At 44.1% G+C, this 142,788-nt stretch overlaps 7 protein-coding genes and 1 long non-coding RNA gene across 9 annotated transcripts; 4 read left to right on the forward strand and 4 right to left on the reverse strand.

Annotated features, from left to right (window-relative positions):
• Positions 1–1,261: 1,261 nt before the first annotated feature.
• On the reverse strand, positions 1,262–4,071 carry LOC133449224 (uncharacterized). The gene is made up of 3 exons (XR_009783012.1): positions 3,035–4,071; positions 1,987–2,077; positions 1,262–1,663 (listed from the first exon to the last, which is right to left on the reverse strand). It is a non-coding gene; the product is annotated as an uncharacterized LOC133449224 (long non-coding RNA).
• A 164-nt stretch (positions 4,072–4,235) lies between these two features.
• LOC133449225 (E3 ubiquitin-protein ligase TRIM35-like) lies at positions 4,236–6,996 on the reverse strand. Its single transcript, XM_061728357.1, has one exon. The coding sequence runs from the start codon at positions 6,932–6,934 to the stop codon at positions 5,561–5,563; it is 1,374 nt and encodes a 457-aa protein (XP_061584341.1). The 5' UTR covers positions 6,935–6,996; the 3' UTR covers positions 4,236–5,560.
• Positions 6,997–10,608: 3,612 nt separating this feature from the next.
• Positions 10,609–12,006, forward strand: LOC133449084 (E3 ubiquitin-protein ligase TRIM35-like). The gene has a single exon (XM_061728216.1). The coding sequence runs from the start codon at positions 10,609–10,611 to the stop codon at positions 12,004–12,006; it is 1,398 nt and encodes a 465-aa protein (XP_061584200.1).
• A 7,042-nt stretch (positions 12,007–19,048) lies between these two features.
• Positions 19,049–19,678, forward strand: LOC133449226 (bladder cancer-associated protein). The gene has a single exon (XM_061728358.1). It carries the CDS (start codon positions 19,139–19,141, stop codon positions 19,406–19,408), a length of 270 nt encoding a protein of 89 aa, XP_061584342.1. The 5' UTR covers positions 19,049–19,138; the 3' UTR covers positions 19,409–19,678.
• Positions 19,679–35,020: 15,342 nt separating this feature from the next.
• LOC133449227 (E3 ubiquitin-protein ligase TRIM35-like) lies at positions 35,021–37,758 on the reverse strand. The gene has a single exon (XM_061728359.1). The coding sequence runs from the start codon at positions 37,731–37,733 to the stop codon at positions 36,348–36,350; it is 1,386 nt and encodes a 461-aa protein (XP_061584343.1). The 5' UTR covers positions 37,734–37,758; the 3' UTR covers positions 35,021–36,347.
• Positions 37,759–41,343: 3,585 nt separating this feature from the next.
• Positions 41,344–43,393, forward strand: LOC133449228 (E3 ubiquitin-protein ligase TRIM35-like). The gene has a single exon (XM_061728360.1). It carries the CDS (start codon positions 41,344–41,346, stop codon positions 42,766–42,768), a length of 1,425 nt encoding a protein of 474 aa, XP_061584344.1. The 3' UTR covers positions 42,769–43,393.
• A 3,941-nt stretch (positions 43,394–47,334) lies between these two features.
• Positions 47,335–47,812, forward strand: LOC133449229 (bladder cancer-associated protein-like). The gene has a single exon (XM_061728361.1). The coding sequence runs from the start codon at positions 47,490–47,492 to the stop codon at positions 47,757–47,759; it is 270 nt and encodes an 89-aa protein (XP_061584345.1). The 5' UTR covers positions 47,335–47,489; the 3' UTR covers positions 47,760–47,812.
• A 2,044-nt stretch (positions 47,813–49,856) lies between these two features.
• Positions 49,857–121,600, reverse strand: ripor3 (RIPOR family member 3). 2 transcript variants are annotated; one of them, XM_061726601.1, is made up of 24 exons: positions 121,363–121,600; positions 87,807–87,905; positions 84,079–84,231; positions 83,879–83,957; positions 81,996–82,019; positions 78,697–78,750; positions 78,005–78,154; positions 77,743–77,806; positions 77,617–77,660; positions 77,398–77,523; positions 75,326–75,471; positions 73,546–73,672; positions 73,320–73,459; positions 73,057–73,227; positions 70,132–70,402; positions 69,928–70,058; positions 68,892–69,054; positions 67,892–68,021; positions 67,003–67,167; positions 65,407–65,571; positions 62,623–62,825; positions 52,309–52,392; positions 51,348–51,438; positions 49,857–50,262 (listed from the first exon to the last, which is right to left on the reverse strand). In XM_061726601.1, exons 2-24 carry the CDS (start codon positions 87,902–87,904, stop codon positions 50,162–50,164), a joined length of 2,880 nt encoding a protein of 959 aa, XP_061582585.1. In that variant the 5' UTR covers position 87,905; positions 121,363–121,600; the 3' UTR covers positions 49,857–50,161. The 2 variants fall into 2 exon arrangements, with proteins under 2 accessions (XP_061582585.1, XP_061582584.1); XM_061726600.1 differs by lacking the exons at positions 49,857–50,262; positions 51,348–51,438; positions 52,309–52,392; positions 65,407–65,571 and having other exon boundaries at positions 62,560–62,825.
• Between the last annotated feature and the right edge of the window lie 21,188 nt (positions 121,601–142,788).

The following is a 142,788-nucleotide window of genomic DNA, read 5'->3' on the forward strand; positions in this document are numbered from 1 at the left end:
TCTATATTTTGGTATTATAGGTAATATAATGTATGAGATCTGGTGTTATTGTGTTATGTTTTCTTTTTTTTTTAAACCTCTTAAACCTTTAACTTTTTTTTTCTTATACCTTTTTGTTTACTTTAAAGATGTTTTTTTTTTTCATTTTAAACCTGAAGAAACTAAATCTGTATTTATTAATGTAGATATCATCATAAACAAAACAACTGCTTTTGTGTAAAAACAACAAAAATCAAGTGATTTTAGTGTTTCTGACCGTCACAACAAACATACTTTTTAAAGGTGAAATAATTTAACCAGAATGAGGCCAAAGAAAGAAAAACAAAGCGTCTCGTGATTCTGATCCAGTTTTCCTTTAAGTTTCTTCTCATCTTTGTGTGATGACCTGGGCGGCCAGCAGGGGGCAGCAAACACCAATGGAACTGATTAGAATTTCACTTTAATTTAAAAAAACAACCGAAACAAACACACACAGACGCTTCCATCCGTCTCGATACCAAAGTCGCAACTCAGAAAACCTGCAAAACCCACATAAATAATGACTTTAGTGACTATTAGAGACTTTTAATGTGCAACACAAGTCTCCGTTGTCGACCAGGCCGCTCTATGGCGCCCTCTGGCGGCGCCGCGGCGGAACTGCAGCCAAACGCTGTTTATATGCGGTTCAGACTTTAAAGTGGTTATAAAGGTATTTATTTATTAAAATGTTAAATTTGGTGAAAGGCCGGTTTTTGATGATTTTGACGCATCGAGTCTCAGAAGTTTAACTTTAATAATTTTTTTAAAATATTCCTGATCTGTATTCATTTATTTGCACTTTTATTTTTTCTTCACTTCGAGTTTAAAATTATTTTTTTTCACTTTTAGTTATTTTTTGGTATTGTTTTATTCACTTAGAGCTTTATCTATTTTTTGCACTTTTATTTTTTGTATTTTCTATTCACTTTGAGCTTTATTAATTCTTTTCACTTTTAGCTTTATTTTTTTTCACTTTGAGTTTTATTTATTTATTTATTCATTTCACTTTCAGTTTTATTTTGTATTTATTTATTTCACTTTGAGCTTTATGACCCAAATATTTACTAATTTAAGAGCGAAAACCATAAAAACTCGACAAACTTTGTGGGAATGTTCCCTCTTTCCGCTGTTTTCCAGCTAAAAGATGACGTTATTTAACTTTCTTACACCCTCGACGTGACATTTACGTCGTATTGTGGACATTCATTAACTCACAGATATGAAACAGTGCGTGAGGTGAAAATATATATTTATCCTTCATTTTACATGAAAACCAAAGTAATGCCTGTAGGAAGAAGGTCAAACATTCAGATTTGCACACGAACAAACAGATAAATGCAGAAGAAAACGTCTTTGAACCAGATCCAGGATAATAAAGTTTCTCAGGTTGAACCCGGAGACCTCTGGCCTGCAGATCCGTCCGGAGAGACGTCGCCTTCATCAGATCCAGGAGCAGCTCCGGTTCACGGCCCGGGGACTTTATCCTGGTTTAGAGTCGGTTCCACATCCAGAGCTCTGCGTGATTCCAGGTCGCATCACCTGAGTTATAGAAATGTGATTTCCTCCTCCAGGTTCTTGTAAACCTCCTCCTCCATCTCGGCGTACAGCTGGTCCATCTTCTGGAAAGCTCCGTATCCCTTTTTACCTGCAAAGAAGGGTGATGAAAAAGTTAAATAATCCCTGAAAACAATAAATAAGATATTTTAAATGATAGAGAAAACCTACGGAAGAGTATTGGGGCCAGGCAGGGGAAAAATAAGAATAATATTTTAGAGGAGGAATATTTTTTTTTCATTATGCACTTCGAGAAAAAGGTTGAAATGTCGAGACAAAAATCAAAATGTCGAGATTAATGTTGAAGTAAAATTTCGAGAAAAATGTCGAGAAAAAAGTTGAAAGCGACTAGAATTTTCTTTTTCAATAAAAACATTATTAAAAAAGAAAAGGAAAAGAAAGAGAAGCTGTCACCGAAGGAGAGGACGGTTTCCTTGGCAACGCTGCGGAGATCTTCGTCCTCCGTCCTCCACAGGTCTGAGATGAGCTCCACGCTCTCCACCGCCTGTCAATCACAAACACGGTGCATGCTGGGTAAACTGTGGGTGCTGGGGAGAAGCTGCACCCGCGGGTGTCTCTACTCACCCGTGGGTGTCTCTACTCACCCATGGGTGTCTCTGAACCAACCTGATCTCACAAAAATCTGTGAAATGCCCACGACCTCTCACCACTATTTCCCGTGGCACCAACACGGAAAGTGGTATAATTCCGTGTATATATCACGACAACGGATCCCATTGACTTCGCATACAAGATCCGTGGTGCTCACACGGAATTATACCATTTCCATGCTGGTGCCACGGAAAATACGGGTGAGAGGTCGTGGGGATTTCACGGATTTTTGTGAGATCAGGTTGCTCTGAACTCACCCGTGGGTGTCTCTACTCACCCGTGGGTGTCTCTTACTCACCCGTGGGTGTCTCTTACTCACCCGTGGGTGTCTCTTACTCACCCGTGGGTGTCTCTTACTCACCCGTGGGTGTCTCTACTCACCCGTGGGTGTCTCTACTCACCCGTGGGTGTCTCTTACTCACCCGTGGGTGTCTCTTACTCACCCGTGGGTGTCTCTACTCACCCGTGGGTGTCTCTACTCACCCGTGGGTGTCTCTTACTCACCCGTGGGTGTCTCTTACTCACCCGTGGGTGTCTCTACTCACCCGTGGGTGTCTCTACTCACCCGTGGGTGTCTCTTACTCACCCGTGGGTGTCTCTACTCACCCGTGGGTGTCTCTACTCACCTGTGGGTGTCTCTACTCACCCGTGGGTGTCTCTACTCACCCGTGGGTGTCTCTTACTCACCCGTGGGTGTCTCTTACTCACCCGTGGGTGTCTCTACTCACCCGTGGGTGTCTCTACTCACCCGTGGGTGTCTCTTACTCACCCGTGGGTGTCTCTTACTCACCCGTGGGTGTCTCTACTCACCCGTGGGTGTCTCTACTCACCCGTGGGTGTCTCTACTCACCCTCAGACTCTTCAGGGCCAGACAGGAGCTGAGCTGCAGCTGCAGGTCGGAGCTCTGCAGACTCTCCGTGTAGAAGACGACGGCCTGCAGGGTCAGAGGTCATAGACGTATAGACGTATCCGCCCCACGGAGCTGCTGCGATACGTCAACGTCGCCGCCATGTTGGATGTTCAAGACTGCGCTGTAAACTAATACAAGTAAATGGACTTATTTTGATAAAGCGCCTTTCTACAAAGAAATGTACGTTTTACGTCTCATTTATTCATTCACACACGCACTAATATACTTGGGAAACAGTTAGGCACCAAATATAATATATTTAATTTTCTCAGACAGCAAAAATAAGAACTTTATTGATCCGACATAGGAGTAATTCATGTTATATCAGCTATAGAGAACAAGGTAGTGCCGAAAAACAATATACAGGACTGTTTCCTCAGGTAAAAACAACACTTCAGATCTGTTAAAATCTAAATTTTGTTGGGATAAAAGGCTGGATCTAATAGCATTGATCTTACTTCTGAAGTGGTCTGCAAAGTCCTCGCATGCAGCATCAGATGCTGGTCTGGTGGATTTGTTAAAATCTGTGTTTATTAAAAGATTGATTGTTTTAAAAAGGAATTTAGAATTACTTTTGTTTTGTGTGATGAGGTTTGAAAAATGGAGGGTTCTTGCCAGTTTTACTGCGTTGTTGTAATTGTGTAGTTGTTCCTTGAAAATATCCAAGTCAATGCTTAATTTTGTTTTTCTCCATTTTCTTTCTGCAGTTCTTTTTCAATTTTTTAATCATCTCATTTCTCCATGGTGGTATAGTTCTGGCTTTTAATGTATTATTTTTAAATGGAGCTTCAGTATCAATGGCTGACTTCAGTTTGCTGTTAAAATGATCACCAATAAAATCACACCATGCAGGTAAAAACTGCGCAGGGGTGTGATGTAAAATGTCAATAAATGCTAAGCTTATATGCCGTTTCCTCTTAGTTCTCACTGGGACTTCCCGTTGGATAAAACTGGTGATATTAAAAAAAATACACAATAGTGGTCTGACACAGCCAGGTCAACAACAGAGAACCCACCAGCCGACAGGCCATAGATTATGATCAAATCTAAGGTGTGTCCTCTGTTGTGGGTAGGCTGTGTGACATGGTGTTTAAAATCCATACTGTTAAGAAGATTTAAAAACTCATTTGCATAATAATCCCTGTTGTCATCGATGTACATGTTAAAATCACCAGTTATTAAAATGGTATTCAGAATATATTGATGTTAAAAATTCTGAAAACTCTTGAATAAAACAGGAAGGAGGCTTGGGTGGCCTGTAGACTGTGATACATAAAACAGGTGGATTGATACAAACAAAATAATGATGCGTGTTTAAAGAAATTGTCTTAGTTACAATTGAGCTATTAACACACGTGAAGTCAGTTATCAGTTGTTATTGTTGTTAGCTGGATAGTTGAAGATAATCAACATACTCCTGATCAAGATGTTTCCATTTATTTTATTTCATCCACAACCTTTATAAATCAGTGCAAAAACAATTAGCTCCAAATACCAAATATATATATAACTCCCTGCGGTCTAAAGTCAAAGTGAATTTCATCTCACAAAAAAGGTAAATTATATTATTACGGCAGTTTTAAAGAGCATACATCTTTTATGTTTAAAAAATAAAAAAATTCTATATTGATTTTATTTCCCTCAACCCCCAAGTTTTACCGGCAGCATTTAAGACTCTTCTCGTAGCAGTACCACATCTGACCAGGTGGGGGAGATCTAGATCTACTGGTGAGTGGGGATCAATCAGCCGATCAGCCGATCATCTCAGGACACTTCCAGCCAATCAGCCACCGGGAGGCGGACCCGACTGCAACCCAACCTTTGTCCCAGGGTAGCTCTGATAGTTACAGTGTTTCCATGGCAACCAGCCAGGTCAGCTAAGCTAAAACAGGTCTGGGATTGACACAAGGTGGGCGTGTCCCAACCGTCCTCCCAGACCTGTTCTTTCTCTCGCTTCCAACAAAGCTGCAAACAAGGAAACAAAGAAACGAGAAAACAAGGAAACGAGAAAACAAGGAAACAGGCTTTTCAAGCTCTCGTCTGGTCCGACCTGTCTTGTAACACGACTTCCTCTCATGATCGCTGTCCCCATAAGGTCAGACGTGGTATTTCTACATAGAGTGGCTTTGCTTGTTTATCACACACCAGTCATCAATATTTATCTGAGACCAAGATCCGTCACCAATCACATGATCAATCATCATTATCAACAACACTGAGTTACTGTTAGATCATCATCCAGAAGCATCGATCCTGGATTCACGTTCACAGATCAGCCAACATTTTAATCTGGAACTGAAACGCTGAGACACGCTGGAGCTGAACGAGTCCCAGTCAGAGTCAACAAGTCAGACAAGAATGTCAAATGCAAACGAGCCAGACGATGATACGACCTTCCAGTGGATGTTGACTCGTCTCAGGGTTCAGGGTCTGGTCTCCCCACGATGTCCCGACCCGCCTAAATCGTCATGGCAACCTTTGTGGCAGGATCTCCAGTGGTTCTGAGCCCCGAGTGTACATGTAAGGAAACAGCGTGCCCGTGAACGTGTGCATGAAGGTGTGGATGGCTGTCTTTGTTTCAGCATCCAAAAACACCATCTTCCCCTTGTCGAAGTCCAGACCAACCCCGATCGTCTGGGGCGCCCCCGCCTGCAGGTCTTGCTCGGAGCCCGATCCAGCCAACGCCTTGTATCTACCGTCCTTGAGTGAGATCCTCCACCGCCGCGGCTCCGCTGTGTCGCCACCATCGTCTTCCAGCATTCCCAGCTCCCAGTCAGCGTTGCCTTCAACATCCACTATCCACACGTGAGTCCCTGACTCCATCCCTTCGGAGCCCAGGACGGTGCCGGGGAACCTGGTCCTCTCCGGGTTTCTCGGCAGATCTCGCGACCCCCCGAACGTGACGCTCAGCAGGTCGTCCGACACGACGAGCTCTGGGTCGGCGGTGTTTGGATCCAGGATCACAGGACTGTAGTTCACCATGTCCTTCATCTCATTCATGATGTTGAAGGTCAGGTTGCCCAGATGTTTGGCCACATCTATCAAAGCCCCTGGAACCGGCACCGGGTCCTGCAGAACCGGGCCCTGCTTGACCCTCCCGGTCAGTACCTTGTGGTTGAGCAGCAGCGAGACGTCTCCGTCTCTCAGCTCCGTCTCCCTCGCTCTGATCGTGTCTGAAAGAGCGTCCATGTCCCGGGTCAGAGCCTCCACCTTATCCTTCATCGCCCGACTCTTCTGCTCCTCTTCCTCCTTCAGCGCCTCCACCCTCGCCTTCTCTTCCTGATCCAGGAACTGGTGAAGCTCCTGAAACTCCTGCCGGATCTGCTTCTCGGTGTCCCGGGCCTGGACCTGGAGGTATTCTGCCGTGGAGATGCAGTCCCCCCTCACCTGCTGAAAGAGCGTCAGCTTCCTCCGGAGGGGTTTCAGGCCTCTCTGCAGCCGCCGGCGGAGATCCTGGGCCGCCTCGTCGATAGGTCTGAAGCGGTGGTTGCTGTGAGTCTTGGAGTCCCGACAGACCAAGCAGATCAGCTCCTGGTGGTCCAGACAGAAGATCTTGAGCTTCTCACCATGCTGGCTGCACATGTGCTCGGACCCTGCTGCCGCTCGCCGCTCCTTGTCCTGCAGAAAGGCCTCGCACAGGTTCTTCAGCGCCAGGTTGCAAGGAGGCTCGCTCTTCGATGACTTCCTCTTGCAACACGGACACGGTTGTGTTTCCTGCTGCGCCCACCACGACTGGAGGCAGGCCCGGCAGAAGCTGTGGCTGCACATCAGGATGACCGGGTCTTTGAAAATGTCCTGGCAAACGGGACACGAGAGGTTTTCCTCCGAGCTGGAGGCCATGTTCTCTCCCGGCGATGCTGGCGGTTCAGACTGTCAGTTACTTTGGATTCTGATGTCTGAGGGCGTCGTCAGTCAGCAATGAGGACTGACAGTTTCCTGGTTGAGTTGGAGTGCAAACTCCAGTGTGTGTGTGTGTGTGTGTGTGTGTGTGTGTGTGTGTGTGTGTGTGTGTGTGTGTGTGTGTGTGTGTGTGTGTGTGTGTGTGTGTGTGTGTGTGTGTGTGTGTGTGTATGTGTGTGTGTGTGTGTATGTGTGTGTGTGTGTGTGTGTGTGTGTGTGTGTGTGTGTGTGTGTGCGCCTTATCTCACTTTACAACACTACTCCAATGTGAACCAGCTTTTTCACATCACTTATTTACAGCTGCTGTGTTCAAAGGTTGCAGAACATTGATCCACTAAACTGTTGGTCACGTGATTAAAACCGGAGCTCAAATTCTGAAACAGAAAACCACACTGACCACTAGGGACCAGATCCAGACCTTACAGTTCCTTCGCCTATAACTCTATCCCTGTAGTCAGAGGAAGTGCAGGTCCTGATCCGGACCCTTGTGGTCGGTTCTTCAGGTCCAGATCCGGACCCTTGTGGTCGGTTCTGCAGGTCTGGTTGCTTCCACGTAGAAGCTCAAGCTTAACACATTCATGTTGTGGGTTTGCAGAGGTTCGTCCTCATGGACAACCCCAGCAACCCCAGTCTTCCTCTGAGCTGGAGGCCAAGTTCTCTCCGGGCGACGCTGACGGTTCAGACTGTCAGTGACTTTCACTTCTGATGATCTCTGATGTCTGACGGCGTCGTCGTCAGTCAGGAATCCGGACCGACTGGTTCCCTGGTTGAGTTAGAGTGGGTGGAGCTTCATGCAAACTGCTGTGTGTGTGTGTGTGTGTGTGTGTGTGTGTGTGTGTGTGTGTGTGTGTGTGTGTGTTTGTGTGTGTTTTGTCTCACTTTACCAGACTTGTTTCTTGCATGTCATCACATCACATTTTATTAAATAGACTAAGGAACCTGGTCGGCGTCTCTGGTACTGCTCTTAACTGGTTCACGTCCTACCTCACTGATCAACGTTTTTTCGTAAATATGGATACATATTCCTCAGGAACCTATAAGATAAGGTGTGGGGTTCCCCAAGGGTCAATTTTAGGTCCAACTCTTTTTAATCTGTACATCCTGCCCCTTGGGGACGTCATCAGGAGACACGGCATCAGCTTCCATAGTTACGCTGACGATACACAACTGTACATCGCCGTGTCTCCTGATGACACTGGGCCAATTGATGCCCTTTTTAACTGTATTTTAGACATCAAGTCATGGATGGCAGCAAACTTCCTACAGCTCAACCAGGGCAAAACGGAGGTCTTAGTCATCGATCCTGAAGGCCAGAGAGAGAACCTTTTACCAAAGTTACAGGATTTTAAACCCTCAAAATCAGTTACAAATCTGGGCGTGATTTTTGACTCTGAGCTCACTTTTATTCCACATATTAAAAACATAACAAAGATAGGTTTTTACCATCTTAAGAACATAGCCAGACTCGCCCGTTTCTCTCTCAGGCCAGTATGGAGGTGCTAATGCTTTTATCTCATGTCGTTTAGATTATTGTAACGCCCTGCTCTCTGGTCTTCCCAAAAAGAACATGTACAACCTACAACTATTACAGAATTCAGCCGCACGGGTGCTGACGAGGACCAGAGGGCGGGAGCACATTACACCTGTTTTAAATTCGCTGCATTGGCTCCCCGTGCGCTTCAGGATCAATTTTAAGGTTCTTTTACTAGTTTTTATGTATCTTAATGGTCTTGGGCCTTCTTATTTGTCTGCACTACTTTTACCCTATCGACCCTCGTGGACCCTGAGGTCCTCCGGTGCCTTTTAACGATACCAAAAGTTAGAACCAGGCATTCAGTTATTATGGCCCCGATTGTGGAACAGCCTCCCGGAGAACCTCAGGGCCGCAGGAAGGACCCTGACAAGCCGGTGCCATGTGGGCTGGGTAGCAGTCGTGGCCTCGACGACCCAATTCCTGGACCAAAACCCTCACAGTGGGGACATGGAATGTCACCTCGCTGGGGGGGAAGGAGCCAGAGCTTGTGCGTGAGGTTGAGAGATACCGGCTTGAGATAGTCGGGCTCACCTCCACACATGGCTTGGGCTCTGGAACCAGCTCCTTGAAGGGGGCTGGACCCTCCACTACTCTGGAGTTGCCCAGGGTGAGAGGCGGCGGGCTGGTGTGGGCTTGGTTATAGCCCCTCAGCTCAGTCGCCATGTGTTGGAGTTCACCCCGGTGAATGAGAGGGTCGCTTCCCTGCGCCTTCGGGTCGGGAAAAGGTCTCTCACTGTTGTTTGTGGTGGGCCGAACCGCAGTGCAGAGTACCCGGCCTTCTTGGAGTCTCTGGGAGGGGTACTTGATACTGCTCCAACTGGGGACTCCATTGTTCTACTGGGGGACTTCAACGCTCACGTGGGCAATGACAGTGATACATGGAGAGGCGTGATTGGGAGGAACGGCCTCCCCGATCTGAACCCGAGTGGTGTTTTGTTGTTGGACTTCTGTGCTAGTCACAGTTTGTCCATAACGAACACCATGTTCAAGCATAAGGGTGTCCATCAGTGCACGTGGCACCAGGACACCCTAGGCCGGAGGTCAATGATCGACTTTGTCGTTTCACCTGACCTTCGGCCGTATGTCTTGGACACTTGGGTGAAGAGAGGGGCTGAGCTGTCAACTGATCACCACCTGGTGGTGAGTTGGATGCGCTGGCGGAGGAGGAGGTTGGACAGACCGGGCAGGCCCAAACGGATTGTGAGGGTCTGTTGGGAACGTCTGGCCGAGCCCTCTGTCAGGGACATCTTCAACTCCCACCTCCGAGAGAGCTTCTCTCAGATCCCGGGGGAGGCGGGGGACATTGAGTCCGAGTGGACCATGTTCTCTGCCTCCATTATCGACGCAGCGACTCAAAGTTGTGGACGCAAGGTCTCCGGTGCCTGTCGTGGCGGCAATCCTAGAACCCGGTGGTGGACACCGGAAGTACAGGATGCCGTCAGACTGAAGAAGGAGTCCTACCGGGCTATGTTGGCCTGTGGGACTCCTGACGCAGTCGATAGGCACCGGCAGGCCAAGCGAGCTGCGGCTCGGGCGTTCCTGGAGGCAAAAACTCAGACCTTGCGTCCACAACTCCGAGCTGCCGCGTCGACAATGGAGGCAGTCCCTGACAGAGGGCTCAGCCAGACGTTCCCAACAGACCCTCACAATCCGTTTGGGTCTGCGGGCGGTCTGTCCAGCCTCCTCCTCCGCCAGCGCATCCAACTCACCACTAGGTGGTGATCAGTTGACAACTCAGCTCCTTTCTTCACCTGTTTATAAAATAACCAGTGATGTGAAAAAACTGGTTCACGCTGGAGTAGTCTGGTAAAGTGAGATAAGGCACACACACACAAACACACACACACACACACACACACACACACACACACACACACACACACACACACACACACACACACACACACACACACACACACACACACACACATACTGGAGTTTGCATGAAGCTCTGCCCACTCTAACTCCGCCAGGAAACCAGTCGGTCCGGATTCTTGACTGACAACGCCCTCAGACATCAGAAATCCTCAGAAGTGAAAGTAACTTACAGTCTGAACCGTCAGCGCCGCTCGGAGAGAACATGGCCTCCAACTCGGAGGAAGACCTCTTGTGTCCCGTTTGCCAGGAAATTTTCAAAGACCCGGTCGTCCTGTCGTGCAGCCACAGCTTCTGCCGGGCCTGCCTCCAGAAGTGTCCGTGCTGCCAGAGGAAGTCATCGAGGACCGACCCTCCTCGCAACCTGGCACTGAAGAACCTGTGCGAGGCCTTTCTGAGGGACGGGGAGCGGCGGGCGGCAGCAGGGTCTGAGCACATGTGCAGCCTGCATGGTGAGAAGCTCCAGCTCTTCTGTCTGGACCACCAGGAGCTGATCTGCTTGGTCTGCCGGGACTCCAGGACTCACAGCAACCACCGGTTCAGACCCATCGACGAGGCAGCCCAGGATATCCGCCAGGAGCTGCAGAGAGACCTGACACCCCTCTGGGAGAAGCTGACGATCTTCCAGCAGGTGACGGGGGACTGCATCTACACGGCAGACTACCTCCCGGTCCAGGCCCGGGAAACCGAGAATAAAATCCGGCAGGAGTTTCAGACGCTTCACCAGTTCCTGGATCAGGAAGAAAAAGCCAGGGTGGAGGCACTGTGGGAGGAGGAGGAGCAGAAGAGTCGGGCGATGAAGGAGAAGGTGGAGGCTCTGACCCGGGACATGGACGCTCTTTCAGACACGATCAGAGCGACGGAGACGGAGCTGAGAGCCGGAGACGTTTCGCTGCTGCTCAACCGCGAGGTGGCGACCGGGAGGGTGAGGCAGGGCCCGGTTCTGCAGGACCCGGAGCCGGTTCCAGGGGCTTTAATAGATGTGGCCAAACATCTGGGCAACCTGACCTTCAACATCTGGAATAAGATGAAGAACATGTTGGGCTACAGTCCCGTGATCCTGGATCCAAACACCGCCGACCCAGAGCTCCTCGTGTCTGACGACCTGCTGAACGTCAAATTCGTGGGGTTGCGAGATCTGCCGAGCAACCCAGAGAGGACCAGGTTCCCCGGCACCATCCTGGGCTCTGAGGGGGTGAAGTCAGGGATTCATACTTGGATAGTGGATGTTGGAGGCAACGCAGACTGGGAGGTGGGAATACTGGAAGCCGATGGTGGCGACACAACGGAACTGCGGCGGTGGAGGATTTCACTCAACGACGGTAGATACAAGGCGTTGGCTGGATCGGGCTCGGCGCAAGACCTGCAGGTGGGGGAGCCCCACAAGATCATAGTTCATCTGGACTTCGAGGAGGGGGAGCTGTCGTTCTTGGATCTTGAAACAGAACCAGTCATGCACACCTTCACGCACACGTTCACGGGTGTGATGTTTCCTTACGTGTACACCCGGAGCTCAGACCCACTGGAGATCCTGACATTCAAGGCTTCCGTGACAATACCAAGTTGGGCAGGTCAGGTGCCGGGACCAGACCCTGAACCCTGAGACGAGGGGGTCGTATCATCGTCCGCCTCGTTTGCATTTGACGTTCTTGTCTGACTTGTGGACTCTGACCGTGACTCGTTTAGCTCCAGCATGTCTCAGCGTTTCAGTTCCAGATTAAAATGTTGGCTCATCTGTGAACGTGAATCCAGGAAAGATGCTTCTGGATTATGATCTAACAGTAACTCATGATGATTGATAATGATGATTGATCATGTGACTGGTGACGGGACCGTTGTCTCAGACAATCCTGTAAATATTGATGACTGGTGTGTGACAAGCAAAGCTATGTAGAAATACCACGTCTGACCGAAAACGCCGAAACGGATGTGTATTGCGTTATCAGCACGTAAAGCCTGAATTATGGTTCTGCGTTAAATCGACGGCGTAGCCTACGGCGTAGGGTACGCGGCGACGCATACCCTACCCCGTAGGCTCTTCGTGTGTGTAATGCGGAACCATAAATCAGCCTTAAGTGTAGTGTTCATAGTTAGCAGGATGTGAGTTGGCTGCATTTGAAAAAGTTCAAATTTTCTTGACAACACAGATAAGCTACATAGAAGACTTATGTGATGAGTATACTGGGCATGTTGATTGATACTGTAGTTAAGTTCTGAGACTCGTAACCTTGCCATACCTTAGCTTTGACTGAATTGACGCCACTGGTCAGCGTCCTGAGATGACCGACTGATCGGCTGATTGATTTATTTTTCAAACATAAAAGATGTATGCTCTTTTAAAACAGTTGTGTGTTTTCATTTCAGACTTAAAGTGGATGCCCCCCCCTCTCCGATCCCCCTCATATCTATGTTTAAAAAAAAAAAAAAAAAAGCTTATTGTTGATATCCTCTGAGTAAAATAGTTGTGTGTTCGACACATCTAGACTTAAACTCGCTGTTGTCACTGTTCGTCCACAGGAGTGACGGGCTGGTGTCAGGGTTACGATAACAGTGTTAGCCTCGGTAAGGGTTAATGTAGCATTGGCAGAGATGTCAGAACTACCAACCCGGACTTCCGGGTCACTGCTCGTGTGGTGACCGGTGGCATAACAAGCGGCTATTTTTATGTGTTTTATGGTGTTTTTTAAGTGTTTTTATGGTGTTTTTTAAGGACTATTCATGCGTACTGCCAATTACATCTTGTCCCCTATGTTTTGGACTACTGAGCCTGTGTTAAGTGACTGTGTGGAGTTTGCCGTGTGTTGTTGGAGGCCGTTTGTAGCACGGAAGCTAACAAGGCTAGTGCTGGCTAGCACTAGCTCCTACACTACAGCACGATGGATTGTACTAGAATCCTGTGGATTGTGGTGTTCCTGCTGGACCTCATGGACTACGTTTTCTGCCTATCAAGTGGATACAGTCTTCCGGACGTACAACGGATTACATACTCCAGGGACATGCTTCTGCAGCTGCGGTTGCAGTCCGACCAAGTTGTCTTCACCGAGGAGCTACCGGAGCTGATACAACGTAAACATTCTCCTGGTCATTCGGACACGCTACACCATAAAAAGAAGGTAACACGGAGGGGGAAGAAAAAAGCTGGAGTTAGAGCTAGACTGAAGCGTGGAAAAGTGAAACACCGGACACTTCCCTCAGTCATTCTAGCTAATGTACGCTCACTCCGCAATAAGACTGACGAACTGCAAGCCAATGTCAATCACATGTATGAATATAGGACAGCATCAATTCTAGCTTTTACTGAGACATGGTTAAATGAAAACGACAGTAATGATGCGCTGCACATAGATGGCTTTGGCTCTCCCACAAGGCTTGACAGAGACTCTGCACTCACTGGAAAGCATCATGGAGGGGGGGTCTGCATCTATGTCAACTCACTCTGGTGTTCAACTGTTGTGGTCAGGGAAGAGTTGTGTAACTCCGACATTGAACTGCTGGCTATTTCCCTTCGCCCATTCCACCTTCCACGGGAGTTTCCACAAATTTTTATCATCCTGGTTTACATTCACCCCAAAGCGAAAGCTTCTGCTGCTACTGAACATGTCAAGAAAACTTTGAACAGGCTAGAATCAGCTTCTCCAGATGCTCCCAAATTCATCATGGGTGACCTTAACCACTGTCCACTTGACAAAACCCTTAAAGGTTTTTATCAGTACATTGACTGTCCCACACGACTCGGAAAGACACTAGATAAATGCTATGGTTCCATTCCTAGTGCATACAGAGCTGTTCCCCTCCCCCCCCTAGGCTCTGCAGACCATAACGGAATTCTGCTTGCTCCAGCTTATCTACCTGTTGTCAAGAGGACAGACAAAATAACCAAGAACATCAAACAATGGACTCCAGACAGCGTTGACAGGCTACAGGGCTGTTTTGAAACCACTGACTGGAATTGTTTACTGTCCTCTAATAACATTGATGAGCAGGTAGACACAGTGACTGATTACATCTCCTTTTGTGTGGACAGTATAATCCCTACCAAAACCATCACAATATTCCCCAACAATAAACCCTGGGTCACTAAAGAACTTAAACAAGTACTTAATAAGAAAAAAAGGATTTTCTTCACTGGCTCAGAGGAGGAAAAGAAGGAGGTCAGCCGAGAGGTCAAACGTGCCATAAAAAAGGCCAAACTGGATTACAAGAACAAAGTGGAGGTCTCCTTTACCCAGGGGAACCTCCGCTCTGCCTGGCAAGGCCTGAAGAACATGGCAGCTGTGAACTGCACAACATCCAGTCGCAAACCCATCCAGGTTGATGGCTGCAGCACAACATCTCTACCAGATGACCTCAACTCATTCTTTTCAAGATTTGAAAGGGACAACAATGCAGAGCTAAAGACCTTCATCTCCTCGGTCCATCCTGATGACCCATCCATCACCTTCAGCAGGGAAGAGGTGGTGAGAGCCCTCAAGAGGACAAAACTCAACACTGCCACTGGACCTGACAACATCTGTGGACGGACCCTGAAGTACTGTGCTGAGCAGCTGGGGGAGGTGTTCCAGCAGCTGTTCCAGACCTCCATGAACTGCAGCACAGTGCCTCTGAAATGGAAACATTCCACAATCATTCCCATTCCCAAGAAGGGCCCCACCAAAGTTTTAAACGACCTGAGGCCGGTGGCCTTGACCTCTCTGGTAATGAAAGCGATGGAGAGGATTGTCAAAAACTCCATCACACAGTACGTTGAGCCCTTGATGGATCCGCTGCAGTTCGCATACAGGGCCGGCCGGGGAGTGGACGACGCCAAGATATTTATCTTGGAGACCATCCACACACATCTGGAGACCCCCAACACCATCGCCAGGCTCCTGTTTGCGGACTTCTCTTCTGCTTTCAACACCATGCAGCCACACATCCTTGCAGAGAAGTTAATAACCCGCTTCAATCTGGATTACCAGCTCACCATGTGGATTATTGACTTTTTAACCAACCGGTCACAGAGGGTGCTTGTTAATGGCTCCTTTTCTAACGTTGTCCACACCTCCACCGGCTCCCCACAGGGCTGTGTCCTATCGCCTCTGCTTTACATCCTTTACACCGATGACTGTAGGTCCACTCAGCCAAATTGTCATCTGGTAAAATTTGCCGATGACACAGTCCTGCTCTCTCTGCTCTCTGCCCCCAACCTACACCACAGCTCTGTTCTTCAGGACTTTATCACCTGGTGCGAGGGTGCTTGTCTCCAGCTGAACTCAACTAAGACCAAAGAGCTGATTATAACATTCTCCAGCAAGCAGAGACAACTGGCAGAGGCCGTCACTACCATCATCCGGGGGGAGCCGGTGGAGGTGGTGGAGGAGTACAGATACTTGGGCACAATCTTCGATGGCCTCCTGAAGTTTTCCTCTAACATTGAGGAGATCATTAGGAAGTGTCATCAGAGACAATATCTGCTCAGGAAATTGACATCATTTGGTGTGAACAAAGACATTCTCCTGACCTTCTACCACGCATTCATTGAGAGTATCCTAATATTCTCATTCATCTCCTGGTTTCACTCCATCACCCTGCAAGATCGGTCACACCTACTCAGCATCACGAAAGTCTGCTCTAAAATCATTGGACACCCTGTTAGAGCTTTGTCTGCTTTTTGCGACCAACAAACCTTCCGCTCTGCTCACAGGATCCTGCACGACCCCGCACATGCACTTCACTCAATGTTCGAGTGGCTCCCATCAGGTCGCAGGCTGCGATGTCCACGCTGCAGAACACAGAGGAGGAGGGCCACCTTTGTCCCCAGAGCAGTCAAGCTCTTAAACGACGACCCCTCCCTGTCTCAACGGCGACTGATTTAATCCACATAGCACTTTTAACAGTAAGCACAAAGCACTTTTACTGGCAGTAGCTTGGATATTTTTAACTGCACACCCTATGTATGTATGTATGTATGTATGTATGTTGTCTTTTAATGCTGCTCCTTATGCCTTTTAAATTGCCCCTCGGGGACAAATAAAGTGTTTTGAATTGAATTGAATTGAATTGAACCATCAAGTGGTGCGCTGACTAGCTCAGCTACATGGGTTAGCTATCTATGTACGCGTTGGGATTTGAACATGTTTAAAAAGCTGAATGTCATCTGGACTGGGGTCTGGGGTCGGGTCTGGACTTGGCGCTCAGTGACTGGACTACAACACTGAAACGCAGCAGGTGTTGGGCCACAGTCATATGTGAACACGGGAAGCTTTCATTTAAACTTTAAGGCCCAGCTCTGAGGCCTCACTCTGAGAGGTTCCCCCATTTTGATTGATTCATTTTGATAAACCTCTAAGCCTTTAGTGAGTACTGTGAAGAAGTGGACAGAGAAGTCAAAGCTGAAGCTTCAGGCCTGCTTTGACTGCACGGACTGGAGTGTTTTTGAAGCTGTTGCCTCAGATCTGCATGAACTTACGGACACTGTGACATCCTATATCAGTTATTGTGAGGACATGTGTGTTCAGACTAAGACCTTATGCACATACAACAACAACAAGCCCTGGTTCACACCGAACCTCAGGAAGCTGCGCCGAGCCAAGGAGGAGGCCTACAGAAGCGGTGATGGAGCCAAGGAGGAGGCCTACAGAAGCGGTGATGGAGCCAAGGAGGAGGCCTACAGAAGCGGTGATGGAGCCAAGGAGGAGGCCTACAGAAGCGGTGATGGAGCCAAGGAGGAGGCCTACAGAAGCGGTGATGGAGCCAAGGAGGAGGCCTACAGAAGGTGATGGAGCCAAGAAGGAGGCCTACAGAGGTGGTGATGGAGCCATGGAGGAGGCCTACAGAAGGTGATGGAGCCAAGGAGGAGGCCTACAGAGGTGGTGATGGAGCCAGAGAGGAGGCCTACAGAAGGTGATGGAGCCAAGGAGGAGGCATACAGAAGGTGATGGAGCCAGAGAGGAGGCCTACAGAAGGTGATGGAGCCAAGGAGGAGGCCTACAGAAGGTGATGGAGCCAAGGAGGAGGCCTACAGAAGCGATGATTGAGCCCTGTTCAATCAGGCCAAGAACACGCTGACGAGGGAGATCAGAAGAGCAAAGAGGAGCTACAGAGAAAGACTGCAGAGTCGCCGCTCTGCCAACCCTGACCCCCTCTTCTGTGTGGAGAGGTCTGCAGAACATCACCCGGGTTCAGAAGAACATCTGCAGAACATCACCCGGGTTCAGAAGAACATCTGCAGAACATCACCGGATTCAGAAAAACATCTGCAGAACATCACCGGGTTCAGAAGAACATCTGCAGAACATCACCCGGGTTCAGAAGAACAGCTCCACGCCCTGCAGGCAGCCTCAGGCTCGCGAACCAACTGAACCGTTTTTACTGCAGGTTCGAAGATGCGGCCAGCAGCAAACCACAATCACACCCACACCTCCCCCAGCTGCTCCACCATCACCCCCCTCCCCCCCAGCTTCCCGTATATTCACACCTCACCACAGCCAACCCGCCCTACATCTGTCTCTCATGCCTCAAAAGCTCCACCATCATCCCAGTCCCCAAGAAACCCACCATCACAGGACTAAATGACTACAGGCCTGTTGCCCTGACATCTGGGGTCATGAAATCCTTTGAGCGGCTGGTGTTGAGCCACCTGAAGGACACCACAGGCTCCCTGCTCGACCCCCTGCAGTTTGCCTACCGGGCAAACAGGTCGGTGGATGACGCAGTCAACATCGGACTGCACCACATCCTGCGTCACCTCGACACCCCAGGGACGCACGTGAGGATCCTGTTCGTGGACTTCAGCTCGGCATTCAACACCATCACTCCTTGAAATCCTCCACCAGAAGCTCACCCAGCTCACAGTGCCTGCCTCCACCTGTCAGTGGATTACCAGCTTCCTGAGTGTCAGGAGGCAGCAGGTGAGGTTGGGGAGCATCACATCCAGCACCCGCACCATCAGCACTGGCGCCCCCCAGGGGTGCGTCCTCTCGCCACTGCTCTTCTCCCTCTATACAAATGACTGCACCTCAGGGGGCTCTTCTGTTAAGCTCCTGAAGTACGCGGATGACACCACAGTCATCGGCCTGATCCGGGAAGGTGACGAGTCCGTGTAGGAAAAACCCACCGCCAATTTGTTTTGTATAATTGTATATATGTTATTTTATTCAGAGCTGTCATTTTTCTCTACCTCAAACTGCTGCACCTTAGTTGTTTATTTGTATATATGTCAACAAGTACCACATTTGTTTATTTACTGCCTAAAGAGCGAAATAACCGGAGTCAAATTCCTTGTTGGACAATGTTCGAACCTGGCCAACAAAGATGATTCTGATTCTGATTCTGAAATAGAGGCTGGTTTGGGAGGACGGGTCGGTTACGAGAGGCTCATTAGGAGAAGAAAACTCTTTTTTTTTTTAGGGTGACTTTGGTGTCTTTGGATTTATGTCATTTATAGAAATATAGACCGGTTCTCAGCTGGTTCCCCAGTTGAACCAGAACCAGCCCTGGAACCGGTTTGGTGGAAAAGGGGCTACATGAGAAAAGATTTAATTAACACCCATGTCTTCTCTCTCTTCTCTCTGGTCTCCAGGCATGACCTGACGACGGCGACGTCTGGCTGCTTCCATCTCTTCGGGCTCCATCCCAGCTCCGTGGGGTAGAACCGCTGATCCCCGTGACCCGCCGGCGTCTGAGACTCTGAGACCACGACCTTTGACCTCGTCCCCCGAGCCAGGCAGCCGCCGCGCCAGCGCCATCCAACCACCATGTACTGCCTGCAGTGGCTGCTGCCGGTGCTGCTCATCCCCAAGCCGCTGAACCCGGCGCTGTGGTTCAACCACTCCATGTTCATGGGCTTCTACCTGCTCAGCTTCCTGCTGGAGCGGAAGCCCTGCACCATCTGTGCCTTGGTGTTCCTGGCCGCGCTCTTCCTCGTCTGCTACAGCTGCTGGGGAAACTGCTTCCTGTACCACTGCCAGGACGCCGGCGCGCTGCTGCCGGCCGCCGCGCACGACCCGGCCATCGTCGGCACCTAGGGGTGCCGGGGGAGGAGGAGGAGGAAGAGGAGGACGAGGAGGAGATACACTGGAGAAGGAGGGGAGGGGGGAACTGCCATGCTGTTAAAGGGGCGGGGCTTAACTGTGCTGAAGTGATGCTGGAGGGGATTCCCACCCCAAAGGGCAGGGGCTGAACTGACCACAAGCAGCACACGACTCTGGACAATCAGTCGCTGTGCTGGGAATAAATAAATACCCAAGAACCAAGAGAAAATAACCTGTATTTTTTTATCTATTTATCTGTTTGAAATCTGCTCTACCTACTTCTATCTGCTAAAGAAGATTCTTCTTTGCATTTATTTTGTCTTAGTTTTGATTCTAATTCCGGTTAGAGCGCCCCGAGCGGTGGAAGAAAAATCCACAGAATACTCGCACCTTTGTATAAGCTGCATGGTTGAAAACCTATGAAAAAAAATAGCGGCTTATAGAAAATACTGTAAATGTCCCAAAGCTGGTAGATCATCGTTTTAGAGCATTTTATGTCGTCATTTACAAAAGTTATTGGCCCTCTTTTTATTCGTTTTTGTGTAAAAACCTATAAAATAATCACATAGATGTGGCTTTTGTTATCAGACGAATACAGACATGGATTCCAAAAAATTTAATTACAACATAATTATGCTGTTTATCACTAATAGTTATTGATATTTTGGTTTTATCTTGTTAGATTATTATAAATAAGATATTATTATAAATATGTCATAAGATATATCTGGCATTATTGTGTTGTTTTTTTTAAGCTCTTAAACCTTTTGTTTCTTAAACTTTTTTATTAAAACTTTTTTTTGGTTTGTTTTTTTAACCTGAAGAAACTACATTTTTATTTATGAGTGGATATCATAAAACAAAAAAGTTTTAAACCTGCTTTTGTGTAAAAACAACAAAAATCAAGTGATTTTAGTGTTTCTGTCCGTCACAACAAACAACCTTTTAAAGGTGAAATAATTTAACCAGAATGAGGCCAAAGAAAGAAAAACAAATTGTCTCGTGATTCTGATCCAGTTTTCCTTTAGGTTTCTTCTCATCTTTGTGTGATGACCAAACACACACAGACGCTTCCATCCGTCACGATACCAAAGTAGCAACACAGAAAACCTGCAAAATCCACATAAATAATGACTTTAGTGACTATTAGAGACTTTTAATGTGCAACACAAGTCTCCGTCATCGACCAGGCCGCTCTATGGCGCCCTCTGGCGGCGCCGCGGCGGAACTGCAGCCGAACGCTGTTTATATGCGGTTCAGACTTTAAAGTGGTTATAAAGTGATATGTTTAAAAAGGTATTTATTTAATAAAATTTAAAATGTGGGGTAAGGCAGGTTTTTGAGGATTTTGACGCATCGAGTTTCAGAAGTTTAACTTTAATTAGATTTTTAAATATTCCTGATCTGTAAGGCACTTTGAGCTTTATTCATTTATTTGCACTTTTATTTATTTTTATTTATTTTTTTCACTTAGTTATTTTTTTGTATTTTTTTTGTTTATTTTTTTCACTTTGAGTTTTATATATTTTCACTTTGAGTTATTTTCATTTGTATGTTTTTATTCGCTTTGAGCTTTATTTATTCTTTTCACTTTGAGCTTTATTTATTTTTTTCACTTTGAGTTTTATTTATTTATTTATTCTTTATTAATTCTTTTCACTTTGAGCTTTATTTATTTATTTTTTTCACTTTGAGCTTTATTTATTTATTCTTTATTAATTCTTTTCACTTTGAGCTTTATTTTTTTTTTCACTTTGAGTTTTATTTATTCATTTTTTTCACTTTCAGTTTCATTTTCTTTATTTATTTTTTTCACTTTGAGCTTTATGACCCAAATATTTACTAATTTAAGAGTGAAAACCATAAACTCGACACACTTTGTGGGAATGTTCCCTCTTTCCGCTGTTTTCCAGCTAAAATATGACGTTATTTAACTTTCTTACACCGTTGACGTGACATTTACGTCGTATTGTGCACATTAACTCACAGATATGAAACAGTGCGTGAGGTGAAAATATATATTTATCCTTCATTTTACATGAAAACCAAGTAATGCCTGTAGGAAGAAGGTCAAACAGTCAGATTTGCACACGAACAAACAGATAAATGCAGAAGAAAACGTCTTTGAACCAGATCCAGGATAATAAAGTTCCTCAGGTTGAACCCGGAGACCTCGGGCCTGCAGATCCGTCCGGAGAGACGTCGCCTTCATCAGATCCAGGAGCAGCTCCGGTTCACGGCTCGGGGACTTTATCCTGGTTTAGAGTCGGTTCCACATCCAGAGCTCTGCGTGATTCCAGGTAGAATCACCTGAGTTATAGAAACGTGATTTCCTCCTCCAGGTTCTTGTAAACCTCCTCCTCCATCTCGGCGTACAGCTGGTCCATCTTCTGGAAAGCTCCGTATCCCTTTTTACCTGCAGAGAAATGTGATAAAAAAGTTAAATAATCCCTGAAATAAATAAATAAGATATTTTAAATGAAAGAGAAAACCTACGGAAGAGTATTGGGGTCAGGCAGGGGAAAAATAAGAATAATATTTTAGGAGGAAGAGAAAAAAGTTGAAATGTCCAGAAAAAAGTCGAAATGTCGAGAAAAAAATCGAAATGTTGAGAAAAAAGTCGAAATGTCGAGATTAATGTTGAAGTACAATTTCAACAATAAAGTCGAATAAAGTTGAAATGTTGAGAAAAAAGGCGAAATTTCGACTTTATTCACGAAATTTCGACTTTATTCTTGAAATTGTATTTCAACATTAATCTCGGCATTGACTTTTTTCTCGAAGTGCATAATAAAAAAAAATCTTCCCCTCTCAACTATTTTTTCTCCTGCATGGCCTTTATACTCTTCCGTGGAAAACTAAGTGGTTCTTAATACATTAAAGATCTGGTATCAATTTAGACGACACTTTAAATTCATAGCTCTTCTTTGGTTCCTTTAAAGGGGACCTATTATGAAAAACACGTTTTTTCTTGTTTTAACATATATAAAGTGGTCTCCCCTCACCCTGCCAGCACAGGGGATATGAAATCCCATGAATTTCTGCAAGGTCTGTGACCCCCGCCCTGCAGAATCTTCCAGTGTCATGTGATTTCTACGAGCCGTTCAGAATCTGCTCCCGTCGTTACGACGGGAGCAGATTTCCATAGGCCGGCCTGCTCTGCTGAAACCTCGCCCACAACTAACTCCGCCGGCCGGAGCGTCCGCCATTGTTCAGAAGCGGTGGCTGCTGAACAGTGAGGGACAGTTAAAATGAGGTTTTGCATCGACATTTACCCTCATAAAAGGATCAGTTCCCACAGCACGGACCTGGCAACTGCACACGAGTCAGCAGTAAGTGACGTTAATTTTTTAATGTTATTTATATTTGTCTACAAGTATGATCTTTGCATGGGCTAAGTATTTAGCTTAGCTCCGGAGCACCGGAGCCGCTCACGGACCGGACAGGTGAGCGGCCCCGGGGCCTCTATTAGTACCGTAATACATTTTTCTTCTGTTCATGGTTTCAGATCTTCCAAGCACCTGAAGCTTCAACGACACATTCAGAAGACGCACGGTCCTTCCTTGAGCCAGCAATAGTGCATAAATGTTATTTATATACAACTTATGTTCTTTTTTAACAATAAAGTTTGTAAAATCTGTGAAAATTCAGTGTTGTGATTTCTTGTAACATATGAAATGATGAGGAATCTGAGTAACTGTGGTGTACAATTCAATTAAATCTTCCTGTGTGAATTAGCGTGAAGACGAGGTGACCCGTTCCCTCTTCAGGGAACTAAAGGCTGATTTATGGTTCCGCGTTACACCAACGCAGAGCCTACGGTGTAGGGTACGCGTCGATTTAACGCAGAACCGTAAATCAGGCTTTAAGATCCGTTTCCACCGTGTCATAACTGAATGAGAGCGTCCGACTTTTACGTCGAGCTACGTGACATCGGACGCTCTCTGTCCACACTGAAACTGTTAAACTCTCTCTGTCCACACTGAAACTGTTAAACTCTCTCTGTCCACACTGAAACTGTTAAACTCTCTCTGTCCACACTGAAACTGTTAAACTCTCTCTGTCCACACTGAAACTGTTAAACTCTCTCTGTCCACACTGAAACCGTTAAACTCTCTCTGTCCACACTGAAACCGTTAAACTCTCTCTGTCCTCACTGAAACTGTTAAACTCTCTCTGTCCACACTGAAACTGTTAAACTCTCTCTGTCCACACTGAAACTGTTAAACTCTCTCTGTCCACACTGAAACCGTTAAACTCTCTCTGTCCACACTGAAACTGTTAAACTCTCTCTGTCCACACTGAAACCGTTAAACTCTCTGTCCACACTGAAACCATTAAACTCTCTCTGTCCACACTGAAACCGTTAAACTCTCTCTGTCCACACTGAAACTGTTAAACTCTCTCTGTCCACACTGAAACTGTTAAACTCTCTCTGTCCACACTGAAACCCTTAAACTCTCTCTGTCCACACTGAAACTGTTAAACTCTCTCTGTCCTCACTGAAACTGTTAAACTCTCTCTGTCCACACTGAAACCGTTAAACTCTCTCTGTCCACACTGAAACCGTTAAACTCTCTCTGTCCACACTGAAACCATTAAACTCTCTCTGTCCACACTGAAACCGTTAAACTCTCTCTGTCCACACTGAAACCGTTAAACTCTCTCTGTCCTCACTGAAACTGTTAAACTCTCTCTGTCCACACTGAAACCGTTAAACTCTCTCTGTCCTCACTGAAACTGTTAAACTCTCTCTGTCCACACTGAAACCATTAAACTCACGGCCAGTTAGGACAGTCCAATACAAAAAAAAATAAAGCAATGGAATTGATTTTGTCGCAGAAACTCCGCTTTTTGTACGGAGCCGCTGCTCTGGCCGGAGCGAGGCTTTGTTCCCTCCCCTGCTACACGTCATTCAGGCAGCCAATCAGCACAGAGCCTCATTATCATAGCCCCCCCACCCCCTCAGAATGAAGCACAGAAAAGAGGTTAGAAGCGGTAAAACTAGAGACATGGCCCACAGGCTGAATTTCTGATTTATGTAGAATAAACAAGCTTTAGATTGTTTTTAAGACATTCAAGGCCTGTTTAAAATATACATTAAATGCCATAATAGGTCCCCTTTAAACAACAACCACTTATTTCTTCATCACTTTCAAGAATAAAGTCTAAATTTCGTGAATAAAGTCGAAATTTTTTCTCAACATTTCGACTTTTTTCTCGACAAGTAAATCAAGTAAATCTGCAGCCCGTTGATTTCTATTTTTGGAATTCCTGATGCCTTACTTGCACTAAATTCTTTAAAAAAGGATATATCTTATACATCCTTACTAGCGAGACGTTATTTACTGTTCCTTTTGAAATCTGCTAAATATCTTTCCATTTCCATGTTTTTCTTAAAACTGGAGAAAGTTAAGTCTACATTGAGAGGATGTACGGAGAGGTTTTTTCACAAATGGCAACCCTTTATTTCTTATTTTACAAATTTAGAGGTACAACCCAAATGAGTGTGTCTGTTGTTGTAGTTTGGAACGCAGGAGGAACCAGTATTATCAGTTTCTTCATAATTTAACTGTAGTATTTCCTATTCTATTTGCTTTTTATTTGAAGTTTACATGTGTGTGTATGTATGTATATTTCTTGTATACTATATGTACATATGCATATACCGGTATGTATATGCTTTTTCAATAAAAACATTATTAAAAAAGAGAGAGAAGCTGTCACCGAAGGAGAGGACGGTTTCCTTGGCAACGCTGCGGAGATCTTCGTCCTCCGTCCTCCACAGGTCTGAGATGAGCTCCACGCTCTCCACCGCCTGTCAATCACAAACACGGTGCATGCTGGGTAAACTGAGGGTGCTGGGGGGAAGCTGCACCCGTGGGTGTCTCTGAACCAACCTGATCTCACCAAAATCCGTGAAATGCCCACGACCTCTCACCACTATTTTCCGTGGCACCAACACGGAAAGTGGTATAATTCCGTGTATATATCACGACAACGGATCCCATTGACTTCGCATAGGTACAATATCCGTGGTGCTCACACGGAATTATACCACTTCCATGCTGGTGCCACGGAAAATAGTGGTGAGAGGTCGTGGGCATTTCACAGATTTTTTGTGAGATCAGGTTGCTCTGAACTCACCCATGGGTGTCTCTACTCACCCGTGGGTGTCTCTACTCACCCGTGGGTGTCTCTTACTCACCCGTGGGTGTCTCTTACTCACCCGTGGGTGTCTCTGATCACCCGTGGGTGTCTCTACTCACCCGTGGGTGTCTCTGATCACCCGTGGGTGTCTCTACTCCCCCGTGGGTGTCTCTACTCACCCGTGGGTGTCTCTTACTCACCCGTGGGTGTCTCTACTCACCCGTGGGTGTCTCTGATCACCCGTGGGTGTCTCTCACCCGTGGGTGTCTCTCACCCGTGGGTGTCTCTGATCACTCGTGGGTGTCTCTACTCACCCGTGGGTGTCTCTACTCACCCGTGGGTGTCTCTTACTCACCCGTGGGTGTCTCTACTCACCCGTGGGTGTCTCTACTCACCCGTGGGTGTCTCTACTCACCCGTGGGTGTCTCTACTCACCCATGGGTGTCTCTACTCACCCTCAGACTCTTCAGGGCCAGGCAGGAGCTGAGCTGCAGCTGCAGGTCGGAGCTCTGCAGACTCTCCGTGTAGAAGACGACGGCCTGCAGGGTCAGAGGTCAGAGGTCACAGGACAGGTCAGAGGTCATAGACGTATAGACGTCTCCGCCCCATGGAGCTGCTGCGATACGTCAACGTCGCCGCCATATTGGATGTTCAAGACTCTGCTGTAAACTAATACAAGTACATGGACTTATTTTCATAAAGCGTCTTTCTACAAAGAAATGTACGTTTTACGTCTCATTTATTCATTCACACACGCACTAATATACTTGGGAAACAGTTAGGCACCAAATATAATATATTTAATTTTCTCAGATGGCAAAAATAAGAACTTTATTGATCCGACATAGGAGTAATTCATGTTATATCAGCTATAGAGAACAAGGTAGTGCCGAAAAACAATATACAGGACTGTTTCCTCAGGTAAAAACAACACTTCAGATCTGTTAAAATCAAAATTTTGTTGGGATAAAAGGCTGTATCTAATTGCATTGATCTTACTTCTGAAGTGGTCTGCAAAATCCTCACATGCAGCATCAGATGCTGATATGGTGGATTTGATAAAATCTGTGTTTATTAAAAGATCGATTGTTTTAAAAAGGAATTTAGAATTACTTTTGTTTTGTGTGATGAGGTTTGAAAAATGGAGGGTTCTTGCCAGTTTTACTGCGTTGTAATTGTGTAGTTGTTCCTTGAAAATATCCAAGTCAATGCTTAATTTTGTTTTTCTCCATTTTCTTTCTGCAGTTCTTTTCCAATTTTTTGATCGTCTCATTTCTCCATGGTGGTATAGTTCTAGCTTTTAATGTATTATTTTTAAATGGAGCTGCAGCGTCAATGAATGACTTCAGTTTGCTGTTAAAATGATCACCAATAAAATCACACCATGCAGGTAAAAACTGCGCAGGGGTGTGATGTAAAATGTCAATAAATGCTAAGCTTATATGCCATTTCCTCTTAGTTCAGTTGGATGAAACTGGTGATATTAAAAAATACACAATAGTGGTCTGACACAGCCAGGTCAACAACAGAAGAAACACCTATTGCGGCTTTCCTGTACTTAAAAGAGCCGCTTGAGAGTTTTTGTTGGGTCCTGTATATTTATGACGCGCTGCTGCTGACATAGAAGCACGCTGAGTCCGAGATACGTTTTTATGGCGTTTAATGACAGAAGCTCAGCCACATCGGCCTCCCGATTACATCCACTTAATAGGTTTTAAATGTGTACACTGCAAAGTGTAATCGGGGTGATCAGTAAGATGCGGTCAACAAAAATTACGGCTACCCAACTCGCCTCTCTCCTCCCCAGTGCAGGTGATTTGATTCCTTATATAAGCTACGGTGATGACCCACGTGACCCAAACTTCCTTCATCACCGTGACAACCAGATCAAACAAATGAAACATCAATATGTGGCTCCTACACACCAGCCCCTAATTATTGAACTAATCTCAATAATTACTGACATAATTAGACAATAATTTTAACATTAAAACTCAAAATGTCCAACCCATAATCCACAAACGAATCTTCTTTCTTCTTGAATCATATGACTCAAAGTCCACAGTCTCAATGGTCAAAGTCAAACAGTCCAAAGGATAGAAGAAAAAAATCAAAAAAAAGTCACAACTGAAGCCGGTGCATCCTCTGATGGCTTCAGCCTCCTGCAGCAGGCAAACCTTTGTGATCGGCCGATCCAGGCAGGCAGCTCCGGGTTTTAATCCGCACCTGGTGGACGAATCCTCTTCGGTCTGGGAAGGTTTGTATCACTCGTCCCACAGGCCACGAGGTACCGTGCTGTCCATGATGATGACAAGGTCTCCCACAACCAGATTCCTCTTCACTCCTGTCCATCTTCGACGCTCCTGTAGCTGAGGTAGATATTCCTTCATGGTCTTTTGCTCTGTGACTCTCTGGGATGACTTCGAGCACTCCAGATCTGTTACTCAACCACTTTGTCAGGGAAAATCCACTGTAGCAATGCCCGTGGTCCTCTGCACACTTTCTGAGAGTGAAGTTAGCACAACTGGGAGATGATGTTGCTCCAAACAGATGCACCTTCATGCGATACTCAGCAGGTAGTTGCTGAATATCCCCCTTAGGCCACCAGAGGAACCTTAAGAGGTCTCTGTCATGAGGAGGGACCTGGACCTGGTGGAACATAGCTTCAATGTCGGCCATGATCACAACCGGTTCCTTCCTAAACCTGGTCACCACTCCAATCAGAGAGCTAGTAAGATCAGGGCCCTGTAGAAGTTCTGCATTCAGAGATGTTCCTTGATATCTTCCTCCACAGTCAAACACAACTCTGATCTTTCTTTTGGTGGGATGGTAAACTCTGTGGTGTGGTATGTACCATACTTTTCCATCACCACGGTCCAGCTCCTCTTCTGGCACCTTCTCAGCATAGCCTCTAGCCAGAAGGTTGTTTATAAAGGTGTTATATTCAGTGTGGAACGTTGAGTCCTTCTGAAACCTTCTTTTCAAATGACACAAACGTTGCTCAACCACTCTCTTGTTATTTGGCATGCTGATATCTATGTTCCTTAAAGGTAAAGCAATCTGATAATGCCCCTCCACCTGTTTTGCTGAGTTGGTGACAAACTCCAGGAACCTTTTGTCTTCCTTTGACATCCCCGGTTGCTCTTCAATGCTACTTTCAGAGAAGTCATTCTTAAACTGTTGCTGCCAGAGATTGTCCAGGTTCACAACCGAAACTCTGTTGACAGTTACTTGTGGATGCTCCCAGCTAACAGTCTCTCCACTGTTTCCTGTCAGTGGACCATTAACAGTCCAGCCCAGCAAGGTTCGGATGGCATATGGTCCATCATCCACACTACACACCACTTCCAGTGGTTCCAGCGCTTTAGGAACATTGGTTCCAATCAGTAGCTCTATTCCTGCATCAATCTGAGGTAAGTGAATATGTTTCAGATGTGGCCATTGCTCAATATCCTTTTCAGTTGGAATATTTTCTCTGTGTACAGGCATGGACTCTTGTGTGTAAGCTCTTGGTAGCTCAAAGAAATTGTCCCCCTCCAGTGCTGCGACCTCCAGTCCTGACACTATGTTACTGCTTACGACTTTCTCCTGGCCCATGGTTCGAAGGAGAATGCGTCCCTTCCTCCCTGTGATGTGGAGCTTGTGCATTAAGCTTTCAGTGCAGAAGACAGCAGTACTCCCCTGGTCCAGGAAAGCGTAAGTGATGACAGTTTTTGTTCCTTTGTTGGATTTGACCTGGACCGGCACAATGGGCAGTTTGCAGTCCTGGTCTCCAGCCCCTGTAAGACCACTTGACACGAGTGTACCGTCAACGTGCTCTGGGCTCCTCTCTGTCTGCTCGGAATCATTGACGGGTTCCTTGTGAAGTATGGTGGGATGTTTAAAGCTGCACTTTGAGCAGGAGATCCTTTTCCTGCAGTCTTTACTGATGTGCCCTGTGCACAAGCAGCCGAAACAAATGCCATTTTCCTTTAAGAAGCCTATCTTCCGTTGATGTGGCATTCTTCCCATCTGTACACATACATCTAATGTGTGTCCTCCTCCACAGCAGATGCAGACTTTTCTTCCCGTTTGCTTAATTTCTCTTTCTTTCGTTGCAGGCTGATAATTGTTCTCCACAGGTCCTACAGTGGTAGCAAAGCTACTCTCCTTGTTTCCAGGACGAAGTTGCAGCTTGGGTTTGTTTGATCCTCGATTTATGGTTATTGATTCAGAGTCTTGTATGTTGCCAAACACCGGATCAGTCAGAATTTTCACTTGCTTTTCAATGAAGTTAGCAATGTCTGTGAGCTTAGCTCTCCGCTTGTGTCGTTCCTGCAGCTCACAAGCATGGTTCCTCCATCTGTCTCTCAATTTGTAAGGAAGCTTTTTAATGACACACAACATGTTGGAAGGCATATCCATATCTGAAAGATATTGCACATCCTCCATGGAGTTACAGCAGCTTCTCAGGAAGAGACTGTAGTCCTGCAGAGCCTTCACGTCCTCTGCTCTGATTGGAGGCCACGAGAGGGCTTTATCCATGTAAGCAGAGGCCACCTTTTGTTCATTACCGAACTGTAGGCGGGTGCAGATATGAAAAAAAAGCACCTTACCCCAAAAAAATTGCAACAAAAGGTTTTTCAACAGTTTTCTGTAGTATTAGGTGTCCTTAATAACATACTAAAAGTCTGCCAAAGTCTGACCACTAGAAAGGTGTCATTTTCAAGATGGCGTCCCAGATGGTCAAAATCACCCTAAAATGTGTATAGCTCCTTTATTATATACCCTAGACAAGTAATTTTGGTGTCTAATCCTATATTTATGAGGCCTGGGAATCCACTGGTCTTGTCCAAACTGCAGAGATACACTTACATAATTATGAAATCCAATATTTTGTATTTGCCCTATTGGTGGACCATGTCCACACCCATCATGTCCGAGTACAACGATGCCATGCAGGAATTCAATGAGCTGACCTACACGACCAGTGAGCAACACAAGGAATCGACAGAGGCAAGGATCAAACGAGATCACGCTGACCTGGAGAGAATGAAGGAAAAACTTTCCTTTTGCAAACCATTCTCTCAAGAACCAGCTTTGAGAAACATTGTTACCGGTGTTGTCGCCAAACCTGATGTCAATGTTCACGAGTTTGAGTCTGTTGGGAATGAGATCATTGGGAAAATTGTTGGGAAACCAGTTTTTGGAATCTCATTCAAACGCAATGACATGGCAAAAACTCTTGCAGATGATTGCAGCATCAAAATCACCCAAGACCGAACCATTGATCCTGCTCTGTTGTTCCAACGTTTTCTGATTATGTCAAAAACAGGACAACTTTCACTTGAAGATGTCATGGGCTATGAGCTCAGTCCATTCCCTGCAGCACTGTTCGAAGCCAAAGAAATCTTCCGTAAAGCCGACAAGCCCCAACTGGCACAGGCTGTCGCTGAATTTACAGGCAAGAAGTCAAAGAAAAGTGTCCTGGATTCTATCCCACCAACTGAACAGTATGTCCTTGATGGTGGCTCCCTGATTCATCGCTTGCCATGGAAGAGGGGTGACAGTTATGGTGCCATTGCACAGTCATATGCAGACTTTACGATAAAGCATTATGGTAAAGCAACTGTTGTCTTTGATGGTTATAGTGAAGGTCCTTCTATCAAAGACAATACACATCAGCGGCGCGGGCAATATGCACACCCGGTTATTAGCTTGGATGCAAATACTGAGTTTGTGGGAAGAAAGGATGACTTCCTATCCAGATCCAGTAACAAACAAGGGCTTATTCTTCTTGTCACTGAGGAACTGCAGAAGAAGGGCTGTACTGTCATCAATGCACCAGGGGATGCAGATGTGGACATTGTCAAGGCTGCAGTCCAAGCGTCACAACATCAGCCGACAACCTTGATAGGGGAAGATACAGATTTACTTGTTCTTCTTCTCTACTATGGTGAGACGAGCAATAGAGGCCTTTATTTTCGTTCAGATAAGTCAAAAGTACCCAAGGTGTATGACATCAGCGAGATGCAAAAGGTCCTGGGTAAAGACTTGTGTTGTCAGTTGATGTTTGTTCATGCCTTCACAGGCTGTGATACAACATCACGCATTTTTGGTGTTGGGAAGAAAACTGCTTTCCAGAAACTTGTGAATGGGGAAACGACCATCCAGGCATGTGCGAATGGATTTGCACTACCAAAGCAAGCAAAAGCTGCCATAGAGGACCTTGGGAGCAAGGCGATGGCAGTCATGTTTGGTGGCAAGAATACCGATGCACTTGCATCTTTGCGCTACAATCTTCTCAGCAAGAAAATTGTGTCTGCGAAGGCATTTGTTACCCCAGAACATCTCCCTCCTACAGAGTCCTCAACGAAATATCATTGCCAAAGAGTTTATTACCAGATCATGGTGTGGACTGAAATGGATAGTGATATGAATCCTGTTGATTGGGGATGGAAATTGGAGGACAATCGTTTTCTGCCAGTTATGACAAAAAAAGCTGCTGCCCCAGAGAACCTCTTGCAGATGGTCCACTGTAATTGCCCAACGGCTTGCCGTACACAACGTTGTAGTTGTAGAAGATATGGACTGCCCTGCATGCCTGCCTGTGGATCATGCCAAGTGGAAAATTGTGAGAATCCACATAATCAAGCATTATGGGAGGAAGAGTGTGATGATGACTAATTGTTACTCCGGAGTGGAAAAAAGGAAATGAAAAAATATAAGTAAGACGGTAAAAAAAAAATCACAAAAAACACAAAAAAAAACAAAAAAGAAAAAAAACACAAAAAAACTAAAAAAATAAATTAAAATAAAATAAAAAAGGGGCTAGCGGTACTGAGCCTTCACGTGGCAGCCCTGTTTAGACTAATTTCACAGTACCACGTAGTAATAATTGATTTATTCCTCATTAGTATAAAAATTAATCTCCAGAAATCACCAGAATGTGAATTGAGAGAAACCTCATTTCCCCATGCATTGTGACATCTTTTTTTATGGCATGTGGAAAAAGGAGATTATGTTTGAAATGTTTTTCTTTGTTTTTTTTCATGTCAATTATTTTTCTACATAATTGTACTTCGATCACTTCACTATGATTTGTATATGCTTATTTTAATTCTAGATAATCAAATCATGGGGTTAGACACCAAGATTGCTTGTCTAGGATGAATAATGAAGGAATAATGGTATTTTTAGAGACTGGCGGCGGCCATTTTGAAAATCGGACCTTTCTAGTGGTCAGACTTTGGCAGACTTTTGATATGTTATTAAGTACACCTGATACTACAATAAACTATTGAGAAACCTTTTGTTGCAATTTTTTTGGGGTCAAACCATAACTGCACCTGCCTACTGCTCCTTTAATAAAGCTTTTGCTTTTATGTATCCCCGTTCTGAGTTTATGTGTTGACAGCTTCTCACAAGTTCACACTTTAGCATGACCTTTTGTGTGTTGTTCCAAAAAATATAAACGATCACTGCTGTTAGTTGTGTTTCTCTCAACTCCATTCTCAAAAGCTTTAATGAACGTGTGATATTCCAATGGATCGCCATCATAGATTGGGATCTCTCTTTTAGGTAGAGCTGAGAGGCTTTGCTGTTGTACTAGCAACGTTGTTATTTCGTTCTGCTTCATCATTACGCCAATAACATAATTTCTGGGTTCCAGATCCATTGCATTAAATCCTGGTTGTTCATGTGAATCCTGTGTGTTGAATGAGGGGTTCACAAGGAGTTGCACTTGGTCTTGTCCATGTGGAGTTATATTTAGGTTTGTGTTTGTATTTGTTTTGATTTGTTTTGGAACGAATTCATCTGCGTCAACATTAAATAACTGCTTAGATTGTGTCTTTTCAAAATATGATTTCATCCCATCAGAAACCTTTGATGCCACTTTTCCACTTGTTGTGCTTCGTATCTTGAGAATTTCCAGCGTTGCCATTTTTTCTGCAATTTCAGTGTTGAGTTTGAGTTCTTCTCTCCTTTTGGGCAGGCGTTGTTCCTCTTCTTCCAAAGCATGCTTTTCTTTTAATAGTCTTTGCCTCATGTTTAAGGCTGCTAGCTCAGCTTCTGCCTTTAGACGTATGGAAGAAGTTGAAGAGCTCTCTGACTTAAGTGTTTTATGGCTTCCCACATTTGAAACACTGTCACTTGGTTTAATGTCATCCTCAATTTGCATTTCTTCATTAATTTCTGATGAATCCTGGTGCTCCTGACAGGGGTTTTGTTCAGTTTCAACAATCCAGTTTTGAGTGCTCTTTTGAAATGTATTGCTGTAATCCATGATAGTTGAAAACCATTCTTTTTGTTTGATGAGTTCATCTTCAGGAAGTAAAGGCAACAGTCTACTGTGTGTAGTTGTAGCATTTTCACACAGTGTGTTTAAGGTCTCCATACATTGTTTCACTTCCGACACATTTTTCTCTTGTTTCATTAACTCTTTCATCTGTGGTATTAAACCTTTTATTTTATCAACATCACGTTTGCGTTCTTGTCTAACAGACGCCATATCAGAGCACGAGGAGGCAGCATCATTTGTTTGACTCATTTTGATCACTTTTCATTCAGTTTTCCCTGAAACATAGTTTGAATCCATCCGCAATACACAGCATATCATAGATTATTTCAACAAGGCAGCATCAGCGTTCTTCCTTGAAAACATCAAAGCTTCACGTATTGCAGCAAAGTGCAGACTTCATTCAGCGCACGGAACGAACGTAACGCCCAGACAGCGCATATCCGACCAGCATTCATTCATTCAACTGTTCCTTAAGGAGACACTTCGACGTGATGCAATCCAGGTTCCTCCACACACACTCATCCACAGGTAATCTTACCTGGCCTCCATGACAGATGATGTGGCGTTTGTCTTACTGTGATTGTTTGTCACCGCTGTCTGACTGAGTCAGCTGATTCCTTTGCGCTGCAAGCGATCGCTTTCAAATTTGATGCCTTTTTTGTTGACAAATATTGCGGCTTTCCTTGACTTTTAAGAGCCGCTTGAGAGTTTTGTTAGGTCCTGTATGTTTGTATGACACGCTGCTGCTGACAGGGAAGCATGCTGAGTCCGAGATAAGTTTTATACGTTTAATGACAAAACTTCAGCCACAACGGCCTTCCGATTACATGCTTAGGTTTTAAATGTGTACACTGCAAAGTGTAATCGGGGAGATCAGTAAGATGCGGTCAACAAAAATTACGGCTACCCAACTCGCCTCTCTCCTCCCCAGTGCAGGTGATTTGATTCCTTATATAAGCTATGGTGATGACCCACGTGACCCAAACTTCCTTCATCACCGTGACAACCAGATCAAACAAATGAAACATCAATATGTGGCTCCTACAACACCTGTCGACAGGCCATAAATTATGATCAAATCTAAGGTGTGTCCTCTGTTGTGGGTAGGCTGTGTGACATGTTGTTTTAAATCCATACTGTTAAGAAGATTTAAAAACTCATTTGCATAATAATCCCTGTTGTCATCGATGTGCATGTTAAAATCACCAGTTATTAAAATGGTATTCAGAATATATTGATGTTAAAAATTCTGAAAACTCTTGAATAAAACATGAAGGAGGCTTGGGTGGCCTGTAGACTGTGATACATAAAACAGGTGGATTGATACAAACAAAATAATGATGCGAGAAATTGTCTTAGTTACAATTGAGCTATTAACACACGTGAAGTCAGTTATCAGTTGTTATTGTTGTTATCTGGATAGTTGAAGATAATCAACAACATACATATCAAGATGTTTCCATTCATTTTATTTAATCCACAATCACTGCACTTTATAAATCACTGTAAAAACAATTAGCTCCAAATACCAAATATATATATAACTCCCTGCGGTCTAAAGTCAAAGTGAATTTCATCTCACAAAACAGGTAAATTATATTATTACGGCAGTTTTAAAGAGAGCATACATCTTTTATGTTTAAAAATGTTTTAAATTCTATATTTTTATTTTATTTCCCTCAACCACCAAGTTTTACCGACACATTTAAGACTCATTTTGTAGCAGTACCACATCTAACCAGGTGGGGGACATCTATATCTACTGGTGAGTGGGGATCAATCAGCCGATCAGCCGATCATCTCAGGACACTTCCAGCCAATCAGCCGCCGGGAGGCGGACCCGACTGCAACCCAACCTTTGTCCCAGGGTAGCTCTGATAGTTATGAGTGTTTCCATGGCAACCAGCCAGGTCAGCTAAGCTAAAACAGGTCTGGGATTGACACAAAGTGGGCGTGTCCCGTCCGTCCTCCCAGACCTGTTCTTTCTCTCACTTCCAACGTGGTGCAAACAAGGAAACAAAGAAACGAAGATACAAGGAAACAAGAAAACAAGGAAACAGGCTTTTCAACCTCTCATCTGGACCAACCTCTCTTGTAATACGACTTTGTCTCGTGATCGCTTTCCCCATGAGGTCAGACGTGGTATTTCTACATAGAGTGGCTTTGCTTGTTTATCACACACCAGTCATCAATATTTATCTGAGAGCAAGATCCTAGCACCAATCACATGATCAATCTTCATTATCAATCAACATGAGTTACTGTTAGATCATAATCCAGAAGCATCGTTCCTGTATTCACATTCACAGATCAGCCAACATTTTAATCTGGAACTGAAACGCTGAGACACGCTGGAGCTGAACGAGTCCCAATCAGTCCACAAGTCCACAAGTCCGACAAGAATGTCAAATGCAAACGAGGCGGACGATGATACGACCTTTCAGGGGATGTTGACTCGCCTCAGGGTTCAGGGTCTGGTCCCCACAGGATGTCCCGACCCGCCTAAATCGTCACGGAAATCTCTAATGGCAGGATCATCAGTGGTTCTGGGTCCCGAGTGTACATGTAAGGAAACAGCGCGCCTGTGAACGTGTGCTTGAAGGTGTGGATGGCTGTTTCTGTGTAAATATCCTTGAACGACAGCTCCCCCTCCTCGAAGTCCAGATGAACAATGATCTCTTCCGGGGTTCCCTCCACCTGCAGGTCTTGCTCGGAGCCCGATCCAGCCAACGCCTTGTATCTACCGTCCTTGAGTGAAATCCTCCACCGCCGCGGCTCCGCTGTGTCGCCACCATCGGCTTCCAGCATTCCCACCTCCCAGTCGGCGTTGCCTCCAACATCCACTACCCACCTGTGAGTCCCTGACTTCACCACCTCGGAGCCCCGGACGGTGCCGGGGAACCTGGTCCTCTCCGGGTTGCTCGGCAGATCTCGCGACCCCTCGAATGTGACCATCATCAGGTCGCCCGACACAACGAGCTCTGGGTCGGCGGTGTTTGGATCCAGGATCACGGGACTGTATTCCACCATGTCCTTCATCTTATTCCAGATGTTGTAGGTCAGGTTGCCCAGATGTTTGACCACATCTATCAGAGCCCCTGGAACCGGTTCCGGGTCCTGCAGAACCGGGCCCTGCTTGACCCTCCCGGTCGCCACCTTGTGGTTGAGCAGCAGCGAGACGTCTCCGGCTCTCAGCTCCGTCTCCGTCGCTTTGATCGTGTCTGAAAGAACGTCCATGTCCCGGGTCAGAGCCTCCACCTTCTCCTTCATCGCCCGACTCTTCTGCTCCTCCTCCAACCTCAGCGCCTTCATCCTCGCCTTCTCTTCCCGTTCCAGGAACTGGTGAAGCTTCTGAAATTGCTGCCGGATCTCCTCCTCGGTGTCCCGGGCCTGGAACCGGAGGTAGTCTGCTGTGGAGATGCATTCATCCGTCACCTGCTGGAAGAGCGTCAGCTTCTCCCGGAGGGGTGTCAGGTCTCTCTGCAGCTCCCGGCGGAGATCCCGGGCCGCCTCGTTGATGGGTCTGAACCGGTGGTTGCTGTGAGTCTCGGAGTCCCGGCAGACCAAACAGACCAGCTCCTGGTGGTCCAGACAGAAGATCTTGAGCTTCTCACCATGCTGGCTGCACATGTGCTCGGGCCCTGCTGCCGCCCGCCGCTCCTCGTCCCTCAGAAAGGCCTCGCACAGGTTCTTCAGTGCCAGGTTGCGAGGAGGGTCGCTCTTCGATGACTTCCTCTTGCAACACGGACACGGTCGTGTTTCCTTCCCCGCCCACCACCTCTGGAGGCAGGCCCGGCAGAAGCTGTGGCTGCACGACAGGAGGACCGGGTCTTTAAAAATGTCCTGGCAAACGGAACACAAGAGGTCTTCCTCTGACCTAGAGGCCATGTTCTCTCCGGGCGACGCTGACGGTTCAGACTGTCAGTTACTTTGACTTCTGATGTCTGAGGCCGTCGTCAGTCAGCAATGAGGACTGACAGTTTCCTGGTTGAGTTGGAGTGCAAACTCCAGTGTGTGTGTGTGTGTGTGTGTGTGTGTGTGTGTGTGTGTGTGTGTGTGTGTGTGTGTGTGTGTGTGTGTGTGTGTGTGTGTATAATAATAATAATAATACATTTTATTTATATAGCGCTTTTCAGGGCACTCAAAGACGCTTTACATTAAAACAAAACACATAATACAATTTACAATTACACAGGACAGTACATAAGGACACAACATGACACCTTATGTGTGTGTGTGTGTGTGTGTGTGTGTGTGTGTGTGTGTGTGTGTGTGTGTGTGTGCGCCTTATCTCACTTTACAACACTACTCCAGCGTGAACAAGTTTTATTCACATCACTGATTATTTTATCTTTACAGCTTCTGTGTTCAAAGGTTGCAGAACATTGATCCACTAAACTGTTGGTCACGTGATTAAAACCGGAGCTCAAATTCTGAAACAGAAAACCTCACTGACCACTAGGGACCAGATCCAGACCTTACAGTTCCTTCGCCTATAACTCTATCCCTGTAGTCCCTGTGATCCGGACCCTTGTGGTCGGTTCTGCAGGTCTGGTTGCTTCCACGTAGAAGCTCAAGCTTAACACATTCATGTTGTGGGTTTGCAGAGGTTCGTCCTCATGGACAACCCCAGCAACCCCAGTCTTCCTCTGAGCTGGAGTCCATGTTCTCTCCGGGCGACGCTGACGGTTCAGACTGTCAGTGACTTTCACTTCTGATGATCTCTGATGTCTGACGGCGTCGTCGTCAGTCAGGAATCCGGACCGACTGGTTCCCTGGTTGAGTTAGAGTGGGTGGAGCTTCATGCAAACTGCCGTGTGTGTGTGTGTGTGTGTGTATGTGTGTGTGTGTGTGTGTGTGTGTGTGTGTGTGTGTGTGTGTGTGTGTGTGTGTGTGTGTGTGTGTGTGTTTGTGTGTGTTTTGTCTCACTTTACCAGACTTGTTTCTTGCATGTCATCACATCACATTTTATTAAATAGACTAAGGAACCTGGTCGGCGTCTCTGGTACTGCTCTTAACTGGTTCATGTCCTACCTCACTGATCGAAGTTTCTTCGTAAATATGGATACATGTTCCTCAGGAACCTATAAGATAAGGTGTGGGGTTCCCCAAGGGTCAATTTTAGGTCCAACTCTTTTTAATCTGTACATGCTGCCCCTTGGGGACGTCATCAGGAGACACGGCATCAGCTTCCATAGTTACGCTGACGATACGCAACTGTACATCGCCGTGTCTCCTGATGACACAGGGCCAATTGATGCCCTTTTTAACTGTATTTTAGACATCAAGTCATGGATGGCAGCAAACTTCCTAGAGCTCAACCAGGGCAAAACGGAGGTCTTAGTCATCGATCCTAAAGGCCAGAGAGAGAACCTTTTACCAAAGTTACAGGATTTTAAACCCTCAAAATCAGTTACAAATCTGGGCGTGATTTTTGACTCTGAGCTCACTTTTATTCCACATATCAAAAACATAACAAAGATAGGTTTTTACCATCTTAAGAACATAGCCAGACTCGCCCGTTTCTCTCTCAGGCCAGTATGGAGGTGCTAATGCTTTTATCTCATGTCGTTTAGATTATTGTAACGCCCTCCTCTCTGGTCTTCCCAAAAAGAACATGTACAACCTACAACTATTACAGAATTCAGCCGCACGGGTGCTGACGAGGACCAGAGGGCGGGAGCACATTACACCTGTTTTAAATTCGCTGCATTGGCTCCCCGTGCGCTTCAGGATCAATTTTAAGGTTCTTTTACTAGTTTTTATGTATCTTAATGGTCTTGGGCCTTCTTATTTGTCTGCACTACTTTTACCCTATCGACCCTCGTGGACCCTGAGGTCCTCTGGTGCCTTTTAACGATACCAAAAGTTAGAACCAGGCATTCAGTTATTATGGCCCCGATTGTGGAACAGCCTCCCGGAGAACCTCAGGGCCGCAGGAAGGACCCTGACAAGCCGGTGCCATGTGGGCTGGGTAGCAGTCGTGGCCTCGACGACCCAATTCCTGGACCAAAACCCTCACAGTGGGGACATGGAATGTCACCTCGCTGGGGGGGAAGGAGCCAGAGCTTGTGCGTGAGGTTGAGAGATACCGGCTAGAGATAGTCGGGCTCACCTCCACACATGGCTTGGGCTCTGGAACCAGCTCCTTGAAGGGGGCTGGACCCTCCACTACTCTGGAGTTGCCCAGGGTGAGAGGCGGCGGGCTGGTGTGGGCTTGGTTATAGCCCCTCAGCTCAGTCGCCATGTGTTGGAGTTCACCCCGGTGAATGAGAGGGTCGCTTCCCTGCGCCTTCGGGTCGGGAAAAGGTCTCTCACTGTTGTTTGTGGTGGGCCGAACCGCAGTGCAGAGTACCCGGCCTTCTTGGAGTCTCTGGGAGGGGTACTTGATACTGCTCCAACTGGGGACTCCATTGTTCTACTGGGGGACTTCAACGCTCACGTGGGCAATGACAGTGATACATGGAGAGGCGTGATTGGGAGGAACGGCCTCCCCGATCTGAACCCGAGTGGTGTTTTGTTGTTGGACTTCTGTGCGAGTCACAGTTTGTCCATCACGAACACCATGTTCAGGCATAAGGGTGTCCATCAGTGCACGTGGCACCAGGACACCCTAGGCCGGAGGTCAATGATCGACTTTGTCGTTTCACCTGACCTTCGGCCGTATGTCTTGGACACTTGGGTGAAGAGAGGGGCTGAGCTGTCAACTGATCACCACCTGGTGGTGAGTTGGATGCGCTGGCGGAGGAGGAGGTTGGACAGACCGGGCAGGCCCAAACGGATTGTGAAGGTCTGTTGGGAACGTCTGGCTGAGCCCTCTGTCAGGGACATCTTCAACCCGGTGGTGGACACCGGAAGTACAGGATGCCGTCAGACTGAAGAAGGAGTCCTACCGGGCTATGTTGGCCTGTGGGACTCCTGACGCAGTCGATAGGCACCGGCAGGCCAAGCGAGCTGCGGCTTGGGCGTTCCTGGAGGCAAAAACTCAGACCTTGCGTCCACAACTCCGAGCTGCCGCGTCGACAATGGAGGCAGTCCCTGACAGAGGGCTCAGCCAGACGTTCCCAACAGACCCTCACAATCTGTTTGGGTCTGCGGGCGGTCTGTCCAGCCTCCTCCTCCGCCAGCGCATCCAACTCACCACCAGGTGGTGATCAGTTGACAACTCAGCTCCTCTCTTCACCTGTTTATAAAATAACCAGTGATGTGAAAAAACTGGTTCACGCTGGAGTAGTCTGGTAAAGTGAGATAAGGCACACACACACACACACACACACACACACACACACACACACACACACACACACACACACACACACACACACACACACACACACACACACACACTTGGAGTTTGCATGAAGCTCCGCCCACTCTAACTCCGCCAGGAAACCAGTCGGTCCGGATTCTTGGCTGACGACGACGCCCTCAGACATCAGAAATCCTCAGAAGTCAAAGTAACTGACAGTCTGAATCGTCAGCGTCGCCCGGAGAGAACATGGCCTCCAGCTCGGATGACGACCTCTCGTGTCCCGTTTGCCAGGACATTTTCAAAGACCCGGTCGTTCTGTCGTGCAGCCACAGCTTCTGCCGGGCCTGCCTCCAGTCGTGGTGGGCGGAGAAGGAAACACGACCGTGTCCATGTTGCAAGAGGAAGTCATCGAAGAGCGACCCTCCTCGCAACCTGGCGCTGAAGAACCTGTGTGAGGCCTTTCTGAGGGACGGGGAGCGGCGGGCGGCAGCAGGGTCCGAGCACATGTGCAGCCTGCATGGTGAGAAGCTCAAGATCTTCTGTCTGGACCACCAGGAGCCGGTCTGCTTGGTCTGCCGGGACTCCAGGACTCACAGCAACCACCGGTTCAGACCCATCGACGAGGCCGCCCAGGACCTCCGCCAGGAGCTGCAGAGAGACCTGTCACCCCTCCGGGAGAAACTGACGATCTTCCAGCAGGTGACGGGGGACTGCATCTCCACGGCAGACTACCTCCCGGTCCAGGCCCGGGAAACCGAGAACAAGATCCGACAGGAGTTTCAGACGCTTCACCAGTTCCTGGAAGAAGAAGAGAAGGCGAGGGTGGAGGCTCTGTGGGAGGAGGAGGAGCAGAAGAGTCGGGCGATGAAGGATAAGGTGGAGGCTCTGACCCGGGACATGACCGCTCTTTCAGACACGATCAGAGCGACGGAGACAGAGCTGAGAGCCGGAGACGTCTCGCTGCTGCTCAGCCACAAGGTGGCGACCAGGAGGGTCAAGCAGGGCCCGGTTCTGCAGGACCCGGAGCCGGTTCCAGGGGCTTTGATAGATGTGGCCAAACATCTGGGCAACCTGACCTACAACATCTGGAATAACATGAAGAACATGTTGGGCTACAGTCCCGTGATCCTGGATCCAAACACCGCCGACCAAGAGCTCGTCGTGTCTGACGACCTGCTGAACGTCAAATTCATGGGGTCGCGAGATCTGCCGAGCAACCCGGAGAGGACCAGGTTACCCGGCACCATCCTGGGCTCTGAGGGGGTGAAGTCAGGGATTCATACTTGGATAGTGGATGTTGGAGGCAACGCAGACTGGGAGGTGGGAATGCTGGAAGACGATGGTGGCGACACAGCGGAGCAGCGGCGGTGGAGGATTTCACTCAAGGACGGTAGATACAAGGCTTTGGCTGGATCGGGCTCGGAGCAAGACCTGCAGGTGGGGGAGCCCCACAAGATCATAGTTCATCTGGACTTCGAGGAGGGGGAGCTGTCGTTCTTGGATCTTGAAACAGAACCAGTCATGCACACCTTCACGCACACGTTCACGGGCGCGCTGTTTCCTTACATGTACACCCGGAGCTCAGACCCACTGGAGATCCTGACATTCAAGACTTCCGTGACAATACGAAGTTGGGCAGGTCAGGTGCGGGGACCAGACCCTGAACCCTGAGGCGAGTCAACATCCCCTGGAAGGTCGTATCATCGTCCGCCTCATTTGCATTTGACATTCTTGTCGGACTTGTGGACTTGTGGACTCTGACTGGGACTCGTTCAGCTCCAGCGTGTCTCAGCGTTTCAGTTCCAGATTAAAATGTTGGCTGATCTGTGAATGTGAATCCAGGAAAGATGCTTCTGGATTATGATCTAACAGTAACTCATGATGATTGATAATGATGATTGATCATGTGACTGGTGACGGGACCGTTGTCTCAGACAATCCTGTAAATATTGATGACTGGTGTGTGACAAGCAAAGCTATGTAGAAATACCACGTCTGACCTCATGGGGGCCGCGATCACGAGAATGTTCACGTATCAGACGAAGTCGTGTTACAAGACAGGTCGGACCAGACGAGAGCTAGAAAAGCCTGTTTCCTTGTTTCCTCGTTTCCTTGTTTCCTCATTTCCTTGTTTCCTCGTATGTGCCACGTTGGAAGTGAGAGAAAGAACAGGTCTGGGAGGACAGACGGGACACGCCCGCTTGGCTGACCCGACTGGTTCCCATGGAAACACGTAACTATCAGAGCTACCCTGGGACAAAGGTTGGGTTGCAGTCGGTCAGCGGCAGGGGCGTCAATTGGGTATGGCAGACGCCACACCTTGGCTTCAGGGGAAAATGTAAATGTTTGTTTTTTAAATACATTAATGGAATTACTCTGTGTCTATTTGTATTGATTATTCTATTATTTAATACCTATAAAATAACTACAAATGCAAGTCATTAGAACAACATGATCGATTTCACTAGGTATTATCTTTCCCAACACTTGTACCCCCCTCATATCTTGAAATGTGATGTCCCAGCGTCCCTGACGACAGTGGTCGGTATAAATCTCGTTTTTCGCGCTCTTTGTTACTAACTCACAAACGAAAATGAAAAGAATGCAGGCAACCCCGCAATTGTTTTTCAAAGCAAGAAGGCAAGTGATGGTCCAATGTTGCCCCAGCAGCAGAAGATATTAACAAGGCTGTTAGCCACTGATGGATTAATTATGCAAGTTCATCTTAAGGTAAGATCTCAAATCACCCTACCCTCTTATAAATCTGTTTAAGGGAAATATTTGACTTTTTTTACTCTCTTTCTCTCTTCTGCTCCCTCCCTCTCCTTTTTGCATTTGAACTTTAACTGTTTGAAGTTAAACTGGGATGTCCACGTGATATTGTTGCACTGACATAGTGGATGAAGTGAACAGAATGAGTTAAATGGCGTTTGTCAGATACACTTTTTCTGCTCTCTAACTCTGCCGCTTGCTGTCGGTGCCGAAACGGATGTGTATTGCGTTATCAGCACGTAAAGCCTGAATTATGGTTCTGCGTTAAATCGACGGCGTAGCCTACGGCGTAGGGTACGCGGCGACGCATACCCTACCCCGTAGGCTCTTCGTGTGTGTAATGCGGAACCATAAATCAGCCTTAAGTGTAGTGTTCATAGTTAGCAGGATGTGAGTTGGCTGCATTTGAAAAAGTTCAAATTTTCTTGACAACACAGATAAGCTACATAGAAGACTTATGTGATGAGTATACTGGGCATGTTGATTGATACTGTAGTTAAGTTCTGAGACTCGTAACCTTGCCATACCTTAGCTTTGACTGAATTGACGCCACTGGTCAGCGTCCTGAGATGACCGACTGATCGGCTGATTGATTTATTTTTCAAACATAAAAGATGTATGCTCTTTTAAAACAGTTGTGTGTTTTCATTTCAGACTTAAAGTGGATGCCCCCCCCTCTCCGATCCCCCTCATATCTATGTTTAAAAAATAAAAAAAAAAAAGCTTATTGTTGATATCCTCTGAGTAAAATAGTTGTGTGTTCGACACATCTAGACTTAAACTCGCTGTTGTCACTGTTCGTCCACAGGAGTGACGGGCTGGTGTCAGGGTTACGATAACAGTGTTAGCCTCGGTAAGTTAATGTAGCATTGGCAGAGATGTCAGAACTACCAACCATCAAGTGGTGCGCTGACTAGCTCAGCTACATGGGTTAGCTATCTATGTACGCGTTGGGATTTGAACATGTTTAAAAAGCTGAATGTCATCTGGACTGGGGTCTGGGGTCGGGTCTGGACTTGGCGCTCAGTGACTAGACTACAACACTGAAACGCAGCAGGTGTTGGGCCACAGTCATATGTGAACACGGGAAGCTTTCATTTAAACTTTAAGGCCCAGCTCTGAGGCCTCACTCTGAGAGGTTCCCCCATTTTGATTGATTCATTTTGATAAACCTCTAAGCCTGTAGTGAGGACTGTGAAGAAGTGGACAGAGAAGTCAAAGCTGAAGCTTCAGGCCTGCTTTGACTGCACGGACTGGAGTGTTTTTGAAGCTGTTGCCTCAGATCTGCATGAACTTACGGACACTGTGACATCCTATATCAGTTATTGTGAGGACATGTGTGTTCAGACTAAGACCTTATGCACATACAACAACAACAAGCCCTGGTTCACACCGAACCTCAGGAAGCTGCGCCGAGCCAAGGAGGAGGCCTACAGAAGCGGTGATTGAGCCAAGGAGGAGGCCTACAGAAGCGGTGATGGAGCCAAGGAGGAGGCCTACAGAAGCGGTGATGGAGCCAAGGAGGAGGCCTACAGAAGCGGTGATGGAGCCAAGGAGGAGGCCTACAGAAGGTGATGGAGCCAAGGAGGAGGCCTACCGAAGGTGATGGAGCCAAGAAGGAGGCCTACAGAGGTGGTGATGGAGCCATGGAGGAGGCCTACAGAAGGTGATGGAGCCATGGAGGAGGCCTACAGAAGGTGATGGAGCCAAGGAGGAGGCCTACAGAGGTGGTGATGGAGCCAGAGAGGAGGCCTACAGAAGGTGATGGAGCCAAGGAGGAGGCATACAGAAGGTGATGGAGCCAAGGAGGAGGCCTACAGAAGGTGATGGAGCCAAGGAGGAGGCCTACAGAAGGTGATGGAGCCAAGGAGGAGGCCTACAGAAGCGATGATTGAGCCCTGTTCAAGCAGGCCAAGAACACGCTGACGAGGGAGATCAGAAGAGCAAAGAGGAGCTACAGAGAAAGACTGCAGAGTCGCCGCTCTGCCAACCCTGACCCCTCTTCTGTGTGGAGAGGTCTGCAGAACATCACCCGGGTTCAGAAGAACATCTGCAGAACATCACCGGGTTCAGAAAAACATCTGCAGAACATCACCGGGTTCAGAAGAACATCTGCAGAACATCACCCGGGTTCAGAAGAACATCTGCAGAACATCACCCGGGTTCAGAAGAACAGCTCCACGCCCTGCAGGCAGCCTCAGGCTCGCGAACCAACTGAACAGTTTTTACTGCAGGTTCGAAGATGCGGCCAGCAGCAAACCACAATCACACCCACACCTCCCCCAGCTGCTCCACCATCACCCCCCTCCCCCCCAGCTTCCCGTATATTCACACCTCACCACAGCCAACCCGCCCTACATCTGTCTCTCATGCCTCAAAAGCTCCACCATCATCCCAGTCCCCAAGAAACCCACCATCACAGGACTAAATGACTACAGGCCTGTTGCCCTGACATCTGTGGTCATGAAATCCTTTGAGCGGCTGGTGTTGAGCCACCTGAAGGACACCACAGGCTCCCTGCTCGACCCCCTGCAGTTTGCCTACCGGGCAAACAGGTCGGTGGATGACGCAGTCAACATCGGACTGCACCACATCCTGCGTCACCTCGACACCCCAGGGACGCACGTGAGGATCCTGTTCGTGGACTTCAGCTCGGCATTCAACACCATCACTCCTTGAAATCCTCCACCAGAAGCTCACCCAGCTCACCGTGCCTGCCTCCACCTGTCAGTGGATTACCAGCTTCCTGAGTGTCAGGAGGCAGCAGGTGAGGTTGGGGAGCATCACATCCAGCACCCGCACCATCAGCACTGGCGCCCCCCAGGGGTGCGTCCTCTCGCCACTGCTCTTCTCCCTCTATACAAATGACTGCACCTCAGGGGGCTCTTCTGTTAAGCTCCTGAAGTACGCGGACGACACCACCGTCATCGGCCTGATCCGGGAAGGTGACGAGTCCGTGTAGGAAAAACCCACCGCCAATTTGTTTTGTATAATTGTATATATGTTATTTTATTCAAAGCTGTCATTTTTCTCTACCTCAAACTGCTGCACCTTAGTTGTTTATTTGTATATATGTCAACAAGTACCACATTTGTTTATTTACTGCCTAAAGAGCGAAATAACCGGAGTCAAATTCCTTGTTGGACAATGTTCGAACCTGGCCAATAATGATGATTCTGATTCTGATTCTGAAATAGAGGCTGGTTTGGGAGGACGGGTCGGTTACGAGAGGCTCATTAGGAGAAGAAAACTCTTTTTTTTTTTAGGGTGACTTTGGTGTCTTTGGATTTATGTCATTTATAGAAATATAGACCGGTTCTCAGCTGGTTCCCCAGTTGAACCAGAACCAGCCCTGGAACCGGTTTGGTGGAAAAGGGGCTACATGAGAAAAGATTTAATTAACACCCATGTCTTCTCTCTTCTCTCTCTTCTCTCTGGTCTCCAGGCATGACCTGATGACGGCAACGTCTGGCTGCTTCCATCTCTTCGGGCTCCATCCCAGCTCCGTGGGGTAGAACCGCTGATCCCCGTGACCCGCCGGCGTCTGAGACTCTGAGACCACGACCTTTGACCTCGTCCCCCGAGCCAGGCAGCCGCCGCGCCAGCGCCATCCAACCACCATGTACTGCCTGCAGTGGCTGCTGCCGGTGCTGCTCATCCCCAAGCCGCTGAACCCGGCGCTGTGGTTCAACCACTCCATGTTCATGGGCTTCTACCTGCTCAGCTTCCTGCTGGAGCGGAAGCCCTGCACCATCTGTGCCTTGGTGTTCCTGGCCCCGCTCTTCCTCGTCTGCTACAGCTGCTGGGGAAACTGCTTCCTGTACCACTGCCAGGACGCCGGCGCGCTGCTGCCGGCCGCCGCGCACGACCCGGCCATCGTCGGCACCTAGGGGTGCCCGGAGAGGAGGAGGAGGAAGAGGAGGACGAGGAGGAGGAAGAGGAGGAGGAGGAAGAGGAGGAGGAGGAGGAGACACACTGGAGAAGGAGGGGAGGGGGGAACTGCCATGCTGTTAAAGGGGCGGGGCTTAACTGTGCTGAAGTGATGCTGGAGGGGATTCCCACCCCAAAGGGCAGGGGCTGAACTGACCACAAGCAGCACACGACTCTGGACAATCAGTCGCTGTGCTGGGAATAAATAAATACCCAAGAACCAAGAGAAAATAACCTGTATTTTTTTATCTATTTATCTGTTTGAAATCTGCTCTACCTACTTCTATCTGCTAAAGAAGATTCTTCTTTGCATTTATTTTGTCTTAGTTTTGATTCTAATTCCGGTTAGAGCGCCCGAGCGGTGGAAGAAAAATCCACAGAATACTCGCACCTGAAAACCTATGAAAAAAAATAGCGGCTTATAGAAAATACTGTAAATGTCCCAAAGCTGGTAGATCATCGTTTTAGAGCATTTTATGTCGTCATTTACAAAAGTTATTGGCCCTCTTTTTATTAGTTTTTGTGTAAAAACCTATAAAATAATCACATAGATGTGGCTCTTGTTATCAGACTAATACAGACATGGATTCCAAAAAATTAAATGACAACATAATTATGCTGTTTATCACTAATAGTTATTAATATTTTGGTTTTATCTTGTTAGATTATTATAAATAAGATATTATTATAAATATGTCATAAGATATATCTGGCATTATTGTGTTGTTGTTTTTTTTTTAAGCTCTTAAACCTTTTGTTTCTTAAACTTTTTTATTAAAACTTTTTTTTGTTTTGTTTTTTTAACCTGAAGAAACTACATTTTTATTTATGAGTGGATATCATAAAACTAAAAAGTTTTAAACCTGCTTTTGTGTAAAAACAGCAAAAATCAAGTGATTTTAGTGTTTCTGTCCGTCACAACAAACAACCTTTTAAAGGTGAAATAATTTAACAAGAATGAGGCCAAAGAAAGAAAAAACAAAGTGTCTCGTGGTTCTGATCCAGTTTTCCTTTAAGTTTCTTCTCATCTTTGTGTGATGACCTGGGCGGCCAGCAGGGGGCAGCAAACACCGATGGAACTGATTAGAATTTCACTATAATTTAAAAAAACAACCGAAACAAACACACACAGACGCTTCCATCCGTCACGATATCAAAGCAGCAACACAGAAAACCTGCAAAATCCACATAAATAATGACTTTAGTGACTATTAGAGACTTTTAATGTGTCAAGTCTCCGTCATCGACCAGGCCGCTCTATGGCGCCCTCTGGCGGCGCCGCGGCGGAACTGCAGCCGAACGCTGATTATATGCGGTTCAGACTTTAAAGTGGTTATAGAGGTGTTTATTTATTAAAATGTTAAATTTGGTGAAAGGCCGGTTTTTCATGATTTTGACGCATCGAGTTTCACAAGTTTAACTTTAATATTTTTTTTAAATATTCCTCATCTGTATTCATTTATTTGCACTTTTATTTTTTCTTCACTTCGAGTTAAAAAAATTTTTTTCACTTTGAGTTATTTTTTGGTATTGTTTTATTCACTTTGAGCTTTATCTATTGTTTTGCACTTTTAATTTTTGTATTTTCTATTCACTTTGAGCTTTATTAATTCTTTTCACTTTTAGCTTTATTTTTTTCACTTTGAGTTTTATTTATTTATTCATTTCACTTTCAGTTTTATTTTTTTATTTATTTATTTCACTTCGAGTTTTATATTTTTTTCCTCACTGAGTTATTTTTTTGTATTCTTTTCACTTTGAGCTTTATTAATTTTTTTCACTTTGAGTTTTATTTATTTATTAATTTTTTTTACTTTCAGTTTTATTTTTTTCATTTATTTTTTTCACTTTGAGCTTTATTACCCAAATATTTACTAATTTAAGCGTGAAAACCATAAAAACTCGACAGTTTGTGGGAATGTTCCCTCTTTCCGCTTTTTTCCAGCTAAAATATGACGTGATTTAACTTACTTTCACTTACTTACACCCTTGACGTGAACATTTACGTCGTATTGTGCACATTCATTAACTCACAGATATGAAACAGTGCGTGAGGTGAAAATATATATTTATCCTTCATTTTACATGAAAACCAAAGTAATGCCTGTAGGAAGAAGGTCAAACAGTCAGATTTGCACACAAACAAACGGATAAATGCAGAAGAAAACGTCTTTGAACCAGATCCAGGATAATAAAGTTCCTCAGGTTGAACCCGGAGACCTCGGGCCTGCAGATCCGTCCGGAGAGACGTCGCCTTCATCAGATCCAGGAGCAGCTCCGGTTCACGGCTCGGGGACTTTATCCTGGTTTAGAGTCGGTTCCACATCCAGAGCTCTGCGTGATTCCAGGTCTCATCCCCGAGTTATAGAAACGTGATTTCCTCCTCCAGGTTCTTGTAAACCTCCTCCTCCATCTCGGCGTACAACTGGTCCATCTTCTGGAAAGCTCCGTATCCCTTTTTACCTGCAAAGAAGTGTTATAAAAAAGTTAAATAACCCCTGAAATAAATAAATAAATAAATAATATATTTTAAATGAAAGAGAAAACCAAGTGGGTCTCAATACGTTAAAGATCTGGTATCAATTTAGACAACACTTTAAATTCGTAGCTGTATCTTCTTTGGGTCCTTTAAAAACAACAACCACTTATTTCCTTCATCACTTTTGGACTCAACATTCTCAGTTTGGTACGACAAGGTACGGAAGAGTATTAGGGCCATGCAGGAGAAAAAATATTTGAGAGGGGAAGAGTTTTTTTTCTATTGTACAATTTCGAGAAAAAAGTCGAAATGTCGAGAATAATGTTGAAATACAATTTCAAAAATAAAGTCAAATTTCGTGAATAAATAATAAATACATTTTTTCTCAACGTTTCAACTTTATTCACAAAATGTTTACTTTTTTTTCTCGACATTTCAACTTTTCTTCTCGACATTTTGACTTTTTTCTCGAAATTGTACTTCAACATTAATCTCGACATATCGATTTTTTTCTCGGCATTCCGACTTTTTTTTCAACCTTTTGACTTTTTTCTCGGAGTGCATAATGAACATTTTCCTCCTCTATATATTATTTTTATTTTTCTCCTGCCTGGCCCTGATACTCTTCCGTAGACAAGGGGATCAAACAATTCAAAAATGAATATGTAGATGGTTTGGCCAACTTTTGCCAGCTTCTAAGACTTTCCCTAATTTTCCCTCAGTACCTCCAGAGCAACTTTGGGAAAGCTTGCTTTCACGTACTCCACATCAGAAACGAATGATTTCAAATATATATACTGTAACTCCAAACTGTAGTTTGTTCGTTCATTGTTAATTTTTCACAATTTAACTTTATTCTTTATTCTATTTGCTTTTTATTTGAAGTTTTCATGTGTGTGTATGCATGTATATACTATGTATGTATATTTTTGGTATACTATATGTACATATGCATATACCGGTATGTGTATGTTTAACAGGAGAAATGTAAATTGTAATTCAGCGACTAGAATTGTCTTTTTCAATAAAAACATTAAAAAAAGAAAGAAAAAGAGAGAGAAGCTGTCACCGAAGGAGAGGACGGTTTCCTTGGCAACGCTGCGGAGATCTTCGTCCTCCGTCCTCCACAGGTCTGAGATGAGCTCCACACTCTCCACCGCCTGTCAATCACAAACACGTGCATGCTGGGTAAATGTGGGTGCTGGGGAGAAGCTGCACCCATGGGTGTCTCTTACTCACCCGTGGGTGTCTCTTACTCACCCGTGGGTGTCTCTCACTGTGAGATTAATCAAACTTTTGAACTAGTTTTTGTCCTTATGAAAACTATCACATGCTCATGAACAGATGGATACTCAGGGGGGTCGACTGTCCTGGGAACAAGCTGACTCATTGTGTCTTTCGGACGCATCTGTTCAGAGTTCCTGTTTTAGTTCAGGAAGGCATTTGACCTACTGTATGTGACCCGTCGCTTTTAAAGACTTTAAGCTAAAGATGTCTGTTATTTCTTCATACCAAGATTAGTTCCTCTTTAACTGAAATGTCACATGTGTGACCTTTTTAACCCCGATGTCTGTTACCTCCGTCTGTTTCCTGTTTTCGTCCAATTGTCCATTCACTGTTCACTGTTCCTAATATGGTAATTTCCTGTTTCCCGTTCTCAATAAAAAGCTGATGCAGAGGAGGAGCAAGCGAAGCATTTGTCGAGAGCATCCAAGAGGGCCATGTTGTTCTGCAAGCTCCGACTTTGCTTCCCTTCTGCAGAAGGCCTTAAAAATAATTCTAACAGTCTCCGTGTCTTTCCTTGATTATGAATTTATGTGATGTTGATTTAGGGACCCAACACTCACCCGTGGGTGTCTCTTACTCACCCGTGGGTGTCTCTTACTCACCCGTGGGTGTCTCTACTCACCCATGGGTGTCTCTACTCACCCGTGGGTGTCTCTACTCACCCGTGGGTGTCTCTTACTCACCCGTGGGTGTCTCTACTCACCCGTGGGTGTCTCTACTCACCCATGGGTGTCTCTACTCACCCTCAGACTCTTCAGGGCCAGACAGGAGCTGAGCTGCAGCTGCAGGTCGGAGCTCTGCAGACTCTCCGTGTAGAAGACGACGGCCTGCAGGGTCAGAGGTCAGAGGTCAGAGAACAGGTCAGAGGTCACATGACACCAAGTTTTTATAATTTTTTCATTATAGAGTATTAGGGCCAGACAGGAGAAAAATAAAAATAATATTTTTTTAATAATAAGATTTTTTTTCATTCTGCACTTCGAGAAAAAAGTCCAAATGTCGAGAAAAAAGTCCAAATGTCGAAAGAAAGTCAAAATTTCGTGAATAAAGTTGAAATGTTGAGAAAAAAGTCAAAATTTTTTGAATAAAGTCGAAATGTCGAGAATAATGTTGAAGTATAATTTCGAGGAAAAATGTTGAAATTGTATTTCAACATTATTCTTGACATTTCGACTTTTTTCTCGATATTTCAACTTTTTTCTCAAAATGCACAATAAAAAAAAATCTTCCCCTCCTGCATGGCCCTAATATTCTTCCGTACAAAACGAACATCAAATACAACAGACAACATGGAGTTCAAAAATAGCAATAATAGTAAAAAATATGCAGTAAAAAATGTAATGTTCCGTCCTTAAATCAAGAAAAACATCCTAGGACTGTGTATCTTTTTCTCATTCCATCGAGATGCACACTTTTTTTGCACACACATTTTTATAGTGTCAGATATCCTATATATTATTATTATTATTATTATTTCGTTTATTTCGGCATGTTTATATAGACACATTTCATCTCCAGAACATTATACATTGCATACTCAGCACATGACGAAAAGGGTACGGGAGAAGCTGACGCTTATCAAAGTCCCGCCCCGTTCTATGTAAGATTCATGATCACATCAACAACAGAATTCAGTAAAATACATAGTTTACCACATAGCAATTTGTCTAATTTCATCCTTCACAGTCCAGATAGCATGTATGTTTGTACACGTGTCCAGTCCACTCATCCTGATCACCGTTCCTGTGATTTACTACTGTGTCCACTGTTCAGTTATTTTTATGTCCAAGCCTCTTTTTGCATGCAATCCACTTTGCAATGGAGGTGCGTGTGTCAATGCAGATTTTGATTAGTCGCCGTCCTCTGGCTCTCTAGCCGCCTTTGCCCCCTCCGCTCGTACTGACTTCATCTCCTCCCGAGCTTTGGACACCTCCGACCATACACTGGTCAGTCTCTCCTGGATGTCAGCGAGGCCAGAGAGCAGCTTTGCCTGATCAGCTCTCACTTTTCTCAACTTTTGTAGCATCCAGACCCCGCCAAGCCCTAGGATCACCAGGCCCACCGTCATGCCCGTGAATATATAGACGTCCTCCACGTCTTCTATATCCAGCACCCCAAGACACACCACTTTCCACTTATTCCAACTGTCCATGGTGTATCCCGCCAAGAATGTCCCATCTGGACAGGCCGGTTCCCTTGTCCCAGCACGCCGTGTAGAAAAAATCTTGTCAATAGCATTTACTGACCAGTTCAGAATCTCCATTCTTGATTTTATGTTCTGCTTGGTCGTGATATCTGCTGTGCTGTGATAGAGCTCAATGTCACACACACACATTTTATAGTGACTTTGTTTTGTTTCCATGTTTTGTTTCCATGCCAGGTGTTCCAGTGCTGAATTTCCCACATTGCCATTGTTTTGTACACATAGCCAGACATTGCCTTCCTGTACCTAGTTTTGATATTCCTTCAATAACAGCTTCTTTAACTCATGTTTGAAAACAGTTAAATTTCTTGCTAACTTCAATTCATTGTTTAGGCTATTCCACATTTTCACACCAGCTACTGACAAACTATGGCTTCCCATCGTTGTCCTTATCTTTTTCTGTTTAAACTGCAGCAAGCTGCGCATGCTGTGAGGACCTTGACTAAGAGTGAACAATTTCTGAACATTTACTGGTAATGCCGCCTGTGTTGCTTTGTAAATTGTTTGTAGCATCTGAAAATGAAGTATCTCTCTCAGTTTTAGATATTTCGTCTTTATGAACAGTTCGTTCGTATGTGCCCTGGCTGGGACAGAATGAATGATGCGAAGCGCTTTTTTTTGCAATTTAAATATTGGTTCTGTAATGCCCTTGTAAGTGAAACCCCAATTTTCTACACAGTACCTCATATGTGGGACTATTAGTGCCGAATATATGGTCTTAAGCGAGTTTAAATTGAGAGATTTCTGCAATTTCCACAGAATAGACACACTCCTTGCCATCTTATTTTGAATTATTTTTACATGTGGTCGCCATGTCAAGAGGTCATCCACTAATATACCCAGAACCTTATGTTCCCTCACTCTTTCTATATTGTTTCCATTAACTTGCAAGTTTATGCTTTTCTTTACATTATTTCTCCCAAATAACATGAATTTGGTCTTTGCCAGATTTAGTGATAATTTGTTTATATTAAACCATGTATTTAGTTTTGTCATTTCTCTGTTAATCGCTTTTTCCAGTATATTCAAGTCGTTTCCTGAGCAGAAAATATTTGTATCATCAGCAAATAAAATAAGTTTTAATACATCAGATGTTTTGATTATGTCATTGATATATAGAGTAAATAGCTTAGGGCCTAAGACTGACCCCTGTGGGACCCCACAGACGACATCCAGGCATGTAGACGTATTTGTTCCCATCTGAACATATTGGACTCTACTAGATAGATAGCTTTTGATCCATCTTAAAGCTGTATCTCTGATACCGTAATCATATAATTTTTCAATCAAAATATCGTGATTTATAGTGTCAAAAGCTTTTTTGAGGTCAATAAAGATGCCTACTATATATAATTTGTGGTCAAGCGCATCTTTAATCAGTTCTAAGGACTCTGTGAGGGCAAGTGCTGTCGAATGTTGCTTTCTGAACCCGTATTGGCTATCACACAGGATGTTGTGTTCAGTCATGAACTTTTCCAATCTGCTATTATAGAGTTTTTCTAAAATCTTTGAACACTGCGGCAATAAGGAGACCGGGCGATAGTTTGTAGTCATATTTATATCACCACTTTTATACAATGGTAATACCTTTGCTATTTTCATCTTGTCTGGAAATACACCGGTTTTGAAGGATAAGTTACATATGTGCGTGAGTGGTGTTATAATTCCTTTTTGTACCGCCTTCAACAGCCTCATGTCAATTTCGTCTACATCTACTGAAGATTTAGATTTGCACTGTGTGAGGGCATTTACAACTTCTGCTTCGGTGACTGGTTCAAGTAACAGACATGAATTTTTAGTGATTGTATTCTTATCAGAGTCAAAATGGTCCCAGCGCAATGGTGATTCAGGGATGTCCTTGGCCAGCTGTGGGCCAACATTTACAAAGAATTTATTGAATTGATCCACCATCAGCTTCCCGTCAGACACCGTCTCATTATTTATAATAAGGTGGTCTGGGAGTGTGACCTTTGGTTTCCGACCTGATATTGAATTCACTATACTCCAGAGTTTCTTGTTATGATTCTTGTTATCTGATAGTAGTTTTTCATAGTAATCCTTTTTTTGCTTTCTTAGTGCACTATTTATCTTATTTCTATATTTTTTATATTTGGATTCAGCTATTTCTGTTCTGTCTCTGAGAAATTGTTTATATAAAAGGTTTTTTTTCCTACATGCATTTACAAGTGATTTCGTAAGCCACGGTGTGGCTTTCTTTTTTGTTTTGTCTGTTATCTCCCTTGCAGGGCAATGTTTATGGTACAGTCCTGTGAGAGTCTTCAGGAATTCATCATACGCTTTGTTTGTTTCTGTTTCAGAGAGCACGTGTCTCCATGTCTTTGTCAACAGCTGACTCTCCAATGCGTTCATATTCTTTTCATTTCTTATCCTAACTAACCTTCTTTTTTTCGTCTCGCTCTTTACAATATGATTCCACTCACACATTGCAAAGACTGGTAGATGATCAGAGATATCGCATATCAATAGTCCACTCACTGGATCTGCTTCTAAGACATTTGTAAATATATTGTCAATTAGTGTGGCACTATGTTTGGTAATTCTGCTGGCCATTGTAATTAAGGGATGCATACCTACCGCATACATACTATTTAGAAAGTCATCTGTCCCAGCGTTGTTGTTTGGGTTTAGGATATCGATATTAAAGTCTCCACATATGAAAACATTTTTATGCTTTGTCAGAGAGAGTAGTTCTGTCACACTATCACTGAATAATTCTAACTTTGAATCCGGGGCTCTATACAGACAGGATATTACAGTATTTCTCCCTTTACACATAGATAATTCTACAGTTATGCATTCCATTACATTGTCAATAGCTTTTGACACATTTTCCAATATGACAAAATTAATGCTCTCTTTAATAAAAAGAGAAACTCCTCCACCAGTCTTTTTTTTCTATTTTTACACACAAATTCATACCCATTTAAGATGAAGTCCATTCCCTTTTCTTCATTAATCCAGGTTTCTGACACCGCAATGATATCAAAGGATGTAGAAAATCCTTCCAAGTATTCCAATATGTGATCAAAATTTGCATATAAACTCCTGCTGTTGAAATGAACGATTGACAGCCTCTGATCCATCACAATGTCCTTATTGAACTGCTCCCTTGTATAATATCCACAATTTAGTGCTCTGCTGTAGTAGAAGTGTATATCCGCGTCAATTTCTTCATTCGAGTCTTCTGATCCAAGGTGTTGTTTTAAAGATAGGTTCCTTTTTTCATAATTGGCAATCCTGCCTTTAAGTTTATTCATCTTTGTTTTTTGTGAGTAGGTAATCCATTCTTTTTGTAGAGGTTTCATGGTGAGCTTTGACATATTAGCCGGTAAGTTTCTCCAACTCCTCTACCTCCCTGATCAGCACCGGTCTGGTATTTTCTGGCCCATTTTGTTTGATGTAGACTCTGCAGTTTGCCGTCCAGGTATTTTGTATTTTTCCAGCCTTCTTCAGTTGACGAGCTTTCCAGGCGATGGTGGCGTTTTTCTTGCTGAGATTCTCGTTTATAAACACACTGGTATTTTTCAGCTTACTGCCTTGTTTTAGCAGCGCTATTTTGTGTTTTCTGTTAGTGAATTTCAGCAGAACAGCCCTGTTTACATCTTCACGTTCTCCCACCTTTTTTTTCTTGGGCAGCAGTTGACATGTATCCACATGTTCAAGATCGATCTTAATGTTTTTGGAGGTTAGGAAATCCTGTACCTGCTTTTCCACAGATTGGATGTCTTCCTCCTTCATCTCCTCCTGTCCTCTCGTCGCTGCTGCATAGCTCCTGGGCTTGATCTCAATACCCGTAATGATCACATCATTTAGCTTGTTTTGTTGATCAAGCTCCTCCATTTTGTTGTTTAGAGCTATTATCAGCCCATCTTTTTTCTCATTTTCCTCTTTGAGGTGTTGAATCTCTTTCATCAGGCCTTGCATCCCTTGTAGTTGGCTCTTTATCTCCTTCAAGCATTCCAACTGAACCTCCAAGCCTTCCAGCTGAAGCTTTACTCCCTCCAGGGTCTCACCCATTTGGGTCAGGTCCTGTGGATTGAACTGGTTCCCCTTTTTTGGTGCCATTTTCCTTGGATTATCCGATTCTGTCGCTATTTGATACTTTTCGTATAGCTTTTCGCATAGCGGCTCAGTAGCCCGCTATTGTTATGTTATATTGTAGATTTCCATACAGAAATAATATGGTACTCAATGTAAATGTGTCATTGATTCCTGTTCTACTGTGCCTTACCCCCTAATAAAAATATTTAAATAAAACAAACATGATTGTCATGTGTCTCGTGCTCGTGCGTTACTTTGCTCCTGAAGTTCTTGCAGCCGGCGGCTCTGCTGATGCAGCTGGACGCAGCCTTGCAGACCTTGTGGTTGGGGTGGAGCTGCAGGGCGGCGAGGGTCCGCAGGGTCCCGCCCAGGGGGAGGAGCTCTGCGATGCTCCGCCCCCTCAGCCTGGCCAGGACCCGCCTCCGTTTGGGGCCCGCCAAGAATGTCCCATCTGGACAGGCCGGTTCCCTTGTCCCAGCACGCCGTGTAGAAAAAATCTTGTCAATAGCATTTACTGACCAGTTCAGAATCTCCATTTTTGATTTTATGTTCTGCTTGGTCGTGATATCTGCTGTGCTGTGATAGAGCTCAATGTCACACACACACATTTTATAGTGACTTTGTTTTGTTTCCATGTTTTGTTTCCATGCCAGGTGTTCCAGTGCTGAATTTCCCACATTGCCATTGTTTTGTACACATAGCCAGACATTGCCTTCCTGTACCTAGTTTTGATATTCCTTCAATAACAGCTTCTTTAACTCATGTTTGAAAACAGTTAAATTTCTTGCTAACTTCAATTCATTGTTTAGGCTATTCCACATTTTCACACCAGCTACTGACAAACTATGGCTTCCCATCGTTGTCCTTATCTTTTTCTGTTTAAACTGGAGCAAGCTGCGCATGCTGTGAGGACCTTGACTAAGAGTGAACAATTTCTGAACATTTACTGGTAATGCCGCCTGTGTTGCTTTGTAAATTGTTTGTAGCATCTGAAAATGAAGTATCTCTCTCAGTTTTAGATATTTCGTCTTTATGAACAGTTCGTTCGTATGTGCCCTGGCTGGGACAGAATGAATGATGCGAAGCGCTTTTTTTTGCAATTTAAATATTGGTTCTGTAATGCCCTTGTAAGTGAAACCCCAATTTTCTACACAGTACCTCATATGTGGGACTATTAGTGCCGAATATATGGTCTTAAGCGAGTTTAAATTGATAGATTTCTGCAATTTCCACAGAATAGACACACTCCTTGCCATCTTATTTTGAATTATTTTTACATGTGGTCGCCATGTCAAGAGGTCATCCACTAATATACCCAGAACCTTATGTTCCCTCACTCTTTCTATATTGTTTCCATTAACTTGCAAGTTTATGCTTTTCTTTACATTATTTCTCCCAAATAACATGAATTTGGTCTTTGCCAGATTTAGTGATAATTTGTTTATATTAAACCATGTATTTAGTTTTGTCATTTCTCTGTTAATCGCTTTTTCCAGTATATTCAAGTCGTTTCCTGAGCAGAAAATATTTGTATCATCAGCAAATAAAATAAGTTTTAATACATCAGATGTTTTGATTATGTCATTGATATATAGAGTAAATAGCTTAGGGCCTAAGACTGACCCCTGTGGGACCCCACAGACGACATCCAGGCATGTAGACGTATTTGTTCCCATCTGAACATATTGGACTCTACTAGATAGATAGCTTTTGATCCATCTTAAAGCTGTATCTCTGATACCGTAATCATATAATTTTTCAATCAAAATATCGTGATTTATAGTGTCAAAAGCTTTTTTGAGGTCAATAAAGATGCCTACTATATATAATTTGTGGTCAAGCGCATCTTTAATCAGTTCTAAGGACTCTGTGAGGGCAAGTGCTGTCGAATGTTGCTTTCTGAACCCGTATTGGCTATCACACAGGATGTTGTGTTCAGTCATGAACTTTTCCAATCTGCTATTATAGAGTTTTTCTAAAATCTTTGAACACTGCGGCAATAAGGAGACCGGGCGATAGTTTGTAGTCATATTTATATCACCACTTTTATACAATGGTAATACCTTTGCTATTTTCATCTTGTCTGGAAATACACCGGTTTTGAAGGATAAGTTACATATGTGCGTGAGTGGTGTTATAATTCCTTTTTGTACCGCCTTCAACAGCCTCATGTCAATTTCGTCTACATCTACTGAAGATTTAGATTTGCACTGTGTGAGGGCATTTACAACTTCTGCTTCGGTGACTGGTTCAAGTAACAGACATGAATTTTTAGTGATTGTATTCTTATCAGAGTCAAAATGGTCCCAGCGCAATGGTGATTCAGGGATGTCCTTGGCCAGCTGTGGGCCAACATTTACAAAGAATTTATTGAATTGATCCACCATCAGCTTCCCGTCAGACACCGTCTCATTATTTATAATAAGGTGGTCTGGGAGTGTGACCTTTGGTTTCCGACCTGATATTGAATTCACTATACTCCAGAGTTTCTTGTTATGATTCTTGTTATCTGATAGTAGTTTTTCATAGTAATCCTTTTTTTGCTTTCTTAGTGCACTATTTATCTTATTTCTATATTTTTTATATTTGGATTCAGCTATTTCTGTTCTGTCTCTGAGAAATTGTTTATATAAAAGGTTTTTTTTCCTACATGCATTTACAAGTGATTTCGTAAGCCACGGTGTGGCTTTCTTTTTTGTTTTGTCTGTTATCTCCCTTGCAGGGCAATGTTTATGGTACAGTCCTGTGAGAGTCTTCAGGAATTCATCATACGCTTTGTTTGTTTCTGTTTCAGAGAGCACGTGTCTCCATGTCTTTGTCAACAGCTGACTCTCCAATGCGTTCATATTCTTTTCATTTCTTATCCTAACTAACCTTCTTTTTTTCGTCTCGCTCTTTACAATATGATTCCACTCACACATTGCAAAGACTGGTAGATGATCAGAGATATCGCATATCAATAGTCCACTCACTGGATCTGCTTCTAAGACATTTGTAAATATATTGTCAATTAGTGTGGCACTATGTTTGGTAATTCTGCTGGCCATTGTAATTAAGGGATGCATACCTACCGCATACATACTATTTAGAAAGTCATCTGTCCCAGCGTTGTTGTTTGGGTTTAGGATATCGATATTAAAGTCTCCACATATGAAAACATTTTTATGCTTTGTCAGAGAGAGTAGTTCTGTCACACTATCACTGAATAATTCTAACTTTGAATCCGGGGCTCTATACAGACAGGATATTACAGTATTTCTCCCTTTACACATAGATAATTCTACAGTTATGCATTCCATTACATTGTCAATAGCTTTTGACACATTTTCCAATATGACAAAATTAATGCTCTCTTTAATAAAAAGAGAAACTCCTCCACCAGTCTTTTTTTTCTATTTTTACACACAAATTCATACCCATTTAAGATGAAGTCCATTCCCTTTTCTTCATTAATCCAGGTTTCTGACACCGCAATGATATCAAAGGATGTAGAAAATCCTTCCAAGTATTCCAATATGTGATCAAAATTTGCATATAAACTCCTGCTGTTGAAATGAACGATTGACAGCCTCTGATCCATCACAATGTCCTTATTGAACTGCTCCCTTGTATAATATCCACAATTTAGTGCTCTGCTGTAGTAGAAGTGTATATCCGCGTCAATTTCTTCATTCGAGTCTTCTGATCCAAGGTGTTGTTTTAAAGATAGGTTCCTTTTTTCATAATTGGCAATCCTGCCTTTAAGTTTATTCATCTTTGTTTTTTGTGAGTAGGTAATCCATTCTTTTTGTAGAGGTTTCATGGTGAGCTTTGACATATTAGCCGGTAAGTTTCTCCAACTCCTCTACCTCCCTGATCAGCACCGGTCTGGTATTTTCTGGCCCATTTTGTTTGATGTAGACTCTGCAGTTTGCCGTCCAGGTATTTTGTATTTTTCCAGCCTTCTTCAGTTGACGAGCTTTCCAGGCGATGGTGGCGTTTTTCTTGCTGAGATTCTCGTTTATAAACACACTGGTATTTTTCAGCTTACTGCCTTGTTTTAGCAGCGCTATTTTGTGTTTTCTGTTAGTGAATTTCAGCAGAACAGCCCTGTTTACATCTTCACGTTCTCCCACCTTTTTTTTCTTGGGCAGCAGTTGACATGTATCCACATGTTCAAGATCGATCTTAATGTTTTTGGAGGTTAGGAAATCCTGTACCTGCTTTTCCACAGATTGGATGTCTTCCTCCTTCATCTCCTCCTGTCCTCTCGTCGCTGCTGCATAGCTCCTGGGCTTGATCTCAATACCCGTAATGATCACATCATTTAGCTTGTTTTGTTGATCAAGCTCCTCCATTTTGTTGTTTAGAGCTATTATCAGCCCATCTTTTTTCTCATTTTCCTCTTTGAGGTGTTGAATCTCTTTCATCAGGCCTTGCATCCCTTGTAGTTGGCTCTTTATCTCCTTCAAGCATTCCAACTGAACCTCCAAGCCTTCCAGCTGAAGCTTTACTCCCTCCAGGGTCTCACCCATTTGGGTCAGGTCCTGTGGATTGAACTGGTTCCCCTTTTTTGGTGCCATTTTCCTTGGATTATCCGATTCTGTCGCTATTTGATACTTTTCGTATAGCTTTTCGCATAGCGGCTCAGTAGCCCGCTATTGTTATGTTATATTGTAGATTTCCATACAGAAATAATATGGTACTCAATGTAAATGTGTCATTGATTCCTGTTCTACTGTGCCTTACCCCCTAATAAAAATATTTAAATAAAACAAACATGATTGTCATGTGTCTCGTGCTCGTGCGTTACTTTGCTCCTGAAGTTCTTGCAGCCGGCGGCTCTGCTGATGCAGCTGGACGCAGCCTTGCAGACCTTGTGGTTGGGGTGGAGCTGCAGGGCGGCGAGGGTCCGCAGGGTCCCGCCCAGGGGGAGGAGCTCTGCGATGCTCCGCCCCCTCAGCCTGGCCAGGACCCGCCTCCGTTTGGGGCCTCCGAGGGCCGACAGGATGTGCTCTGAAACAACGGAGGAGGAGGAGGTTTGCTTTACTGAGTGCGTTTACATGGGAAGTTTAATTCCTCTTTCATTCAGAACTAAAATCAAATCCGATTTAAAATTAGTAAAAATTACCATGTAAACACCTAATTCTGAATGAAAATGGCCATTCAGAATTAAACTTAATTCCGAAGTAAGTGGCTGGTTAATTCCGATTTTAAATCCGCGATTAAATCCGCGATTACATGATCGCGATTCCGCGATCATGTAAACACTCATTCCTCTTTACGAGTGTTGGGTGTAACGCGTTACACCCAACACTCGTTACGCGTTACTGTAACGAGATTACATTCACCAGTAACGCAATAATGTACCGCGTTAAAGTTGTAATTTGGGTAATCCCGTTATAGTTACTCTAAGACAAAAAAAAATACGTTACTTTAAGCTTTTCAGCTACATGTAGAACGGGAGAACAGAAAAGAAAATCAAACTTGCCTTTCATGCGTCTTCACGCGTTGCGCAACACTTGTCTGACTTAAGGCTGATTTATGGTTCCACGTTAAATCGACGCAGAGCTACGGCGTAGGGTACGTGGCGATGCACACCGTACGGTGCGCGTCGCCACGTACCCTACGCCGTAAGTTCTGCGTTGGTGTAACGCAGAACCATAAATCAGCCTTTAACGTGATCTTACGGGATTTGACAGGATTTTACGGGACTTCTGGTGCTGATTTGGGCACTGCGGTAATAAGGTTCCAACTACAGGACTGTCTCAGAAAATTAGAATATTGTGATAAAGTTCTTTATTTTCTGTAATGCAATTAAAAAAACAAAAATGTCATACATTCTGGATTCATTACCAATCAACTGAAATATTTCAAGCCTTTTATTATTTTAATATTGCTGATTATGGTTTACAGTTTAAGATTAAAGGAGCCGTCTGTAAGAAATGGCCAAAACTGGTACTGCAGTCACTTTCAAAATATTGTTGAGCGGCGTGTACCCTCCCCCTCCTCCCCCCGACCAGAGCTTGCCAGGTAGGCTGCAGAATGCAGCAGGAACGTAGGCTGCCATGGCTGCGATAATTAGAGCCGAGCTGGCAACCCGGATGCCGAAACAATACTGACTTGGTGATTGGGAGACAGGTGGAGGGTGGAGCTTCAGAAACAATACTGACTTGGTGATTGGGAGATAGGTGGAGGGTGGAGCTTCAGAAACAATACTGACTTGGTGATTGGGAGATAGGTGGAGGGTGGAGCTTCAGAAACAATACTGACTTGGTGATTGGGAGATAGGTGGAGGGTGGAGCTTCAGAAACAATACTGACTTGGTGATTGGGAGATAGGTGGAGGGTGGAGCTTCAGAAACAATACTGACTTGGTGATTGGGAGATAGGTGGAGGGTGGAGCTTCAGAAACAATACTGACTTGGTGATTGGGAGATAGGTGGAGGGTGGAGCTTCAGAAACAATACTGACTTGGTGATTGGGAGATAGGTGGAGGGTGGAGCTTCAGAAACAATACTGACTTGGTGATTGGGAGATAGGTGGAGGGTGGAGCTTCAGAAACAATACTGACTTGGTGATTGGGAGATAGGTGGAGGGTGGAGCTTCAGAAACAATACTGACTTGGTGATTGGGAGATAGGTGGAGGGTGGAGCTTCAGAAACAATACTGACTTGGTGATTGGGAGATAGGTGGAGGGTGGAGCTTCAGAAACAATACTGACTTGGTGATTGGGAGATAGGTGGAGGGTGGAGCTTCAACATAAATATCAGTTGAGGGCTGCAACTCCTCTTTTTAAACTGGAATATCCTGGCTTGAGTGCTGTTGTCAGTGACGTAAGTATTTGAAATGAACATGATTTTTAAATGTCTGTTGACATATCGGGGTCATTTTATGATTCGTTTTATTATTGCTCTTACATACAGCTCCTTTAAGATTCCCAGAATATTCTAATTTTTTGAGATAGGATATTTGAGTTTTCTTAAGCTGTAAGCCATGATCAGCAATATTAAAATAATAAAAGGCTTGCAATATTTCAGTTGATTTGTAATGAATCCAGAATGTATGACATTTTTGCATTACAGAAAATAAAGGACTTTATCACAATATTCTAATTTTCTGAGACAGTCCTGTAAATGTTGTCCATTGGCAATCGAGTTATGGTGCAGCTCAGATGATATTGCGGAGTAATCCAAAAGTAATGTAACTAGTAATGTAACTAGTTACTTTCAGCAACCAGTAACTAAGTAGTGTAAGGGATTACATTTTTTAAAAGTAACTAGAAATATGTAAAGGATTACCTTTTTTGAGTAACTACCCCAACACTGCTCTTTACACTAATTTTGAGTCAATTAATCACAAGAGCTGGAAGGTATTGCGCTAAAATGCTAATATTTACATATAAAAATGAATACGATTATTTTAAATATAAAAAAACAAGAGGTGTATCTCATGCAGCATGTCTATGATCCCACACTGCTTTAAGTCCAATATTAAATATAATGGAAATATTAGCTCAGAACCAGAACCAGAACCAGGACCAGAACCAGAACCAGGACCAGAACCAGAACCAGGACCGGGAGGTCGGCGGGCCTTACCTTCCCTGGAGAGGCGGGAGATGTGCTCCCCCAGCTCTCTCACCCCCCTCCGCTGCAGGTGGACCAACAGCTGGAACACGGTGACCCGGTCCGGGCTGCAGACGGGCCGGCAGCCCGGAACCAGCCGGCACGGGGACTGGACCAGAACCAGGAGCTGGGAGAACACTGGGGGGACAGGAGACGGGTCAGAGCCAGAACCAGAACTAGAACATGTTGAGGCATTGTGACACAGTTGCTGACGTGAAGCTCCAGCTTCAATCTGATCTCACAAAAATCTGGGAAATGCCCACGACCTCTCACCACTATTTTCTGTGGTATATGCACGGAAAATGGTATAATTCCGTGTGAGCACCACGGATATTGTACCATGCAAAGTCAATGGGATCCGTTGTCGTGACATATACACAGATTATTACATTATTAATATTTATATATTATTCTTTGTTATTTTGGCTAAATTATGAGTTTTTGTCGCGCAAGGTACTGTTTGTTACTGTCAGTTTGTAAAAGCATGTTTTTAACGCTGTTTTAGCAGTGTTTTATTGAGGTTTTAATGGGAGCACCACGGATATAGTACTATGCGAAGTCAATGTGATCCGTCACCCGATTTGACTGCTGTCAACCAACCATTGAATGAAGGACAAAACGATAACAATCATCCCATACATATGGGCCAGTAGGGCCTTACTCTACCTACTAGTAGGCGCAGGAGGCTGTTATCACCCCTTTCTATGGCTAACCCCATGTTATTAATGCTCAGTAGGCACAGAAGTTTTGTTATGAAGCTCACACCTCACCTCCCTTTTTTATGTATTTAGCTAGAATTTTAAAACCTGAACAATAGAATTCAACGTAAAATGCCAGATCTTGTCCATTAAAAACAAAACTTTTTGGAACATAGTGTAACAACCACAAATAGATAAGGCCTTGCCCGCCTGGGCAACACATCAGCATTTGGCCGACTGGTTAGTGCAGTTGACTGTGGTCTGGGAGACTGGGGTTTGAGACACGCTCTGGGCACGACTTGTTCGCCACAGTATTTTCCCTTATTGTGTTATGGTTTTCTTTTAATATCTTTAACATTTCTAAACACAAAAACACGAAAGTGTCCTTGATAATTTAATAATACAATAGGTTCATGTTAAGGACATCAGTTTTAATTAGTTCTCCTTCGATTATGACATGTTTTTTATTAATGCTCAGTAGGCACAGGAGGTTTGTTATGTATTGTTATAGGTTTGCCTATGAGGCCTATTTCGTGTCTATTTTTGGCACAGTTCACTAACCCTTTGAGCTAGGAGGCTGAAATTCTAGACTCTGTATCAGGAGGTGACTCTCATCCACTGTGCCGAGTTTCAGATCTGTGTGACCTTTGGAAGTGTCAAAGGTCACCGCATGTGTTGCTTTTCAGGCCTGAAAACACTATTTCGTGTCTATTTTTGCACAGTTCACTAACGCTTTGAGCTAGGAGGCTGAAATTCTAGACTCTGTATCAGGAGGTCACTCTCATCCACTGTGCGGAGTTTCAGATCTGTGTGACCTTCGGAAATGGATTAATAAAAGCAGCCGACGGGCTGAAACGTGAGGGACTCGTACCTTGGTCCGACTGGCCGGGCCGCTTGGCCTTCACCTTGTGGGTGTAGCGGCGCTTCAGTGCGCGGGAGAATCCGTCAACGTGGCAGCAGAACGGGCCGGCGGCGTCCAGGACGCACTCGTCCCAGAACAGAAGGACGTTCCGGGACCGCTGGGCCTCGGGGAGGACTGGGGGGGAGAGGTCAGAGGTCAGAGGTCAGAGGTCAGAGGGCGACAGGAAACCCGCCGGAATCGGTTCATCTCAGATTTTTTTTTTCATTATGAACTTCGAGGAAAAAGTCGAAATGTCGAGAAAAAAGTCAAAATTTCGTGAATAAAGTTGAAATGTTGAGAAAAAAGTCGAAATTTCGACTTTATTCTTGAAATTGTATTTCAACGTTCAACTCGAAGTAAAATGGATCACTGCAAAAACTCAAGAATATTTGTCTTATTTCTATTTAAAATGTCTCATTTTAGTAAAAAAAAATCTCATTACACTTAAAACAAGACTCATCACTGGAAAAAACAACAATTTTCACCTGTTTCAAGTAGATTTTCACCTAAAATAAGTAGAAAAATCTGCCAGTGGAAAAGATTTTTTTGCTTGTAATAAGAAGATAAATCTTGTCCCACTGGCAGATTTTCCTACTTACTTCGAGTGAAAATTGACCTGAAACAGGTGAAAATTGTCAAATAAGTTATTTTTCTGGTGTTATTTTTCTGGTGATGACCCTAAATGTTGAAATAGCAGTAAAACCACATTCATTGATGAAATGACATAAGGGATGGAAAGGAGGGATGGCAGTTTTACAGGGGGGATGATTTGGACCGTTTTTATTTCACTGCCCCCATGAATGCCAAGGTCAATTACACCCCCCCCAAGCCACGTGATTCTGGTGGTAGTTGTGCTGACCGTCTCGGGCGGCGACGCCGTCGCTCTTCTCCAGCAGCAGGAAGCTGACGCGGTCCAGGACGTCTGCCTGGCGGGACGCCTCCTCCAGCAGCTCCCGCCGCGTTGGCCCGAACTCGCTCGTCCTCAGCATCTGAGGACCATCAAATAAAATATTATATTCTAAATACGGAAACCTCACCCCTTTAGGAGCGTTTTATCACCAAGAACCAGGACAGGTTTGATCAAGTTCAATTTAAGACTTTTTAAAACCATTTTCAAACTAAATGTAAGACCAAAAGGACACTTTGAACAAAAATGTCCAGAGAAACTTGAATTTTCGAGCCATTTTTCTCTAAATTTACATTTACCCATATTTGTTTGCCTCGTCTCAAAACTACGCTGACTAAGAAATACAGCACTGAGGTCGAGGTTGCCAGATCTGGCTGACAGGTTCCAGCCCGAATCAGACATTCTCTATGTTAAACCCGTTATAATTATTAAATGCGGAATACATTTCAAGTCCTAAGCAAATGCAGCTTCACAACATCACAAAAAGTTCAGGCTCCAAACAAAGACTACAATTTAATTCAGTAGATTAAAGCAAATAAAATATCCGTGAGTTTATTGTGTACGTTTCTACTTTTCTCTGCCATAATGGAAACTTTTTAGTTAATAATTTCTCCTAAATATTTAGTAAAAACCAGGAAAAGCAGCCCACATTTTATCAACCCGCCCAATTGGGCTGAAACCTGCTCAACCTGGCAACCCTGACTGGGGCGTCTAACAACTGGTAAACAGATTTATTTCTCCTCAAAATGATTAAATAAACTTTTCCTTTTCAAAGTGTAAGAAAACTTTTTAACGATGACTGGATAAAATTAAGATTCTAAAGTTAAGACCCTTGGATTAATACTTAAGACAAATTAAGAAATTTAAAGGCCTTATTTTAGGAAAATGGGATTTCAGAGGTCTGATGGGAGCCGGTGATGTGACGGCGGTGCGTCCGGGCCGGGTCTCGTACCTGCAGCAGGATGCAGCACAGGTCCAGGTGCGTCTCCAGGGCCTGGTCCAGACTCCAGTTCCCAGAAGTCAGCGGGGCCACCAGGTCCTCCTCGGAGCCGGAGCGGCTGGCCGGAGACGGGAGGCCCGGACTTCCCAGAATGCTCCGCTGGATGGAGCCGATGCTGCAAGACAAGCGCAGCCCGTCAACGCCGGCCCTGGCCCTCCCCCCACTTAAATTCTTGGGGTGGAACCAAAACTAAAAGCCGTCATTACAGGATTTTATTATACTGTTGTAGTTTACAGGCTCAGAAATACTTTTTTTTTTTACTTTCTAACTTGTCTGCATATATATTAATGGTAAATACAGCGGTCGGCAACCCAAAATGTTTAAGAGCCATATTGGACCAAAAACACAAAAAACGAATATGTCTGGAGCCGCAAAATGAAGACAACACATGCTGCATGTTTCTATATTGGTTATAACTGGGGGGAGATTTTTTTTTTTCATTATGCACTTCGATAAAAAAGTTGAAATGTCGAGAAAAAAGTCAAAATTTCGAGAAAAAAGTTGAAATGTCGAGAAAAAAGTTAAAATGTCGAGAGAAAAGTTGAAATGTCGAGAAAAAAGTCAAAATTTCGAGAAAAAATTGAAATGTTGAGAAAAAAGTCAAAATTTCAAGAAAAGAGTCGAAATGTAGAGAAAAAGTCGAAATGTCGAGATTAAAAAGGAAAGGAAAAAGGAGGAAAAAAAGGGAAAAAAGAGAAAAAAGGACAAAAAAGAAAAAGAGAAGAAAAAAAGGAAAAAAAGGTCAAACATTTTTGAAAAAGCTCCAGGAGCCACTAGGGCGGCGCTAAAGAGCCGCTGATCCCTGGGTTAATACCATGTTGGTAAAAACCTAAGGCATATATATATACGCATTTTTTTTATTTTTATTTTTTTTCTAATTATTATTATTAGGCTCAGAAATACTTAAATAAACGCCTACTGATATGAATTTGGCTCAAATGATTTGGGATGAAACCCATAATTGACGATAGAATCAACCAGCACTCACCCGCTGTCCTCCAGGCAGGACGCGTCGTCCTCGGCGCCGAGGTCATGTGACAGGAAGTCGAAGCTGCCCAGCACTTCCTCCACGGCCAGCGTCTCCTCGGAGGACGAGCGCCGCAGCAGCGACAGGTTGTTCTGTAGGACAGACGGGTCGTCAGCGAGTGCCCGGACTACATCGGGACTACGAGCTACGGGCCGGCTCCGGTACCTTCAGGATGGTTCCCAGGTGGACCAGCCGGTCTTCCAGGGTCCGCAGCTCAGGGTCCGAGCCGTCCTGGTCCTGCAGGGTCTTCTCCAGCTCCGCCATCAGGGCCCCCAGCCGAAGGGCCAGGGCCCGGCGCTGGGCGGCCGTGACCCCTGACCCCCCCGGGGCCGGGGCCGGCGAGGTGGGCGGGGCCGCAGCAGAATTTACCTCTTTTGTGTCTCTCTCATCGGCTGCTTCTCCGCCCGGGTTCCTGAGGATGTCTGGAGTGGTGGATCTGCACACAGTTCAGAACCGTCACCATTTATCTATCCATCCATCCATCCATCCCTCCATCCATCCATCCATCCCTCCATCCATCCAGCCATTATCATTCATTCATCCATTCATCCATCCATCCATCCATCCATTATCATCCATCTGTTGTGGCTCCCCAGCATCAGACGAGCCCAACTCAGCTGCTGGCAATTCCAATCAGGCAGCTGCTCCAGATCTGGTCACCAGCTCTACAAGGGGAGGCTGAGACACGGCCAGTGCTTGGACGTTGTCTCCTGTTGGCTCCCTCCATGCAAACCCGTGTCTCTCCGCTCCATTCTTCCATCTGGCTTCCAGTGTTGCCCCATCACACTCCCTTGTGGACTCTCTCCTGTTCCCATGCTCCCCCCTCCATACCTCTTTAGCTAGGTCTAAATAAACGCCTTTAAACTCATCTCACTCCTGACTCCATTTTCTGAAGTGGTCCGTAATTCGTCTCAAAGGTATGGCAGGCGTTTTGTAGAGGAATTGGGGCCACAGCCAGCCTATCCCCAGGCCACCACCCACAGACTAATGGCAAACAGAGCAGGCTAATCAGGCACTTGAGGCAACCCTGCGTTGTGTCACCGCCAACAACCCCTCAACTTGGTCCCGATACCTGCCCTGGGTCGAATACTCCCTCAACACCATGGAGAGCTCAGCCACTGGTACGTCCCCTTTCCTATGCTCTCGGGGTTATCAACCCCCTCTGTTTCCCCAACAAGAGCTGGAGGTGGCAGTCCCATCCACCAGGGCCCATCTTCGCCTGCTTCGTGCCACCACTCGGGCCCAGCGTGGGGCCAATCGGCGAAGGAGGAGTGCTCCTGTCTACCAGCCTGGCCAGAAGGTGGGGCTGTTGGCTCGGGACCTGCCCCTCCAGACCTCCCAGACCTCGTCCCGCAAACCTACTCTGTTGACCATGTCATCAGCCCGGTGGCGGTTCGTCTGATCCTTCCCCCTGCTCTCAAAGTTCACCCTGTCTTCCATGTATCCCAGCTTAAGCCTGTGGTCACCAGCGCCTTGTCACCTTCCGTTTCAGTTGCTCCACCTCCTCGAGTCCTGGCATATGGTGACCCAGTCTGGAAGGTTTGGAAGCTGCTCGCCGTTCGTTGCCGTGGCCAAGGATTTCAGTACTTGGTGGACTGGAAAGGCTATGGCCCTGAAGACCGCAGCTGGGTGCATCCCTCGTACCTTGCTGACCCCTCCTTGTTGGAGGATTTCTACAAGGACCACCCAGGGGCCCCTGGACCGTCTCACCGGCCTGCCCGGCCCCGAAAACAGCCCCCTCAACTGTCTCGCCGGTCTGCCAATTCACCAGTGCCCAGGCCTCCTGCACTCTGCCTGGGCCCTCCTCCGGGCCCCCTCCGCCCGCCTGTTTTGGTTTCTGTGTTTTTTGGTTGGAACATCTGGGAGCTGTTCTTTGAGGATGGGGGGACTGTTGTGGCTGGCCTCCAGTGTTGCCCTCATCGCCCTCCCTCGTGGACTCTCTCCTGTTCCCCTGCTCCCAGGATTCCCCCCTCCATACCTCCTTAGCCAGGTCTGAATAAACGCCTTTAAACTCATCTCACTCCTGACTCCATTCTCTGTCTCTGGGTCCCAGAACATTTGGCTATTGTGGTTTCCTGAGCTTAACACCATCCATCCATCCATCCATCCATCCATCCATAGTGCCTTGATAGTGCCTTATGTTCCTGGCAGAGCTCTCCGTTCTCAGAGTGCAGGTTTACTCGTAGTTCCTAGAGTATCTAAATGTAGATTTGGAGGGCGGGCGTTCTGCTATCAGGCACCATTACTATGGAACCAACTTCCAATCTGGGTTAAGGAGGCTGACACCACCTCCACCTTTAAAACTAAACTTAAAACCTTTCTGTTTAGTAAAGCCTATAGTTAGTGTTTAGTAAACCTCTAGCTGGTGTTGGTAAATCTCTAGTTAGTGCAAACTCTAGTGTGTTAGAGTCAGTAGTCATAGTTGCAGCTATAGAACAAAACTATAATAGTTAGTCTCAAATATAGCTTGGTGGTAGATATGCTGCTATAGGCTTATGCTGCAGGGGGGACCGACATGATCCACTGGGCAATGCCTCTCACCCTTCTTCTCCTTTCCTTTTCCCTTCCTCTCTTCTCCATTACTATTTTTATTTATTATAAATATCTCATAGCTATCATTTTTGTCCATCGTTCCTGTAGTTTCTTGTGCTGCCCCCCTTTTTTCTCTTTTTGTGCATGTTTGCAGGCCGGAGCCTCGGGAGCTGCGTTCTGGCCTGTGTTCCCGGCACCCCCCCCCCATCCCTGGTCATCCCGTTGCTGCTTCCACCTGCCTGCACCCCCCCCCCCCCCCCCCCCTCTGGTCATCCCGCTGCTGCTTCCACCTGCCCGCTGTGCTGCTGACGTCCCTGACCTCCCAGTCTGGCCTTCAGCAGGAGGGTCCCCCCTTATGATCCTGGTCAAGGTTTCTTCCTCCTAAAGGGAAGTTTTTCTTGCCACTGTTTATATAATAATTGCTCGGGGGTTTATGTTTATGTTTATGTTTATGTTTATGTTTATGTTCATGTTCTGGATCTCTGAAAGCGTCTAGAGACAACATCTTAGACGCTATATAAATAAAATTGAATTGAATTGAATTGAATCCATCCTCACCTCTGTAACTCTGCAGGAGAAGAATCGTTCCTCTCCTTCGCTGACGGAGGACTCTCCCACTCCTCCACTCCCGTCTTCTCGTCCTCCTCCTCCTCCCTCGTTTCCAGCTCGTCTTCCTCTCCGAGGGACAGCTGGGTGCGACTCCCTCCGAGGCTGGTGGCCCGGCTGTAGCTGTGGGGGGGGTTACAGGACAGGTGAGTGACCTTTGACCCGGGACACCCTGCAGCCCCGCCCCCATCTATCTATCTATCTCCACCACTCACCTGGGGGAGTACGGCCCGGCGGAGGAGTGGGCGGGGTCAGACAGGTAGCTGATCAGGGACACGCCCCCCCTGCTGTGGTGGCTTCTGGGTAACAGGGAGGGGAGGGAGCCGTCCGGGTCCTGCAGCTGCCGCACCATCGACTGAGGAAGAGGAGGAGGAAGAGGAAGAAGAGGAGGTCACGGGGGGATTGAACCCAGAACTAAGTCAGGTTGCCGTGGTTACTGACCAGGAAGTACTTCTCCGTGAAGGAGGGCGTGCTCGGCGCCGTCCAGCTGTACACCGAGCTCTTCCTGCTGGACACCGACTGGCGGCTGACGGACAGCGGCTTCATCCTCTCGGCGCCGTCGAACGGACTGCAGAGAAGAACGACAGTCACGTGATCCGTCTGTCTGTCTGTCTGTCTATCTACCCAACCATCCTTCCATCCATCCATCAATCAATCAATCAATCAATCAATCAATCAATCAATCAAATCCATCCATCCATCCATCCATCAATCAATCAATCAATCAAATCCATCCATCCATCCATCCATCCATCCATCCATCCATCCATCCATCCATCCATCCACCTGGACATCATGTGTGTGCGTGTGTGAATGTGTGTGTTGCGTCTGTTGCACAATGGCATGACCGCAACTGTGGTTGGAAATGGCGTCTCTGAACCAACTCCCTTCAACGTCGCTACTGGTGTAAAGCAGGGCTGTATCATTGCACCAACCCCGTTTACCATTTTCATCTCAGCCATCCTCCACCTCACCAGCCAGAACCTTCCGGAGGGCGTCAAATTAACGTACAGGATAGACGGCGGGCTCTTCAACTTGAACAGGTTTAGGGCAAAGGGCAAGATTCTAAGCTCTTCCATCCCAGAGCTTCAGTACGCAGATGACAACGCTCTAGTTGCTCATTCTGACCTCCAGAACATCCTAGATGCTTTTGCCAGAGCATACCGACTCCTGGGACTTGATATCAACATCAAGAAAACTCAGATCCTGTACCAACCAGCTCCTGACACCCGACCCCCAACCCCCCACAATCTATGTTGGAGACAAAATTGGAAAATGTAAATCAATTTTCCTACCTTGGCAGTCTTCTTTCCATAAGAACTGTCATTGATCCAGAGATACACCATCGCATAGGGTGTGCCAGCGCAGCTTTTGCTAGGCTGAGGGTTTTTGAGAATCGGGACATCCATGTCAAGACCAAACTATTTGTCTACCAAGCAGTAGTTCTGCCCACTCTGCTCTATAGGGCAGATAGCTGGACCATCTACAGCAGACATCTGAAGGCCCTGGTACCACCAGCCATGTCTCAGAAAGATCCTCAGGATGGGCTGGGAGGACAGGCGGACTAACATCAGCGTCCTGAAGGAAGCCAGCATCCCCAACATCACCACAACCATCATTCGCCACCAGCTGCCATGGACAGGCCATGTTGTACTCATGCCTGACAACCGCCTCCCAAAGCTAATGCTGTATGGACAACTGAAGGAGGGGAAACGTACCCAAAGAGGGCAGAAGAAACCCACCTGAAGAAATGCCACTTCAACCTCAACACCTTGGAGGAGGTTGCTCTCCGGAGGGACATGTGGAGCAGGACGGTCCATGAAGGCACACCGCAGCTGAAGAAGGATGTCCACTGTGCCGCAGAAACCAAGAGGCAACAAAGGAAGGAGAGATCTGCCACCAAAACCCTCTCTACACACCATCACCACTACCCAGTCAAGCTGTCATATCTGCCCCCACTGCGCAAGAGACTATGGATCAAGGATCGGCCTCCACAGCCACCTGAAGACCCACAGATGAGCAGACTCACCGACAAGAGGACAATCATACTGGTTTCCAGTGATCGCCAATGATGATGATGTATGTGTGTGTGTGTGTGTGTGTGTGTGTGTGTGTGTGTGTGTGTGTGTGTGTGTGTGTGTGTGTGTGTGTGTGTGTGTGTGTGTGTGTGTGTGTGTGCATCTGCATGCATGTGTGTGTGTGTGTGTGTGTGTGTTCATACTTCCAGGTGACCTCCAGCTGCAGCTTGATGGTTCCCAGCTCCGTGATGTCCACCAGCATCAGCTGCGGCTTCGCCACGAAGAAGTCAGCACTGGCACACGTTACCATGCCGACCAGCAGCCAGCCCAGACCCTTGGCCTCCGTCACCTGGAACAAACCAGGAAACACGTTACCATGCCGACCAGCAGCCAGCCCAGACCCTTGGCCTCCGTCACCTGGAACAAACAGGAGCTTCTCACCTGGACCTGGGTACTGGTTTTAAGATTTTTTTGGGCTCTAGTGGCCCTTTATTGAAGTTACAGGCAAGAAGGGGGTAGAGAGAGAGAATGGGGATGACATGCAGCAAAGGTGCACAGGCCAGGATTTGAACCTGCGAACACTGCAAGAGGACTGTAGCCTCAGTATATTCAGATTCAGAGAAACTTTATTCATCCCTGAGGGGCAATTCAAGGACAACTAATCAGCAATACAAGTACAGTAAATCTGCTCAGCTGCCGGCCGGTCGACCAAAACGAGCAGCGACCCGAAACCGGAACAAAGCAGAGAAAGGGTGACATTGGGGATGGGAGGAGGGAGGAGGGAAAAAAAAGGCATCTTCACACTGTGTATAAATACACAGTGAGAAAGTGCAAAAAAAACACCTCAGCACAGAAAGCACATGACAAATTTAACATCATCATCACAAGACTAGCCAGGAAGGCGTTGAGAATGAGGGAGGTGTGGTTATCAGGGTTATCAGCAAGTGTGTGTGGCGGTGAGTCCATGAACTTCGCTCAGAGCTGCCTCAGCCAATGTCCTTGATGTTATCAGACGGCTCGGTCTGAAAACAGGTCCACAGATGTTCCTGGGAGAGGGGAGGGTTAGTGGGGGCAGAGCCACTTGTTTACATTCCACCAGAGAGATTGTGACTGGAGCGGTCGGCCAAACCGCTCCGTCAAGGCCAGATTATAGAATCAACAATTATATTGCAAAGAACAGACAGACTCAGTAATTTTCCGTCTGCTTTTAGTCTCTGGTTCATCAATGGCGACTCCAAACAGACAAATTTGTGATCAATTCCCGCCAAGCCGAGCTTCCAACTTCTCCAGGGTCTTATCCATTTTGCCAATGAGCTCAAAGACCGCCGCCAGCCTGCGATTCTGTTCAAGAATCGCATCCAGCTTGCGGTTTTGCTCTCCTAACGTTAAAGTCTGCGTGTTGGTCGCCGTGCTTATCCCCTCAGCCACGTCCGGCAGCTCAATTCCATGATTGTAGAATTTCAGAGGAGTGAAAAAGAGAGGCTCTGAGGACAAGACAGGACAAAAGCAGTAGCAGAGCAGATAAGAAGGGAGAGGAGAGAAAAGCGTCCGTATTCGCCGAGAGCCGGAAGAGAGAGCCTCTCGCTTAACCCACTACGCCACAGAGCTGCCCAACTTTTTAAACTTTAATGAAAATAAAACGGAGGTCCTAGTTTTTGGTCCCAGTGCTACCTGTGACTCAGACGTAGATCTAGAACACCTAGAACCACATGTCAGAGATACTGCCAAAAACCTTGGTGTAGTTTTGGACTCTAACTTTAAAATGGAGAAACAAATTAATGCAGTTGCTTTTTTCTTCCAGTTGAGACTTTTATCCGAGGTTAATCCCTTTCTCGTCTCAAAACTCATTTTTATTCACCAGTATTTAACTCATCATGATTGTTTTATTTTATTTATGTGGTTTATGTTTTACATCGTCCTGTTTTGTTTTCCTTTCGTTGTCCAGCACTTTGGTCAGCTGTTGTTGTTTTTAAAGTGCTTCATAAAGAAACTTGACTTAACCAAGGGGAGCAATGGCAGCAGGTAACATCTGGTCTAGATGTTGAGTCCACAGTGGAGAGCAGAAAAATCTGCAGTTCCTCTAACGACCACCAGGGGGTGACAAACCTCCACATCACAATAAAACCACCTCACGTAAGCGGAGAGGCCTTCCAGTTTGTGTAGTTTCACGGGTAAAGGTGTGTGTGTGTGTGTGCGTGCGTGTGTGTGCGCGCGCGCGCGTACGTGCGTGCGCGTGTGTGTGTGTGTGTGTGTGTGTGTGTGTGTGTTCTCTGACCTTTATCTCAAAGTTGTGGTGTATGTGAGGGAGGAAGACGATCTCCTCTTCCTCCCAGGACTGCGTGTCGTCCGACTCGATCCTGCCTCGGATCCTCCAGCGCTGCCGGCCCAACCGCACCAGCACCTGGTCATGTGACACCCACAGGACACAATGACATCACCCACCGAACCTCCACCCGTCACCCCGAGGCCTCTACGGGCGGGTGGAGCAGCTCACCTCGTACTGGTCGCCGGGGCAGAGCCGAGCGAAGCCGATCAGACCTGCGAGGAAAGACAGGAGGTTGGAGGAAGAGTTAGAGGAAGAGTTGGAGGTTTAGTTGCCGGCGGAGCTGCAGGTTCTCACCCTTCATCCTGATGTGTAGCTCCCCGAGGAGACGCTCCAGGTCTCCCTCCATGGACGACATTTCCTGCAGAAGAAGAATAAGACTTCAGAGAGGGAGGAAGGAGAAAACTGGATGGATGGATGGATGGATGGATGGATGGATGGATGGATGGATGGATGGATGGATGGATGGATGGATGGATGGATGGATGGATGGATGGATGGATGGATGGATGGATGGATGGATGGATGGATGGATGGATGGATGGAGCGAGCCCCACACCTGCAGGCTGACCCGGTGGCTCCGTCCTAACTCCACCAGACTCTCTCTGGATCCTCTGCTGGACGGAGACAGAGAGAAAGCTCTCCTCATGTTCAGGGCTCCCTGGCAGAGACGCCACTGCACGCCGTACGTCTCGTACAGCTCTTCCACCTGCAGGGGGACGGGGGACGGTTAGCAGGACCTCCAGTGACCATCAATGACCATCAATGACCTCCAGTGACCATCAATGACCATCAATGACCATCAATGACCTCCAGTGACCATCAATGACCATCAATGACCACCAATGACCTCCAGTGACCATCAATGACCTCCAGTGACCATCAATGATCATAAATGACCTCCAGTGACCATCAATGACCATCAATGACCTCCAATGACCATCAATGACCATCAATGACCTCCAGTGATCATAAATGACCTCCAGTGACCATCAATGACCTCCAGTGACCATCAATGACCATCAATGACCTCCAGTGACCATCAATGACCTCCAGTGACCATCAATGACCATCAATGACCTCCAGTGACCATCAATGACCATCAATGACCTCCAGTGACCATCAATAACCATCACTGACCATCAATGACCTCCAGTGACCATCAATGACCTCCAGTAACCATCAATGACCTCCAGTGACCATCACTGGGGGAGCGTTTGTGTTATAACCCATCAAATATCACCCAGGTACCTTGCTGATCTGGAACTCCAGTCTCCGGATGTGCCGCTCCAGCGCTCGGATCTCCTGCCAGAGCAGAAACCAACAGTGAGCAGAAACCAGCAGTGTGGCAGTGAAGTCCAGACCTTCACCTCCTTTTAAAGACACCATTGGCGCTTTTCCACTAGTACCTACTCAGCCCGACTCGACTCGCCCCCGTTTTGCGCTTTTACACTACGGGTGGAGGCGTGCCGAGTAGATACTTCTTCTGTAACTACTCTTCTGAGATTCTAAGCAGCTGAGTCGGCCCTGTATCTGACGTCATCACAATACAGGCCACCGATTGGTCGGGGGGTTGGAGTCAGACGTCTGAGTCAGGAAGCGGTAATCAGCGCAAGAGCAGCTCGCAGCGATTTTATTCAACCAGCAACAGCAGCAGAAGTCTGTTTGGTGATCCAACTCTGAGGTGCAGATGTTCATAAACCTGGTGCTGAGGAGAGAATTCAATTCAATTCAATTTTATTTATATAGCGTCTAATACAACAGAGTTGTCTCTAGACGCTTTACAGAGACCCATACCCAGAACATGACCCCCGAGCAGTTATTACATAAACAATGGCAGGTAAAAACTCCCCTAGTGGGAGAAAAACCTTAAGCCAAACAGTGGCAAGGAAAAACTCCCCTTTAGGAGGGAAGAAACCTTGAGCAGGACCAGGCTCATCAGGGGGGACCCTCCTGCCGAGGGCCAGACTGGTGGGTCAGGGACGGCAACAGCACAGCAGGCAGGTGGAAGCAGCAACGGGATGACCGGGGGTGGGGACCGCAGGCCAGCACACAGCTCCCGAAGCTCCGGCCCAATCAGCAAGTCCCAGGTTGGGGTGCAGGGTCAGGAAAAGACTTGTGCTCCGTAATGCAAGCTACAAGCCACCCACGGCCACCTGCAGGACAAAAGAGAGAAAAGGGAGGAGAAGGGGGGGCCAGCAACGGGATGACCAGGGGTGGGGACCGCAGGCCAGCACGCAGCTCCCGAAGCTCCGGCCCAATCATCAAGTCCCAGGTTGGGGTGCAGGGTCGGGGAAAGGTTGAGAAGGGGCAGGGCCTGGGAGAGGAGTCTTGAGGGACGAACATTCTCCCCCGCCCAAAAGGGGCCGTTACCCTGCCCCCCTCACTCCCACACTGCAGGTTCCGGTGTCCGGCAAAGGATGCTGCAACATGGACAAAAGAGAGAAAAGGGAGGAGAAGGGGGGGCCAGCACAAGAAACCACAGGAGCGACTCTGACACACTAAAGTTTACACTACCTAGAGATTTACCAACACCAGCTAGAGGTTTACTAAACACTAACTATAGGCTTTACTAAACAGAAATGTTTTAAGTTTAGTTTTAAAGGTGGAGGTGGTGTCAGCCCCCTTAACCCAGATTGGAAGTTGGTTCCATAGTAGTGGCGCCTGATAGCAGAACGCCCGCCCTCCAAATCTACATTTAGATACTCTAGGAACTACGAGTAAACCTGCACTCTGAGAACGGAGAGCTCTGACAGGAACATAAGGCACTATCAGGTCTTGCAAATAATGCGGAGCTAAGCCGTTTTGGGCTTTATACGCAAGTAATAAAATTTTAAATTGGATTCTGAATTTTACGGGTAACCAATGGAGCGACGCTAACACTGGAGAGACGTGGTCTCTCCTGCTAATTCCTGTCAGTACTCGTGCTGCTGCATTCTGGATCAGCTGGAGCCTATTCAGCAAATTACTTGGACATCCTGCTAACAACACATTACAGTAATCTAGTCTAGAAGATACAAACACATGAACTAGTTTTTCTGCATCACTCTGTGAGAGGAATTTCCTAATCTTTGCAATATTACGGAGATGGAAAAAGGCTATTTTACAAACCTGATTGACATATGGTTTAAACGACAAATCCTGATCGAAAATAACACCAAGATTTCTCACAGTTGCACTGGAAGCCATCGCAACACCATCTAATCCCTTCCTAAGATGCTCTGGACCAAGAATGATAACCTCTGTTTTATCTGAATTTAGAAGCAGGAAATTTCTGGACATCCAGTCCTTGATGTCCCTAAGACATGCCTGAAGTTTAACTAACGGTTCTGTTTCATCCGGCTTCATAGACAAATAGAGCTGCGTATCATCAGCATAACAATGAAATTGTATGCCGTGATTCTGGATTATACTTCCCAACGGCTGCATGTATAAACTGAACAAGATTGGCCCTAGCACTGAACCCTGCGGAACACCATAACAGACCCTTGACTGTTCTGAAGAAACCTCATGTACATGAACAAACTGGAACCTGTCAGATAGGTATGATTTAAACCAACATAGAGCTGTCCCTTTAATCCCAACAACATGCTCTAACCTGTGCAGTAAAATGCCATGATCTATAGTGTCAAAAGCAGCACTGAGGTCCAGTAGAACCAGTATGGACACTAATCCCTTATCTGAGGCCATAAGGAGGTCATTCGTGACTCGAACAAGTGCTGTCTCTGTGCTATGATGCATTCTGAACCCTGACTGAAAGACTTCAAACAGATCATTTCTATACAAATAGTCACATAACTGGCTTGAAACTGCCTTTTCCAGAATTTAAGAATTAAAAAGGGATCTAGACGGACGATAAGGAACGACCAGATCTACCAGGAACTCTGTCACTTCATAGCTGCTCAGATACCAACGCACTTTTCAGCAGCGCCGACACAAACAAACAAAAAAAAGTGTTGCCGCTTGAAGCTTCTCTCACTCTCATTTTTTAACTTTATATGGAACACAAGCCACAGATCCAGCAGCACATCTATCATCTCCTCCAGGTTCTACATCTTTAGTGTTGTTGTCTCCTCTGTTTAGATACACAATCAAATACGTCTCAGCAGCTTCTCTAACCTCCTACTTCTGATCTGGGTGTCTAAAACAAACGAAGACAAGGGTGGAGGCGAGACGAGTCACGCTGAGTAGGTGCTAGTATAAAAGCACCACATGTTTTAGTACAGAGGACAGAAGACCCAGACCACCGGAGGAGAGACGAGACGCTCCCCCATGCTCCGGATGGAACCAGGACTAAGGAGGTCCGGTTCCCGGGACCTGGATGACGGCGTCTAGGTCGTAGGCTGGTCCTCCTCAGGTCCGGTCCTCGGAGGAGGACCGGACCTGAGGAGGGCTCCTTCTTCAGACCGGGTGGTGCCGTGTTCCAGATGGGGTCCGGAACCCCCCCGGAGGTCCAGGTTCTGGTCCAGGTTCTGCCCCCCGGTGGTCAGAAGTGGTTTTGCTACATAATCAATTAGGTTGAAGTGAGAACAGTGTGTGGAAACATTTACCTTCTCCAGGTCGTAGAGGAACGCCTGAAACGAGAGGAGAGAACTCTTCATCATCATCATCACTATAATCTTCATCTTCATCATCATCATAACTATAATCTTCATCATCATCATCACTATAATCTTCATCATCATCATCATCACTATAATCTTCATCATCATCATCGTCATCACTATAATCTTCATCATCATCATCATCATCACTATAATCTTCATCATCATTACCATCACTATAATCTCCATCATCATCTTCATCAATATCATCATCATCTTCATCATCCTCATCATCATCATCTTCATCATCTTCATCAATATCATCATCATCATCACTATAATCTTCATCATCATCATCATCATCATCATCATCACTATAATCTTCATCATCATCATCATCATCACTATAATCTTCATCATCATCACCATCATCATCATCTTCATCATCCTCATCATCATCATCTTCATCATCTTCATCAATATCATCATCATCATCACTATAATCTTCATCATCATCATCATCATCATCATCATCATCATCACTATAATCTTCATCATCATCATCATCACTATAATCTTCATCATCATCACTATAATCATCATCATCATCATCATCATCATCATCACTATAATCTTCATCATCATCATCATCATCATCACTATAATCTTCATCATCATCATCATCATCACTATAATCTTCATCATCATCATCATCATCACTATAATCATCATGATCATCATCATCATCACTATAATCATCATGATCATCATCATCATCACTATAATCTTCATCATCATCATCATCTTCATCATCACTATAATCTTCATCATCATCATCACTATAATCTTCATCATCATCACTATAATCATCTTCATCATCATCATCACTATAATCTTCATCATCATCATCACTATAATCTTCATCATCATCATCATCATCATCATCATCATCACTATAATCTTCATCATCATCATCATCATCACTATAATCTTCATCATCATCATCATCATCACTATAATCTTCATCATCATCATCACTATAATCTTCATCATCATCATCATCACTATAATCATCATGATCATCTTCATCATCACTATAATCTTCATCATCATCATCATCATCACTATAATCTTCATCATCATCATCATCATCACTATAATCTTCATCATCATCATCATCACTATAATCTTCATCATCATCATCATCACTATAATCTTCATCATCATCATCACTATAATCTTCATCATCATCATCATCACTATAATCATCATGATCATCTTCATCATCACTATAATCTTCATCATCATCATCATCATCACTATAATCTTCATCATCATCACTATAATCATCTTCATCATCATCATCATCATCATCACTATAATCTTCATCATCATCATCATCATCATCACTATAATCTTCATCATCATCATCATCATCATCATCATCATCACTATAATCTTCATCATCATCATCATCATCACTATAATCTTCATCATCATCATCATCATCACTATAATCTTCATCATCATCATCATCATCACTATAATCATCATGATCATCATCACTATAATCTTCATCATCATCATCATCTTCATCATCACTATAATCTTCATCATCATCATCACTATAATCTTCTTCATCATCATCATCATCATCATCATCATCATCACTATAATCTTCATCATCATCATCACTATAATCTTCATCATCATCATCATCATCATCATCATCACTATAATCTTCATCATCATCATCATCATCATCATCACTATAATCTTCATCATCATAACTATAATCTTCTTCATCATCATCATCATCATCATCATCACTATAATCATCATCATCATCATCATCATCATCATCATCATCATTCTTCCTCGTCTCTCACCAGTCTGGAGTTCCTCTTCGTCTCCCGCTGCTGTGAGGACAGGAAGTCCATCTCTGTCATGTGACTCTCCAGATATTCCCTGAACAGAGAACAGGAAGTTGGTGAGAGAACAGGAAGTTGGTCAGAGAAGCTCTCAGTGTCGCCCCCCGGTGGCCTCCAGAGACGCTGCAGCTAACGGCTGCAGCCAACAGTTTCCTCACTTGAGTCCTCGGCTGAGGGCCAGGAAGACCCGGTCCACCTGCTCCGGCTGCAGGGACCAGACAGAGCCCGTCCCGCGACCCGGGGAGAAGTGCATCCTGGGAGATTTACTCCTGGCCAAGGCTTTGAGGCGAAGGGAGTTCCGCGCAGAAGACCTGGAGGGAAGCAGAGAAACAGAAACACCAACCGTTTATTCACATCAGGACCGACCTGTACCTGAACTCAGATAAACCATCAGCTGAGCGGTGGAACGGGGGATTCTATGGAGGTAGATTTGTGTCTTAATTATTCAATTATTCAATCAAAAAAATTTCAATCAAAGAAAAAAAGTATCCAAACAAAAAAGAAAGTCCAGAGTGCTCAGAAGGCTCATCTAAATGATGTGACAAAGTTGCTCTTTGGTGGGAAAAAGGATGTCAAAAAGAAAAATCCAAGGCACTCTTCTTCAAATATAAAAAGCCTTTATTTCATGTAGAAAGATTTTAAAAAGTGGGTTACAGCCCACGCGTTTGGGCCACAGCTTCCTCAGGGTGTAATACTCAACACATTGATTCTCCTTAAATGGGATGATTGAAATCACCTGGGTAGGTGGGAGGACAAATGGAAACAAGATAAATAACAGATAATGACCAATAAATGGCTCCACCAATTGTTAAACAATTAAATACTGGAAATAGGAGAAGAAAGAACACTATCTGTAATGAAAAAAAGTTACAAAAAAGGACTGTCTTCATTTAAACCTGGATAGATAGTGGCTTTCATTTGGTAAATATAAAAGGTCTTTCTCTGCAGAAGTAATTGAGTCTGTCACCACCTCTAATGTTTTTTTGAATACTTTCTAGTCCTTCAACCATAAGTGAACCTGGGTTGCTGTCATGTGCTTCAAAAAAGTGCTTAGCCAAGAAAGAGAAAATAAAAATAGTGTTTGAATGCAATTTTTTGGGTCTCAAATATTTATTTGCATTCAAACACTTTTTTTCTTTGATTGAAAAAGTTTTTTTTTATTGAAGTGATTTTTTTTCATTGAAAATATTTTTTTCTTTGAGAAGCAACTTATTATTTGATTAAATGATAAAGACACAAATGTCCTACCTATAAAATGGCCCAAACACAAAACAACACTACTTCAATCAAAAAAGTAGCTTCAAACAAAAAAACTTCTTCTATCAAAGAAAACATTTCCAGTCTAATAAAAACATTGTTCAAGTGCATTTTTTTTTAGTCTGAAATATTCTTTTGCATTCAAACACTTTTTTCTTTGATTGGAATACATTTTTTTGATTGAAGTGACATTTTTTTAATTGAAAATATATTTTTTTATTGAAGTAATCTTTTTTTTTATTGAATAATAAAGAAACAAATCTACCTCCATAGGCTTCTAAAAACCATTTCTACCGAGAAAACCATTTCCCACCAGTACCACCTCTGACCACAAGAGGGCAATTAGCTCTGTTGAGCTGCTGATGTCACCGCAGGTTTTCTGCAGAAACTGGAGGAACAGAAGATGCTGGAAGCTGAATGGAAGTTAAGTTTGCTAAGCATTACACAAAAATTGAGTTAGTTTGGTAGATTTGGTAGATTATTAGGGCCCGAGCACTTACAGTGCGATGGCCCTATTGTATCTGTAGGAATTATTATTTTTTCTTTCTTTTTTTTTCTTTTCCTGATGAAATGAAGGCCTTTTTTCCCCCTAAACGTGCCCCAAAAGTCACCAAATTTTGCACCAAGCCAGGCCTGGTGAAAAATTTGATTTAATGGTTTGCATTAATGGGCGTGGCCTAATGGCTCAACAGCGCCCCCTTGAAAACTTTGTGCCTCAAGCCCCACAATACGGTTTGACGTACATGCACGAAAATCAGTACACACCTGTATCATGTCACAACTTAAAGAAAAGTCTCTTGGTGCCATGGCCGAAACCCAACAGGGGGTCGGCCATTTTGAATTAATCGTATAATTTTGGCGCAATTTAGGCCATTCCTTCGGCCGTTAATACGTCCAGAACCGTAACGTGCACCCAGGTGTGTTATACATCAAAATGTGCGTCTCCATCCTGCGAGGACGTGCATTACTTTTCTCAGTCAAAAGCGTTACCGTGGCGACGATAGACGCCAAAAAGTGCACCCACCCTTCATCTGATTGGTCCATATTTGATAGTTCCTACTTTCTGCCATAACTTTTGAATGGTTTGACATAGAGAGTCGTGGGTGGTGTCATCGGACTTAGGTTTGAGCATATTTTTACATTTCTGCATGCTAAACTGCCTGTATTTTTATTTGCTATGCATCATACAACGCATATAAGCCAATCTTTAATAATCTGGATGTTACAAGTCCATAATAACTAAATAAATAGCAAACAAGTGTAAACAACTACCAAAAAAATGTAAATCGTTTATGTATATAATTTTATATATCACGTTTAGATATCCCATCTCCATAAACTTCGCTCACGGCAACCCGTTTCATAATATGTGTGTGTGTGTGTGTGTGTGTGTGTGTGTGTGTGTGTGTGTGTGTGTGTGTGTGTGTGTGTGTGTGTGTGTGTGTGTGTGTGTGTGTGTGTGTGTGTGTGTGTGTGTGTGTGTGTGTGCGTGTGTGTGCGTGTGTGTGTGTGTGTGTAAATATCCCAGCATGCCAACAGGAAGCCGCCGTGTGTTTTGATAACGTGACATCTTGTTCTCTCTCCGTCTCGTGAGACTGACGCTGCGTTTGTTTGTTGTTTCTCCTTCATTCACAAACCAGATCTGCTCCTCCGTCCGTCCTGGAGTCGGTCATGAGGAGAGTCCGTCCCCCGGGAGATCTGATCACCACGGCGACGGGACGGGGAAAGAATCTGCCCGGAGATACTTCTTCTTCTTTTGTCCCATTCAACCCGGATTTGTCCCGGACGGACGGACGGACGGACGGACAGATGGATGAAAAGATGGATGATGGATGGAGGATGGACGGACGGATAGATAGATGGGTGGGGGGGTGAGGGGGAGCGGGGCTGCCGTGCCGTTTTCGCATCGCCTTCGCACAGTGTCTTGATGATTTGCAATTAAAGGCTGAGCCTACCGTTAGTTTTTAAACTGTAAAAAGTGGGGGGGGGGACAAAAACATGATTTTGAAAAGTGAGGGGGACATGTCCCCCCTGTCCCCAGTGGAAATTGCGCCCTTGATCCGTGGCACTCACAGCGTTTAGCGCAGCAAGGACGTGCTGCCACTCACTCGCTTTATTTTATACTATTTATATACTATTTATACTTTTACTGTGACCACCAAATAATGTGGTTTTCCTGTCCTCCACCTCATCCACAACATCTCCATCTCAGTCTCCGTGAAATTTAGTGGCACGGTGGCTCGACACGTCTCGTTCATCCTGACGCCCAAACAGGCTGCAGGAGCCGCTGTGCATGCTCAGCAGGATCATTCATATGCAAATACAGTCATGAACTACTTTGCATTGCCCATTTATGGTAAAAAGTGGGCGTGTAGAGGGCGGGATATGAGGCAAATTCACCTACCTTCCAGCTGGACAGTGATTTATAAAGCGAACATTGCGTGCAAGTGTGCGTGCACAAATCCAGATTTTTTTTTGCGCCCGCCATTTTCGGCTTTTGGGTTTACGTGCACTTTTAGTATGAATCCTACACACTCTTTCATAAATGAGGCCCCTGGTTAGTTCTCCCTTGTGTTTGTGTCTCTAAAGACTGTAAAAGGTTGCTGGTCAGATTCCCTCCCCGACTCACCGCTGCCGGCCGGTCAAGGAGCTGAACCCGGTGAAGGAGCGGCTCCTCCGGACCGAACCGCCCTCTCCCGAAGACTCGAACCGCAGCTTCACCGACATCCTGCAGAGAAACAGAGAGAGCTGGATCAGAGACACATCTGCAGCTAGTTAACCTCCCGCCGGGGTTTCACTCTCAGATACCAACAAATCACACCGAGGCGTGGCTGCGGCCCAGAACGGCCCAGAGCGGCCCGTCACGTCGTTTCAGAACCAAAACTCTCACAAATAAAAGCCTGGAGAAGCGTAAACCACCTCCCGAGTTCTGCAGCAGCTACCGACCACGTAGCTGCGACGGGTCGGAGGTCACGGCGGTGCTGAGTCGGCAGGACCACACCGGCGCTCCGCCTACCCAGAAACAGGAAGTGGAGCTCGGCCCGGCCGCCCTGGGACGCATTAACGGAGAAACATCTCGAAACCGACCCACGAACTGCTGCTCAGATGGAGGTTATGAATTTACTCTGTAGCTTAAGGCCCCGTTTCCACGTAGCAAAAACGGTGGTGTTTTCATGCGTTTTGGCCGTTCGTTTACACGAAAACGAAGCTCAAAGTCTCCAAAAACCATAATTTCTGAAAACTCCGGCCAAAGTGGAGATTTGCTAAAACTCCGTCTTCACGTTTGCTTGAAAACGGAGAGAAACGGACATTTAGGCTTCAGAACGTCACATTATACGACAGAAACGTCACCAGCGTCATGAGTGACACCTGTGTTTACAATGTGTTTGGCCACCGTCAATATTTTCTTGTATTTTACCTGTTTTATATTCTAACGTCACACTTAAAAGTAACTCCACTTCTCTGTCACTCCAAACCAAAGACTCTCGTTCATCTTGGAAGTAACTGGAAGTTACTCGTGTCATTTGTTGATGTTTTTTTCCAGGATTCTGATTGGCTAGCATGACTTTATCTTCTTGTTACACTGCCCCCTGTAGGTTTGGCTGCTCATAGCACCTTAACATCTATTTATGCAGGTATCCGTTTTTGAGAAATTTTCAGAAATTTTCAGAAAAAAGACGAAATGTCGAGAAAAAAGACAAAGTTTTGAGAAAAAAGTTGAAATTTTGAGAAAAAAGTAAAATGTCGAGAAGAAAGTCGAAATTTTGAGAAAAAAGTTGAAATTTTGAGAGAAAAGTAAAAAAAAAATTAAATTTTAAGCAAAAAGTCGAAATTTTGAGAAGAAAGTCGAAATTTTGAGGAAAACTCGAGAAAAAAGTTGAAATTTTGAGAAAAAAGTTGAAATTTTGAGAAAAAAGTTGACATTTTGAGAAGAAATTCAAGAAAAAAAGTCGAAATGTCGAGAAAAAAGTCCAAATGTCGAGAAGTAACTCCACTTCTCTGTCACTCCAAACGAAAGACTCTCGTTCATCTTGGAAGTAACTGGAAGTTACTCGTGTCATTTGTTGATGTTTTTTTCCAGGATTCTGATTGGCTAGCATGACTTTATCTTCTCGTTACACTGCCCCCTGTAGGTTTGGCTGCTCATAGCACCTTATCAGATATTTATGCAGGTTCCTGGAAATGATGGTATTTTTCAAAACGTAGAGGGGGAAATATCTCATTTTTGTAAATACCCGGTTATGTGGAAATGTGGCCTTAGAGCCGTAGACCTTTGGCCTCCGACACCGGCGGCCGTTTCTGTATCGATCAGGAGACACGACTGAGGGGATCAGAAAAGTCTCACTTCACAGGAAAAGCTGAAGCACAGCAGAGAGGGAGGGGGAGGGGCCCGGAGGCTTCAGTGGCCACGATTACATGATGGTTTTTAATTTGGAATTCCAGTGGCAACTGGTGCTAAAAATTTTGGGGGAGCGTAATTGACCTTTGCATACATGGGGGTGTAACGGTACACAGGAGGCACGGTTAGGTACCAGCTTGGTACAATGGGGAAAAAAGAAAGGTAGAAAAAAGTATCCAAAAGTATTTAATTAATTAAATGTGTCATTAATTAATTAGATACTGAAATAATTATATATATATATATATATATATATTTTTTTTTTATTATTTAAAAAATAAATAAATTGTATTTTAATTAATTAATTACATATTTAATTCAAATTTTAATTTATGATACATTTAATTCATTAATTATATATTTAATTCCCATTTTAATTAATTAATGACACATTTAAATAATTATTGACACATTAAATTAATTAATGATATATTTAATTCGTATTTTAATTAATTAATTACATATTTAATTCAAATTTTAATTAATTATACATTTTATTAATTAATTATATATTTAATTCCAACTTTAATTAATTAATGACATATTTAAACAATTAATGACACATTTAATTAATTAATGATATATTTAATTCCCATTTTAATTAATGAATTATGTATTTATTTATTTATTTAATTTTGGCACTAAAAATCCTCCATAAGCTATAAACACAAAACTGTAATTAAATACAGACAAACATGCAGATGCACCAAAACATTAAATCAGATGTAAAATACAAATAGTTTACAAAACTGCACATTAACAAGAGGAAGAACTGCTGATAACAGATTCTGTCACCATGGTAACGGATCTCAGTTATCAGAGTCCGAGACCGAGACAAAACCAGGAACCACAAAAAACTGATCTCCAGAACCACAAGTCTAACTTCTTCCACGTGCTGGTTGTAATTTGACTGCAGTTGAACTTTCCTTGGTGAATAAGAATATAATGAAATAAAAGCCTCGGCTGCACAAACACAGAAGACGTAACCAATAAAACCTGCGGGGAGTTTTGTTTTCCCAACAACAACAGAGCAGGACATGTTTGTGTTGATCAGAGGGATGGGGGGGGTTTCCCGCCAAACGTCTACCACATGTGGCCCTGAGGACGGAGAGGGGGGGGGCGCTGCGGTCGCTCGCGTGATACTGGAGGATAAAACAAAGTGAACATATAGAAGACAGGAGAAAACAAGCAGCTTTAATTATCCAGACACCAAACATCTTCAAAACAACCAGAGCACATCGCTGACACGCCCGCAGCGTCTGGGCCAACGGGGTTCACATGAACGTTCCTCAGTTTAAGAGACGATAGTTGATTATTGATAAACACCCAGAATTAAATCAGTATCAGCAATGTTCTAGCCGTTTATATAAAATACTGGAAACTTCAACTCTGGAGTTATTGGAGAATTTTAAAGGACCTTGATTAACATTCTCAGTTTTTTGTATGAATCAAAGATTGCAGTTGTACTAAAGTGACCAACTGCAGTCAAATATGGCAACTCTTCTATTTCTCCTGTTTCTTTGTGGTCAGGACCGCGATGGGAAACATGGAGCATCTCTGGTTTAGGTCCACTTGAGCAGACTCTTGCAGGAATATCGACTTTACTTTACTGCAACCTTTCCTCTAAAAACGCCCAACTTACTTCTGGAAACTCCCACTTATGAAAACACCCACTTTACTAATGAAAACATCCACTTTACTTATAAAAACGCCCACCTTACTTCTGGAAACACCCACTTTATTTCTGAAAGCTCCCACCTTACTTTGGAAATGCCCAACTTAGATCTTAAAGCGCCCACCTTTTAAAAATGGGTCACTTTATTTCCGGAAAATGCCCACCTTTCCTCTAAAAAATCCCCCCTTACTTCTGGAAACTCCCATTTTACTTTTGGAAACGCCTACTTTACTTCTGAAAACGCCCACTTCTACTAGAAATGCCCACTTTACAAATGGCCGCGTCGTTAACAGACCTGTGTCCAGCCATTGATGAGAAACATCCGTTCGTCAGGTGGAAAACCTGGTTTTAAATTCCAGCCTGAACTCAAATACAAATAAAATTAAAGCTGCAAGCAGCGATGAATGGGCCTTCGCACTCACGGCCACCGCCCCCCATAAGCATATCAGAAATGACACCAGCCACGACTTCCTATGTCAAATCAGTCAAAAGTTATAGCAGATAATAGGGCCAACCAATCAGAAGAAGGGGCGGGGCTAATTCAGGCCAACTAAGGTCAAGGACTCAATACAGAGTCTGATGACACAACCCACGAGTCTTTATGTCAAACCATTCAAAAGTTATAGCAGAAAATGGTGACAACCAATCAGAAGAAGAGGCGGGGTTATTTTTTACCAATTATGGTCAAGGACTCAATACCGAGTCCGATGACACCACCCACGACTCTTTATGTCAAACCATTCAAAAGTTATGGCAGAGAAAAGTATTCTAGGGGGCGCTGTTGAGCCGTTAGGCCACGCCCATTAATGCAAACCATGAAATATCAAATTTATCACCAGGCCTGGCTGGCATGCAAAATTTGGTGACTTTTGGGGAACTATCAAATATGGACCAATCAGATGAAGGGGACGCGCGCTTTTTCGCGTCTAGTCGCAGGATGGAGACGCACATTTTGATGTATAACACACCTGGGTGCACGTTACGGTTCGGGCCGTATTAACTGTCGAAGGAATGGCATAAATTGCTCCAAAATTATGCGATTAATTCAGAATGTTCAAAATGGCCGACTTCCTGTTCGGTTTCCGCCATGGCGCCAAGAGACTTTTCTTTAAGTTGCGACATGATACAGGTGTGTACCGATTTACGTTTATGTACGTCAAACCGTATTGTGGGGCTTGAGGCACAAAGTTTTTTCTGTCTGAACCAATCAGATGAAGGGGGGGCGCGCTTTTTGGCATCTAGCGTCGCCACAATAACGCCTTTGAAAGAGAAAAGTAATGGGCATCGTCGCAGGATGGAGACGCACATTTTGATGTATAACACACCTGGGTGCACGTTACAGTTCGGGCTGTATTAATTGCCGAAGGAATGCCATAAATTGCGCCAAAATTACACAATTAATTCAAAATTAATTCAATCAAAAGTATTCAGATATTCCTTAAAATGTCTGAGTAACGGCAATTCGAAAACAAAGTGAGATTTTTTTGAAGAAAACATTTTATTACATGCAGTCAATGGAGACCGAGGCAGGAATTTGCGTGGCTGTTAGCCCCCCCGTTTAAATTTTGTGCATACCCCGCCTGTCAAAGTCACATTTTATGAATCCCAACATCTATGTCTACATTCTGACCAAAAATGATCTTTCTAGCTTTCACGGTTTGGCCGTGAGCTCGAGTTACAAATAAAAAATAAGGTCATTTTTTGACTGTTTCTCTCACTCAAACTAAACTAACTAACTAAAAAATTAGAGCTTCACTCTAAATTTGACAAAAAAGTGATTTCCAGTCCTCGCTTGAGCGCTCATATCTTGAAAACTGTACATCTTAGGAAAAAACTGTTTCAGGTTTGGAGAGAGAAGAGAAGTTTTCCCCCGTTTTGAAGTTTGAATGACATTTCTACGTGCAAGTATGAGAAAGATACGTGACTCAGAAAAAAGGTGAATTTTGTCTTTTTTCTCGACATATTCCCATCCGCTTTGAATGGGGCCATAGAAATACATGGGAAAATGAGTTCCCCATTAGTTTGGAAATCAAAAACTATTTGTGCCATCGCTCTGAAAATCCACAGGACTTTAGTTAAATTCAGGGCCTACAACTTTCTAAATCGGTTCAGAATTTTTCGAGTAACGGTGTGCGAGTGGTGAGGCCCCAAAGTTCTCCCAATGCGTTCCCGATGGCCCCAAAAACGCACGTTTTTGCACATTGCGCAAAAACGTGCACGCCAATCGCTAATAAAAGTCATACCAATCGATTCCCGCTTAAGGCGCACGTTTCTACGTTTTTACTTTTCGCGTTTTCTCAAAGCTGCGGGACTATTGCTATTGCATAGCTATGGAGGAGGAGTGCCACGTGGCGCAGCCGTGGCACCAACGAGAAAAAAGATTCCTACAGATACAATAGGGCCTTCGCACTGTAAGTGCTTGGGCCCTAATTATTTATCTTCTGTAGCTTTCAGAATCTAAATGTTGACGTGAGGAACTTCAGCTTCACCCGTTTTCCAGTTTCCAGAGTTTTACTCGTTGTGAGACTTTAATCTTCAAGTTACATGTAAACTCAAAATGTGACGAATCAGTTTAAACTGCAGCTAAACAGCAGAAGATCGGATCCTTTGTCACGTCTGCAAAACGAAAAAAACACCAAACAGTTTACTCCTCTTCTTTTTAACAGAATGCGTTCTGGTTGCTGCTTGAGGTCCGCAGACTGTCAGGACCAGAACCAGAACCAGAACCAGGACCAGAACCAGAACCAGAACCAGAACCAGAACATGAACCAGGACCAGAACCAGAACCAGAACCAGAACCAGGACCAGAACCAGAACCAGAACCAGGACCAGGACCAGAACCAGAACCAGAACCAGAACCAGGACCAGAACCAGAACCAGGTTTGTGCGGCGACTACGACCCAAAACCACCGGGAAAGAAACCAGCGTTTTAAAAGAGGTTTTACTGCTGAACCGGATAGAAAAGTAAGAAACATTAAATTAGGGATGAACATTCCTCAAGGTGGGGGGGAGTGTGTGTGTGTGTGTGTGTGTGTGTGTGTGTGTGTGTGTGTGTGTGTGTGTGTGTGTGTGTGTGTGTGTGTGTGTCTCAGGGTGATATGTGGTCTTAAAAAATTAGCATTGACCTGTAAGTGATTTACAGGGTCCCATGTGGGGGACCGGGGGGTTTGTATCATGTGAAGGTCTGCTACACACACACACACACACACACACACACACACACACACACACACACACACACACACACACACACACACACACACACACACACACACACACACACACACACACACACACACACACACACACACACATACACAGGAGGAATTCATTTTCTTTCCTCTGCTCGCCTTTTCCCCCCCTCGGCCTTGGGGGATGATGATGGGGGTTCTGGATTCAGGGGGCTCGTTAGCATCATAACGACCTGCTCCCGGGACCGTCCTGGTCCAGAACCCCGACTCCTACCAGGACCGGTTACACTGTTTTAGTTGAAAGCCATCAGATCCGACCCATCTGATGGCTCCGGATACGCCTGGTTGCTATGGTAACGGGCACACAGTTTTGCTGCCCGCTGCAAATGTGCAACTTTTCTGCAAATTCGGCGTCCGTGCACGGCTTCACTTCACATGCTTAAGAAGAACTGGACAACTGTCCTGTGATGTCATCACCAGGTTTTCCCGGGGAGGGATTTCTAACCTCCTAAGATCATAGTTTTGGTTGTCTGCACCATAATACTTAATTCAGCAAATAAACATGTAGATTGTACATTTATTAATATATGTAAATATATAGATGTATATTATGGATATAGATGTTATATGTACGTATGGATATGGATATATTGAGTTGTATTATATGTACAGTATTTGTGTATCCATATCTCTATTAATATATATTGATTTATAGTTATATGTAGATATGTCGATATAGAGATTTATAGTAATTCAGTAACTCTTATAGTTATTCAGGTATATTGTTAAACCATTGCTGTGTATTGTTCTCTATTATATTGTTATGAAGTTTCCCCTTTGGGCATTATTAAAGTTGAATCCTATCCTATTGTAGTATTATAGTAAAGTAATGATAATGTAATACTATACATTATAATTACTTCTATGAGTACATACATACATAGTAGCACAACTAAATGCTGGGCGTTTGTTTTGTTTTCTTCTGTTTGCCTTGATTTGTTCTGATTTTGACTATATTTATATACATATAATTGAGTATTATATCACTGTATTGAACAGTTATTGAAACTCTTGTTATATGTAAGAATGTATGTCAGATTCATAGGTAGGACATGCTGTACACCTGCTGGTGTGACGTGGGACTTTTGCGACTTTAGCTTGTTAGCAAAATGCGAGCAACATTGCCCTTTGGGCCATTCTGGACGATTGCAATATGGTCATGCCACTACTTGCCACTACATAACTAATATTCATTCTTATGTAACTAGTCCAGATATCCTCTCTTCACCATGTTGCTGCTGACGAATATCCGAAGCGAGTCTGAGCTCAACTCCTCGGGACAGAGAGGTTCTTCCAGATGTGATTTAGGAATCTTCCATCTCGATCTAATAAAGTTTCTGGTGGTGGATCTACTCCAACGTCGTCTCCGGCGTCACCTCCGGCTCGGCGCCGGCTGGAGTCGGGGTCAGGGATGACTCAGGCTCCCCAGGGGGTTGAGGTATGTGCTCACCCCCTCGCAGCGTTTGCTCCGAGTAAAACACGAAGAAGAAGAGGGTTCGATCCACTCGGGTCGTGAAGGTTCCCAGTGGAGACGAGGAGGAAACCTCACTTCCTGTCTGAACTCCAGGGGGTTTGAAGCTGCAACGCCGCTGGACGCTCATCACAGACTCGGGTTTGACTCTGAGCAACATTCACGTTTCCACCACTCACGGACCCTGCAGGTCATGTGATCATGTGATCACTGGTCTTAAACCAGCGGATCAGCTTCATGTCTGATCATCCGCAAATTACTGGGGCTCAGAATATAAAGACGTTGTGCAAAACCGGCTCATAAAAATGTTGAAGCTGTGCAAAAAAAACAATGCAATGATTTGTTGAATCTCCTTATCTGATGCAACAAATCTCCAGAAAGAAAGAAAAAAGCACCTCTCAGAAGTAATCAGGTTCATAAATCTGTGAGAAACTGCGTCTTCAAATTGTAAAATAAGTTTAGAATAATGTTCTAAAGGGTGAAATGACTTCATGAAGTTGAGTGTTGTGAGTTTATCTACTGAGCGCCAGATGTAACGTTAGAACTTTAAATCTAAAGTTAGAACTTGCAAGTGGAAAAAAATCAGGAAGAAATGAATCTAAAAGTTAATCATTTCGATTTAATAAAGTAAATTTTGTCCCTGGTTTTACAATTTAATTAGCTAATTCTTTATGTCGGACAAGGATTTTTAGGTTTTTTAGGTTTCCTTGAGTGACGGGTCCCAAACACCATGTTGTGGATTGATTATTTTTAGCCTTAATTCTTTAACTTTTATCATTATTTCATTTTAATTAACTATATTGTATGTCAGTGTGCATTGGTCTCCCAGTTTATATTTTATTTTTATTTTTATTATGCTTATTTTTCAGTCAAAATGTTAAGCACTTTGTATTTCATGTACTTGGATGAAAGGTGCTATATAAATAAAATCTTATTGATTTATTGATTGATGTATTGATCCGGTGACTCTGATGAAGTGGGTGCCACATTTAAAATATAGAGAATAAAATACGACTCTGTTCCCTCCCCTTCCTCCCTCTGCATCTCCAGGACCCCCCCGTCTCCTCCTTTCCCCCCCCCCATCTTCCCCCCGGCCTCCCCAGGTCGTATTTCCGCAGCGTCCGGGGTTCCTGTGTGTTCAGGCCGAGCCAGATACGAAGATTAAAAGACTCCAAAGAAACAGAATCTCCTAAATCTGTTGACATGAACCCGTGAGCACAGCGAGTCCTTCGTCTTCACGGTCCTGAGAAAGACACAAACATCTGGGCTCACACACACACACACACGCACGCACGCACGCACGCACGCACGCACGCACGCACGCACGCACGCACGCACGCACGCACGCACGCACGCACGCACGCACGCACGCACGCACGCACGCACGCACGCACGCACGCACACACACACACACACACACACACACACACACACACACACACACTAGTGAGAAGAATCTCTACATGTTTATCTCTAGATGTTAGCAGACTACGAGGTTTTCAATGCTTTGGTTTTGTCGCAACTGGATTATTGTTTTGTAGTTTGGTCAAATACGTCAGTTAGGAATGTAGAGAAATTACAAGTGCCACAAAATAAAGCTGCACATTGTGCATCTATTGCTCTATTGTGTCCTTATACAGGACTGAGAAAATGAGAATATTGTGATAAAGTTCTTTATTTTCTGTAATGCAATTAAAAAAAACTAAAAAGTCATACGTTCTGGATTCATTCGTTCTGTAATGAATCCAGAATGTGACTACGTTTACATGAAGTCAAAATTCAGGTTATTGCTAATATACCGGCTACTGAAACATTGGGAATATTCTGTTTACATGGTAATTAATCATTTATCTGGATCAAACCAGCGACGCACGGAGAACGTGATGACGCAATTCCCGTCATTTCCGCTTCTTCTTCCTGTATCCAAATTCAAAACAAATGCTGCTTCACACAACTTTTCTCTCACCTTCTTGTAAATCTTCTATCCCGGTACTTTCTACCGTCTACAAATGCAGAAATGTTCATATCCTTCATTACATTTATGAAGTGATTAGTCTCCTCCTGGTCTTGTTTCTCCGTGTTTATAAGAACTTCCTGGACTCAAAAGACCAGGATTCCTTGTGAACAGAGCATGTGCAGAAAACAAATTTCTGTTCCGTTTGATGGGGATATTCCGTTAGGCGGATTATTCAAAGGGGTTATTGGTGTTTACATGGACGTGCAAATTCGGGTTATTGCCAATATTCAGGTTTTAAAAGGGTTATTGTTGCATGGAAACACAGTCACTGGCTTCCCAACGCGCTCGGACACGAGCATCTTCCACGTTCACACGACTCCGTCCAAACAGATCTGTCGTTCCTTTGATGAACTCCTTCCTGCAGATGCAAACGGGCACGGCTGCACATGCACGGGTGGAGATAACCCTTATCTGACGATGCTGATCAGCAAACACCTCCGACTGCAGGAATGTGAACAATGTGGACGATAAATCTGGACTGAAAACAGTCCGGACGTCCGTGAACGCTGACGCTCCAGAGAGGAGGTTTGTTGGAGTAAATCAGAGTTCAGATCCCAATTAACCTGCTGGAAACACTGCCGTGATGTCATCACTCCATCATCACTCCATCATCACCCCATCATCACCCCATCATCACTCCATCATCACTCCATCATCACTCCATCCTCACTCCGTCATCACTCCATCATCACTCCATCATCACTCCATCATCACTCCATCATCACTCCATCATCACTCCATCATCACTCCATCATCACTCCATCATCACTCCATCATCACTCCATCATCACTCCATCATCACTCCATCATCACTAAACACTGAAACACGTCCAAAGACGCGTCTCTGTCGTCTGTCAGATGTTACTGTAGAGCAGAGGTTTATAACCAGTACTTGAGTTGTAAAAAAGAATCAGGGGGGATGGTGGATTTTATCATATGGGGACAGATAATTTGTGCTGATTACAAATAATATAATTTATTACAAATAATAGCAGTGACCAAAACACCTGCAGAAATACTGCAGGAATGACATAGCAGCAGTTAAATGCAGCCTTCTGTAAGCTTTAATTATCCACCGCCGTCAGGTGGTGAGGATGGGCAACATAACGTCGGACCCACTGACCCTCAACACAGGAGCCCCCCAGGGCTGTGTCCTGAGCCCTCTCCTCTACTCACTGTACACACATGATTGTACAGCCACGCACATACGCACATAATTAAATATGCGGATGACACGACAGTCATAGGCTTGATTGACGACGATGACGAGTCGGCCTACAGGGCAGAGGTCGGGTCACTGACACAGTGGTGTCGAGACAACAGCCTGGCTTTAAACGTCAGCAAGACCAAGGAGCTGATCGTGGACTTCAGGAGATCAGAGAGAGAGCACGCACCTGTCATCATAAATGGGGCTGCTGTGGAGCAGGTCAAAGACTTCAAGTTCCTCGGAATTCACATATCGAGGGGCCTGAAGTGGCTACACACACCACAAAAGTGGTGAAAAAGGCCCAACAACGGCTCTCCTGCCTGAGGCGTCTGAAGAGGTTCAAAGTGAGCCCCCGCATCCTCAGGGCTTTCTATACAAGCACCATCGAGAGCATCCTGATGAGCGGCACCACGGCCTGGTTCGGAAACTGCACCGCCGCAGAACAGAAAGCACTGCAGAGGGTGGTGCGAACAGCACAGCATCGTGGGAGGGGAAGCTTCCACCTATCCAGGAACTTCATGAGAGACGTTGTGTTGCTAAGGCCCACAACATTATCCGGGACATCCATCACCCCAGCCAGAGCCTGTTCCAGCCACTGCCGCACCCACGGCCGGGCAAACGGTACCGGTGCATAAAAAGCAGCACCACCAGATTTCTGAACATTTTTTATCTGTCAGCAAATAGATTGCTGAACAAGACTTAGTTCTGGTGAAAGACTGAACTGAGCGTGTCTCTTGCAAATAGAGATTTTTATATTATACACACAAGCCCAAGACTATTTATCGTTTTTCTATCCTTTTATTCCACGTACTGTTTATGTTTTTATGTAGATTGTTCATGCACTATGCACTTTTTTATGTCTATCTTTTAACTGCAAATGATGAGCCTGCACAAACAAGTTTACCCATGTTACTGAGTAATATGATGTGACAATAAAGATTGATTAATTGATTGATTGATCTAGTCGTCCGCACACACCAGAGTGGGTCATGGTGTTCCACAGGGCTCCCTACTTGGGCCACTGCTTTTTATATCGTAAGGAATCACAAGAAAGTCCTGGGATTTTCTCCAAGATGCTTTGAACCATTAGCCTTCAAGAAGTGTTTCTAGTGGATCCAGAGATCTTTAAGGCCTGTATCTTTTATAAGGATATAATAACTAATGGCTGAGCTTATGATACATAAACTAAACTAGACAAGAGCATTGATCAAATATACTCTGAAGGCAGCTGATATAAGAAGTCAGCTGATGTAGATTCAGTCAGGGTTTCATGTTTCTCTCTCTGTTTTTCCTCTCTGGTCGAGTGACTCTACAGGAACATCTGATAGACGACAGAGACGTGTCTTTGGATTCGGTTTCTCTTCCTGAAGCTCTAATGTGAAGGACAGGATGTGCAGATCAGAGGAAGAGGAGGAGGAGGAGGAGGAGAGCTCTGGGTTTGTCATCATACAAACTCCCAGCGGTCCTCCGTTTCCACCGGCGCTGCTGTCGACACCACTGAACCCAAACCCCGAACAAGCCGGACCCACGCACATGTACAGATGTACAGACGACAATAATAACGCTGGCGGCAGTCGGGAGGTTTAGACCGAATCTGGCTTTTCAGAGTCGGCTGGAGGCGGAGGAACCTGCAGTTCCTCGACCGACCACCGGGGGCTCCAGACCCGAGTCAATCAACGTTACAGCATAATTATCTAGTAGTAGTAGTAAATATTTATTTCGGTCAATCACAAACAAAAATCAACAAACAAGATAACACAGGTTTTTCCCTGGTCAACATTGTGATTATTTGACCGAAAAGGTCTGGGCTTGAAGCAGAAAGCTTATCTTGTCCACCTTTTAACAGAATAGAATATACAAAAAAACAAATGAAGTATCATAAGTCTACACAAAATAATAATAATAATAATAATAATAATAATAATGATAATAATAATAATAATAATAATAATAATAACAATAACGATGATGATGATGATGATAATAATAATAATAATAATAATAATAATAATAATAATAATAATAATAATAATAATAATAATAATAATAATAATAGCAATAATAATATAATAATAATAATAATGATAGCTCTGAAAACAGAAAGTGAAAAGATGCTAAGGAAACCGGCAAAACAAATTTAAGTTGTCATTTTATCTCGTGCATGAGTGCATTCTTCTTTGTTTGTTTATTGTGTTTCTATATATGTGTCCATTACCTTTGCTTTGAATAATATCTTGTATGCTTTTATTGAATTTGCTATTTTGCTAAGTTTAAGGTCATCTAAATCCATTAAAGGTGTGGCTTTTTGAGTGACAGCTGCATTGACTTAGCCCTCATCATGAGAGCACAAGCGCTCTTATTTTGGAGATTTGTTGTGCTTTTATTTGCTCTAGCGTCCCAGCGTGACTCCGGCAGACGGAGAACGAGCCAGATCGACGCGCCGGCCGATGTTACATCCAGATAATTTCCTCTGGAGACTCTTATTCCGAGAGGTTTGTTGTGGAGGACTTCCCAGATGTGCTCTGAACACCAAAACATCTGCTGGAGCAACTTAAAACATAAACAGGGAAGATTTACCAGACGTTGGACGGCCTGAATGTGGGAGACGTGAGTGTTTTGTTCTCTGGAACCGATTCCAAAGTCCCCACAGGACGTATCATAAACTGTGAATAAAGTATGGCTTTATGATATTTGGACATTATAGTCATGTTGTTGGAAATTATCCCCAATTCTAAATCTACACAAACGCGGGACCATCATCCCATCTCTGGAGCTGCACACCGACCCTCCACGCTGGTGCAGCAGGTGAAAGTGATTATGTAAAAGGTGTCTGGGGGTTTAAAAAATGTCTTGTTTATGTTCAGACTCAAACCAACGGGTCTTAAACTGATTTAAACTCTTCTGGCTGGATCAGGTTCTGTCCTGTGGGCGAGTTGCTGCTCTGCACCGGGGCTGCCGACGCCCCGCGTGACGCTGCGACCTCGAGGATGCAGATACGTGACCTTGATGACCTCGCCGGGACGAGAGACACTTTAATGTCTCTGGGGAAGGTACAGTATCCTCCAGGCTGCAGTTCCTCCACTGACCACTAGGGTAAGATTTTATAACAGAAACGAACACACTTACAGCCTGATTGTAAAAATAAAGGGGGGGTTTGGACTCCACAATTACACATCCCATCCTTGACAACTGGATAGAGGAGCCCCCCCCCTTCCAGCCTCCACACTAAAGTAGCTTTCGTCAACGAAAATTATGACTAAATATCGTCGTCAACGAACGTTTATCACCTGAGGAAAACGAGATGCAACGAAAATACTGGTCTTATGACGATAACTATAATTAAATTTAGAATGCAATATCGTCGACGAATAAAAACGAGACTTAAATGTAGATTACAAAATAAAAAAAAGGATCCTAATCATGAGAGTTCAACGTAGATCTGGGAATCAAGAAACCTCAAGATGGTGGAGAGTCTGGAACAGGAGCAAGGAGCCACAGAACTTTTTTATCATGCACTTCGAGAAAAAAGTCGAAATGTCGAGATTAATGTTGAAATACAATTTCAAGAATAAAGTCGAAACTTCACCTTTTTTCTCAACATTTCAACTTTTTTCACGAAATTTCGACTTTTTTCTCGAAGTGCATAATGAAAAAAAAAATCTTCCTCCTCTAAAATATTATTTTAATTTTTCTCATGCCTGGCCCGAATACTCTTCCGTAGATTTACGTCGTAGCCACACGTTTCTACTAGCAGGGCGGCGCCAGGCAGAAGCTGTTGGAAACAAACCAGCCAAATGGATTGTTTCCAAAGGGAAAAAGAGAAAAATAACTGAGGAGAAAAAGAGGGTTAACGTTTCTTGGAGCGAATCATTTGCATTCATTGCCTGAATGTTTGCTCTGCAGCGAGAAGTTGTACGATAACAAAAAGAGTAACGTGGAAAGACATTAGCAGCTACATTTGCAGCCGAGTACTCAGTTATAACTAATATAAAAAACATGCAGCATGTGCTGTCTTCATTCTAAGGCCATGTTTCCACATATCCGGGTATTTACAAAAACGGATATTTCCCCCTCTACGTTTTGAAAAATACCATCATTTCCAGGAACCTGCATAAATATCTGTTAAGGTGCTATGAGCAGCCAAACCTACAGGGGGCAGTGTAACGAGAAGATAAAGTCATGCTAGCCAATCAGAATCCTGGAAAAAAACATCAACAAATGACACGAGTAACTTCCAGTTACTTCCAAGATGAACCAGAGTCTTTGGTTTGGAGTGACAGAGAAGTGGAGTTACTTTTAAGTGTGACTTTAGAATATAAAACAGGTAAAATACAAGAAAATATTGACGGTTACAAACAAATTGTAAACACAGGAGTCACTCATGACGCTGGTGACGTTTCTGTCTCATAATGTGACGTTCTGAAGCCTAAATGTCCGTTTCTCTCCGTTTACAAGCAAACGTGAAGACGGGGTTTTTGCAAATCTCCACTTTGGCCGGAGTTTTCAGAAATGATGGTTTTTGGTGAATTTGAGCTTCGTTTTCATGTAAACGAACGGCCAAAACGCATGAAAACACCACCGTTTTTGCTACGTGGAAACGGGGCCAAAGGCTGATACAAGACTTTTCATTTTTTTCGGCTCCAGACATATTTGTTTTTTTGTGTTTTTGGTGCAATACGGCTCTTTCAACATTTTGGGTTGCCGACCCCTGACTTAGAATAATGCGAGCCGTTGCAAAGGCCCGGCACAAAAACAAGGCCAACTTGAGCGATGTTCAGCTTCACCCGTATGTGAAATGGAAACTCCCCCCTGGGGAGCCTTTACCTTTCCTTCCAGGGGGGATTCAAGCTCAGAAAAACCCACTATAAACAAAAAAAACACCACTCTTGCAATGTGTTGGAGCTGTGATGGATCGTTGGCGGTTCTGGGTCACAGAACCGAGCCGTCACACCCGGGTCAGCGGTTTCAGCTGGACCGGTTCTCCTCACACGGTCCAGCGGGAAACCGAGGTTTCAGGGGGTCGTGGTCGGTTTTAACGAGGACTCAGACCCATTATCCACTTTCTAAATAATCCTAAAAAAACTATTAATGCTTAACTATTTATCATGTTTGTGTTTATTTATGGATCCTCCCGTCGTCATCGCCAGCACCATCCAACTGGTTAAGGTTGGACTTAAGCTGAGAGACAAGCCAGAGACATAACGTTGGATAAAAACACTATTATTACTCATTAGTTTGACTGAAATAGTTGTAAAATGCAAGTAAATAAGTTATTTTGACTAAAATCAGGCTAAACTTCTCAATGCGGTTGTTAGTCGAGCTAATCCAGCACGTAAACGTTCAAACTAGAGCTGGGGATCCATTCAAATGTCAAGAATCGATTCGATTCTGATTCTTAAGATTCAGAATCGATTATCAAGATTTGATTCGATTCGATCTGATTCCTGAAATTGATTTGGGTTAGTGTTATTAAAACTGTTTTTTCAGCTGTTGCATGAATGACATGACTGTAGTCCTGCAACATATTAATACTAGTATTATACTGAGAATCAGCAGCAAGTATTGCAGCTAATGATGCTGTAAGGACCAATCAGCTCCCAGAATGCTGATAGAACTGCTTTAGGAAACATCGTGGGTCAGAATTATCAAACAGATCCAGGGAGGAAACAGAGACGGATGTTCCACGGTGTTCCACAGGGCTCCGTACTCGGGCCACTGATTTTTATATCACAAGGAATCACAAGAAAGTTGTGGGATTTTCTCCAAGATGCTTTGAACCATTATGCTGCTTAGAAAAGTGTTTTATAGTAGAACCAGAGATCTTTAAGACCTGTATCTTTTATAAGGACATAATAACTAATGACTGTTGCAGGAAGCTCCAGGTTTTATCTTTAAGGTTTTCTTGTTTTGTCGTTGACATGATTGACAGTGTGTTGGCCTTGGGGATGTCGTTGGGGGGTGGAGGAACCTGATAATGTTGGTTGAAATCAGATTTACCTGATTCCAGTCGTCCTCACACACCAGAGTGGGTCATGGTGTTCCACAGGGCTCCGTACTCGGGCCACTGCTTTTTATATATCGTAAGCAATCCCAAGAAAGTCGTGGGATTTTCTCCAAGATGCTTTGAACCATTATCCTGCTTAGAAATTCAAGACGTGTTTCTAGTAGATCCAGAGATCTTTACGACCCGTATTTTTTATGTTATAAGGATATAATAACTAATTAAAGCTGCAAGCAGCGATGAATGGTCCTCCACCCTTGTGCACGTTCAGGCTGCAGTGGAAGCTTGTATGACTTGATGTAGATTCTTCAGAACTGGACATTTAGTGGATGACACCACCCACGACTCTCTATATCAAACCATTCAAAAGTTATGGCAGAAAGTAGGAACTATCGAATATTGACCAATCAGATGAAGGGGGGGGCGCGCCTTTTAGCATCTATCGTTGCCACGGTAACGCTTTTGAAAGAGAAAAGTAATGCGCAGGATGGAGACGCACATTTTGATGTATAACACACCTGGGTGCACGTTACGGTTCGGGCCGTATTAACTGCTGAAGAAATGGCATAAATTGCGCCAAAAGTACACGATTAATTCAAAATGGCCGACTTCCTGTTGGGTTTGGGCCATGGCGCCAAGAGACTTTTCTTTAAGTTGTGACATGATACAGGTGTGTACCGATTTTCGTGCATGTACGTCACACCGTATTGTGGGGCTTGAGGCACAAAGTTTTCTAGGGGGCGCTGTTGAGCCGTTAGGCCACGCCCATTAATGCAAACCATGAAATATCACATTTCTCACCAGGCCTGACTTGGTGCAAAATTTGGTGACTTTTGGGGCATGTTTAGGGGGAAAAAGAAAGAAAGAAAGAAAGAAAGAAAGAAAGAAAGAAAGAAAGAAAGAAAGAAAGAAAGAAAGAAAGAAAGAAAGAAAGAAAGAAAGAAAGAAAGAAAGAAAGAAAGAAAGAAAATTCCTACTAACACAATAGGGCCTTTGCACTGTAAGTGCTCGGGCCCTAATGACTGAGCTTATGATACATGTATACATAATACATAAACTAGACCAGAGCAGTGATCAAATATACTCTGAAAGCAGCAGTAAAACTCACTTTTGGGTCACGTCACGTTTCAACCCTGAGGAAGTAAAACACCTCACGCAATAACTCAACCCCTAGACAGATGATGAGATGATAAACTGCTGTGAGAAACATAGTCACTGCTGCAGATGCTCAACCGTCTCCGTGGTAACACGGGCCTCCAGGTCCGGAGGTTTCCGTCACGGATGCTCGAGAAAACATTTTGTTTTGGCCCCGTCCTGCGTGGGCTGGTGTTGTTGTCTCGGCGTGGGCGCTGCAGCACAGAGGACGTTATCTTGTACCAGCAGAGAACAGAGGAGGCTCTTAGGGGGCTGGACCACGTGCTAGGAGGTGATAAAACACAAGTGCAGGCAGGACATGCCTGCAGCACGTTGTTGATGTGGGACCGGAGTGGAAACGTGAGGAAGATGAAAACGTTTCAAAGTTAATCGAGGAGTCTCAGATAAAAAAACCTTTCCTACTCTTAAATTAAATACTTTTTGAGAACCGCGCAAAGTTATGGATAAGCCCTGAATGCAGGCATTGTGGGGTAGAATTGTCAAATTGGTTTAATTCACATACGAATTGTTTCAGATTACTTTGTAATCCTGTATTTGACCAGGTCTTTGTACGTTTTGACCGTATAGAAACGTAATTCTCGTCATTTGTGTGAAAACCGCGCAAAGTTATGGAAATAAGACCTGGAAACAGGCATTGTGGGGTAGAATTGTCAAATTGGTTTAATTCACCGCACGAATCGGCACAGATTACTTTGTAATCCTGTATTTGACCCGGTCTTTGTACGTTTTGACCGTATAGAAACGTAATTCTTGCCATTTTAAGAATGAGATGAACCTGCTGGATCTACTGCCCTTACTGACTAACAACTTGTGCTTTCTATTATTTTACCTCTTTTCTTATCATTTTATATCATTTTATTTGTTATCTATGTTTTAATTGTGTCTTGCCGCTTTTAATTTTGATGGAAAGCACTTTGAATGACCTCGTGTTGAGTGTTTCTGTTGGAATTAAGTTATGAAATTCATTACATTATGATTTAAAGGGCTGTATAAACATATTTCAGTTTAAAAAGAAATTTAAAGAGAAAAAAATAGCAATGTATGGATGAAATAGTTAAAATTTATAATATATGCGTATGGAGACAGACAATCTATCTTTGATTTTCTTGTTTGTCTTTCTTTGTGACGTTAACTAAGTAATTGTGCAGACCATCTGTTATTATTGTTTAATGTTGTTTTGAGGGAGGGGCAGGTAGAATAAGAGTTTCTTCTTCCTGCTCCTTCCTGGTTATGGAATATGCTTTTGATTGTGTTGTCATTTCACTTGTTTGTTTTTTTTGTTTGCATATTTCCATGATCGGAATAAATAAAAAAGAAATGAAATGAAATGAAATTGTGCTCTACAGATAAACTTTGCCTTTTGAGTGAGATCTCTGAGTTTTGACGGAGTGACTCTGATACCGGCCCGTGTTTCCCACGCCACCGCTGCGTGGGGCATGTTGACCCGTCAGAGATCAGGACATGGGTTTGACCTCTGACCTTTACTGGTTCAGATGAGACCCCCGGGGGGGTCGTAGGTCTCGGACAGGAGGGACGATCACGCTGACGATCACGGTCACTGGAAACACCGAGGCAGCGCTGAGTCGTCAAACTAAACACGAGACATTCAGTGCGTTTACATGGGAAGTTTAATTCCTCTTTAATTCAGGCCACGTTTCCACACAGCCGGGTATTTACAAAAATTGATATTTCCCCCTCTACGTTTATAAAAACACCATCATTTCCAGGAACCTGCATAAATATGCTGTTAAGATGCTATGAGCAGCCAAACCTACAGGGGGCAGTGTAACGAGAAGATAAAGTCATGCTAGCCAATCAGAACCCTGGAAAAAAACATCAACAAATGACACGAGTAACTTCCAGTTACTTCCAAGATGAACCAGAGTCTTTGGTTTGGAGTGACAGAGAAGTGGAGTTACTTTTAAGTGTGACGTTAGAATATAAAACAGGTAAAATACAAGAAAATATTGACGGTTACAAACTAATTGTAAACAGGTGTCACTCATGACGCTGGTGACGTTTCTGTCTCATAATGTGACGTTCTGAAGCCTAAATGTCCGTTTCTCTCCGTTTACAAGCAAACGTGAAGACGGAGGTTTTAAAAATCTACACTTTGGATGGAGTTTTCAGAAATGATGGTTTTTGGTGACTTTGAGCTTCGTTTTCGTGTAAACGAACGGCCAAAACGCATGAAAACACCAGCGTTTTTGCTACGTGGAAACGGGGCCTCAGAATGCAAATTAAATCCGATTTAAAATGAGTAAAAGTTACCACCTAAACACCTAATTCCGAATGAAAATGGCCATTCTGAATTAAATTAATTCCGAAGTCAGTAAGTAAGTGGCTGGTTTATTCTGATATTAAATCCAAATAGAATAATTCCAGATCATGTTTACACTCATTCCTCTTTAAATTAATTCCGGTCGTTCTTTCTGCTCGTTCCCTCCCCGTCTGTCTCCATGATCTTATATTCCGCTGGGCTGGTTTTCCAAACAAAGTTTCCAGATGCAGCAGCAGTAAACGCTGGTCAAGAGCAGAGACCATTTATTTAATAAATAGAAATCATTCAAAGAACAGATGGAAACAGGAAACATCAAAGTTGTAGCGGCTAAATTAGTTTTTCTTCCAGTAGTTTAACTTCCGGTCCCCCCCCTATCCAATCAGAACCTTCCCAACCCCCAGACCTGGAGAGGAATTGGAGAAAGACCATCAAACGTGTTTCCATGGAAACCTCAATTCAGAATTACTATTTCCATGTAAACTCCAAGGAAAGTAGTTTAATTTGGAATTATTTAATTCGGAATAATTTCTTTATTCACAAAATTTTGACTTTTTTCTCGAAATTGTACTTCAACATCAATCTCGACATTTTTACTTTTTTCTCAACTTTTTTCTCGATATTTCGACTTTTTTCTCGACATTTCAACTTTTTTCTCGACATTTCAACTTTTTTCTCGACATTTCGACTTTTTTCTCAACATTTCAACTTTTTTCTCAACATTTCGACTTTTTTCTCAACATTTTGACTTTTTTTTCTCAACATTCCAACTTTTTTCTTGACATTTCGACTTTTTTCTCGACATTTTGACTTTTTTTCTCAACATTTCAACTTTTTTCTCGCCATTTTGACTTTTTTTTCCTCAATATTTTGACTTTTTTCTCAACATTTCGACTTTTTTCTCGACATTTCGACTTTTTTCTCAACATTTTGACTTTTTTTCTCAACATTTTGACTTTTTTCTCAACATTTCAACTTTTTTCTCGACATTTCGACTTTTTTCTCAACATTTTGACTTTTTTTCTCAACATTTTGACTTTTTTCTCAACATTTCAACTTTTTTCTCGACATTTTAACTTTTTTCTCAACATTTACATTTTTTTCTCGAAATTTCGACTTTTTTCTTGTTCAAACGTGCCGATCAAACGTGTTTTCCATGTAAACCTAAATTCTGAATGACTATTTCCATGTAAACTCCAAGGAAAATAGTTTAATTCTGAATGATTTTGTTCAGAATTAAAAAACATCATGTAACCGTGGCCAGTGTGGCTCGGTCTCATCGGTCTCGTCGGTCTCGTTCCTCGTCCTCTACGGACCAGCAGACCGGAGTGATTACCCGGTTAGTCCCGGGCTGGTTTTCCAGTGAGGTCCAGATGGCGGTTCTGGAGAAATTCACACATTTCTCCGTCAGTTTTGAGGCCGAACAGCCGAGCAGGGGTCCAGACGCTCGGAGCTGCTCGGGCTCTCCATCTTCCTCCCAGACAGATTTACGGCAGCGACGGAACCGCAACATTACCGCGGCTTCAATGTGGAGCGTAAATGTGCGACTGGTTCAGCAGTTTTCCCCGTAATCACAGAAAACCCAGTAACGGTTCTGGCACTTCACAGCTGCTGGGAAGTGCTGGGGGGGGGTTCCTAAATGAGAGCCCTAAAAATGAGACCAAACAAGAAGGATTTTAAGGAAGTGGCTGAGAGAAAAACCGTAAAGTATGTGTCGTTGCAGCGGAGGAGGTTTTATGGCCCTACAGGGGCGACAGATGCCGTTTCCTGCATTCTGGTGCATTTTAACAGGATTTTACTGATTCTAACTGACAAATACAAATATACGATCGTTGCTGAATCTGAATGACGCGTTTGGAGTCGACTCTCAACGGTATCAATATCCCCTTATCGATCAGGTGGAATCAGTTCTTTGGTGAAACAGCGCTGGGTGGAGTGACACGTTTCCCTGGTAACAGTGTGTGAGGAGAGCCGCTATTGGCTGTCCTTAAAGTGGCTAAAAGATGCTAAATGAAATGATTTGTACATATTTGTGATGGATGCTGCAGGTGAGACAGGAAAACAGCACCCCAAAGATGTTTAGAACTATATATTCATTTGTTTTTGTCTCATTTGTTTCTTTTTCTTTTTAATCCACCGTTACTGTGACTTATTTATAATAATAATAATAATTAAAGCTGCAAGCAGCGATGAACGTTCCTCCACCCTTGTGCACGTTCAGGCTGCAGTGGAAGCTTGTATGACTTGATGTAGATTCTTCAGACCTGGACATTTAGTGGATGAAACCACCCACGACTCTCTGTACCAAACCATTCAAAAGTTATGGCAGAAAGTAGGAACTATCAAATATGGACCAATCAAATGAAGGGGGGGCGCGCTTTTTGGCGTCTATCGTCGCCACGGTAACACTTTTGAAAGAGAAAAGTAATGCATGTCGTCGCAGGATGGAGACGCACATTTTGATGTATAACACACCTGGGTGCACGTTACGGTTCGGGCTGAATTAACGGCCGAAGGAATGGCATAAATTGCGCTAAAATGACACGATTAATTCAAAATTGCCGACTTCCTGTTGGGTTTGGGCCATGGCTCCAAGAGACTTTTCTTTAAGTTGTGACATGATACAGGTGTGTAGCGATTTTCGTGCATGTACGTCAAACCGTATCGTGGGGCTTGAGGCACAAAGTTTTCTAGGGGGCGCTGTTGAGCCGTTAGGCCACGGCCATTAATGCAAACCATGAAATATCAAATTTACTGGCTTAATGCAAAATTTGGTGACTATTGGGGCATGTTTAGGGGGAAAAAAGGCCCTCCTTTCGTCGGAAGAAAAAAAAAAAAAGAAAGAAAGAAAAATTCCTACAGATACAATAGGGCCTTCGCACTGAAGGTGCTCGGGCCCTAATAATAATTATTATCATTATTATTACAATTATAATAATAATAATAGTTTTTTATTATAATTATTAATATAATAATAGTTATTGTTATTTTTAATAATAATAATAATAACCATTATTAGTATAATAATAATAATAATAATAATAAATATAATAATACTAATAATAATAATTATTATTATTATTATTAATAATACTAGTTTAATTAATAATGATGAATTCATTTCTGTTGAATAAATAATGAAAAAAGGGATTTTTGTTGAATAGCAAGGCACATTTATGTTTATGACATTTCATGTAAGAAATAATACAATCAAAAAAATAAAAATAAAATACAACTACTGCTCGCTGAGAACAAGAAAAATTTTCTAGTTAGTGTCTGAAAGACTTCAATAACCCGAGAAACAAAAGTGTCTAAATTTGTCCCAACTCACTTTTTTAGTATTTATGTAAACAACAGAAAAGAAATGTGAGTGTTGAGCGTTAGCAGCCTTTGCTTCTTATTCTGAAGTGCAGGACCCGACCACAGGAGGCCCGAGGGCGAGGGTTGTTGACGACAACGAAAGCAGGCAGGAAATCCAGAAAAACACTCCAACAAAACCAGAAGGATGAAACAGACCACAAGAACCCACAAAGAACAGACCGGGAGGGGGGAAAACAATATGTAACAGACAAACAAACCCACAGAAGAGGCAAATGTTCAGGCAAAGGGAGCAAAACTAGAACCAGACCTTTCAAAATAAAACAGGAAGTAACCAAAAACCCCAAAACACCTTAGTCTGGAAGACCAAACGGTCGGCAGGAACGTCGACCGTGACCTTTGACCTGTTTGAACACCTCACACTGAACCAGTCGAGCTGGACTGAGCTTTTTTATCTAGAAAATAAACTAAATAGATCGGGGGTCGGCAACCCGCGGCTCTTTAGCGCCGCCCTAGTGGCTCCTGGAGCTTTTTCAAAAATGTTCCAAAATCGATGGGGGAGGGAAATATATTTTTTGTTTTAATATGGTTTCTGTACTGCAAACATTCTTAACGTTTTCCAATTCTGTAAAAATGTGTAGAATAAATATTAAATTTCAACATTTCTGTTTACAAAGATTTACGTCATAGCTACACGTTTCTGCCAGGCAAGTGGCTGTTGGAAACTGGCCAAAGGGATTGTTTCCAAAGGGAAAAATAGAAAAATAACTGAGGAGAAAAAGAGGATTCAATGTTTCTTGGACCGAATCATTTGCATTCATTGCCTGAATGTTAATAATATAACTAATATGCAATGAAATGCAATGACTAATATGCATGTGTTGCCTTCATTATAAGACTTATACAAGACTTTTAATTTTTTGCGGCTCCAGACATATTAGTTTTTTGTTTTTTTGGTCCAGTATGGCTCTTTCAACATTTTGGGTTGCTGATCCCTGAAATAGATGAAAACAGCTTCTGTCTCCAGCTCGAATCATGACGATGGAAGTGTTTCCTTCCCAGAAAACTGATAAATGAGTCTGATGGATCTGATTCTACTACTCAGGAACCCGGAGCACATCTCAGCACCGCGTCTTTAAGAGGAGACGAAGGCCAGAGATCCGCCGGGACCAGGTTTTATCTCCCTCCAGTCTGATTCCTGGTCGCTTCGGCGCCGAAATCTCTGCTACAGAGATTAGAGACGAACACGAGGACGTTTGACGTGCTGAGATACCGAGGTACTGAACGTACCGGCCGACAACCGGGTAATCTGGAAACCCGTTGGTGACATCATCACGTTCTTCTTATAACTGAGTGTTTTATCGTGACCTTTGACGTGGTCACATGATTTAAAAGGCAGTGTTGTGCATGAACGAGTTCAAATGAACGTGTTCATTTCTGGGAGAACGTTGAACTGAACGCAACATATTTGCAAATAAAGAACTTGAACGTGAACTTGTTCATTCTGCAGATCATGAACTGGAATTTGAACTGTTCAGATTATGTGAGTTTCAGCTTCACTGTTTAGTATGGTGGCCGAGACCCGCCATTGCGGAAAATTAAAGAAACGCTGCTAATAAAATAAATGCCTTGCAAATGAAATAAACGCTGCAAATACAAAGAAACCCCACTGCAAATAAAAAAAACCGACGCAAATAAATGAATTATCGGGGACTATTTTTGCTGATGCACCGGTGTTTTTTACGTGAGAGGAGAAGAAGAAGACGAAGAGGACGTAAGTGAAAAGGAAGAAATAAGAAGAGCGAGGAATAAGAAGAACAACAAACGAGAAAATAAGTGAAAAGGTTAGTGTTCAACGTCGCTACGTGTAATTTTCAATGTGCAACAACCGGTGCATCGGCAAAAATAGTCCCCGGTAATTCACTTCCATTGTGGCTTTTTTATTTGCGTATTGATTGATTTTTTTATTTTATTTGCAGCGTTTCTTTTATTTGCAGCGGCGTTTCTTTTTGTTTGCAGCGTTTATTTTATTTGCAGCAGCGTTTATTTCTGTTTGCAGCGTTACTTTTATTTTCAGCAATGGCGGGTCTCGGCCACCGTAGTTTAGGTCCAATTATTACGGAATAATCCTTCACCAGCGGGCAGCGCGCACATTTAAAATACTCAACGAGCCCGGTGCAGTCTTTACGAATGAAGCCTTAATTATGGTTCTGCGTTAAATCGACGCAGACCCTACGCCGTAGGGTACGGCGTAGGGTCTGTGTTGGTGTAACGCAGACCCATAAATCAGCCTTGACAGGCGAAGAGAGACGTTGCAGACGCAGCGTCAGCGAGCCGTCATCAGCTTTTTGGCGTCTATCGTCGCCACGGTAACGCCTTTGACTGAGAAAAGTAATGCCCATCGTTTGCAGGATCTAGACGCACATTTTGATGTTTAACACACCTGGGTGCACATTACGGTTCGAGCCGTATTAACGGCCGAAGAAATGGCATAAATTGCGCCAAAATTACATGATTAATGGCCGACATCCTGTTGGGTTTCGGCCATGGCGCCAAGAGACTTTTCTTTAAGTTGTGACATGATACAGGTGTGTACCGATTTTCGTGCATGTACGTCAAACCGTATTGTGGGGCTTGAGGCACAAAGTTTTCTAGGGGGCGCTGTTGAGCCGTTAGGCCACGCCCATTAATACAAACCATTAAATGTCAAATTTTTCACCAGGCCTGGCTTGGTGCAAAATTTGGTGACTTTTGGGGCACGTTTAGGGGGAAAAAAGACCCTCATTTCGTCGGAAAAATAAAAACAACGAGAACGAGAATAATTCCTACAGATACAATAGGGCCTTCGCACTGTAAGTGACCTAATAATAATAACAATAATAATATAATTATTATTTGTATTATTATTGTTATTGTTATTATGATAATAATAATAATAATAACTGAGGGTTTTATTGTGACCTTGACCGTTTGTAAACCTTCCTCCTCTATAAGCAAACAAACACTCAACCCTCCCTCCTCCTCCTCTGGGACACTTACACACTTAATTAAAGTGCAAATGAGCCATCAGTAAACATAACGACCCACGTTTCTCAAGGAGACATAAAACACTAACAAAAACACTGATAATCCAGCGTGACGGACGGACGGACGGACGGACGGACGGACGGTGGGAGAGAACAGAGAGAGGAGCAGGGGGGTGATGGAGGGGGGTCTGGGGGGAACTCTGACCCCCGTCTGCCGTGTTGATGTTTACTCTGGCAGAGCGTCGGCCCTCGCTGAGGGATCATGAGAAACGGACGCTCCCGGAACCAGGGAGGGAGGAGGACGGGATGGAGAGATGGAGAGATGGGGACGAGAAAATTAGATAGGACGGAGTCCAGGAGAAGAGGGGGAGATAAGAGACCATCCATCCCTCTTCTATTCTCATCTCTTTTTTTTTTATTTATATATTTATTTCGATCATGTGCTCAGTACGTTCTCATTCATAACATATCTTGTAATCATTTGGATGGAAAAGGAATAGGCTGAAGCTCTGAGCTTATAAATGCCTTAACCTTCACATTATTATTATTTACACTTTCTACAACAAATGCTTTCTAGCATTTCCACACAAAAAAGAAGCAAACGCAAAACACAAAAAGAAAATATATGTAACAACGAAGAATCAGTAAGAAAAGAAAAAAGGAAAAATAAATAATAAATAGTCCTGATTAAAACAAGGACAAAAAGATCAGTAATTATTACCTGCATAATTCCATAATTCTCTCTCTTGCATCTTATCATTCAATCTTGTTGGTATTTACTAATCATGATCTGTTTTAAACTATTTTTAAACTGTATGATGATTTTACTTTGTTTAAGATTATCTGGCAAGCTATTCCACAACTTAACCCCTGTAACTGAAATACTTTTAAGTGTTTTAACTGTTGGTTGTTTGAGATTCTGTTCCCCCTTAACTCATATTCATCTCTATCCTTAAACAGTTTTCTATGTTGCAGGGGAGTGAATTATTCTTTGCTTTGTATATTATCTGTTCCGTTTTAAATCAACTTAGTCAGTCAATTTTAGTGCGTTTAATTTCTAGAACAAAACATTTGTGTGATGATAAAATCCTACATTATTTACGATTCTTATTGCTTTTTTTGCATTAGATAAATGGGTTGAAGATTGGTTTTAAAAGTATTTCCCCAAATCTCCACACAGTACGTCAGATACGGTAAAATTAATGAATTATAAAGTATGTATAATGTTTTTAGGTTTAATATGTGTCTAGTTTTTCCTAGATCTCTTCCTGTTGAAGGTCGAGGGGGCGGGGCTAGGGGCGTGGCTAGGGGCGGGGCTTGGCGTGAGACTTTATTTTAACAAATAAAATAAAAAAAATAAACCCCTCTGGTTTCTCTAACAACAGTAAAATAGTATAGAAAGACTTTATCGTCATTGGATGTCGGACGTAAAATGAAATTTGGAACTTCCATTCCAATCCATTTTGCGCCACAATAAATAAAATAAAATGAGATAGAATAAAATAAATTTTAAATAGAAATGAAAGCAAGGCAGAGTAGAATAAACCGCTAAAATTACTAAGAAAATTACAAACAATAGACACAGAACTGGAGAGCCGAGAGCCGCGGCACCACCGATGCCATCTTGAACAAGCTAACAAACGATCGTTATAAATGTTATAATATCCACGGTTTTGAATTTATCTGTTAAAAGCGAAGAAGTTGCGACTTCGGAGGTCACATGGTTGGAAGTTTGGTGGAGATGAAGATGGAGATGCTACGTCAGAAGTATCGGGTCACATGATTTAAAACGACACGTTTTTGTCCAATAGGGGGCGTGGCCTTTTGATTGGCAGCTGGCTCGGCCAGTGACGGAGCAGCTCTCTCAGCTGTGGATATAGACCATAATCCTTCATATTTAAAATATTAAATGTTTTGTTGTGTTGATTTTACCGGCAGACCCCCAGGACTGGTTCTGGAAGTCTAAGAACCCACCAAAGTCCCAAAACCCCCCAAAGTTCCAGAACTCCACCAAAGTCCAATAACTCCACCAAAGTCCCAGAACTCCCCAAAGTCCAATAACTCCACCAAAGTCCCAGAACTCCCCAAAGTCCAATAACTCCACCAAAGTCCCAGAACTCCCCAAAGTCCCAGAACTCCCTAAAGTCCAAGAACTCCCTAAAGTCCCAGAACTCCACCAAAGTCCCAGAACCCCCCAAAGTTCCAGAACTCCCCAAAGTCCCAGAACTCCCCAAAGTCCCAAAAACCCCAAAGTCCAAGAACTCCCTAAAGTCCCAGAACTCCCCAAAGTCCCAAAAACCCCAAAGTCCAAGAACTCCCTAAAGTCCCAAAAAACCCCAAAGTCCCAGAACTCCACCAAAGTCCCAGAACTCCACCAAAGTCCCAGAACTCCACCAAAGTCCCAGAACTCCACCAAAGTCCCTAAAACTCCACCAAAGTCCAAGAACTCCACCAAAGTCCAAGAACTCCCCAAAGTCCAAGAACTCCCAAAGTCCAAGAACTCCACCAAAGTCCCAGAACTCCACCAAAGTCCCAGAACTCCACCAAAGTCCCAGAACTCCACCAAAGTCCCAGAACTCCACCAAAGTCCCAAAACTCCACCAAAGTCCCAGAACTCCCCAAAGTCCCAGAACTCCACCAAAGTCCCAGAACTCCACCAAAGTCCAAAAACTCCACCAAAGTCCCAGAACTCCACCAAAGTCCCAGAACTCCCCAAAGTCCAAGAACTCCACCAAAGTCCCAGAACTCCACCAAAGTCCCAGAACTCCACAAAAGTCCCAAAACTCCACCAAAGTCCAAGAACTCCACCAAAGTCCCAGAACTCCACCAAAGTCCCAAAACTCCACCAAAGTCCAAGAACTCCACCAAAGTCCAAGAACTCCCCAAAGTCCAAAAACTCCACCAAAGTCCAAGAACTCCACCAAAGTCCCAGAACTCCACAAAAGTCCCAAAACTCCACCAAAGTCCAAGAACTCCACCAAAGTCCCAGAACTCCACCAAAGTCCCAGAACTCCACCAAAGTCCCAAAACTCCCCAAAGTCCCAGAACTCCCCAAAGTCCCAAAACCCCCCAAAGACCCAAAACTCCCCAAAGTCCCAGAACTCCACCAAAGTCCAAGAACTCCACCAAAGTCCAAGAACTCCACCAAAGTCCCAGAACTCCCCAAAGTCCCAGAACTCCCCAAAGTCCCAAAACCCCCCAAAGACCCAAAACTCCCCAAAGTCCCAGAACTCCCCAACGTCCAAGAACTCCACCAAAGTCCCAGATCTCCACCAAAGTCCCAGAACTCCCCCAAAGTCCCAGAACTCCCCAAAGTCCAAAAACTCCACCAAAGTCCCAGAACTCACCAAAGTCCCAGAACTCCCCAAAGTCCCAGAACTCCCCAAAGTCCCAGAACTCCACCAAAGTCCAAGAACTCCCAAAGTCCCAGAACTCCACCAAAGTCCAAAAACCCCACCAAAGTCCCAGAACTCCACCAAAGTTCCAGAACTCCACCAAAGTCCCAGAACTCCACCAAAGTCCCAAAAAACCACCAAAGTCCCAGAACTCCACCAAAGTTCCAGAACTTCACCAAAGTCCCAGAACTCCCCAAAGTCCCAGAACTCCACCAAAGTCCCAGAACTCCCCAAAGTCCAAGAACTCCCCAAAGTCCCAGAACTCCCCAAAGTCCCAGAACTCCACCAAAGTCCCAGAACCCCCCAAAGTCCCAAAACTCCCCAAAGTCCCAGAACTCCACCAAAGTCCAAGAATCCACCAAAGTCCCAGAACTCCCCAACGTCCAAGAACTCCACCAAAGTCCGAGAACTCCCTAAAGTCCAAGAACTCCACCAAAGTCCCAGAACTCCCCAAAGTCCCAGAACTCCCTAAAGTCCAAGAACTCCACCAAAGTCCAAGAACTCCTCAAAGTCCAAGAACTCCACCAAAGTCCCAAAACTCCCCAAAGTCCCAGAACTCCCCAAAGTCCAAGAACTCACCAAAGTCCCAGAACTCCCTAAAGTCCCAGAACTCACCAAAGTCCCAGAACTCCACCAAAGTCCCAGAACTCCCCAAAGTCCCAGAACTCACCAAAGTCCCAGAACTCCCCAAAGTCCCAGAACTCCACCAAAGTCCCAGAACTCCACCAAAGTCCCAGAACTCCCTAAAGTCCCAGAACTCCCCAAAGTCCCAGAACTCCCCAAAGTCCAAGAACTCCCCAAAGTCCCAAAAACCACCAAAGTCCAAGAACTCCACCAAAGTCCCAGAACTCCACCAAAGTCCCAAAACTCCACCAAAGTCCCAGAACTCCCCAAAGTCCAAGAACTCCACCAAAGTCCCAAAAACCACCAAAGTCCAAGAACTCCACCAAAGTCCCAGAACTCCACCAAAGTCCCAAAACTCCACCAAAGTCCCAGAACTCCACCAAAGTCCCAGAACTCCACCAAAGTCCCAGAACTCCCCAAAGTCCAGAACTCCACCAAAGTCCAAGAACTCCCTCAAAGTCCAAGAACTCCATAAAGTCCAAGAACTCCACCAAAGTCCCAAAAACCACCAAAGTCCAAGAACTCCACCAAAGTCCCAAAACTCCACCAAAGTCCCAGAACTCCCCAAAGTCCCAGAACTCCACCAAAGTCCCAGAACTCCACCAAAGTCCAAGAACTCCACCAAAGTCCAAGAACTCCACCAAAGTCCCAGAACTCCACCAAAGTCCCAGAACTCCACCAAAGTCCAAGAACTCCACCAAAGTCCAAGAACTCCACCAAAGTCCAAGAACTCCACCAAAGTCCAAGAACTCCACCAAAGTCCCAGAACTCCACCAAAGTCCCAGAACTCCCCAAAGTCCCAGAACTCCCCAAAGTCCCAGAACTCCACCAAAGTCCAAAAACTCCACCAAAGTCCAAGAACTCCACCAAAGTCCCAGAACTCCACCAAAGTCCAAGAACTCCACCAAAGTCCAAGAACTCCACCAAAGTCCAAGAACTCCACCAAAGTCCCAGAACTCCACCAAAGTCCAAGAACTCCACCAAAGTCCCAGAACTCCACCAAAGTCCAAGAACTCCACCAAAGTCCAAGAACTCCTCAAAGTCCAAGAACTCCACCAAAGTCCCAAAAAACCCCAAAGTCCCAGAACTCACCAAAGTCCAAGAACTCACCAAAGTCCCAGAACTCACCAAAGTCCCAGAACTCACCAAAGTCCCAGAACTCCCCAAAGTCCCAGAACTCACCAAAGTCCCAGAACTCCACCAAAGTCCCAGAACTCCCTAAAGTCCCAGAACTCCCCAAAGTCCCAGAACTCCCCAAAGTCCAAGAACTCCACCAAAGTCCCAAAAACTCCACCAAAGTCCAAAAACTCCACCAAAGTCCCAGAACTCCCCAAAGTCCAAGAACTCCACCAAAGTCCAAGAACTCCACCAAAGTCCAAGAACTCCACCAAAGTCCCAGAACTCCACCAAAGTCCCAGAACTCACCAAAGTCCCAGAACTCACCAAAGTCCCAGAACTCCCCAAAGTCCCAGAACTCACCAAAGTCCCAGAACTCCACCAAAGTCCCAGAACTCCACCAAAGTCCCAGAACTCCCTAAAGTCCCAGAACTCCCCAAAGTCCCAGAACTCCCCAAAGTCCAAGAACTCCACCAAAGTCCCAAAAACTCCACCAAAGTCCAAAAACTCCACCAAAGTCCCAGAACTCCCCAAAGTCCAAGAACTCCACCAAAGTCCCAAAAACCACCAAAGTCCAAGAACTCCACCAAAGTCCCAGAACTCCACCAAAGTCCCAAAACTCCACCAAAGTCCCAGAACTCCACCAAAGTCCCAGAACTCCACCAAAGTCCCAGAACTCCCCAAAGTCCAGAACTCCACCAAAGTCCAAGAACTCCATAAAGTCCAAGAACTCCACCAAAGTCCCAAAAACCACCAAAGTCCAAGAACTCCACCAAAGTCCCAGAACTCCACCAAAGTCCCAAAACTCCACCAAAGTCCCAGAACTCCCCAAAGTCCCAGAACTCCACCAAAGTCCCAGAACTCCACCAAAGTCCCAGAACTCCACCAAAGTCCCAGAACTCCCCAAAGTCCCAGAACTCCACCAAAGTCCCAGAACTCCACCAAAGTCCCAGAACTCCACCAAAGTCCAAGAACTCCACCAAAGTCCAAGAACTCCACCAAAGTCCCAGAACTCCACCAAAGTCCCAGAACTCCACCAAAGTCCCAGAACTCCACCAAAGTCCCAGAACTCCACCAAAGTCCCAGAACTCCCCAAAGTCCCAGAACTCCCCAAAGTCCCAGAACTCCCCAAAGTCCCAGAACTCCACCAAAGTCCCAGAACCCCCTGAGGCATCGAACCTCCAACTTCCTGTTCCCATCAGGAACTAAACTCCCATGAGCCTTTGCAGCGGCGTGCAGAAACAGGACCTACCTGACGGGCTGAAGAGAGACTCACTCCAGAGCGTCGGTTCGAGTCCAGCAAGGCGGGCGGGTGGCGTCCATGAGAGTGTGTGTGTGTGTGTGTGTGTTAGTAAGTGTGTGTGTGTGTGTGTAAGTGTGTGGGTGTGTGTGTGTGTGTGTGTGGGCTGGACCGTCTGCTCCGTCCTGATAGCGAGGGTTTGAGACCCTCGTCCTCTCGTCCTCCTCCTCCGCTGGACTCTCTATTCTGATCTCTTCTTCTCTTCTTCTCTTCTTCTCCTCCCTCTCAGCTGCTTCTCCACTCCTCTTTTTTAGGGGGGGTTGGGGTGAAGGGGGGGTTCTCTGTCTCTCCTCCTCTTTTGGCCGTTCCTCCGTTCTGCTCTTCATCAGTTATCGTTCTCCCCGTGGTTTTCTCTCTCGTTACTCGCCCAGAACCCCCCCTCTCTCTCCCTCTCTCTCAACCTTTCCTTTCCCTTTCTCTCTCTCCATCTTTCCTTTCTCTCAAATTCAAATTCAAATTGGCTTTATTGGCATGAATGGTAACCATTGTTGCCAAAAGCATATACATAAAAAAAAAAAAAATTATACACAAATTATAGACCAGTTTCTCTTTTATCCCAATTTTCAAAGATACTTGAAAAACTTTTTGTTGCCAGACTGGACAGCTTTGTTGAAAAACATAAATTATTAATTGATTGTCAATATGGTTTTAGGGAAAGTAGATCAACGTCGATGGCCTTGATGGAGCTTATAGAAGAGCTTTCAAGTGCAGTTGATGAGAAAAAGTTTGCAGTGGGGGTTTTCATAGATCTGAAGAAAGCATTTGATACAATAGACCATGATATTATTTTGGAAAAGATGGAAAGGTATGGAGTCAGAGGGGTGGGACTGGAATGGCTGAAGAGCTACATTAGACATAGAAACCAGTATGTTCAGGTGGGGGATGCTATGTCTATGCCAGCAAACATCACATGTGGAGTGCCACAAGGGTCGATAGTTGGACCAAAATTATTTATTATGTACATAAATGACGTCTGTAAAGTGTCAAACATTTTGAAATTTGTAAATTTTGCAGATGATACAACTGTCTTCTGTTCAGATGATTGTTTACAGCGGTTAATGGAGAAGGTGACAGTTGAACTAGGCAAACTGAAAATGTGGTGTGATGTCAACAAATTATCTTTGAATTTAAAGAAAACCAAATTTATGATTTTTGGAAACCGCAAAACACATTTAACAACTCAGGTAAGTTTAACAATAGAAAAAGTTGATTTAGAAAGAGTATATGAGAACACTTTCTTGGGGATAATAATAGACCATAAATTTAGTTGGAAACCACAGGTAAGTCAGGTAAGATTAAAAATTTCCAGAAGCATCGGAGTATTGAGCAAAGTCAGACATTTTTTTAACTTTAGATCTATGAATACCCTATACTGCACACTTATTCTACCTTACTTGACTTACTGTGTTGAAATCTGGGGTCATGCTTGCAAGACCACACTACAGACAGTTTGCACAATACAGAAAAGAGCAATACGAACGGTGAATAATGTTGGTTTTTATGATCACACCAATTTATTATTTATCAAGTCAAAAGCACTCAAATTCATGGACCTGGTAGATCAGAAAACAGCTTTGTTTATGTTTAAAGCCAGAAAAAATCTACTTCCTCCCAACATACAAACCATGTTCAGAGAGAGAGAGGGGGGTTATGCCCTCAGAGACCAATTCAATTGGAAACAACCAATCTGGAATACAGCTTTGAAAAGTAGGTGCATTTCTGTTTGTGGCGTGAGGTTATGGAACGCATTACCAGAAGAATTAAAATATAGCAAAAATGTGTTGAATTTTAAAAAAAGGTATAAAGACATGATGATGGATAAGTACAGACTTGTTCCCGGGTAATGGAATGATGGCATAAAGAAAGGAAACAAAAGGATGGGTATATTGAGTATCATTTTTATAATAATTTAAATAATCCTTTTTTTTTTTAACATGTGTGTGTGCAGATACATGCATGTATGTAAGTGTTTGCATGTGTAGTGTACATATGTATGTGGATATGTAATGTGCTCGTATATATGTATGTACATGTATGGATATATGTGTAGGTACGTATGTTATTACGTAAGTAGATAGGTATGCATGTAAATATGCATATGTTTTTTGTTGTCGTTAGCTATTATTCATTTGTTGTATTCATTTATATTTATATGTAAGAAGGGGGGGCATTCATAAGCCGAGGCTTCAGCCCTGCCCCTTTGGTCGTGACCTAAGTGTACATGCTTGGTGGTGACCAATAAATCTTTTCATTCATTCATTCATTCACATACAATAAATCACAACACAATCAACACACGAAACTCCAATACAACTACAACAAATACCCAACACCAAATATCTAACACATGCATACATATATATATATATATATATATATACATGAATAGGCAGGGAGACTGTATACGGATAAGGAGACTGTTGTCTGGTTGTGTTTCTCTCCATCCATGACATGCGCTGATGTATTTAGCGGCTTCTAAAGCACTTTCCTTATTTTTCTCTCTCTCAATCTTTCCTTTCTCTCCCTCTCTCTCTTTATCTTTCTCCTTCTTTCCTTTCACTCTCTCTCTCCACCTTTCTTTTTTCTCAATTCAATTCAATTCAAATTGGCTTTATTGGCATGAATGGTAACCATTGGTGTCTGATAGCAGAACGCCCGCCCTCCAAATCTACATTTAGATACTCTAGGAACTACGAGTAAACCTGCACTCTGAGAGCAGAGAGCTCTGCCAGGAACATAAGGCACTATCAGGTCTTGTAAATAATGCGGAGCTAAGCGGCTTTATACGCAAGTAATACCATTTTAAATTGGATTCTGAATTTTATGGGTAACCAATGGAGCGACGCTAACACTGGAGAGACGTGGTCTCTCCTGCTGATTCCTGTCAGTACTCGTGCTGCTGATTTTGGATCAGCTGGAGCCTATTCAGCAAATTACTTGGACATCCTGCTAATAACACATATACATATTGTTATAAAATATATATTATTATAACAAATATATATACATTTACAACTTTTCCAGCGTTAAAGTGAGTGTTGAGTATCATTGTTTGGCCTCATCCATCATGACTACGTCCTGATTGACGGCCGTTTGATTCTAAAGTTCTCTCTTCTTCTCCAGAACCTCCAAGACACAAAAGTCCCTTTTGGAGTTGATTAAAATCTTATTCAGTTTAATTGAATACAATATTTTGTACACAAACAGACACACACACACACACACATATACACACATATACATATATATATATATATATACATATATACACACACACCTACAAACACACCCATCAGGTTTTATAGTAGATGCATAACTGAGGCCACAAGTGGCCAAACACGCACCAGCTGGTCCATTCACACACACACACACACATACACACACACACACACACACACACACACACACACACACACACACACACACACACACACACACACACACACACACACACACACACACACACACACACACACACACACACATGGCAGCCGGAGATAAGTGGGAGGGTCGATGGTTCCACTCCCTCCTTACACTCGCGGCAGCAGCTGCTCCGGCATGTGTTTGCTGACGCTGCTGCGACTCCTGGTTCTCCTGGACCCGGTTCTGAGGACCCGGGTCTCCTGGACCCGGTTCTCCTGGACCCGGTTCTGAGAACCCGGTTCTGAGGAGCCGGTTCTGAGGAGCCGGTTCTGAGGAGCCGGTTCTGAGGAGCCGGTTCTGAGGACCCGGGCTCCTGGTCTTAGTGAGGACTTTTCCTCCTAGAACTCTAAGCTGCAGTTCATCCTCCATCGTTGCATCAAGTCTCCCCCTGCTGGCGGTGAGACGTCACTGACAGAGAAGTTTCCATCCCAACACTAAAAATATAAAATATATATATATATATATATATGTATGTATATATATATATATATATATATATATATATATATATATATATATATATATATATATATATATATATATACATATATATATGTATATATTTGTTATAATAATATATATTTTATAACAATATGTATATATTGCATATATATAAAATATAAATAAAGTTTTTTTTTTATTTAAGTTCCCTCTGAACTCCATGGATGGATGGATGATAATTAATGTGTTAGTAGCAGGATGTCATTAAGTAATTTGCTGAATAGGCTCCAGCTGATCAAAATGCAGCATCACGAGTACTGACAGGAATCAGCAGGAGAGACCACGTCTCTCCAGTGTTAGCGTCGCTCCATTGGTTACCCGTAAAATTCTGAATCCAATTTAACATTTTATTACTTGCGTATAAAGCCGCTTAGCTCCGCATTATTTGCAAGACCTGATAGTGCCTTATGTTCCTGGCAGAGCTCTCCGCTCTCAGAGTGCAGGTTTACTCGTAGTTCCTAGAGTATCTAAATGTAGATTTGGAGGGCGGGCGTTCTGCTATCAGGCACCATTACTATGGATGATGGATGATGGATGGATGATGGATGATGGATGGATGGATGGATGATGGATGATGGATGATGGATGATGGATGGATGATGGATGGATGGATGGATGGATGATGGATGGATGGATGATGGAGGATGGATGGATGGATGATGGATGGATGGAAACTTTTTTCTTCCAGATTATGTCAGAGAAGAGCTGGAAATCTTCTCTCCCAGATGCGTCGCCGGGGCCGATCAGCATCAGTTTCCATAGCAACGGCCGGGTACCAGACCCCAGGATGCAGCACGTAGAATCCAGGGGGGGGGGGACTGCAGCCTCCGGGCCGCGTCGGTCCTTGTGGCGTCACACTCCAACGCCACGACAACAGCATCCTGTCCAGCCTCCCGTCTCCATGGAAACGCTTCGACGAGAGACAAGAGGACTGGAGAAACCCCCTGTGATGTCTCCAAAGGTGACGAGCAGCTTCCAAAGCCTGGTTTTTGGACCCGTGGGGTCCAGGCTCACCTTCTGAAACCAGTACCGGTAGAGCTGGTCTCCAGGAGATCCAGTCGGGGCGGGGCTTCATTTCTCTTTCTCTTTGCATTTATTTGTTATAGAGGGACAATGTACATTAATGAACATTTTAAAAATGTAAATGCACCCAATTCTAGCCAAAAGGCTAATTTCCATTGGCAGTCGTCCGTGCCAGAAGGAACACAAGGCGTAGTAATAAAAGCAGCAAAAACAAAAAAAACAGTAAAAACAAATACATGTCATAGGTACAATATTTAGAAAGCAACAGTACACATAACTCAACAAATAATACATTTCACACCAACAACAAGCATATAGACCAGCACAGGTAAATCAGGGACTAGTGTCGACAAATTTGGCTGTTGATTGGGCACAGGTGTGCCCAATCAACCTCTCCACCCTGCCTGCCTTCATAAGGAGCAGCTGCACTCCAGAGAGGGGCCGCTGCTGGGAGGAAGTTGCTGAAGGTGTTAGCACGTGTGTCTTGGGTGAAAGAGTGAATAAAAGAGTTCCTGCACGAAACCCTCTGTCCTATGTCGACCCCCGTAGCACTAGCCTTGCTACAGCCATTTTTCTTTAGATTGTTCTTAAAGGATCTTAAATGAGCTGTATGAGAAGGACTCTCTGATGTTTTGAGGGATTGTTTTCCACTCATCAGCTGCCCTGTAGATAAAAACTAGTGATGCACCGATTGTTCGGTAACCGAAATTGTTCGGCCGAAAATGGCAAAAAAAACACTTTCGGTGTTCGGTGGAATAAGTGGGAAAAAAACCGAATAATTAATAACGGCGTTGTAATATAAGGAAATAGACTGGCCGCTCCGTAACTGTCGCTAATGGTTGCGCACCACATAAATCGTTGGCCAACCAAAAACTAACCACATAAGAATTTTACCTAACATTCACCAGGAGGTGCAACCAAAACAACATAAATCAATCTATTACTGGTGCGTTTAGATGAGGAAAGAGGAAATCAAACGTGGAAGAGCGTGGAGTGAAGTGGTGCAAACATGTCAGCAGTGTGGAAGTATTTTAGAGTGGCAAAGAATAATACAAGAATGGCTGTTTGCAATGAATGTTCTGCTCAAATATCTAGAGGGGGCACATCTGCAAAGTCTTTCAGCTACAAGTTTGATTTATCATTTGAAATGATAAAAAACCCTGAGCGCTTTAATGCATTTTTATTGTTTTAAGGCCTATGTTACAATGTTCAGTCAGTTAAGCCTAACGTAAGCTCAAAGATGGCCACAAAATGTATTTAGCTAATTTATTTATTTTAAGTTATTGTTCTTTGCTGGTATAATGTCTGCTGGAATATTTAAGAAATGCTGGGAAATTAAAAAATGTTCAGTTTTTTATGTTCAACAAATGTTTTCTACCTTGTAATTTTGTAAAAGATTTTTTTCTTTTAAAAGCATGCCTAAATCAAATTTATTTGATTTTACAATGGTGAAAAAATTGGCAAAATAAATGAAAAACTGCGAAGAACCATGTTCGGTATTGTTCGGTATTCGGCCAAGTGTTTATTATTATTTTCGTTTTCGGTTTCGGCCACAAATTTTCATTTCGGTGCATCACTAATAAAAACTGATGGACCAAATACAGTTTTCCTGAATGGGATCAGTCACCTCCAGCAGCCGCTCTGGTGAAATCACAGAGAGTTGTCCAGTTCTTTACACACTATCAACGGAAGGCGGTCGCTTATTCACCCCTTTTGTTTGTTTATTTGTTTATTTATAGGATCCCCATTAGCTGATGTCACAACATCAGCTATTCTTCCTGGGTGTGCAATTTAAAAGAACATACTGTAGTCCACACATACACACATTTATCGCTGTTACAGGTCACTGTAACACCGAGTCATCACATAAACACAAAACTGTAATTAAATACAGACACACATGCAGATAATGATAATAATAATACATTTTATTTATATAGCGCTTTTCAAGGCACTCAAAGACGCTTTACATTAATAACAAAACACATAGTACAATTGCAACACACAGGACAGTACATAAGGACACAACGTGACACAGGACATTAATCACACATTAAAAGCAGTTCTGTAAAGGTGAGTTTTGAGATGGGATTTGAATGCTGGGAGGTCTGTACAGTCACGGTTTTGGTGCACAGATGCACCAAAACATTAAATCAGATGCAAAATTCAAATAGTTTACAAAACTGTACATTAACAAGAGGAAGAACTGCTGATACCAGATTCTGTCACCTTGGTGCAACGGACTCTCAGTTATTGGAGTCAGAGACCCAGAGACCTGAGACTGAGACAAGACCAGGACCACAAACGTGTGGTCTGGAGAACTGGAGAAGTCTAGTGTGTGTGCATGTGATTCCCAGCGTCTCCTGCCGAAGACAAACGAGCAGAAAGTCCTGCATATTCTAGTGTTTCCTGCAGCATTCAGGTGACGTCCTGCTCAGAAACCGGAAACCAGCCAGAAACTCACTCGATGTGGAGGATTTTAAACATAAATAAATAAATAAAACTCCTTCCTGCAGCTCTCTCTGGGCCCGGGGCCAAGAAACTGGAGGAAGGAAGGAGGGAGGAGAAGAAGATGGTGCCGGACCCCCGAGCAGATGCCGGTGGTTTAACTCTTCACGGCCAGATGTTTAACTCCTTCAGCGCCGGGTTTCCAGAAAACCCTTGGGAGGCGTTTTTCTGTGTTTCTGCTCCGTCTCTGCGGGGTTTTGTTCCTCTGCTGGAGTTTATCGGAGCAGAGTCGGGTCGTGTTCAAGGACGATGCTGTTTCCTCCCCCGAACAGAGGCGTCTGGTTTCAATCAGGGTTCAGCATTCCAGCGTAACGGTCGGAGCCGGAGCTGCCGGTTCCTCGGGGGCAACTCTGCAGACGTGGAGGGCGACGGCCGCGGGGCCGGCCGCGGCTCGCTGGCCCGGCAGACCAATCAATGCACATTCGGGCTGCAGTGGAAGCTTGTATGACTTGCATGTAGATTCTTCAGGCCTGGACATTTAGCGGATGACACCACCCACGACTCTCTATATCAAACCATTCAAAAGTTATAGCAGAAAATAGGGACTATCAAATATTGACCAATCAGAAGAAGGGGCGGGGCTAATTCAGGCCAATCAAGTTCAAGTACTCAATACCGAATCCAATGACACCACCCATATGTCTTTATCACAACCCGTTCAAAAGTTATGGCAGAAAGTAGGAACTATCAAATATGGACCAATCAGATGAAGGGGGGACGCGCTTTTTGGCGTCTAGCGTCTCCATGGTAACGCTTTTGACTGAGAAAAGTAATGCGCGTAGTCACAGGATGGAGACGCACATTTTGATGTATAACACACCTGGGTGCACGTTACGGTTCGGGCCGTATTAACTGCCGAAGGAATGGCATAAATTGCCCCAAAATTACGCGTTTAATCCAAAATGTTCAAAATGGCCGACTTCCTGTTGGGTTTCGGCCATGGCGCCAAGAGACTTTTCTTTAAGTTGTGACATGATACAGGTGTGTACCGATTTTCGTTCATGTACGTCAAACCGTATTATGGGGCTTGAGGCACAAAGTTTTTTCTGTATGAACAAACCAGATGAAGGGTGGGCGCGCTTTTTGGCGTCTAGCGTCGCCATGGTAACGCTTTTGAAAGAGAAAATGCGTCAATAGCAGGATGGAGACGCACATTTTGATGTATAACACACCTGGGTGCACGTTACGGTTCGGGCCGTATTAACTGCCGAAGGAATGGCATAAATTGCCCCAAAATTACGCGTTTAATTCAAATTATTCAAAATGGCCGGCTTCCTGTTCGGATTCGGCCATGTCACCAAGAGACTTTTATTTAAGTTGCGACATGATACAGGTGTGTAGCGATTTCCGTGCATGTACGTCAAACCGTATTGTGGGGATTAAGGCGCAAAGTTTTCTAGGGGGCGCTGTTGAGCCATTAGGCCACGGCCATTAATGCAAACCATTAAATATCACATTTTTCACCAGGCCTGGCTTGGTGAAAAATTTGGTGACTTTTGGGGCACGTTTAGGGGGAAAAAGACCCTCCTTTTGTCAGAAGGAAAATAAAGAATAAAGAATAATAATTAAAGCTGCAAGCAGCGATGAACGGGCCCTCGCACTCACGGCCACCGCCCCCCATAAGCATATCAGACATGACACCACCCACGACTTCCTATGTCAAACCATTCAAAAGTTATGGCAGAAAATAGGGACAACCAATCAGAAGAAGGGGCGGGGCTAATGTTCACCAATTATGGTCAAGGACTCAATACCGAGTCCCATGACACCACCCACGAGTCTTTATGTCAAACCATTCAAAAGTTATGTCAGAAAATAGGAACTATGAAATATCGACCAATCAGAAGAAGGGGCTGGGCTAATTTGGACCAATAAAGGTCAAGTCAATTAATCAGAAATACATAATATACAGTAAAAATAGCCCCATTGTGGCAAAAAGTAGTCCCATCTCTCCAGATGTAGCTCCGCATGTCGTCTTTTGCTCGTCTTTTGTTTCGTAGACAGGAGCTCGTCAGTCCATTCATCCATCGTTAGTATTTATGTCTATGGGTTGGCCACCCCTGCTCTACAGTCTCTGGATCTGTTTTCAGGTGATTTAAAGCAGCTCAGGTGAACTCAGGTGCTCCCTCTACTGGCACGGAGGTGAAACTGTGGAACAGCCTGAAAACGGAGCTAAAACATATCACAATTTAAAAAAAGATACAAAGAAACATTCTATTCAAAATACAGATGCGAATAAACATGTAGATATGAACATTTATTAATATAGGTAGATATATAGATGTATCTTATGGATATAGATATGTTATATGTAGGTATGTATATGGATATATTGAGTTGTATTATACGTAAGCTACAGTATTTGTGTATTTATATCTCTATTAATATATACTGATTTATAGTTATATGTAGATATGTCGATATATAGATTTATAGTAATTTAAACGTATATAATTGGAGGTAAATATATGAACCAGTACATATATAACATATCTACTCTTATATAGTTATTCAAGTATATTGTTATACCATTGCTGTCTATTGTTCTCTATTATATTGTAGTATTACAGTAAAGCAATGATAATATAATACTGTGCATTATAATTACTTCTATTATTACAAACATACATAGTAGCACAACTAAATGCTGGGCGTTTGTTTTGTTTTCTTTTGTTTGCCTTGATTTGTTCTGATTTTGACTATATTTATATACATATAATTGAGTATTATATCACTGTATATAACAGTGTATAGAACTCTTTTTTTTTATCATGCATGTTCAAAATAAAATCTTCAAATCAACTCAAATCAAAATCATTTCCTTCCACAGGCACCGAGAACTCGGGTCTTACCAGTTTTTGTGTTACAGCTGCAAAACATCAGAATATGGATGAAGACGAGTCCCAACACATTTCAGGTGAAGTCAGGAAAATAAAACATGGTATTGTTTCCCCATAAATTAAACTTGTAGTTCTCAAGACCACTTTTTAGTGGTCCTGGTCTTGTTTCGGTCTCTGATAACTGAGAGTCCGTTCCTCACCAAGGTGACAGAATCTGGTATCAGCAGTTCTTCCTCTTGTTAATGTAGTTTTGTAAACTATTTGTATTTTGCATCTGATTTAATGTTTTGGTGCATCTGCATGATTGTCTGTATTTATTTACAGTTTTGTGTTTATAACGGCCTTGTTTGAATAAATATATGAATAATATTTGCCTATCGTTGTGATTGATTAAGCATCAGGTCCATTTCAGTGATGCTGATATACGGTGTAATCTGATTACTATAATGGTATGTAATGTAATTTCAATCTTTAGTATTTAAAATTCAGGTTTCATCTCCAAATTAAGTCCAATTTCTTTTTTGTTTTTTTATTATTGGGAATCACACAAGCATTACAGCAGCATAACATCAGCGTACCCACATTTTATCTCTACTGCGATCCATTTTTCTTTTTTTTTCTTTTTCTTGCAAACAGAAAAAAGAAAAAAAACATAAACAAAGGGTGTTTTCATTTAGATAAAGAGAAAAAAAAACTTTATATAAAGACAAATGAGTAAATGAAATACATCTCAAACAAAGCAGGGCGTCTGAGGGAAATATAACTTTTCCAATCTTCCCAGATTGCTTCAAATTTGGATTGTTGCAGCCTCATAGAGAACGTTATCCTCTCCATTACAAAGATATCTTAAATGATGTCGTACCAATCATCTAATGGAGGAGATTTTCATGCAGCTACACTTAGCAAACCAAACAGGTATCTTGATTCCACAACCATAGATACAGAGTGCGCAAACCCAAAAAGAAGTTTGTCCCAGTTAAAAGTAACATCTGACCCAAAAATCATCACCAACTGAATGGATTTTATGCCAGAAAGGATTTACTTTTGGACCAGAACCAGTGGTGGTGGTTGTTCCTCCTGGGAGCCTGAACGGTGACAGATCTGAGCAGGTGGAATAAAATATCTGATAAGAAAAAAAGATCTCCGTAGGAATTGTTTCTGTTTTTCTCGTTTTTCTTCCGACGAAAGGAGGGCCTTTTTTCCCCCTAAACGTGCCCCAAAAGTCATCAAATTTTGCACCAAGTCAGGCCTGGTGAAAAATGTGATATTTAATGGTTTGCATTAATGGGCGTGGCCTAACGGCTCAACAGCGCCCCCTAGAAAACTTTGTGCCCCAAGCCCCACGATACGGTTTGACATACATGCACGAAAATCGGTACACACCTGTATCATGTCACAACTTAAAGAAAAGTCTCTTGGCGACATGGCCGAAACCCAACAGGAAGTTGGCCATTTTGAATTAATCATGTAATTTTGGCGCAATTTATGCCATTTCCGAACCGTAACGTGCACCCAGGTGTTATACATCAAAATGTGCGTCTCGATCCTGCGACGATGGGCATTACTTTTCTCAGTCAAAAGCGTTACCGTGGCGACGCTAGACGCCAAAAAATGCGCCCCCCCTTCATCTGATTGGTTCATATTTGATAGTTCCTACTTTCTACTTTTTAATGGTTTGACATAAAGACTCGTGGGTGGTGTCATCGGACTCAGTTTTGAGTCCATGACCATAATTGGTGGAAATTGCAGGGCCCGTTCATCGCTGCTTGCAGCTTTAAAGGTGACCTATTATGGCATTTAATGTATATTTTAAACAGGCCTTGAATGTCTTAAAAACAATCTAAAGCTTGTTTTTTCTACATAAATCATAAATCCAGCCTGTGGGCCCTGTCACTAGTTTTACCGCTTCTAACCTCTTTTTCTGCGCCTCATTTTTAGGGAAGGGGGGGGGTATGATAATGAGGCTCTGTGCTGATTGGCTCCCTGAATGACGTGTAGCAGGGGAGGAGCATAAACCTCGCTCCGCCAGAGCAGCCCGAGCCTGTAAATTATCACAACACTGAATTTTCACAAATGGAAACTTTATTGTTAAAAAAATAAAATATGAGTTGTATATAAATAACATTTATGCACTATTTAAGCCGGATCTACCCGGCGGATGCTGAACGCTGGCCCCGGAGCCACGCCGGGAGCAGCGCTGCTGGAGCAGCGCGGATCACCGCGGCTTTAACGGGGGAATCTGACCGGTTCCGACCGACCGGGACCGCAGGAACCGGCCTGGACTAGTAGCAGGGACTCCCGGGGACCGACCAGCGGAATTTCAGCCGGATTTGCCCGGCGGATGCTGCGCGCTGGCGCTGCAACGCCACGGCAGGCGCACGGATCGGCTCCGGAGCGCATCCTGTGCGCATCGTCGGTTACCGGTGATCAAACCGACAGATTTGGCTGAAAATCTCTTAGGGTGAAGCTGGTCCAGCCTGGGACAGATCCCCGAGGACCCAGCTCCCAAACCACCCGGGAACCTGGATGATTTAACCCGGATCCGCTCCGCCGCTGCGCCGCGTCCGACTGGCTGAAGGAATCACCGCTCCAGAGCTGGTTGTGGGCGTGGTTTCAGCAGCGGAAGCTGAACCTATGGAAATCTGCTCCTGTCGTTACGTCACGACAGGAGCAGATTCTAATCGGCTCAAAAAAAACCACGTGACACTGGGAGACTCTGGCCGGCGGGGTCAGAGACCTTGCAGAAATTCATGGTATTTTGTCTCCCCTGTGCTGGCAGGGTGAGGGGAGACCACTTTATATATGTTAAAACAAGAAAAAACGTGTTTTTCATAATAGGTCCCCTTTAATTGGTCTTACTGTTTTAGCCTCCTGAAGACCCCTGTAAAGTCTAGAGATGACTTTAAGCCCTGAGTCGTCACTGTAAGCTCTCATGAATACTTTTAATAAGCTATTATCAATTGCTTTCTGGCCTTTAACCATAATATTGTTTATGTGATGGCGCACCTGAAGAAATCTAAAAAAAAAATCATTATTATTTAAACCATGTAGTCTTTTCAACGTCTGGAAGCTCTTTAGTGTTACCTGGTTGAAAAATGTGCAGTACGAGGAGAGACCCTGTTTAGCCCATCTCTTATAGGTGCCATGCATTTGATTTGGAGCAAAATCAACATCGTAACAACACCATTTTAAGATTTTTACCTGCTTGAGCATGTCATTCCTAGCTATAACAGTTAACCCTGTTTTCAGAGACAAGTTAATCCAACTATTACCCACTACCATCAGGCTTTTAATTAGGCCCTCGTCTCGGGGGCGGGGGGGGGGGGGGGTCTTGTTCTATAGCTGCAACTATAGGCCCTTTCACACAGCCAGTTCGAGGCGGGAACGTTGCGCCTTTAAGCCGCCTCGCTGTTCTGTGTGAAAGTCACGGAGGCGGAATGGGGGGGCCAAGTGGCCCCACCAATAAGCCGGCAGCGGAGGTAGTCACAGAGCCGTCACAGAGACGAAACGGGGTCTGTGTGAATGACACAGCCGGCATGCCGCTGACATGACGGTCGGACTGACGCTGTCGTCACGCCTCTGATTGCGGAACGCCGGCATGCTGTGTGAATTTACAGACGGGAGCGGCGTTATGCCGGCGTTGTATGGTTCTGTGTGAACCAACAAAGGCGGCGTATTGGCAGGACTTCTTTACACCAATATTGCGGAATCTCTGTGTGAAAGGGGCTTATGACTACTGACTCTAACACACTACAGTTTACACTACCTAGAGATTTACCAACACCAGCTAAAGGTTTACTAAACACTAACTTAGCTTAGCTTTACTAAACAGAAAGGTTTTAAGTTTAGTTTTAAAGGTGGAGGTGGTGTCAGCCTCCTTAACCCAGATTGGAAGTTGGTTCCATAGTAATGGTGCCTGATAGCAGAACGCCCGCCCTCCAAATCTACATTTAGATACTCTAGGAACTACGAGTAAACCTGCACCCTGGGAGCGGAGAGCTCTGCCAGGAACATAAAGCACTATCAGGTCTTGCAAATAATGCGGAGCTAAGCCGTTTTGGGATTTATACGCTAGTAATACAATTTTAAATTGGATAGTTAGGGACTGGTCCTGGTTCTGGTCCTGGTCTCGGTTTAGTTGGTCTTGACTACAAATCTACTATCAATCAACACTTTCAGCCAAAAAAAAAACGCGATCCTTGCAATCCCACCAGTTAAAGCTCACATTTACACATGAATGGATCTGAACATCCGGGTGTGAAGCTGCAGGTTTCTGCTCCTCCGCCCTCAGAGCGGTGATGGAGCGGAGCAGCGGCGGGACTGAAGCCTCTTCTTCCCCCCTTCCTCCTCCTGCAGCTGCTGCAGCTGCTGCAGCTGGAGCTTCCTCCTGCGGGACAGATCTGCGGTAAGAACCGCCGCAGAACCCGCAGCATGTCTGGGGATGGAGGGATGGGGGGGGTCACATCTCTGTGGGGAAAAAACCAAACAAACCCACGCAACAACACACAATGGTGCTGCCCGGGGCCGCCGCGGCAGCTCTCACACCAACCCGGCGCAGCCTCGCTCGGCTCGGCTCGCCTGAGTGACAGCTGCCGGGGCCAATGGGAAGGCGGGACTGGGCCAGCTGCGCCCCGCTCAGCCAATGGGAACACAGGGAGGTTAGGTGAGGTTAGGTTAGGCTGGCTGCTGCTACAACTTCAGAATAATTTAGAAAAAAAGATGAAAAAGAAGTGAAAGAAGTAAAAGAAGTGAAAAAAGCGAAAAAGAAGTAAAAAAAAAGAAAAAATGAAAAAGAGGTAAAATGAAATGAAAAAAATTAGAAAATGGAAAAAAATAAGGAAAAAAAAAGCTCTTTGTGTTGTTTTGGCTGCTGCTAAACTTCCAACTAATTTAAATAAAAAAAGAAAAAGATGAAAAAGAAGTAAAAGAAATTAAAAAATGAAAAAGAGGTAAAAAAAGATCAAATGAAAAAGAAGTAAAAAAAGTAGAAAAAAAGAAACTTCCAACTATTTTTTAAAGAAAAAGAAGTAAATAAAAAAGAAAAAGAAGTACAAAAAATGAGAAAAAAAGAAGCTGTTTGTCTTGTTTTGGATGCTGCTAAACTTCCAACTAATTAAAAAAAAAGAAGTAAAAAAATGAACAAGAAGTAAAAAAAAAGAAAAAATGAAAAACAAGTCAAAGGAAAGGAAAAAAATTGGAAAAAGAAAAAAAGGAGGAAAAAATAATCAGTTTGTGTTGTTTTGGCTGCTGCTAAACTTCCAACTAATTTTTTTTTTAAAAAGAAAATGAAGTTAAAAAAAGAGATCAAAGGAGGAAAAATAATCCATCTGTGTTGTTTTGGCTGCTGCTAAACTTACAAACTAATTTAAAAGAAAAAGATGTAAAAAAAATAAGAAAAAATGAAAAAGAAGTAAAATGAAAAGAAGAAGAAGGGGAGAGGTAAAAAAAGTAAAAATTAAAAAATAAATATAATTACAAAATGTATATACAGTACATTGTAATGGAATTAAAAGTAGTGCAAAAGAAAAAGAAAACAGTGCAAAAAAAGCAGGTAGAATGTGTGTGAGGTAGACAGATTTTACATAGCTATTGCACATATGGTTATTAAAAAGAAAAAGAAGAAGAAGAAGTTAAAAAAATGAAAAAGGAAGTAAAAGAAAAGAGAAAAAGGAGGGAAAAATAAGGCTTTTGTGTTGTTTTGGCTGCTGCAGAGGCCATTTTAGGTGAGAAAAAGCGCGTCTGTGTAACTTTGTTGATGCGGGGCCTCGGGAGCGCGGAGGGGAGCGCGCGACTGCGCCTGCGCGAGGCCGCGACTGCGCCTGCGCGAGGCCGCGACTGCGCCTGCGCGAGGCCGCGACTGCGCCTGCGCGAGGCCGCGCCTGCGCGCGGCTGCGAGGATGCGTCTGCGCCTGCGCGAGGAGACAGTAAAACCCGGCTCTGGCTCCGGCAGCAGCAGCAGCTTGATGAATCCACTCCTCCTTTCTCTTCCTCCTCCTCCTCTTCCTCCTCTTCCTCTCCGGCTCCGGTCCCCCCATCCCTCCATCCCTCCATCCTCCACCCCCCTTCTAAATTTCCAACTAATTTATATATATAAAAAGAAAAATAAGTAAAAAACTATTTAAAAAAATGAAAAAGAAGCAAAAAAAAAAAATAAAAAAAAGGGGAAAAACAATGAGTTTGTGTTGTTTTGGCTGCTGCTAAACTTCCAATTAATCTTTTTTAGTAAAAAAAAAAGCAAAAATGAAAAATAAGTAAAGACAAATGAAAAAGAAGCAACAAAGAGGTAAAAAAATGAGAAAAAGGAGGAAAAAATAAGCTGTGTTGTTTTGGCTGCTGCTAAACTTCCAACTAATTAAAAAAAAAATTTAAAGAAAAAGAGGTAAAAAAAGGAAAAGTAAAAAAAAAGAAAAAATTAAAAAGAAGTAAAAAGAAAAGAAAAAAATGAAACGGAAGTAAAAAGGATAGGAAAAAAATAATCCGTTTGTGTTGTTTTGGCTGCTGCTAAACTTCCAACATTTTTTTTTAAAGAAAAAGAAGTTAAAAAAATGAAAAAGAAGTAAAAAAAAGAAAAAATGAAAGCAGTAAAAAGAAAAGAAAAAAAGGAGAAAAAGAAAAAGGGGAAAAAATTATCAGTTTGTGTTGTTTTGGCTGCTGCTAAACTTCCCATTAATCTTTTTTTTAAAAGAAAAAGAAGTAAGAAAATAAAAAAGTAAAAAAATAAGTAAAAAAAGAGAAAAAATATCAGAAAAATCAGTTAAAAAAAAAAAAAGCAAAAATAAAAAAGAATTAAAAACCAATGAAAAGTAAAATGAAATGAAATGAAAAGGAATGAAATGAAAAAGAAGCAACAAAAAATTAGAAAAGGGAGGAAAAATAATCTGTGTTGTTTTGGCTGCTGCTAAACTTCCCCCTATTAAAAAAAAATGAAAAAGAAGTAAAAGAAAAGAGAAAAAAGGAGAACAAATAACGGTTTAGTGTTGTTTTGGCTGCTGCAGAGGCCATTTTAGGTGAGAAAAAGCGCGTCTGTGTAACTTTGTTGATGCGGGGCCTCGTCTGCGTCTGCGCCTGCGCGCGGCCGCTTGGCTGCGTCTGCGCCTGCGCGAGGAGCCAGTAAAACCCGGCTCTGGCTCCGGCAGCAGCAGCAGCTTGATGAATCCACTCCTCCTTTCTCTTCCTCCTCCTCCTCCTCCTCCTCCTCCTCCTCTCCGGCTCCGGGCCCCCCCATCCCTCCATCCCTCCCTCCTCCCCCCCTCCCTCCCTCCTCCCTCTCTCTCTCCCCGCTGCTAATTTTTTATGCATTTTTCTAAACTGTCATGGCGGGTTTTGTCCTTGGGAGTAAAAGCTGAGCCGGTGAGGGCGAGCCGGCGCTGATCCCGGCCAGGTGAGCTGCTGCCGGGGGGTGGGGGACAGGTGTGGGGGCCAGGGCCCCGGGACCGGTCCGGGACCGGGTTTAGACGTGTTTCCAGCCCGATGCGGTCCAGCCCGGAGCTAGCGGAGCTAGCGCCGATGCTAGCGGGAAAACAGCACGTTTGTGCCGCTTTTATCAGCTCTTTACCCGCCGTTACCGCTGGTTTCTGCTCCCCCTGGCCAGCCTGGTGTTACCGGGTCAGTCCTGGTTCTAGCAGCCCCAGCAGCTGCGTGTTAGTCCCGGCTGGACGGGAAGCTGAGCAGCTAAAGGGGGGAGCTAACTCCGTTAGCCGCCTAGCCCCCCGCGTGCACAGGTAGCCAGGTGAGTCCCGGCACCGCGGGCACGCGCACTGACCTGGCCAGGTGGGACAGACAAAGGGATGCTGGTAACCATAGCAACGGGGATGCTGCAGGATGAGGATGAGAAGGAGGATCTGGAAAATCTGCAGAAATTCTTTAAAATTCCTTAAAAACACTCAAAAAAGGGTGAAATGTGGAGAAAAACAGACAAAAAAACAATCCCTGAAAAGTGCTTGAATTTTAGTTTTAAATGCTTGAAATTATAACTCTGAAATTAGGATCAGACTGTATAGTTTAGTTATTACAAGGAGAAATAAAATCAGTAAGAAGAAACATAACTAGGTGTTTACAGCACGATACAATGTACATAATTGTGGTAAAAAGTGGAAAAAATAATTATAAGTATATATATATTCTAGGGCTGGGTATTGTGAAGAACCTCACGATTCGATTTCGAATCAATATTGATTTAAATGCTTCGATATCGATTCAGTAATACGTAGAAATACACAAATACCTGTTGGCAAGTTTTCATTATATTTGTTTTCGTGTCTATAACACGTGGCATTTTACTTAGTAAAAGTAAAAAAAAAAACAGCTAAAAAAATCAAAAAGAAGTAAAAGAAAAAGGAGAAAAAATAATCAGTTTGTGTCGCGCACAGGTAGCCGCGGTGGCCAGGTGAGGTCCGGGCTCACGCCTGACCTGGCCAGGTGAGACAGACAAAGGGATGCTGGTAACCATAGCAACGGGGATGCTGCAGGATGAGGAGGATCTGCAAAAAATCCTTAAAAACACTCAAAAAAAAGGAGGAAAAAATAATCCGTTTGTGTTGTTTTGGCTGCTGCTAAACTAAACTATTACTAAAAAACTATTTTTTTTAAAGAAAAAAGAAGTAAAAAAAATGAAAAAGAAGTAAAATGAAAAAGAGTTAAAAAAAAGAGAAAAAAGATAGATAGATAGATGGATAGATATTGCACATATTATTAAAAAGAAAAACACGTAATAAATGGATGCACAGGTAGCCAGGTGAGTCCCGGCACCGCGGGGCACGCGCACTGACCTGGCCAGGTGGGACAGACAAAGGGATGCTGCTGGTAACCATAGCAAACGGTGATGCTGCAGGATGAGGATGAGAAGGAGGATCTGCAAAAATTCCTTAAAAACACTTAAAAAAAAAAGGGTGAAAATGTGGAGAAAAACAGACAAAAAAAACAATCCCTGAAAGTGCTTGAATTTCAATGTTGTGTTTTCAAGGCCTAAAAAAGTGCTTGAAATTATAACTCTGACTTGTCTTTCACAAATTTGGGATCAGACTGTATAGTTTAGTTTTTACAAGGAGAAATAAAATCAGTAAGATGGAACGTAACTAGATGTTTACAGCACGATACAATGTACATAATTGTGATAATAAGCAGAAAAATTAATTATAAGTATATATATTCCTGTAGATATTTTACCCCAGCGATAAGGTGCTTGAAGATTTTGAAAATGACCCTTGAAAGTGCTTGGAAAGTGCTTGAATTTGACTTTGGAAAAAAATGTGTAGGAACCCTGAAAAAAGGGTGAAATGTGGAGAAAAACAGACAGAAAAAAGCAGCTATACAGGGGGGAGCTAACTCCGTTAGCCGCCTAGCCCCACGCGTGCACAGGTAGCCAGGTGAGGTCCCCGGCACCGCGGGCACACGCACTGACCTGGCCAGGTGGGACAGACAAAGGGATGCTGGTAACCATAGCAACGGGGATGCTGCAGGATGAGGATGAGGATCTGCAAAAAATTATTTAAAAACACTCAAAAAATAAAAAAAAGGGTGAAATGCGAAGAAAAAACAGACAAAAAACAGCTTCAATCAGGGTTCCTAAAGGTGCTTGAAATCCTTGAAAGTTCTTCAAATTATAACTGACTTGTCTTTCACAAAATGTTTTTACAAGGAGAAAATAAAATCAGTAAGATGAAACGTAACTAGATGTCTACAGCACGATACAATGTACATAATTGTGATAAAAAGCAGAAAAAATAATTATAAGTATAAATATTCTAGGGCTTGGTATTGTGAAGAACCTCACGATTTGATTTCAATTTCTTTAGGATTCGATTCCATATTGATTTAAATGCTTCGATATCGATTCAGTAAAACGTAGGAAATATATAAATTGTTTTCTAAATTGTTTTCAATACACAAATACCTGTTGGCAAGTTTTCATTATTTTTATTTTCATGTCTATAACACGTGGCTTGTTACTTCACATAGAAATGAACTGAGCAATTAAACACTTTCTAGCGTATTTTTCTCTCCAAACTGGCAGAAATCTGATCCGTCCTTCCAAAACAAAGCAGATACGACCCATAGCTACGACTGAGAACGCGTTTATTTATTCATCCTAAAATGGTTAAGCGGTGTGTTAAAAGTTGTAAAAGTGACGCTCGCTACCCAGAGAGAATCACAGGAATACGTTTCATCCCAAAAACCAACCGTAAACTACGATAAAGCTACATGGAAGCTAAACTCATGGGGCTCGCAGATAAAGGGATGCTGGTAGCCGTGGTGATTTTGAAAATGACCCTTGAAAGTGCTTGAAAAGTGCTTGAATTTGACCTTGAAAAAATGTGTAGGAACCCTGAAAAAGGGTTAAATGTGGAGAAAAACAGACAAAAAAAACAGCTTTAATGTGTCTAGACAGCATTTATTGTGATGATGGATGTAGGAGAAGGTTGGAGAACTCAGGGCAACATGTTGACACGCTGATTACCTTGATTACCTTAGTCCCGTTTCCTAGACCTGGCCAGGTGTGCGGCTCGCAGACAAAGGGATGCTGGTAACTAGGAATGGGTGATATTTTTACCGTTCACGATAAACCGTCAAAAAAATCCCCACGGTAAGAATTTGTATCTCACGGTAAAAATGATAAATTCCCGTTGATGATGTTTTTGTGTAAAACTGATTTATGGTTCTGTGTTAAATCCACGCACAACGTGAAGGAAGGAAGGAAGGAAGGAAGGAAGGAAGGAAGGAAGGAAGGAAGGAAGGAAGGAAGGAAGGAAGGAAGGAAGGAAGGAAGGAAGGAAGGAAGGAAGGAAGGGAAGGAAGGAAGGAAGGAAGGAAGGAAGGAAGGAAGGAAGGAAGGAGGAAGGAAGGAAGGAAGGAAGGAAGGAAGGAAGGAAGGAAGGAAGGAAGAAGGAAAGGAAGGAAGGAAGGAAGGGAAAGAAAGACAGAAAGAAAGAGACAAGAGAAAGAAAGAAAAATATATATATATCTTTTATTTAACCAGGTAAAAAAACTCATTGAGATTAAAACCTCTTTTTCAAGAGTGACCTGGCCAAAATGGCAGCATAAAAAAGAATAAAACAAGAAAGAAAGAAAGAAAGAAAGAAAGAAA

Source organism: Cololabis saira, chromosome 8, assembly GCF_033807715.1.
Source record: "Cololabis saira isolate AMF1-May2022 chromosome 8, fColSai1.1, whole genome shotgun sequence".
In the NCBI taxonomy this organism is placed as follows: Eukaryota; Metazoa; Chordata; class Actinopteri; order Beloniformes; family Belonidae; genus Cololabis; species Cololabis saira.

Coding starts and splice junctions, on each gene's coding strand:
- ripor3 (XM_061726601.1), bottom strand. CDS start 87,904: ATGTCGGTGAAGCTGCGGTTCGAGTCTTCGGGAGAGGGCGGTTCGGTC. Junction 84,232..87,806: donor TCCTTGACCGGCCGGCAGCG/GTGAGTCGGGGA, acceptor GCTTCCCTCCAG/GTCTTCTGCGCGGAACTCCC. Junction 73,228..73,319: donor GCCGGGCCGTACTCCCCCAG/GTGAGTGGTGGA, acceptor CCCCCCCCACAG/CTACAGCCGGGCCACCAGCC.
- LOC133449225 (XM_061728357.1), bottom strand. CDS start 6,934: ATGGCCTCCAGCTCGGAGGAAAACCTCTCGTGTCCCGTTTGCCAGGAC.
- LOC133449227 (XM_061728359.1), bottom strand. CDS start 37,733: ATGGCCTCTAGGTCAGAGGAAGACCTCTTGTGTTCCGTTTGCCAGGAC.
- LOC133449228 (XM_061728360.1), top strand. CDS start 41,344: ATGGCCTCCAGCTCGGATGACGACCTCTCGTGTCCCGTTTGCCAGGAC.
- LOC133449229 (XM_061728361.1), top strand. CDS start 47,490: ATGTACTGCCTGCAGTGGCTGCTGCCGGTGCTGCTCATCCCCAAGCCG.
- LOC133449226 (XM_061728358.1), top strand. CDS start 19,139: ATGTACTGCCTGCAGTGGCTGCTGCCGGTGCTGCTCATCCCCAAGCCG.
- LOC133449084 (XM_061728216.1), top strand. CDS start 10,609: ATGGCCTCCAACTCGGAGGAAGACCTCTTGTGTCCCGTTTGCCAGGAA.